General features: G+C 36.7%; 6 protein-coding genes and 1 pseudogene across 7 annotated transcripts; 5 read left to right on the top strand and 2 right to left on the bottom strand.

The window, feature by feature from the left end:
• Window positions 1-68,169: 68,169 nt before the first annotated feature.
• LOC148695173 (uncharacterized) lies at window positions 68,170-68,634 on the bottom strand. The gene has a single exon (XM_088698317.1). It carries the CDS (start codon window positions 68,632-68,634, stop codon window positions 68,170-68,172), a length of 465 nt encoding a protein of 154 aa, XP_088554443.1.
• Window positions 68,635-74,269: 5,635 nt separating this feature from the next.
• On the top strand, window positions 74,270-74,914 carry LOC148695172 (BURP domain protein RD22 pseudogene; annotated as a pseudogene).
• Window positions 74,915-91,322: 16,408 nt separating this feature from the next.
• Window positions 91,323-92,946, top strand: LOC148695171 (BURP domain-containing protein 3-like). Its single transcript, XM_088699186.1, has 3 exons — window positions 91,323-91,428; window positions 91,512-91,623; window positions 92,021-92,946. Exons 1-3 carry the CDS (start codon window positions 91,390-91,392, stop codon window positions 92,803-92,805), a joined length of 936 nt encoding a protein of 311 aa, XP_088555312.1. The 5' UTR covers window positions 91,323-91,389; the 3' UTR covers window positions 92,806-92,946.
• A 4,610-nt stretch (window positions 92,947-97,556) lies between these two features.
• On the top strand, window positions 97,557-100,832 carry LOC137717006 (BURP domain-containing protein 3-like). The gene is made up of 2 exons (XM_088698653.1): window positions 97,557-98,087; window positions 100,701-100,832. Exons 1-2 carry the CDS (start codon window positions 97,572-97,574, stop codon window positions 100,830-100,832), a joined length of 648 nt encoding a protein of 215 aa, XP_088554779.1. The 5' UTR covers window positions 97,557-97,571.
• LOC137718485 (MUS308 and mammalian DNA polymerase-like protein) lies at window positions 100,400-115,346 on the bottom strand. 2 transcript variants are annotated; one of them, XM_088698652.1, is made up of 29 exons: window positions 115,169-115,346; window positions 114,237-114,688; window positions 113,870-114,077; window positions 112,888-113,757; window positions 111,794-111,858; window positions 111,334-111,439; window positions 111,043-111,243; window positions 110,674-110,874; window positions 109,589-109,750; window positions 109,256-109,495; window positions 108,880-109,092; window positions 108,349-108,699; window positions 107,997-108,149; window positions 107,317-107,538; window positions 106,747-106,965; window positions 106,525-106,642; window positions 105,638-105,849; window positions 104,708-104,824; window positions 104,368-104,565; window positions 103,913-104,172; window positions 103,436-103,625; window positions 103,214-103,321; window positions 102,652-103,004; window positions 102,033-102,141; window positions 101,793-101,933; window positions 101,532-101,628; window positions 101,330-101,440; window positions 101,032-101,152; window positions 100,400-100,931 (listed from the first exon to the last, which is right to left on the bottom strand). In XM_088698652.1, exons 1-27 carry the CDS (start codon window positions 115,199-115,201, stop codon window positions 101,340-101,342), a joined length of 5,700 nt encoding a protein of 1,899 aa, XP_088554778.1. In that variant the 5' UTR covers window positions 115,202-115,346; the 3' UTR covers window positions 100,400-100,931; window positions 101,032-101,152; window positions 101,330-101,339. The 2 variants fall into 2 exon arrangements, with proteins under 2 accessions (XP_088554778.1, XP_068314148.2); XM_068458047.2 differs by having other exon boundaries at window positions 104,708-105,849.
• Window positions 115,347-125,228: 9,882 nt separating this feature from the next.
• On the top strand, window positions 125,229-136,548 carry LOC137716818 (protein ANTI-SILENCING 1). Its single transcript, XM_068456190.2, has 12 exons — window positions 125,229-125,526; window positions 126,144-126,530; window positions 127,790-127,958; window positions 128,060-129,144; window positions 133,264-133,290; window positions 134,001-134,093; window positions 134,294-134,372; window positions 134,538-134,628; window positions 135,039-135,144; window positions 135,395-135,511; window positions 135,646-135,745; window positions 136,207-136,548. The coding sequence occupies exons 2-11, from the start codon at window positions 126,186-126,188 to the stop codon at window positions 135,712-135,714; spliced, it is 2,181 nt and encodes a 726-aa protein (XP_068312291.2). The 5' UTR covers window positions 125,229-125,526; window positions 126,144-126,185; the 3' UTR covers window positions 135,715-135,745; window positions 136,207-136,548.
• A 215-nt stretch (window positions 136,549-136,763) lies between these two features.
• On the top strand, window positions 136,764-142,522 carry LOC137716864 (protein ALTERED PHOSPHATE STARVATION RESPONSE 1-like). The gene is made up of 4 exons (XM_068456226.2): window positions 136,764-140,040; window positions 140,565-140,734; window positions 140,934-141,157; window positions 141,515-142,522. Exons 1-4 carry the CDS (start codon window positions 139,068-139,070, stop codon window positions 142,290-142,292), a joined length of 2,145 nt encoding a protein of 714 aa, XP_068312327.2. The 5' UTR covers window positions 136,764-139,067; the 3' UTR covers window positions 142,293-142,522.
• Window positions 142,523-144,179: the final 1,657 nt, after the last annotated feature.

Genomic DNA, 144,179 nt, shown 5'->3' with positions numbered 1-144,179 from the left:
TTTAAAAAATAGAGGTGACTATTGGTCAAAGTACTTTAATCAAATTTAAAGAAGGCACAAATGTTTAATCTAAATGATATAGAAAGAGGGATTCTAATTTTCCGTATTTTAGATGCTGTGGTTGATTTGTGATCATGGAAATTTAAAGTAGATGTACTATGAACAAAAACATGTTTTTGAAAATTAATATTTTTTTGGGCTAAAGAAAAAAAATTATTTTTGAAATTTCTATTCTAGTGGATTTGAATTAAGGGAGTTAGATAAATGTTCTTTCATTTTAAAAGCACTCACATTAAATGTAAAAACCTCTGGTTACCAAGTTATAGGAGTTCAGCATCCAGCCTTAATATAATATATAGAGTTTATTACAAGTGCATGTGCACAAATATGAATTTTCAAGCCATAAATAAGAGCCCAAAAAATCAAACGTTATTAATCCAAAGTAATCAGAAAAATGCTAACATTAGAATACCTAGAGCAATTAAATGGTCAGAAATTAGTCTACCTTCAGGTTGTTCTTTAACCAACAAAAGTAAACTGGTAGATGTAAACTAGAAAATATACAACAATTCTTTGATGGCACGGTAAAAATCAACTTTAATCCTCCTAGAAGACTTAGTGTCCATCTCATGGAGAAATTTTTGTTATGACCGGAACATAGGTGGTACACCATATGTTTTTATGTAAGTGGTGAGAAATTGTATTTTTTAAGTTATTAACTTTAACACACATATCCTACTATTTATATAGTAACACGTCGTATACCATGTCACATTAAAAAATGAAACTAAGTCGATCAACTAGGCATGAAGAATTAGTTAAAAATTCTTTTTTAGAATCAACCTTCACTGACATTTTAGATTGTGATCATGAATTAGAAAATTATTTAATGAATATGAAACTTAAATCAGTAAAAAGAACTTCTCAAGTCGGTCAACCTTGTTATGCAGGCCAAAGTCAAACTAAACCAAGCCTTCTCAGGAAGAACCAACATCACCTATAGCAATTGATTTCGAATGAAATATAAACCCTCGGCTATTAGTTTTAAATAAACCATCTAAAAATAGATTGGAAAACCTTAAATGCTGACATAGAATAAGAAGAAAATATACCCTGAAGAGAATTATATAGGCAGAGTTACCCTCCAAAACTAAGATTAGATATTTTTAAAAGCTGGAAAAGCTTTGTGAAAAAACATAGGATAGATATATCCTTTTTTTATTTTATTGAAGAACATTATCAATCGGAGAAAAAATTTAAAGTCATCACGAAAGAAAATTGGATTAAACAAGACAAAAGACTAGTCTCAACCAGTCATTCCCCACTAGAAACTATCCTAGTAAATACTTCAAACACTCAAGGAGCGACTTCATACAACATCCCAAAAGACGAGGCTGGAGTCAAACGAGGCATAAAACAAAACAATTTTACTAACCAAAGTTTAAACTTTATAGGAAAACAGTTAGACAAAATTGAAAATAAAATAGATAAACTTCCAAAACAGGAATTAGCAGCTAGAGAAAAACCTTTAGTGGAATTTCCTGATGCTTTCTCTAGTAAAATTGTCCTAAAATTAAACTTCACTAGTGAAAAATTGATAAGAGGTTAAAAGAATTAAAAATAGAACAAAAAACTATTTCCGTAGTAAAACACCTCCAGTCTTACAAAAAATTAGTATTCAGACTAACACCTCCGGATAACCAATTTGAAGAAAAATTCCCAAACTTAATTTTTCGTATATGCGGATAAACTATGTATGGAACATAGATTGTTTATTTGAGCAAGAAATCTTAAACAAGTTACAACACATGTCTATGGTTGCAAGCTGTTATGTTATTAGCTATAACCTTAGCCAATCAGAGGTCGTTGACCTTTTGGCAACCAGATTCATAGGAATGTTACAGAAAAACACGTCACTGAACAGTCCAAATTAGCCATTAAACATGCAGTTCAATAGAATGAAGTTGGAACCCCTATTTTTGGTGAAAGAATTGGTATGGCAGTCCTGACTCAGTCAACACATTATTTTTGACAATAATAGAACATTTAATAGGAACACCAAGTAATGTAACCTCTATAATACACAATCAACTTAATAATTTAAGATTTCCTACCTTGAGTCATTTTAGATGGTATAAAGATACTTTTTTTTAGTACATCGATATTTTTACATTAAGGGGAGGGGGAGTTCGGCTAAGCCACATAATGGGCAGCCTAATTTGGTATCGATTTTGCCATGTACGAGATTCGAACCTAAGACCTCTCACTTCAAAGTGAAAAGGAATACCACCAGACTGTAGTACTAAGTGGCAGATGATACAAAGATATTTTTATGTCTAAAGTAATGCTTAGAGAAGATAGTAATCAACCATTTTGGAAAAAAAAAATTTATTAACGGATTACTAAATCTATTTGCATATAAAACCAAACAAGTATTAGTTAATGAAGATGGTATCATACCATACAATATTATGGAAATATAATTAATATTACCCAAAAAGAAGGACTAAAAATGTGTACTGACATAAAAATAACTAAACAAGTCAACAAGGATAAAAGAGTAGCTAAATATGAGTTAGGTACATTTTGTGAACAATATGGTCTAACCCCTGTTGCCCCTTCCAGTAAAAAGAAAAGAATAGAAAATTACCTGAGTACAAGTTACTATAGACACAACTTGAAAAATAAAAACAAGAATTTCGATACTAGTAAATTTTATGAAAATAGCAAACCTAGGAAAGACTGGTCCAAAATACTAGTTCTTAAAATCCATCCCAAAAATCACGGTAAAAATACATGTTACAAGTGTGGTAGATATTGTCATTATGCATACAAATGAAGAGTAAAAAAGACAACTAATTAGTTAAAAATATCTGAAAAAAAAAAGAAAATAGACATAATTAGAATTGTAAAATTAAAAGATACAGACCAAAATGAAGAAGAATAACATGACTTAGAATCCAACTCCCCTGAGTCAAATCCTTCACGCAACTATGACTCTCCAGACATAAATATAGAATCCAGAGATGGTTGTTGTAAAACATTTTCAGTTTTAAACAAACAGGAAGAACAAGAAAATTTGTTAATAAAATTAATTAGTAAAAATAATGATTCAGAATTATAATCTTAGTACTTGCAAAAATTAAAGAAATTAGTAAAATAAGGAGAAAGTAGTACTAGCCAGACACACAATCATCAAGGTAAAATCCGTCCCAGCACAATTTTAGAAAAATTTAGTAAAACATAAAAGGAAGTTACAATTAAGGATTTACCACACAAAGTAAACAAAATTAAGGAAGACATAAAAATCCTTAAGTCAGACAATCAACAGAATCAAACTCATCTCAGCTTAATTAAAACACAAAATCTTATTAAACAACAAATCGGTAAGAAACCTAATTCTGAAAATGAACCAGTAATTGCAGCCTCATCGATGAAGACTCAAGTAGGGAAAAAACCCTGAGTTTAATTAACAATATAAAAATAAAAAATGGTATTCAAAGGTAAAATTAGTAATAGAAGATTTTTAATTAGAAACCATTGCTCTAATAGATGCATGAGCAGATTTAAATTATATCAAGAAAGAATTATCCCAATAAAATACTTTCATAAATCAACTGAAGCCTTTAGCTCAGCTAATGGTTCGCCCTTGAAATTAAAATATGAAATACCTAGTGCCCACATCTGTCAAGAAAATCGCTGCTTTAAAACATCATTTGTCTTGATAAAAAATAAATCAGACCATATTATTCTTGGTCTTCCATCCCTAGCTTTGTCGTATCCTTTTACAGTACAGTATGATGTAACTTTTACTAATGTGAGTCAAATTTAAATTCTCATAAAAAAAAAAGAAAAAAGAAAAAAGAACTTATTAAAAAACATGGTGTCTAAAAAGCAATCAGCCTAATTAAAAGTAAAACACAACAAATTACTTATCTAAAAGAATAAATAAAGTACAAAAAATAGATGAACAGTAGGCCAGCTATGCTCTACAACATAAGATTAGTATTTTTCAGCAGAAACTTGTTGAATTGATATGCTATACATTCCTAATGCCTTTTGGAGCAGAAAACAACACCGAATCAAACTTCCTTACATCAAAGAATTTGATGAAAAGAAAATCCCCACCAAAGCTAGACCAATTCAGATGAGTCAAAAAGTTATGGAATTAAGTAAAAACAAGATTACAGATTTACTTAGCAAATGTATAATAAAAAAAGGGAAAACACCTCAATCATATCCCGCTTTCTATGTTCAGAAGAGTGCTAAATTAAAAAGAGGTGCCCCAAGATTGGTCATTTAATTACAATCCTCTAAATGAAGTTTTAGAGTGGATTAGATATCTTATCACCAACAAAAGAAATTTGATAAAAAGATTAAGTCAAGCAATAATTTTTTTCAAAATTCGTTATGAAGTCTGTTTTTGGCAAATATAGATACATGAGAATGGCATATACAAACCTACCTTTGTCACCTCTTTCAATTATTATGAGTGGAGTGTAACGTAATTCGGATTAAAAAATGCACCTAGTGAATTTCAGAACATCATGAATGAACTATTCAATTCTTAGTCATTTTTCTCTTATTTACGTAGATGATGTTCTCATTTACTCAAAGTCAATTGATGACCATTTGAAGCATTTAAGCATGTTTGTCAAAATAATTAGGTCAAATAGGTTAGTTGTTTCGACAACAAAAGTAAAACTGCTCCAAACTAAAGTTTGGTTGCTAGGATACAATATTTACTAGTCAACAATCCAACCCATAGATAGAGTTATCCAATTTTTAGACAAATTTCCCGATGAAATCACTGATAAAACCCAGCTTCAACGATTCTTAGAGTCATTAAATTATCTTGCACAGGTTCTTCCCGAATCTCAAAGAACTGATGTGGTAGAAACTAACACACAAATTAAACCCTATAAATTATGCAATCGTAGTACGAGTAAGTAGGGATCGTTTCTATTCTGGAGATTAGAAGGGATGCTAATCAACACAAATTAAACTTATAAAACTGAAAACTAAGTTAAACTAGCATTAAAACAATGACTGGGGGGATTTTGGACGAATTTAATTAAAACAAAAGTAAATGGCAGCAAGTAAATTAAGTTATGAATGAAATATGGATGAAAGTATAGCTAAATGATTCTTCTCCACACATGAAACACATGCATACAAATCGATTTCCAGTTATTCTTCCTATAAACCATGAATGACAATGCCCCAAATTAACCGTGAATAACACTAATTAACTCTCAGATTTTCCTAAGTTCATTGAATTGGACTCAGCAACGCAACCAAATTATTCTTCTCAAGTTCCCTAACTATGAAAAGCATGATAGAGATACATCTCAAAGATCATTAAGTTCTGTGAAAATCATAAGCATTGACAAAGCATTCGTAACTATGAAAAGCATGATACTCTTGCCAAGAATTTACTTAACTCAATCATGACTAGTAACTTTTACTACTTACAAATATAACTTACAAATATAAGTTCATAACGATTAGGTGGAATTCCTTTATATTCTAGCATCAAATCCCTGCATGCAAACTAAGTATGCATCCTTAATAAACATACAAGAATAAGTTCCCCATAAAGCAGATAAGTAAATCTCATTCATGTTTTATGAAACAATAACTAGATGTAATCAATTTATATAAAACATATGATCATGGCTTCGAATTCACCTCTAGTTAAAAAGAAACTTAGTTACACATGTTCATCATAATTGAAAAGCAATCTGAAATATGCATTGAAACTTAAAACAAAGATAGAAAGAACTTTGAAAATTCTAGCAACTTCAATGGATGAATGGTAGGGGTGGCACACCCAAAATCGTTGTAGGAATTTCATTTATATAGGGGGCTGAATCCAAGGAGGAAAAGGTTTTGGTATTTTGAATTATTTTAGGACTCTAAGAATCAGGTAGAAAGTGTTGGAATGTGATTAGGATTCTTGCAGCTGGAGATAAGATAAGATAAGATAAGATAAGATAATGTTCCTCTCCAACTAGGATTCCTCTTTCTTGTGTAATTCTTTGCCTTTCAAGCCTCAACTTTAATTTCTCCAGATTTTAGCATATGTCTAGCACCATTTAAACACCAAAAATGTCCCACCCATATGCTATCCACGCATGCTATCCAATCCAAGTCCAAAACTGCTCCAAATTACTCCGTTTGACTATTTATTGTTATCTTTACCAACTGGACCTATAATAATACGAAAATAACTTAAATTACTACAATAAAGTGAAATTAACTAAATAAATGTAAAGAAATAAAATAACAAAGTCGCATAAATATGCTCCCATGAAGAACAATGCAAGCCACTATTTGACAGGCTCAAAACTAATCCTTCGTCTTGGTCTACTGATCATACATCCATAGTCAAACAAATCAAATCTCATGTAAAGTCATTGCCCTATTTTAGTATTCCTACAATCAATTATTTCAAAATTGTTGAAACTAATGCTTTTGAACTCTATTATGAAGGTATTCTCAAACAAAGAAGTCATTCTAATTCTCCTGAACAAATTGTCGTTTCCATACAAGAGTTTGGAATCCGGCCCATAGAAATTATAGTACTATTAAATAAGAAATATTATTCATAATAATGTGTATATCAAAATTTCAAGATGATTTATTAAATAATTTCTATACTAAGAGCCAATTTTAAAAGTGCTAAGCATGTTTTACAAAAAGACATTCAAAACATTGCATCAAAACAAATTTTTGCAAGATGGCAAACCATACTAACCATTTTTTATTTTGAAATTGAGTATTTAAAAGGCAGTCAAAATTGCATCCCTAATTTTCTAACCAGAGAATTCTAACAAGGATGAGATGTTAGGAAAGAAACGTCATACTAATCAGTTAACTAGCAGACTTCCAGCCTCATTCGTAGTAGTAAAACAAGAGTCAACCCTCATTCCTTAAACATTTAGTAGTTCAGTCAACCGATTTAGTCCCCTGGGTTCTACTTTATAGAGTATTAAATCAAACTACCAGTTAGCCTTAGTAAGTGCGTATGATCCATTCCAACCACCAATCAGAAATTCATCCCAGCCTATAATAAATAATAGTAAAATCCTCTTACTTTCAAAATCACCAAGTAAAGACCTTTTCTGTATCTCGACAACACTTTGACACATCAAAACACCAGAAAAGTTAGCCAAAGTTTGATTTTCTCTGGGTTTCCTTTACTCTCCGGGAGATTCATTCAAACGCTCAAATTTACAAAAGCATCTTATTTAAAAAAGTCAATATTTATTTAACCAATTAGGAGTTCTACTGACCAAACCAAAATTCTTTACCATTCCATTCACATAAGAAAAGTCATCCCTGAGTCAGAATGGGGGTTTCCCATTTATTAATAAAAATCTCTCTGTTCATAACTACCAAATATTCAGTATAATTACTATGACTATATTGACGCATCAACTAACATTTTCCTCTATCAAACAGAGGATTTCAGTCATTCTTGGTTTACTAATTTTGTCAGTAAATTCAGGACAAACTTCCCAGCTTGTTTTCCAGGTCGTGGATGTCTCATGGGCCTATAATCGAAGTTATTCCAAAAACTCTCATGCAAAAAGTCAGGCATTTCCAGTCTCACTACAAGAAAGACACATACGGTGAAAGAGTCCTTATTCTTTTACACTTCATGGACAAATACAAGGTGCCATGAATCTTAAAGTGAAGATATGATGTCAATTATGAAGATGTTTTTAGAGTCATCCCAGTCAAGTGGTTGGACAAATTCAATCGGCAACGAATCATGGACTAGATCCTCAAAGAGTTCCCAATCGAGTAATCTTCGATTTCTCCAACACAGTCACTCTCATATATTTCCCTTTCCTCTTCCCTTTAAGAATGGTCAAAATCATCCTCCTCAAAAGGAAACAGTTGCAGAAGTTACGAATTTAGCTCAAGTAGCCTAATTAGATTCTAAAAATGAAGATGATTTTTCTTCAGAATCTTCAGATGCTTCCTCCTAGAAGCTGACCACTACAGTTAAAATCGAACAAGTAAAACAAAGGCAGAAGCTTAGATGGGTAGATTGTGAAGACACTCAAGACCCTTATGAATAAATTACCATAAATTAAAAATTAAATTTTGTCGACAATTATTCATCCAAGACATAAATTCAAATAGTAAACCAACAAGATACTATACATCCACGTCATACCAATAATTACTCCGTGTACAATATCAACAATCAAATATTAATCATTCGGACAACCCACTATTCATGCATGAACTAAAGTCCATCCATCCCATGCTCTCACAGTTGCTCTGTGCTTCTAATGTCAATTGTGCAATCATTCATGCTTTCTCTCCAATCTATAAAAGAAAGGCTCCGAAGCCTAAGTTAGTAAGTTAATTCAATTTTCATTTTCTCAATTTCAAAACTTCTCTGAGTTCTTCTTGTTCCTAGAGACAATTGCAAACAATTTTAATTTCTGCAATTCATTTAGAGAGATGCATGCGTGCATCAATTTCTCATTTTAGTAAACTATACCTTAGTCATTTGTAAGTTTTTTAAATTTACAAAGTAATTTCATAACTCTTTTTTAGTAATTCTTTTGCATCATTATTTTGAATTTATTATTTTATTATACAATGTATGGTCCAATAATCCAAAATAATCTTAAGCATTCCAGAAATGAAGTTTTTGTTTCTTACCTCATTCATAAAATAAACACAGATCCAAATTTCAATCCGATATCAGTCATCTAATCAAGTAAACTTCTAATCCCTTTGATGTGTGTGTGTGTGTATATATATATATAAACAAATTGGTAAAAATAAATCATCGTTGTGCTAAAAACCCGACATATATGTATACATGTGATAAAAATCATCCTTAACTGCACCATTATATTTGATGAACAAAATATCAGAAGAAATCATTGAGCCTAAAGGGCCAACACTGTCAACACAACATCAAATACTATATATGTGTTAGCTCCCCTACTATTTTCCTTATGTTCAACTCTATTGTTGTTTTGTGATTATTGTTATACTGATAAAATATTAAATAGTCCAATGCAAAACCCGAGGAAACCAATGATTTCAGTAAAATGCAACTACAAGATCCCAAAAATTGTAGCTAGCATCTGCAATCATACCTAATCATTGGAAAATATCAACAAAATTAAGAGCGTTGTGGAAACAAGAACCATACAATTATTAATGACCTGGACGTACGTACGAATTAGAGGGCCACCTCTGAAGACAATATATGTAGGTGGTTTTGATTCTTATATATGAACTTCTCATCAAAAGAAATCATATCGACAATCATTACGTGATACGAATTGGCTCAATGGAAGTAGAATATTAGCCCTCTAATCACCAGTGTGATCAATATCTGTCCCACTGATGTTTTTATAAAATGACGTGTTCAGTTGTTTTTAATTGGTCTCACACTTTTCCAAAATAATGCATTTTTAAGAATGAAAATTTTGTGACATATACTGTGTTATGAAAATATACGAGGTTCAAAAGTTTATCAAGTTAATTATAACCACATAAGGGGTTAATTTTTGACTTTATGCGTATGCGTTTTCAGACAATAATCATTATTCCAAAGATCATGGTGAAATATATATTAGCCTATGTTTTCATTAGGGTTTGGGAGTGTGGTAATTTAGGGTTCCTTAAAAGAAACATAAATCTTTCATATATATTTATTTTTATGTGTAACAACATTTTAATATGTTTGAGGAACCAAATTTATAATATGTAAAGGAATTTCTGCGACGCCACGTGATGGTGAATCTGTTTCATGTAAGTTGCTCTCAAGTTTATGAGCGGGAGAAAAGAGAGGAGATAGAAATTACATACATGTGGCATTTCTTAGTGTCCGTTGTCCTGTCAAGTGATGCATGGTCATTATACAAACATACATACATATATATACATATATATATATACATATACATACATACATACATACATACATACATACATATATATATATATATATATATATGCAAATATTGGGGCCGGCTAGGGCGGCTAAGCACATTTCTGAAGCACATTGCTTTCAAACAAGAGCACAGCAATAGGGAGAAATTTATCATGGATAAGGTGCTTGATTTTGATATTGGGTACGTAGGCACCTTGCTGTATATATGTCATTCATTTCTTCTCCTTCTTTTTGTTGGGTGAAATAGGATAAGGGTGCATTTGGCAAAGGGTGATATCATGGAACTGTGGGGACTAAAAATTGGTGCATGGCAAATCGCAAACATCTCCAATAGGAAAAATGGTGTTTTCTGTTTTGAAAATACGAAGGATGTTGGTTAATTACGTATGATAAGGATTATGATTACTTTCCTTTTTTAAATTAGGGTTCAAGCTTGCTTTCCTAATTAATTCTTCCAAAATACAGTCTTATAACTCGGTATGAAATAAATCTTAATAATATTTATTTATTTTTTTTTTGGTGATGTAGACAATCTTTAGCGTTTTTTCTCTGCTGTATACTCAAAGCTCTGCAATCAGTTTCTCTTCTTTCCATCATTTATTCAATATGCTAATAATACACCATACATTGAATCATCTAATTTACATGGAGCTATTTCAAGTAGTGATGAGGGAGAGAAACATTGAGTTAAAACATGAATGGTATCGTCTGGAATAAATTCAAAAAGTTCAAATTATAGCTTCCTCGGCCAAATTAATTTCATATTTACTTGATTAACTGTACGGTTGTATCGTATGCTTATACGCATACAATAATGCATATTTATGATCAGCTGGTTGCTTCATTTTCTAGAGTATGATTTGGCTTAATAATCAGGTCATGTTTATATGGCCGTCCCAATCCTGAAAGATGATTCTAAAATTTTCTAAGCCACTACTGTGTCTGGAAACCTAACAGTACGACAAATAAAATTTTAGTTTGAAAAATGCCTCATTATTTGATGAGGAGCAAGCAATCATGTGTGCTTAAGAGACTTGATGATATCGTGCGGGCTGCCTATAAATTTTTCCTAATCACACGGCCGGCATTAAAATATGGGTTGTGATTTTCACACACCCTTAACTACTTTTCCAACACCCTTTCCTATTTTTTAATACTTAATTGGTATCCTACTATTTAATTTTCCATATATACCCTTCCTACTTTTTTATAGTAATTAATGAAAGATTAAATAGGGAGGGGTATATATGGAAGATTAAATAGTAGGATACAAATTAAGTATTAAAAAATATGGAGAGGTGTGAGAAAAGTAGTTAAGGGTGTGTGAAAATCACAACCCTAAAATATTTACGTTTCTTAATATTCAATCTATGTACATCTTTTGTTTAAACAAAACCTAAATTCTAAGGGGAAGGAAAGCACTGCAAGAATTTTTTTCTCGGGAATGGCATCCATATTGTCATTCTTTCATTTAAAAAAAATAAATCTATGTGCGAAAAAATGATGTGGACAAAATGTTTGTGTTCAGTGAAAAACACGAATTTATACTTTGTAGTATAGTATTACTAAAATGATGTGGACAAAAAGTTTGTGTTCAGTGAAAAACACGAAGTTATACTTTGTAGTATAGTATTACTAAAGGCTCGTTTGATAATCATTTCAGAGTTTACACAAAATTGAAAACCAAAATAAAGCTATTTTGAAGACTCCAATTTTTAGTTCACTTGTCTTGTTTTTTTTAATTGAAAACAAAATTATTATAAAACGGCCCATAAATAATATCTGTACTATATCTTGCATGAGTATAAGTAATACCATGTGGGAACATTATAGTCACATCGAAAATTCTCAACATTTGAGCAGAACTCTCACCTTGTGTGTGTAGAGATACTATTATACCGCTAAAGTCAGTATCTCCATCTTAACATTCATATATACAAAGTAGCATGCAAAACCATCAAATTAACTTTTTCCCTTTTTAAAAGAATCAAATTAACCTTTTTCCGTTATCATGGCACTTAAACTACTCAAATCAAGTACGATATAGAAAATTAAAACTGGTTTTTTATTTTTTATTTTTTTTATTTTCAAAGAAGGAGAAATGCGAAGAACCTAGTTAAAAAGGCAGGCATGCAGAAAGCTAAGCCTATATGGAATTAATCTTTGCATGAACTAAATAACAATGTTATCACCAGCCGAAAGCACAAAGTAAACAGAATAGTGTGTTAAAAGTAAGTAATAACACATGAGGGTATAGGCTTACAGCCTTATTGGCCTATCTCCAATATAGATGGAAGAGGCCAAGAGGGGAGCTTAAACTTGACGTTGTTACTATATTTAGCATTTCTCAACAAAAAGTATTGGGAATGAGATTCAGATCAAAAAGTTGTTACTATATTTAGTAATATTCCATCTTCCTAACTGAAAATCGAATCTGACCTAGGTGCCTATGGCAATAAGAAAATCTAACCTTACCCTATAACTTGATTTGCCTCTATGAGCGAAAGAGAGAGTTTTGAATGGGACCCTTGAAAACGAATATGGAGGCCAGACTAACCAATAATTTGGGCTTGCTTTTGCATGCGGACTCTTTGAGACCAAGACCTGATAAATGTGAGTACATTAGGCAGATTAAATTTTTAGACCATACTTGCAAATTATATGATATGTTATCAATAAGAAATAAGCATATTAATTAATATTTAAGTATAAATTCAATCATCAACAACCACGTCATATAGTTTATAAAATATAATTTTAAATTGATGGGTTTCCTAGCATTACCTTTAAGTTAGAGAAATGCTAAGGAGACTTTCTCAAAAGTAGGACTTTCTATGGACTCTTCGTCACCTCATGTTTTTGGCACAATTCACATGACAATATTACAAAACATGCAAAAAAAAAAAAAAAAAAAAAGAGATGACAGAGAGTTTATAGAAAATCTCATTTTTAATAGAGTCTCCTTAGCATTTTTCTTAAGGTTAATATTTTGAATTTTTTATTTTAAAGAAAAAGTAAATGGCCTCGTATTATAAAATGCGGCTTGCAATAGGCAATCAACATGCATATACGAAGTTTTTGTTACCTCTTACCCGAAACCTAGAGATAAATCCTAAGTGCAGAACAGAAAATTTTAGGGGAATTATTATTGGCACTCCACAAATCTTATTTTGCACTCCCAAACTTTTTATAATTAGAAAGAAAAATAGACTTGTGAGGAGTATAGAATGAGATTTTTAGAGTGCTAATAACAGTTTTCAATTTTAAAATGCAAACCTAATTGTGTTTAGTTTGACACAATTACAGCAACATGCAGGTACGAGGTTAATTACTTAAGAGTTTATATTCTTCTCACCCGAAAACCCGAGTGCTAAACTCTAAGCGCATAGGGAAATAAGTAAGCATGCGAATCTAGAGATTAAATTTTGATGCCCTGAGCCAACTTTGAGTCACACATCTGCAATTGGTAATTCTTGATTGTCAAAATGAAGCTTTGTATAAGTCTTTAAAATACATCACTACTAAAAAAATCACTTTGTGCGATGAAATAAGATTTGTTGCGCAAAGTAAGATTTCGTCGCTTAAAACCTTGCGCGATGAAATTTTTGTCGTGCATGGTTCGTGAAGATAGGGTTTGCGTGACGAAAATTAATCTTCGTCGTGCAAAGTTTTTGTTTTTTTATTTAATTAAATTAATTTAATATTTTGCACGACGAAATATTTTGTGGCGCAAGATTTTGAGCTCGAAAGTTTTTGTTTTTATTTTTTTATTTAGTTAAATTGACATTTTGTTTTATTAGTTCTATTATTTAATTTAATTATAGTAATTGTTTGTGCAACGAAATATTTGGTAGCCCAAGATTTTTGAATGTTTTACTTTTTGAATTTAATTTATTTGTACTATTTTATTTTTTTTAATTACTTTAATTTAAATTGACATATTCAAAATAAAATTACATATAAAAAATAGTGATCAAATTATCCATAATATACATTATATTAAAAATGTACATATAAATTAACAAATTACAATAATAAAATCCTAATACAAGTCTATTGTGGTGGTGGTGGCGGGGGTTATGATCTGATAGCATCATAATCCTCAACTCCTCAACTTTCACCGTCAAAGTTCCAACGATTCCATATGAAAAAAGCAAACATGGTCAAATAACAAATAAAAAAAAAAATAAAGAACATAAAATAATACCAAAAAATGGGCATAATTAACCTCCCCTCAAATTGGCATAATTAACCACAAGTAACTAATTAACAAACTAACAAATCATTTAACCACCTAACAAACTTTCTAACAACTTAGGCTAATGTGGCATTGATTACCCAATACCAATAATCAATAGACATCTGTCTTCATACCCGACCCCAAACCCCACCCAAACCCAAAATTAACTCCAAAAACACATATTAATGAAAAATAAATTAAAATTTAGGGAGAAAGGAGAGAGTATACGAGAGAGAGAGAGAGAGAGAGAGAGAGAGAGAGAGAGAGAGAGAGAGAGAGAGAGAGAGAGAAGAGATTGAGTGTGAGAGGGTCGGATTTGGGGAGAGAGTAAGAGAGAAAAGGTAAGAGAACAAAAGAGAGACATTGAGAAAATTGTGGAGGAGTTATTTTGGTTTTAAAAACCGTATCACTTTGCGCGAGCAAAGTATTAAAAAAAAAAATTCCCACATCCCATTTTTGGAGCCCACCCAAATTTTTAGGGTTTTGCGCTATGATATTGGTGGGGCAAAGTTTTAAAAAATAAATTTTCAGCATCCCATTTTCAGCACCCGCCCAAATCTAACGATTTTGAGCAACGAAATATTGGTTTGTCGCGCAAAATTTATAGAAATAAATTTTATTAGACAATTTAAAATAAAAAAATTAAATAAACAAGGTTTATGTGACAAAATATTAGTATTCGTCGCACAAAGTTTTTAAAAATTAATAAAAAAAGAAAATAATTTTATTTTACAATTAAAAATATAAATAAAATAAATAGGGTTTAGGTGACAAAATGTTGATTCATCGCAAAGAAAATAATAAAAAATAAAGAAAATAATTTAGGGCAACAATATAAAATATAAAATAAAATAAAAATAAAATAAAGAGGATTTAGGTGACGAAATATTAATATTCATCGCACAAAGTTTTTAAAAAATAATAAAAACTATGAAAAAATTACAATTTAAAATATAAAATTAAATAAAAAAGAAAATAAATTGGGTTAGGCGACGAAATATTTGGATTTCGTCGCACAAAGTTTTTTAAAAAATAATTATTTATTTTTTTAAACATATTGCATGAAGTTTAAAATTTTGTCGCGCAAAGTGACTTTGCACGACGATGTGTGTTTCATCGCGCAAAATTTTGTTGCGCAAGGGATTTTTTTTACTAGTGCATGCTTGAACAAATCTACTCATTGTCAATTGATTTTAGGTCGTAACTCTAAGTTTAAATAATAACATAACAATATTATGGACTGATAAATAATCAAATGTATATGCCAAAGTATATATGCAAATTGGAATTATTTGCAAGTGTTGTGGCATGTTTAATCAAGTATTCTTTCACCTTTACTTATTCAATTACTTAATTAAATGCCCACTTTAGCTAAAAAAATAATTTCGTTTTATAGCTTTAAGAACATTGAAAGCTAATACATACCACTTATTGCACCAGGTGCAATACACACACATATAGTCACAAGCTTTTTGATGCATATCTTCATTGGTCATCATAAATTGCATATCTTTACACTTGTAGCCCACATGAAATCTAATAATGGATACACACCATAATGCTCTTTTTTTTTTTGGCTCTTAGAATCTTCATTCATCTCTATCATGTAATTGGATCTGCTCTTTGCAGTCGGTTCCAATTAACAAATCATTGCCACTTAAAATTTGCAATTTACCACTTCGACATTTTGTTGTCTATATTAGTCAATTCCACTACGAGTTGAGAGATATTTTCTTGCTTAAATGATGTTAAAAGAACTGGTAGGCCGGTCAAAGGGGGCGATTCCATCATATTTAAGCATAAATTAAGAAGTGACAATTAGGTTATTTTAGGTACAATCTTCATCTAAACATGAAAGGTTATCATTTAAACACAACAAATATTTTCACACTTTGGAAAGCACCTACACCCCTATGTGGTTCCACTTCCATTAATCTATCTTTGTTTATATTGCTAGACATTCTTCAACTTTTCCTAAATCGTGATACGTTTTGTATTAGTCAGCAACCAAATTCTAATAAAGGTATGATCCTGTAATATGTCGGTTAGAAATCTACCTACCATCATGCCGTTTCTTTTCCTATTTCGTTAACAACTTAATCACTCCATTTTACATGATGAAATTAATCCATATGTTAACCTTAGGTCCTTAACAAGAGAAAAATGTATAATCACAGTCCCACATATACACAGCTGGATGCATATGGGACGTGCGATGTATGTATGGTACATGATGATACTTCAAAATCTCAGGACTGCCAGCCCTAAGTCTCCAATTTGCTCCTTTCATTTCCTTTCTTTTTTGTCACTTCTTCTAAGTTTTTCTGATTTCATAAACAAATTGCAGTTCAAAATCCAAATTAGAAAAAGAAAAAAAAAATGAAAAGTGAATGTGTCGAAACTCAACTCCTCATGAATAAGCATGTGTGAAATATATAAAGAAAATTACAAAATTAGTATTTATTACATCCATAATACCCGCGTGCACAAAACAGTACTTAAACCCACTAAAAGTAATCTAATTATTGCTTGAGTTGACATAATCTTTTGTGGTTTCTTAATCATCCATATTTAATTAGCCCAAAGGCATTATGGGGACGATCCTATAACATTCTGATATTAGCAGTTTATTATTGTTAGTTGTACTATGGATAGATATGATATATATATATATATATATATATATATATATATATTTTTTTTTTTTTAAAAAGAAAAGAAAATTAGAATTAGATGCCTCATTTTAAACATTGTTAGATAAAGCATTCATTCCTTTTTAACTTTAGATTTAGGTGCTTTAATTTTGATTAAATCATCTATTCCATGCAAATTCCTGATTTAGATGCTTTTCAAATTAATTTCTACGCTAGAAATGCCTTCAATAATATCCAAATAGATAATAACCAAATTAATTGAGGATCGAGAGACTTAAATTATTAAGAATTTTCAATAGGATAATATACATAAATTGTTTCTAACTTGGTACAATCTTTACTACTGTAAGGTTAATATTCTTTCTCATTCTCTATTTTCTTCATTAGAATTCAACTATGATTCAGGTGAAATTAATGTACCATCTTTCTTAACAAAAACATTAAAATGTACCAACACAACTTATTTTAAAATTAAAACGTACCTATGCCGAATTGAAAGTCTTCATAGTATATTAAAATGTGCCATTACTAAATTAAAATGTAACCATGCTGAATTAAAATGCACCCATGTTAAATCGAAGTGCACCAATGGATTTTAGGTACGTTTATTTTAAATGTACATATATGTTTTAGTAACTTTCTATTTTATTGTTTGTATCTACATTTTATGTGTGTATTATGTATTTGCCAATTATTTAAATAAAGAACTTTTGCAAGTTGTCTTTTAGGTACGTTTTATGAGTCAAGATAAAACACCAGTGTTGCATGAGTATTGGAAGATTTTAGATTTTCAGAATTTTATGAACTAATGACAATTTTTAAAATTGTAACTGCACGAATAATGAAAAGAAAACGAGATAATTTGCAAAAAGGAAATACTATAAAATGAAAATATAATCCTCAAATTTATAGGAGAATTTTTAATAAAAAATTTAAAAGAAACAGATGTTTTGTCTAAGTAATTAAAAAATAAGGCATCTATATCAAAATGTTCATTTTTTAAAGCACTATGGATATATTTATAAAACCAATCTAATCATCATGAAATTAAGTGGGGACGTGGGGAAAGGAGGACTTAAAGTAACTCACTTTGGAAGTGCTTAAATTAATAAAATTTAAGCACTCAAATATGTATTTAGCATGTTAATGGTAAAGATAGTATAGGTATATAGTATGAATAACTGCACTGAAGTCTAGATCCATTTATTAAATTCCCCTCTAAGTTAAAGCACAATTAGGGAATGAAAATTTAGATTAATTAGACGCTCTGCGTAATTTAAAATTGAAGTTCGTTTTATCTTTTTTAACCTTTCTTTTCTTCGGCTTTCTGAAAGTGCCTGCATCAGAAAAGCAAAGTGAACAATTCATATTTGAGGCTTTGAGTAAGTTAACGGGCAGAAACACCATATAAATTAGTGAAGTATGTCTTGACGAATTAGAAGTGAAAAAGTGTTAAGTGGTATATGCAAACCCAGAAGACGACATTTTGATAGTGTAAATCCAGAAAGAAGTTAAACGTCTTCTTCTGCAGCACCAATTTAAATCCCTGCAGCTGGATGATCCATGTAAAACTTACACTGCAGTTTTTCTATTTATTTTCCATTAAAATGAACCTTAGCTCTTTTTGGATTTATTAACCTGGAACTCTTTGTTTGATTCATTAACCTGGAAAGTCAACATGTCCATGTCTATATTACCTAATAGGATCAGTTCTTAAAAAAGAAAAAATATTAATATTAAAGGGTGAGAGAGGGTTTGAAACTATTACCATAATTTAGTAGAGGAGAGATTAGAATCCAGGATGCATGGGTGGAAACCCAACACCCTATTCATTATGATATTGGATCACATGCATCTTATAATATCAATTCTATTTTGATACTGAAAACCTATTAGATTTAGATCTGTTTGGACATAATCAACCTTTTCAGCAAGTAGCTTCACAAATGGTCCTGTAATTGATATAATAACATTTAATTAGACTTTTGGGATTGAATTATGTGACACATCAACACTTAACAGAATTATTACGGAATGACTATATTGATTGGCGACATTCATTTTTAGGGACTCCATAGATCGATTTTCAATTTCAGAGATTATCTTGATAAGGTGAGTCAATTTCAAGACCATTTTAATAAAATCTCTTTATTTATTTATTTATTTTTTTGCTATAAATTAATTTCCTTTATTGTAATTTATCCTACAATTATTTAGTGTAATTTGGCTCCGTTGCTCATAAATTGGCACAATCTCTCTATTGTGTTCGACAAATAATAAGGTAATATACACTAGGTTCATCAAATTATAAGAAAAAGGATTCAAACTTGAGGGTAGAGAATGAAATAAATTATTCTAGCCAACTTACTGTTGAATCCCACATCGGTCATAACTCTAACTAATACTGAGGCTTTTTGTGGTAAAATTCTACACTCGTCAAACTATGCATGTGGTAATTAACAAGTTGGAGACAATATTAATGTTTTTGGAAGTGCGCATTTGGCCTGTCTCTCTAATAATTATGGTATCAGAACCAAGGAGTGGGCCCGTATTGCCACATGACGGATGGGTCCCCTTGTCCTCGTGAGATGATGGTGGGTCCCTTGGCACCACATATAAGGTGAGTCCGGTGGCTTCACATGGTTGCTTATGTGCGGATCTCCCAAGTATGACCTACTAATTGGGTCCCACGTGAGGGGGCGTGAATCCCATATCGGTCATAGAAAGAGAGGAATAATTATTTAAATATCTTAATCCCACTATAATTAATACTGAGACATTTTGTGGTAAAACCTCACATCCTGTCAAACTGTGTATGTGATAATTAACAAGTTGGAGACAATATTAGTATTTTAAAAATGGACCTTTGGCTTGTCTCTCGGATTATTCGACACTTACTAAACGTAAATATGCAGTATAAGCCTCATTTTATAAGTTTCATTCTTTCTCCCACTATGATTTATGTTTTTATAGTAATGCATGTGGTTGAATATCCATAACTTCCACAAAGTGGTGCAAATGTTTGTTTAATAACCTGCCACACAAAGCAGCAGTATGATTTGATCATGCTTTTGTCCATGTGGACTTTTGCCTCGATGGAAAGCAATGTGGCCTATACAAACAGAGCTGTGCTCTCATGCACATTAAAGGACCAAAAAAAAAATAGTTGAAATTTATCTCAATCGTTCATTCTTTTGTGACTAAAAAATGTGCAGGAGAGAATTTCTGCACACAATATGTATTCCACCTTGATAATTGCAAACTCCTAATTTTTTTTTAGAAAAATAAAAAAATTATTATTAAGGAGAAGGGTGAGAGGATTCGGAATTGTTACATTAATTTTGGGTAGGTAAAAATTTCAAACTAGAAATGCATGAGTAGAAACTCAACCGCCTATGTACTAAAAATATTGAATGAAGCTCCCAATTTAATAAGTTCAAATGAGAGCTTTTTAAACCCTTTTCAAACACAATAACACTTTATATTCCTTCAAATATCATTGTGCAACAAGCAATGTATCCATTTGATATCATTGTGCAACAAGCGATGTATCTATTTGATAGAGACCGATATTGATACGATAAGAATAATAAATACATGAATATATTCATATAAAAACACCAATCAGAGGAATCTCTTGAAGCTAGCGAGAGGCAACAATTCCACAAGTCATGGTTAATTATAGCCTTACAGGAGATTAATTCTTTATTAATTGTGAATATACTTCGTCCACTCCCTCCATGGAACAACTTTGTAGAAGAGACAGAATCTGCGTGTTTCATGCCTTCCACTCCCTTCAATAACCTTTAGCCTTTTACACTGCCCAAACCATACCTTTATGTTAATTAAACTCAAAGTTTTGATTAGACGGTTGTGGGGATGCAATTAACTTTAATTTCCTTTATTAAATAAAATTAGCTAGTATTCCACTAATTTCAAAATGCTTGTATATACCACTTCACTCATGAGGATGTGCGTGGAGATGATGTAATTTTAAAGGGGCATGCAACTATAGATTGGATTATAAAGATGCTTATGCCCTAGCTAGAAAACAGTTAGCTAGCTTAAAACTCTTGGATGATACTAAACCAATCATATAAGGTACATGAATGCTTTGCAGTAACCTTCCTAGAAAAAAAAACAGATATTATACAAGGAGAAGTGCAAAGGAGACTCTCAAAAGTGGGACTCTCCATGGACTCTTTGCTATCTCATATTTTTTTTTGCACAATGTTATATAATATTGGCATGAGAATTGACATTAAACTGTGAGATGGTAGAGATTCTATGAAGAATCCTACTTTGAGAGAGCCTACTTAGCATTTCTCTTATATAATTATAGGATTATGATCGGAGGACACACATTTTTTGACAGCCATTTTGTATGGCTCACTTCATCATTGTGTTTCAACGATTTGAACAATCCATCGTTTTAGGTTTTCTCTCAAATATCATCCAAATCCGAAATCACATAACCGTTGGATTAAATTTAGTGTTTTTTTGTAGAACATTATTCTTTTTTTATTTTTCACTATAAATAAATACCTTAATAGTTTTGAATTTGTCTAATTTTTTCAAAGATGATCTATAAATGATGAATTGAAATATAAATAGTTTAGATCTTAAAAACATTACAGAATAAGAATTACAGAAATGTATGGCAAAATGTGCTTCGTGACCCTAACCCTAAATTGTATAGTACTACTATTCTTTAAATGTTATTTTATTTTATTTTATTTTATTTTATTTTATTTTATTTTATTTTTGGTAAAAAGGTAAATATATTACCACAAGAAGCAAACAAACTTACAAACTATACAACGAAGGGTCCAAAGACAAAAGTACATAGACAAGCAAAATGGACCAGCCAAGCAAACCAAAGCAAAGCCCAACCAACAGTGTGGCCCCAAAACAAAAAAAACTAAAGAAAGCTGAGAATTTGGCAACATCCACTTCTGCAACAATATTTCATGATTCACTCAATTCCACACCTCCAACCTCACACCGACCATAGCATCCAAACCCAAGCACCATCTGGTACGCATCCTCAACTGAAGAATTCAAGCAACCAGAAGAAGAATTCTGGCTACCAGAAGCAAGAAGCCCATGAAAATTCATGAGCAACACTGTCAGCAAAGGCAGACATAGAGAAGGTGGTGGTGTTGGGAACACTCGAGCTTGTGCAAGCACCGAAGCTGTACACACTATCTTAGTTTAGCATGACTGCAGATTGGAGTATGGATAACAAGGAGGGATGCCAGTGGGATAAGAAGAAAAGGGCAAAATGAAATAGAGAGCATGGGAAAAATGCAACCGAAGGTAGAAAGATGAGACAACGAAAGGAAGGGAAGAACGGCTAACCAGCCCCATCCGAAGCTAGGGTTAGTGCCACCATATATGCACAAAATCGAAACCCTCACACAAACAATGAGAAAAACCCTCCATCAGAGAGAAAGGCTCTCACAAGCAATGGCGAAGCTATATAGGGGCGAGGGGGGCCGTCGCCCCTCCGCTCGCCGGAAAACAAGCCCAGGAACATCCCTTTGTTTCGGCCAGAAACTGGAAAGTATGGTGGTTTCTGACCTTTGCTGCTGTGCAGCACCCCCTGCGCGCAGAAGGGTTTGATTCATAAAAGAAAAAATATTTATTTAAGCAAAGCGACACCATTTTACTGCTTTATTAAAACAAAATAATAATAAAATATTGGAGGACACCCAACCCAACCTCTTTTACTGCAGCAGGGTTTGGTTTCTGGCCTTTGCTGCCGTGCAGCGTTCCCATTAGCCATTACCCCATTTTCCATCAGAGCCCCAAGCCACAGTAGTAGTCTGAACACCCAACCCAACCCAACCCAACTCGTTCCGTTGGCCTTTCCATTCCAACCGCCATACCAACTTCCATTTCAGTCGTCATCCAGCCGCCACGCCATCCTTCCCAATTTTAGGTAAATTTTTTATTTTTCAAATCCTAATTAACTATTTAATACAAATTTTTGTTTAATTAGTATTGAATTATAGGGTAATAAATTAATATGGTTATTGATTATTGATTGATTAATTGAATTATTGAATAAGTTATATTATTATTCATATTGATTAGTCAAATTGAATTTTTATTTATTAAATATTTGTAGTGATTATTGGTATTGATTTATTGAATTGTTGGTTTGATTAGTTGTTAGTCATATTAGTATGGTCTGAGAGTCAAAGAGTTTTTTTTCCACCATACTGTTACATAATAAAACGATACTACAAGAAAAAACAGTGCTAAATCCTTGCACGCTTTTGTTTGTTTTAATAAGTTATGGAAGACATTACTATATAAAAGTATTTGAATGTGCCATTTTTTTGAACTTGGACATTTTAAGTTCGCCCCTCCCCCTGAAATATTCCGACTTCGCCACTGCTCACAAGGAGGGAAAAATATCAAGTGCCACAGTAGCATGCACTACATGCATGTAGGCTCTTTTTCTCCATGCGATTACATCCCATCGGATGCATCACGGCTCCATATGTCAATAAAGCTAGAAATTCATATTGAGTAGTATAAGATATATATACACACACGCACACACGCGCACGCGTGTGCGCGCGCGCGCGCGCATACATATATATATATATAATCAAATGAAACAATCCTTGGCTTCGTAACTTTTATTGTTTTTCAATTTAAACCAAACCAATTGAGTTTTGAATAATATTGAGACTACACTGTGTCGGTTTCTAACAAAAACATATTAAAACAACACTAAGACGTAGAGGAAAGGTTATTGGCGGAGTCAAGTAATGCTCAATCAATCTATGCATAAATAAGCTTGTTGTGTGTATGGTAAGACAACACTAAGGCTAATGACTAAATAGGCCAATAAAATTATCTTAATAGGCAAAACCTGTCAACACTCTTCGTTAATAAAACGAAAGAGAAAAGGAAAAGAAAGCTTGCGAGGAATTGCCACCATTCTTTTAAAGTTTAAAACCCATCTCTATTGAGTTCAAACCAAATACAGTGCCACTAATGATCTAACCTCCCATTTTGGCACAATGTTCTTGTCATTTACTATTAAAAAAAAAAAAACAGAAAAGAGAAACGAAAATCAAGATCACCAAACCTTTATTAGTATTACTATAGCTAGGAGAATCACCTTTGTACAACAAATGACTTCTTTTCCATTTCTTAGTACAATAATTGCTTTCACATGCTCAAGCTGTCCACTTTGATTAGGATACAAATTGAAGATCATCACAATTATCTCCAAAACATTTCCTCAAGAGAACAATCCCTACAAATATATTGCTTTGACAAACATCAAAAACCCCACAAGGGAATTGACTAATTTCATGAGTCTTAACAAAATAGAAAAGTAGAAAACTAATTGTTGGGTGACTTTTAGGTTGAGGTGGACATGGGTTTTGCGAGTACTCTTTTGCTTCTCTGATTCATGTTTTCTTAACAAGTTTCATAATATCTTGACAGAATTAGCACGTCTTAGGAAATATCCCGGTTGGATCAATGACTCAAAGATAACATGATTAAGCAAATAATGGCTTGCTCAAGTAAGGCATGGTTTGGAAGCTAGAAGTTTATCAGTTTAGCATGAAAGAAAACTTTCCATGATTGCTTGTTGTTCTAAGTTGGGTAGTCTAGGTTTCTACAGTTCTAAGATGACTCATCTTGACCCAGAGAAATGAAGGAAGTTTAAGGAAAACACTAAGGTTGCATGAAGGTGACCCTCCCAAAGATTTAAGACCGTTTGCACTTAGAGAATGATTTCCCTTGCTTGGTGAAATACAACCTTGAATGCTTCTCTCCATCTCTCTAACATTCTATTTTGTTCTCTTTGTCCCCCCATCCCCTCTTTCAACTTTTGACCTCTTTTTTGTAGGTGAATGATTCATTTCCTAACTTCCTTCCCCTTTCTACTTGCATAGCTATGACTTTCCCTTTTGGTGTAAGACAAACGAGCTCCTTTGTGAAGACTGCATCGCTTGCCCTTTCCCGAGCGCTAATTTCCCATGTCAGCTTCCACTACTAAATTAAACACTTTGCGCGACGAGGGAGCCTTTGTCGTGAAAAAAGGCCTTGTGCGATGAAGAAGTACACATTCGTTGCGCATCTAAACAATTGTGCGACGCTTTACAACTTGTCGCTCGAAAGGTATACGGACAAAGGCTTTCGTCGTACGATATAAAAGGGTACAAGTGCTTTGTGACGAGAAATTTCTAGGGACGTCAACAATTTGTCTTGAAAAAATTTGCATGACGAAAAATGTAAGAGGCGCATAGTTTTGCGCGACAAAACATATAAAATGCGAGTGGTTTTGAGCGAGGATTAGTCGGCATCGTGCAAGTGTAATTTTTAATAAAAAATAATAAATAGAATAAAAGGACTATTATAAAATATAAAAAAAAAACTATTTCATACAAACGACAAAAAATAAAATTAATGAATAAAAAACAATGTATGTATAATATAAATAAAAATGTACGTACAAATACAAAGTTTTAAAAGAAAGCGGGAATAAGACTATTAAAAAAAACGGAATAATCTGTAGGCAAGTCGTTTGGAGGTGCTTGGTAATCTTGTTACTGGTAGGGGGTGGGGTTGGGGACAGGGTCGAAGGTCGACGGGCCTCATTGCTGTGTATGCTCGGGGTGGAGGGGTTTTGACGGTGGTGGTGCAGAAAGACAGGGGAAACGTATTCAGAAGGAATTGAGGGCTTGTACAAGTATTGACATTTGAGACATGTACGATGCCAGCTCATTCCTTAGGCCAGCGACTTCCTGCGTCAAAGCCGTAACCTCAACCTTCAATTGCAAGGATGAAGAGGCTCCACTTTCCCGCCGCCTGGCATTTCCCATCCCCTGACAATATGTCCTTGGCTTCCGATCGAAAGTCTAGTCTAACGTCTCTGTCAGGATGCGAAACCCCGCATCCTCAGGGAGATCCACAGACTCCATCAGCGTGTTCGGGGCTAGTTGGGAGGCAGACTTTTAAAGCACCGACTGGCCCTTCTCCACCATAGCCGCCTGTGAAAAAACAAAACATGGATTATTAATAGAAAACAATTTGAAATAACTAGTATAAATCTTTAATGCATAAGAAATTACTTACATGAAGGGATTGGGTCAACTCATCCCCAGGTTGAACATAAACATTAGCAAAGACGTCGATCTCTAGGAAATTTGAACCTTCCTGAAATAGAAAAAGATAAGGAAAATGTTAGTATGAAAAAAAAAAAAATTATTACCGACATTTTAAAATTGGAAATGAAAGCTGTAATATATACCTTCTGTCGCCCCTCCGTCATATATGAGAAATACCTCGAACCCAAATGGTGGACAAGAGTCTTCTTCTCCCGATTGTTCTTGTTCACCTTCGCCTTTGCCTTCTTCTGTTATACACAAAATAAACGTATTAGTTGTAATATTTAAAGAAAATAAAAAAAATCATAATAAACATTACTAAAAATTTTAAAAAGTAAAATGAAAGAAGTCCTAATTAAAAACACACCACATATCCCGGCTCCTGAAAATGACTTCAGAGCCAAACCTAACTGTCTTCTTGGTCCTCGAACTCCTTTGGGCAACCCTCCTCGACCTACGGATCATCAAACAGCTCGAAATACTGGTGCAGGTTACTCTTCCACTGCTTGTAGCATTCGGAGAAGAGCCGATTGAGGTATGCCAACATGTCATCATTGATGGCATCGAAATTGTAGTTTGTCTGCAATGTAACAAATATTACAAAAGTATTAGTAATAAAAGATAGTAATAAATATAAATATATAAATTTTTTATGAAAAGCATTAAAAAGGCGATGCTACTTATCGACAAATGATTGCGCACCGTGTTCTTCACCTCCTCCGGCATCGCCTTCCAAGACTTCCACCTCATAAGGCAAAAGTTTTGCACGATGTGCCCAATGTCATGGACCAATGCACTATGCTACTCCGCCGTTGGTGCTGCCCAATGTCGCTCATCGTATCCGATTGTGATACGACCATTGGTCACCTGAGTGACCTTCATCGTCTTCAATTGCTGACAAGGTCCCCGAGTGTTTTTCTTGGTTGCAAAGAAATGAAAAAAAAAAAAAAAGAAAAAACATTAACCCAAAACTAATAACAAATCCTACTAAAATTTCGGCATAATCTCCTTATAATTAAAACATTTCCCAAAACCCTGAAAATAACATAAACAATATACGTATCCAATACAATGATTTCAACAGTTTAATAATAGGTTTGGAACGATGACAACTTTTTAATCCTTAAATGACATAATTTAACAAATTGAACCTAAAATAACAAAACTTAGTAAACATGGGAATGAGGGAGTAAATTAGGATTCTATACCTAGCTGTGTACCCAAGACATCGGTTATGGATCCCGATGGCGACATCTGGTCCAGAGTGCGGGGGCGCCGATGAGCATGTCAGGTGCTAACAGATAGCAACACCGAAGAAGTCGATGATGTCGATGCTTATGGGACTGAAAAACCAACTGGGTTAACCGGATTCACCGGCATATGGTCCATCTCTGCCGAAGCAATGGCGGCAGTAGTAGGTGTAGTCATCAGAAGAGTTGTAGTCGTGAGACTAGGTGTATAAGTAATCGTCCTCCGAGTTCTAATGAGTTGTGGTATCTACAAAATTAGAAATAAATTTGTTTCGTACACAAAGATTTAACTTACTGTACACAGGCATACTAATTTCAACTTAAATTTAAAATGAAATTTAGAAACCCAAATTTAAAAACCCTAATTCTAAACCCAATTCAAGTTTGACAGAAACAAAACTTAAAACTCATCTATTATACACAAACTAATCAATGTTAGCTAGGAAATAGACCCAACAATTATAACTTATAAGAAGAAACTAGCATAAAGAAGTAGTTGGAGGCAAAATCATAACTCAACAGCTTGTCATGATGAGAGTGCAGTTTACTACTAATTTGAGTACTTGACACAATGCAATAAAAGAAGGGTTAATTAGATTAAAATTCAATTGAAATATATGGTCTATTGACGAGCTTATGTATGTACAAAAATTTGTTGGTGATTTGGAGTATAGTTATATAGAACTTTTTAATCGTTAGATTGGTTTTGGTGTTTTTAACAAAATATTTAACATTTAAAATGCATATATGCAGGTATCTATATTGATGGGACTCAATATTGGCAATTAAAATTTACCTGAGCGAGAACAAAACCAGGAGAATTTAGAAAACAGTACTAAAGTTTGCACCAGGAGAATCTAAAGTGATCGCTGCAGTGCATGCTCTTTCAGCCTTATTTTAATGCCCTTTCCCTTAAATCCTTGCTGGTTGATAATCCTAATTCTAAAACCTGAAGACTATTTATTGATTCCATCTGGCAGGTTAAGTTTCTAATCATTATTTAATTATATGTTTAGCACAGATTAGAGCTGGTCCCAGTTCTTGGTTAAAGATTGAATTTGTCCTCTCTATCTTATATTATCTCTATTATATTCGTTGATAGGAAATAATATTCATTAGATAAATTTTAACAGTATATTAAAGATGTTGACAAGTAAAAAATACTAAATGTAAAAGTAATAATCTCAAAAGTAAAACTTAAGGAGGAACAAAACCACATAAGTGTAAGTATTAGCTCATTTCACCAAATCCAAGCATAATCCTAAACCAAACTCATGCAACCCAAAATACTCGAAACCGTAAATTAGTGTAAAAAAATCCACAGATTGGTTCTTCCTTACTTGTTTCATCAATGTCTCCTCCTATACCAGTTCCAAATAACAATAATGTTTTGGTTCTTCTGATCAATCAAGTATTTCATCTAGTACTAAGTCATTCAATCAAGAGGGAAAAGAAACCCATACCGAGTTGATTTTTAAGTTGTGTAATTAGTGTTAACTAGTATAAGGCTACCAACCATTTCTTCTTACAAGTTCACTTGAATTGAAGAAGTAAACTCAGAACGTTCACTACAATTTCATACATCAAAATGCACATCCAAATGGGATAACAATCCGAATTCAAATTCCATCAGTCACAAACAAGGTGAATAATCACCAGTATTAATTATAACACAAATTATAATTGGTTTGTGCACTAATTTAATTAGTTTATCCGATACAATTTCCATTTAAGGTGAAGAAAAAAAAAATCATAATTCCACCCAAAAAACAAATTGCAACTGTTAAAACAAGAGGAACATTGCAAGATTTTTCAGCTCCTGCCAGTACACGTTTGAGCAGACTCCAAAGTACTAAAGGCATAAGGAACATTGCCTGTGTTGTTCAATCTAACCCCCAGTGCAGCACCCTAAATCTAACCCCCAATTTAAGAAAACCTAATCTAACCTCACTGCCCAAAATTGTTCCCCTAATTTAAGACCTAAATCTAACCCCAATTAAGAACCCTAAAAACTCTAATTTAAGAACCTAAATGTAACCCCCAATTTACGAACCCTAAATCTAACCCCACTACCCTAATTCTAACCCTCAATTTGGAAAAGATAAAAAAAAGATAAAAAAAACCCAAATTCTAACCCCTAGTCAATAAACATTTTGAAAGTAAAAACTGAAGAGGAAATTACCTCTTGGAGACGAAGACGCGACGGCCGGAGAGAGGGACGGAGAGACGAGGTGAGTGAAGGAGAGAGGAATAGAGATACAGAGGAAGGAGATAGAGGGTATCGCTCTGGGAAAAAAAAGAAGAAGAGGGAAGTGAGGGGGGGAATGAGACACACGGGGTTAAAAATATAGAATCTTGTGTGACGGAGGCTTTGTCGCGCAAGGTTAAAAAATCATCATGCAAGTTTTTTAAAATTTCCCCGAAAAAAGAACGCCTTAATTGAATTTTCAGACACTTGCACGACGAATACATAGTTTCCTCACGGAAAGGGTATTTGAACGATGACATATACGTATTCCTCGTGCAAGTGTCTGAAAATTCATGCTTCCCACGTAAAATTAAAACGCTTGCGCAACCAAAAATTGTTGTGCATCGCACAATTATGTTTTAAAATGGTTTTTTTCTAATTTTTTTTTAATTTTTAATTTTGATTACAATTTATTATAAAATACAAATAAAACAAATTTATTTACAAAGTAATTCACATATAAAATGGGAATCATTCATACCATTTTTTCTATCACTCTATTTAATGCATTAACCATTTCATGTGTTTTACAAAAAAAGTTACAAATAAATTGCATTAATCTTCATCCAAACTATAATAACTTTCATTTTCGTCACTATCATCATTTTCAGTGTCCCATTCCTCATCATCGATAGGTATGTCACCATTGTCGTTTTTGGGCACGGGACCATTGTATTGTGGAAGATTACCGAGGTCAATTATGATTGACTGAATCGGTATTTCGATTAAAGATACTCTTTTCATCAAAAATGGTTCTTGGATAAGATTAGTATCTCAGAGTGTTTCTGCATCATTTTCCATCGAAGATTCTAGACGTTGGTCAACAACATTTTTGATGTCGTCGTCAGTAGGGTCTTGTTCTGGTATAACATACACGTTCCTATGATCCATCTTCTGAACAACTTTCCAACCCCTCCCGGCTTTAGGGTCATCTACATACACAATTTGTTTTGCCATGTTTGCTAAGATGTAAGGGTCGTCATCGTACCAAGTTTTGGTAGTGTTCACTGATAGTAATCCATGATCTCTTTTCACACTTCCCTGCCTATTGGGGTTTGTATCAAACCATCAACACTTAAATAGGATCAATTGGCACCTGTCTTTGTAAAGCAATTACACGACACTTGTTAGTTTGCCATAAACTTGTGCGTCCAATTCATATGTGTAGAAGGTTTGGTCTTACTGACATTGGTCCTAAAAGGAGCAAAATCCAAATGGTTAAGTTGTTCCAAAATCTGATCATCGGACCATTCTCTGGGTCTAAGGCGATGTTCTTTCTCCTTGTCAAACTCTTTATCCTTCTCTCACCACTCGTGATCCCATGGCAATCATCTTCGATGACCAAGGTAACAAACTTTTCCGGCATGCCAACTAGATGTTACGTCTTTGTTGCATACAGGGCAAGCCATATAACCCCTAGTGCTCCACCCAAAAACCATTGCCTATGTGGGGAAATCATTCACAGTCCACATCATTGCTGCCCGCAAAGTGAACTTCTTGCCAATACACTTATCGTATATGCGCACACCGTGTATCCATAAATCCATTAGCTTATCCACCAATGACCATAAGTATACATCGATTGACCTACCAGGATCCTCAGTTATCAATAGAGTCATCATCATGTATTCTTTTTCATACATTTCCATGGAGGCAAATTATACAGAAATACGAAAATCGGCCAAGTATTATGGTGTTGGTTTAGAACCCCGAACAGATTGAATCTGTCAGTGGCAAGTCCCAATCTAACATTCCGAGGATTAACAGAAAATTCAAGGAATGATTGATCAAACTCTTTCCATCCCTCTCGATTTGCAGGATGCCTTAAGACATCGTCATGTACCCGCTTTTGCTTATGCCATCTCATGTCGATGGCAGTATGCGTTGACATATACAACCGCTGCAACCTAGGCTTTAAAGGCAAATAATGCATGACTTTTTGTGGGATCTTCGTCGATCTATTTCGAGATGTCATTTTGAACCTCGACTCATTGCATACATGGCATTTATCCAACGTTTCATTCTCCTTATAGAACAATACACAATTGTTTTTACAAGCATGAATTTTTTCATAACCTAATCCGGGACCATTCAACACCTTTTGAGCATTTCTATAGTTTTTAGGCAAACAATTGTCCTTTGGTAGCATTCTCTTGAAAACCCCCAAAAAATAATCAAAACACTAGTTCGACATACGATACTTTATTTTCCCGTGCATTAATTCCACTATAGCAGTGAGAACGAAAAATCCCTCACACCCTGGGTATAACTTTTGGTTGGTAATTTTTAATAATTTTTCATATTCTTCAAATTCTCCCCTATCCATTAGTGTAGGCACGTCATCTTCCATGACTTGTTCATTAGGATCCATATTAGGTTTAACATTGCCCACTGTTGTCACGTTTGAAGATAAAGCATTGTGTAATTGTTCCCCGTGATTGCTCCAAATATTATAGGTCTCTATCATTCCATTCCTTACTAAATGAAATTAAACATTATCAAAAGTTTTCCTTAACGTGTTGTTACACCTCTTACAAGGACATCAGGTTGTGTGTACGTGCAAAGTCAATAAAATCCTCGAATTCCTTTCAAGTATTCGTTGTCGCATCTATTTGGGTTATGCATCCACGTTTTGTCCATCATTCTTGCAACCACAATAATAGTACAACAATCACAAAAACTTCTACATGATCTTCTCAACTTATGCTTCTGATAAGGGCCCTATCCTATTCGGGAATGCAAAATTATGTCACGTAATTTACGGCTACTTCGGATTAGATTTTGACGTGAAGAAATTTCGGCAGCATCTATGTACAGTTCTTCAAGTGCATGACATAGATATGAAATACCTATGTGCCACCCGAAGAACATACAGAGATGACACTAAAATCCTCATAACCGAAACCTAATCCTGTAATCGTAAATTACGCAGCATAACTTTGCATTCGCAAACTATCTAAATAATGGGACAATTCAAGAATCAATTGGAATTTCAATTAACTCCGTACGTCACAATACATATTTGTATGTCACGTACAAAATTATACATATACAATTCAACATTATACATAATTATAACATAACAATTAATATAATTTAACAACTTTATATAAAAAAGTTTAACAACATAATTTCAATATACTCATATTTTTATAAAATAAAATGAAGAAAATACCTTCCAAATTGTTATCCACCAAGCACTAGTCACACACAATATCCCTATACACAACGAATTTTACGGTGTTAGTATGAATTAGCATTGATAATTTTAAACAAAAATAACAAAAACCCTTACCAAACACAACGAAATACCTCGATCAACCTAGAGATTTAGAGGGATGAAGTTTTAGAGGAAGAAATTGAGAGACAATAGGACTGATGGATCCCAATTTGAAGAAAAGCGAAGGGATAAATTGCAGGGGGAAAACTGCAGTTTTCTCCCTCTGCAACTAACGCCAGGTTATAAAGATCACTTTTGGAAGAACAACTTTGCGACGAACATAGAATTTGTCACGCAAGTTCCCTTAGCGTGACGAAAAGTTATGTTCGTCGCGCAAGTGTTTTTTTTTTTTTTTTTTCAAGATTCTCTTTTTTGTTTTCTTTATAATTTAATAATCTATTTGCACGATGAACATTGTATTTGTCATGCAAGTTGCATTATTCTTTTTTTTTTTTTCCGTTTTATTTCTTATGTAACTTTTTTTATCCAACTAAAATTACCAAATCAAATTATATATTACCAAAATATTTATTAAAACTAATTTATTAACTAAAATATATAGTGTCACTAATGTAAACTTTAACCCTTCCATGCATGCAACATAAATTTTAAAAATAAACTCCAACATAACATGCAAATAAATTTTCTCTCTTAAATAAAAAAAAAAATCAAATTAGGTTCACTCTTCCTTTGCATCATCAGCAGGGGCATCGACATCGGCATTGTCAACTTGTGCGTGCTCTGCAGACCGCTGTACATCGAAGTTCCACTCCCGGAACTTCTTCTTGAAAAGGTCGTCCACATACTTCCATTGCTTCTCATCGGTTTCATCGACATCCCAAACAACCTGTAATGGCAATAAAATTAAATTAAATATCGCAGAAATATTATTTTTATACAAAAACAATTACAAATTCTTTAATATAAACTTACCGATAACTGTTGCACCATAGAGTTCTTCATGTCCACAGGCACCATTTTCCAAGAGTTAGACTCGATAGAACACTTCTCCCGCACCAATCCCCCTGCACACAAATAAGTTCACCGTACGATTCAATCAAACTTTTGTCAGCAAACGAGGCAAACGCTTACGTTGGTACCTCTTCAATGTCACCACAGCTTTCTTCATTTTTTTTCCTACCACAAAAATTTAAACGTAATTGTAGACATCAAAATTTCGGTGAAATGAATGTTGACCAATAATTAAAATTTCAGCGCTCACGTGTCACATAAATTTTACATGTAGCGTGTGACTCAACGAAAAATCGAAATAAATTGGAAAAGTCATCAAATAGGACACGTGTCAATACCTGGCAGAAATGATTTATTTCATCTGATTATTTAAATCCAAAAATCAAGTTTTGGAATTCTATAAATAGGAAGCCAAGGCATTCATTTTGAAGCAAGAAAGAAAGAAGGGAATTTACATCACACCAAAACCTTGAAGCCTTGAAACTCTAAAGCTCTCAAGCAAATCCCGAAGGATCAAGAAAACACTCTTCGTTCTTCGTCAAATCCTCCTTCAAGGTCAAGCCCCAACGGCCCTTGAAGAACTTCCACCGACTCAAGATCAAGCCCCGACGGCCCCTTGAAGAAAGTATTCATCATCAGTTCGTCCTAAGATCAAGCCCCAACGGCCCTTCGGATCAACAATCTCAACAAACTCATACACCCATTCTTCAAGATCAAGCCCAACGCCCCTTGAAGATCCATTCATCAACTGTTCATCCTTAGATCAAGCGCCGACGGCCCTTTGGATCAACAGCTCATCCACAAACCTACACCCTACGAAGATAGAATCAGAGGATCAAATTACAAAGAGATTGTAACCCCAAAATCATTAATATAAAAAATATATTTTGTACACGTATTCTTGTTTCTTGTTTCAGGAATTTTTCGTGTTTACAAATTTGGCACGCCCGGTGGGATCTCTCTACCTCTCATCTCTATCCTCAAATCATCGAAAAACGCAAATGGCATCAAGAAAGGATCAAGTTGTTCCTGCAATCAAAGCAAAGAACAAGAACATCATCGCCGCAAGTGGTGATATTTCAGGCATCATAACCCGAAGTAAGGCAAGAGATCTTTTTGCCGCGGCTTCCTCCCCTGCATTAACTCTGTCAAATGAACAAGAGCACTTGAGGCACAAGCCTGTGATCACCCTAGCCTCGCTAAGGGCATCAAGGGGGGAAAGCCCGAGGAAATACTCAGAGTCCTTACTCTCCGACGCTGATTCAAGCGGCAGTACAACCATGCAAGTCATGACCACTGGAGCAACTTCAATCGAGGAATAGCTAGCTCAGATGAATGAAGCAATCGTAAAGCTCACACGGACTGTGGAAGAGAAGGACTTGCAGATTGCCGCACTTGTCAACCAACTAGATGCGCTGCCCGACGTGAAAGTCGACCTAAATGTTGGCCTATTAAAGAAAGAAGTCGACAAAGAAGAGGAGCCACCAGCGGAGAAAGTTGAAGAGAAGCCGAAGCTAGACCAAGCAACGGCATCCAAGTGATCTCTCTCTATCCAGCAGCTACAGGAGATGATCGCAAGCACTATCAAGACACAGTACGAAGGAAGCTCGCATGACTCCGTACTGTACTTAAAGCCTTACTCCAAGAAGATTGATGCTTTGAAGATGCCAAGGGGTTATCAGCCCCCAAAATTCATGCAGTTCGATGGAAAAGGCAACCCGAAGCAACATGTCGCCCATTTCATTGAAACTTGCAACAATGCTGGGACAGAGGGAGACTACCTCGTCAAACAGTTCGTGCGTTCGCTGAAAAGTAACGCTTTTGACTGGTACACTGACCTCGAACCTGAGTCTATCAACAGTTGGGACCAGCTAGAAAGGGAATTCCTCAACCGTTTCTACAGCACTCGTCGTACTGTAAGCATGCTAGAGCTGACCAGTACGAAACAGTGGAGAGATGAACCTGTCGTCGACTACATAAATAGATGGCGCTCCTTAAGTCTGGATTGCAAAGATCGGCTTTCTGAAACCTCTGCCATTGAGATGTGCGTTCAAGGCATGCACTGGGGGTTACATTACATCCTCCAAGGCATAAAACCAAGAACATTCGAAGAGCTAGCAACTCGTTCCCACGACATGGAGCTGAGTATCGCTAATCACGGGAAAAAGAGCCGATTACTAACTTCAATAAGGATAAAGTATTCGCCCCAAATGTAGACAAGACCGGGAAGAAGCCCGCTAAGAAAGCTTTCACCGTCAACACTACCCCCATCAAGACCTCCTCAGCGCCCATCAAGATCTCCTCCAAGAAGAAAGCGAAGGAGATAAAGACAAGTGAGCCTTCTCGCACTCAAGACAGATACAAGAGCACCTTGAGAGAGTTGGAACAGAAAACGTACCCTTTTCCTGACTCTGACATGGCTGCCATGCTAGATGACTTGCTGGAAAAAAAGGTGATTGAGCTACCCGAATGCAAGCGTCCTAAAGAAATGAATCGCACAAACGATCCTAGGTACTGCAAGTACCATCGTATTGTGAGCCATCCTGTTGGCAAGTGCTTCATTCTTAAAGAACTCATCATGAAGCTAGCACAACAAGGGCAAATTGAGCTCGACCTTGAGGACACGGCCGCAACGCATACCACTACGATTGCGTTTGGATCGTTTAATCCTGTGCCTCTCCAAACGACACCTGACCATTCCCGTGAATGCTCAAGTTGCACGGCACCTCCTACACAACCATCACTGGAGAGAAGCGACCAAGATGCACATGCTGATGATGAAGAAAGATGGATATTGGTAACCTACAAAAAGACAAGGAAACCAAGACCACGAGTCATACAGCCAAAGGTGGAACAAAGAAGAAATCACCACGGCCGCAACAATGCGAAGCCTAAAAGAAACATAAAGCATAATAAAACAACATATGCTAGGGAACCTATGAAGCAGGAGCCATGCATTCCCGTTTCCTTGCGTGAGTACTTCCCGAATGACTTTTTCCAACAGTGCACTACCGTGGCCTGTCACATGGTTGAAGTAGAAATAAAAGAGCCCTCAAAAGGCAAAGCTATCGCCACTGAGGTAGAAAAGACCCTTACACCTGGAGAAGGTTTGCCAACACACTTTAGCATCAAGGAAGCGCTACCATTGCCAAAAAAGATGCGAAGAGCACTAGCATCAGTCTTGGCAGGTCCCGACGACCACGAAGTGCAAGAAAGTAACGACGAAGGCTCGAAACTTCAGCCACATGAATGTGCCACATGTTGTGCCACCCATGACGTAATTAACTTCACTGACAAAGACCTACTGTTGGGATCAAAGCCTCACAACCGTCATCTCTTCGTCTCCGGGTACATAAGGGAATACAAAGTCAACCGCATGCTTGTGAATGGTGGGTCGGCCATAAACATCGTGCCAAAATCAACAATGACCATAATCGGCATCAAGGTGAATGAACTATCCCTGAGCCGTCTACTGATCCAGGGTTTTAACCAAGGAGGACAAAGGGCGATGGGCATGATCCGAGTAGAGATGACCATGGGTGAGCTCAAATCAAGCACGATAGTCCACGTGATTGATGCAAGAACTTCCTACAGCTTGCTCTTAGGAAGACCTTGGATCCACGCAAATGGGGTAGTGCCGTCCACCCTTCACCAATGCCTAAAGTTTTACCGAGAAGGAGTGAAGGTGATTCAAGGTGACACCAAGCCATTCACCGAAGCCGAATCACACTTTACAGATGCCAAGTTCTACATGAATGAAGAGACGGTACCCGAAGCCCTTCCGGAAGAGATCAAATCCACGGGCAGAGCAGCACCTAAAAAGCAGGAGTGGCAAGCCATGCCTAAAAAGCAAAAAGAGCAGGCCGTGCCATCTTCAAGCAAAGACGATGACGAGTTTGCTAAACCTGCAACAACCAAAGGGAGTAGGATGCCGTCAGAAGGACCGAACGCACCCATATTTCGATATATCCCTATGTCAAGAAGAAAGAATGGTCAATCTCCATTCGAAACTGGAACAAGAAAAGCCGACACACAGTGGCACGCGGATAATGTGAAGTTGCTCAAGACAAATGCAGTTTTGCCTTTGACACAGCTAGGGGGTGCTAAGGTCGCAAGACTACCACAAGGCTTCATAAAAGCTCTACCAAAGAAGGTGGAATCAAGCTTTCTTCCAACCAAGAGGACCGAGGAAGGTTTCGACCCTAACGCCTACAAACTCATGTCAAAGGCCGGGTACGACTTCGCTTCTTCTGCGGTGGCTGGAAAGAAGGTTTCAAACACTGTCAATGACGAAGAAGGTAACCTCACCAAAACTCAAAAGAAGTTGAAGGAGCATGGTTACGGAGTTGACAACAACAAAGCCGGACTTGGTTTCACACCAAATGCACCTGTGATGATTTCAAACAAAGCGAAAAACACTAGCACTCAATACGTCAGCATGAGCATTGAACAAGACCAAGAAGAGCCTAAACCCTCCCCTCGGACGTCGGTCTTCGATAGGATGAGCCATTCAAGCTCCAGAACTTCAGTGCTTAATCGCATTGGTGGTCAAGACCGAACCTCTGTCTTCAAGAGGCTTAACGCGCCGACATCCCAAAGCTCTGTTTTTGAAAGGTTGTTAAAGCTTAAGAAACAAAGCAACACAGTTATCTCTCCTCTGCGACGATCAGCTTCAGAAAGATTTGAAGGTAATGAGAAGCCTTTTGGAAAGAGGAAGACAACACCAAAGGAAGAAAAGCTCGATGGGTTAGGAGAAAAAGACGACGTTCGAAGCTTGATTCCTTCAAGGATGAAGCGCCAAGCAATCCTAGAGGTCGACACAAAAGGACCACTGAAGGTAAGGAGGCGCATCATCGTCCACACTGGCAAATCTTCATGCCAACAAACCCAAGAGAACGGCACTGAAGATGAAATCCCTAAGAAAGATGTCACTTCTGGCTCTTTCAACTCAAAGTCTTCACCTCGACTGTTGGGGGCATGCTCCAAGTCAAGTGAAATTGAAGGATGGACTCAGGTCACTCCGAAGAAACTGCACGAGAAACATATGTCTTCTCCACAAGTGCACCAATCAGAAAGGAGGGAAAGCAGCTTTCGCCAACCTCCAGAACAATGTGAAAGTGTTGGAGATAATGAAATTTCGACACAAAGATCGTCCATCCCCATCACAATGTGCGACCTCTTCCCAGAAGACTTCTTCAATTACTCGGTCAAGGCTCCTTCCTATGAAGATTGCGAGGAATGCCTCTCCCAGAACACCAGATAATCTTTATGCCGACAAGCTCGAGAAGACAGCATTGAAGAGGAGATCCAAGATGTTTTCCACATCACGGTTCAAGAAGGTAAAGAAGACGAAATCCCCGAGGAAGATGTCACTGCTGCACCACCACAGCTCGAAGATGGGGGGCAAGCCACGATCGATGATCTCAAGGAACTCAACTTAGGTACAAGCAAGGAACCAAAGCCTATCTTCGTAAGTGCATTATTAAGTACAGATGAGATAGAGGAGTATTATCAGCTGTTGTTAGAGTACCAAGACGTCTTTGCCTGGACCTACAAAGAAATGCCCGGCCTGGACCCTATCATCGCTGTTCATCATCTTGCGGTCAGGCCTGGAACACGACCGATAAAGCAAACTCAAAGACGCTATCGATTTGAGCTTATCCCACAAATCGAGGTCGAGATCGACAAGCTAATCGAAGCAGGCTTTATTCGAGAAGTGCAATACCCCAAGTGGATCTCCAACATCGTCATTGTCCTTAAGAAATCAGGACAAATACGTGTTTGCGTAGACTTCCGGGACCTCAACGATGCTTGCCCAAAGGATGACTTCCCCTTGCCAATCATTGAAATCATGGTGGATGCAACCACTGGCCATGAGGCATTATCATTCATAGATGGCTCTTCTGGGTACAATCAAATTCGCATGGCCCTCGAAGACGAGGAACTAACAACCTTTCGTACTCCAAAAGGTATCTACTGCTACAAGGTGATGCCCTTTGGTCTAAAGAACGCTGGAGCTACGTATCAACGCGCAATGCAGAAAATCTTCAATGACATGCTACACAAAAACGTAGAATGTTACGTAGATGATGTGGTGGTTAAGACGAAGAAAAGATCAGACCACTTGAAGGATCTGCGAATAGTGTTCGAAAGGCTGCGAAAATACAACCTCAAGATGAACCCGTTAAAGTGTGCGTTTGGCGTCACCTCTGGAAAATTCCTCGGCTTCATCGTCAAGCACCATGGTATTGAAGTAGACCAATCAAAGATCAAGGCCATTCAAAGCATGCCCGAGCCAAGAAACTTGCACGAGCTGAAAAGTTTACAAGGACGGCTAGCCTTCATCAGACGCTTCATCTCCAACCTCGCAGGGCGTTGTCAACCGTTTAGTCGCCTTATGAAGAAAGATGTTCCATTCTTATGGGACAAAGCATGCCATAATGCTTTTGAAAGCATAAAGAAATATTTGTCAAGTCCACCTGTCCTGGGGGCACCTGTGCCCGGGAAACCACTCATATTGTATATTGCTGCTCAGGAAAGTTCAATCGGAGCACTCTTGGCGCAAGAGAATGAATCCCAAAAAGAATGAGCACTTTACTACCTCAGTCGAACTCTCACCGGCACTGAGTTGAACTATTCCCCAATAGAAAAGATGTGCCTCGCTTTGGTGTTTGCCATTCAGAAACTCAGACATTACATGCATGCTTACACCATCCACTTGGTTGCTAAAGCCGACCGTGTCAAATACGTTATGACTAAGCCAGTCTTGACAGGGCGACTCGCTAAATGGGCTTTGCTTCTTAATCAATATGAGATTATCTACGTCCCAGCTAAAGCCGTCAAGGGACAAGCGCTAGCAGACTTCCTTGCCGATCATCCAATCCCGGCTGATTGAAAAATCTCAGACGACTTGCCTGACGAGGAGGTGTTCTACATCGACATCTTCCCGACATGGACGATGTTCTTCGACGGATCCGCACGAGCAGACGGAGCGGGGGCAGGAGTAGTATTCATGTCGCCACAAAGGCAAATACTACCTTACTTCTTCCAACTGAATGAGCTATGCTCCAACAATGTTGCTGAGTACCAAGCATTGATCATCGGGCTCCAAATGGCAATCAACATGGAAATCACAGCTCTTGAGGTATATGGTGATTCCAAGCTCATAATCAATCAACTCTTAACTGAATATGAGGTGAGGAAAGATGATCTCGTCCCATACTTCCGGCTGGCGACCCAACTGCTACAAAAGTTCGAAGCTGTGATGCTAGAACATGTGCCAAAAAAGGAAAATCAAATGGCAGACGCTCTCGCCAATCTAGCCTCGAGTATGACACTTGGAAAAGATGAAGTTGCAGACGTGCCAGTTTGCCAAAGATGGGTGATTCCGCTCGTTAATGAAATGTCACTAGATGATACAAATGTCATTTCAGTACTTCCAGTCGATGCTGAAGAGTGGAGACAGCCGCTGATCGACTACTTAGAGCACGGAAAGCTTCCAGATAATCTTAGACACCGTTCCGAAATACGTCGACGAGCACCTCGCTTCCTTTACTACAAAGGAACACTCTACCGACGCTCTTTTGAAGGAGTGCTCCTGAGATGCCTAGGTGAGGAAGAAGTTAATCAAGCCATGGAAGAAGCACATTCAGGTGTGTGTGGGGCACATCAATCTGGACCAAAGCTACATTTCCGGCTTAAAAGAATAGGTTACTACTGGCCGAGCATGGTGAAGGACTGCCTGGAACATGCCAAAAGGTGCCAAGCTTGCCAATTCCACGCCAACTTCATACATCAACCGCCTGAACCATTACACCCTACAGTTGCTTCATGGCTGTTCGACGCATGGGGATTGGACGTTGTAGGACCAATTACGCCAAAGTCATCTGCAGGGGAAGCTTACATCCTAGCTGCAACAGATTACTTCTCCAAGTGGGATGAAGCCATACCTTTAAGGGAAGTAAAAAAGGAAACTGTTGTTCGTTTCATCAAGGAGCATATCATCCACCGATATGGGGTGCCTCGCTACATTATCACTGACAACGGAAAGCAGTTCTCCAACCGACTCATGAACGAGCTTTGCGACAAATACAAGTTCAAGCAGCACAAGTCTTCCATGTATCATGCTCCGGCTAACGGCCTCGCGGAAGCATTCAACAAGACGCTGTGCAACCTCCTGAAAAAGGTAATCGGCCGAACAAAGAGAGACTGGCATGAAAGAATAAGTGAAGCACTTTGGGCATATAGGACTACACATAGGACTCCTACCCAAGCTACACCTTATTCTCTCGTATATGGCGTATAAGCTGTTCTACCGCTCGAAAGTCAAATTCCCTCACTAAGGATGGCTATACAAGAAGGCTTGACTGATGAAGAAAATGCAAAGTTGCACCTTCAGGAGTTGGAAGCGCTGGATGAGAGAAGGCTCGAAGCTCAACAACATTTGGAATGCTACCAAGCACGGTTATCCAAGGCATTCAACAAGAAAGTCCACCCAAGGTCTTTCCAAGCCGGAGATCTCGTGCTGGCATTGCGTAGGCCTATCATTACAACTCATAAGACAAAAAGCAAGTTCACATCAAAGTGGGATGGACCCTACGTAATACAAGAGATTTACACCAATGGCGCCTACTTAATCATGGCAGAAGACGGGTTGAAGATCGGCCTCATCAACGGCAGATTTTTGAAGCGCTACTACCCCTAAAGCAAACACACCACGCTCCTGGCCCGCAAGAGCATAAACTGTGTACGGCAAAATCATCACCAAAATCATCATCAAAACCATCACTCATTTGAACTACGTTATGACTTGATCCCTTCTTTGGAAGAGTACGTAGGCAACTTGAAACTTCAAAACTTCAAGTACAGTCACATCAAAATAAATTAATAAATGTTTCATTAAAGAAAGTCAATTTTATTACCAAAAAAAAAAAATATATATATATATATATACATATGTTACTATGTATTAGAAAAAATATATATATATTCTCTATCCAAAAAAAAAAAAAAAAAAAAAAATTATACATGTTAAGGTGGGTTTGCCTACACTTAAGACCCATGCCAACTCAAAGAAACAGAAGTTGAAGTCCACAAAAAGGAGCAGCCCAAATCCAAACCCAAACCTCTCATGATGGGCTGGATTGTCGAGCAAGAAGCCCAAAATGAGTACGCAGTTAGAAGCCGAGTACTCTCTCACTTCACCCTCTCTCTCTCCCTCTCCCTCTCACTCTTCCAATTTCTGTCTTTCCAATCCAACCAAAACAAACAGAAAAAAAATCCAAAACCCAACAACAAAACCACAGAGAGAACGAAGGAAGAAGGCGATGAGGATGAATTGGGTTTATTTTCCGAAACAAAAACAAAACCAGAATCCATCACTCCGCCATTAAAATTCCACCATGAAATTGCAAGCTCCTCCTCACCATCTCATTTTCTCCATTGTTCTCTCCCTCTCCCTCTCTCTCTCCCTCACTCCCCTCCACGCTCTTCAATTTCAAACGCCCACTGCAATTCACAGAAGAATTCTGCACTAGCCCCTGTTTCCAGACAGCTCCTCCCCTCCGCCGGACACTTCAAGCAACCAGCCATTTTTCCATTAATTGCCATCTGGGTCGACCCCAGATCAGACTCAACCTGCACCGCTGCCGTTGAACGCCACCACTGTGCAGAACCCACAAGCGCCGCAACCGACCAAGGGGACAAAGAAAGTCGCCATTGCTGCTTCGGTCGGAATTGTGACTCTCGGAATGCTCTCCGGACTCGCCTTCTTCCTTTACCGCCACCGAGTCAAACACCAGTCCGAGTCTCAGAAACTTGTCAATGGCGGAGGACCCGGTTCCCAGAGATTCGCCGACGACCCGAGAGTCCCACCCTCGAGCTTCCTCTACATTGGCACAATCGAACCCAGCCACTGGTGGCCGACGGCAGCGCCAAGTCGCACAAAATGGCGCAGGTTTTCAACCACGACGGTCTCGACAACCTCAAGCCCCCAATTGTGCTTCAAGAGTTTGTGAACCATGGCGGCGTCATCTTTAAAATGCAGTGGCAGGAGGGTTTCCGAGAAGCAGGGGAATCTGCGTGCTGCTCTGTAAAAAAAAAAAAAAAAAAAAAAAAAGGCCTTCTCTTCCATGGTGTTCATAATCCGAGAGCTCCATAGCTACACGTTGCAGATGAGAGAGATTCTCTTCTTCAAAGATTTGCAGGGGATTTTAAGCAGGGTGCAGAGGAGATGCAAGCTTCGTTCGTCTGGCTATTTCAACAGGTCTTCTCTCGGACTAAAGGCTCCGATTGTGAGAGCTGCAAAGGAAGCTGGGCGTGGCTTGGGAGTCCGAAAGATCACTCCTCCTTCGATCATCGACCTCCTCACGGCTGTGCTCCATCTTCAAACTCTCCGAACTCCGCTGCTTCAGCTCTCCAAACTCCATAGCCGCAGCAACATCATCCACTAACTACCTCAAGCTCCTCACTCCGGCCACCGTGGTCGAAATCGGCGAAGAACTTCAGTGACCGCTGTCAAATGACTAGCCGATCGTGAAGCTCGACGTTTTGCACTACTTCAAGCTCTGGCTGCTTCTGCACTTCCGCCATGGTCGCTACCTGTGAATGTGATTAACAAAACCAAAGTTTGTCAACTCACATCTGCTTGCCTATGCTGCTGCCTTTGAATGTGATTGACAAAATCAAAGTTTGTCAACTCACACCCAAAGACTTTCTCCGTCTCTTACCTCCTACTACTCCAAGCTCCTCTGCATTTCCTCCCTGCACCATGTGGGGAATATATATATATAAAAAAATTATTAAAAAAAAAAAGGACACGCCAGTCTGGAAAGAAGAAGAAATGGTGGAATTTTGGTGGATCAGCACCACCGAAAGCAAAGAAAAGAAAAAATAATAATAAAATAAAATAAAAGGGAATGATGATGGACGGCATCAAAAAAAAAAAAAAAAAAGAAAAAAAAGAAAAAAAAAACACATCTTGGTGATATATATGTTTTATCTGTATTTAGCACAATACACTGAATAAAATAAAGCATGTCCATTGATCTCCGAGAAATTACAAGTGCGTACAAAAAAAAAAAAGAAAAAAAAAAAGAAAGAAAGATGGAGCTTTCACAAAGGTTGTTCACGTGAAGCCCCCACTACTTGGCAAAACTCTCCGAGCGGGAGGCATCAGAGCGGGAGGCATCGAAGTGGGAGGCATTGAAGCGGGAGGCATCAGAGCGGGAGGCATCGAAGCGGGAGGCATCGAAGATAGATCATTCGAGGCCTCAATACTTGGTGGAACGCTGGATGACCCAGGAAAAAGGTGCCTCTGGAGATAAGCCGCAAGCCTTTGACGGTCACTTTGAATCCGACCTTCAGATTCTTGTAGCTCATCAAGCTTCCTCTTCATGCCCGTCGAATAGTTATTTGCAAGCACGTGCAAACTTCTATTCTCGTACTTAAGCTGTTTGATCTCTTGCTTGAGATTTTCCACCTCTGTCATCAACGATTCAACTTGACGGGAGCGAGCAAGTAGGCGTTGGCCCATGTTGGACACAGAGCCCGCACACTGAACGCTGAGAGCTAGGGACTCTTGAACGGCCAACTCATCGGACGGTCCTGAAAGCAGCCTACTATCTTTAGGAGTGAGGAGGTTCCTAGCTACTATTGTAGCTGTTGTTGCATCCGTCATCATGGAGTCTTCACCTGTAAGAGGACCATTAGAAGATAAGAAAGACGGGCACCATACCTTAGCCTGACGCGGCGTAACCGGATCACTGCTGAGACTCAAATCTAAGCAAATGTTCGATGGGTTAGCCATTTTCAAAGGTGGTAAAAGAGAATGATGGATGGAGTTAAATCTCAAAAGGCCGGAGACGATTTCCACAAATGGGCAATCTTCAAAGTGTGCATGTTGGAGGTGATCGATACCTCTATTAAAAGGAAAGGCGACACGACCACCAATTCAAAAAGCCGGATTTTCCTGCGTAAAGTTCGGCGACGCTTTCTCTGCTTTTCAGAAAACGCGTGCAACTTTGTCAAAAGATCTCTGACAAAGCCGCATCCGCACTACTACTTGCCATTCAGAAATCAAAGAGGCGTTTGTTCAGAAATCGAAGAGGCGCTTGCTCAAAAATCGAAGAGTCATCACTCTTTTTCAAAAAACCTGATTTGCTGGATCAAAACTTTTGTTGACAATGGTAAAGGAGCAGTACCACCACTTGCTATTGGGAAATCCCTATATATGTCGACGTTCATCTTTTATGGCAAGGCAGACCTGCAAAAAATGCCCAATATATGTGCTGATTCATTCGCTGCTTCTTCGAAAGCAAAGGTATCTCATATCATGCTTTTTCCCTGTCTTTTCCTTTGTCCTTGTTATTACTCGCATAACAAAGGGAAAGAGAGCAATCAGCCGGCACTTGGAGTCAGTCTTCCGATCTGGAACCGACTACCTGGAACCTTTGCCTGGTTGCTTACCTAGCGTTGCTCTCGAGTAGTCATCTTCAACGGTTGATACACTTCCAGAGAAGGGACCACATCTGCTTGGAGAACAGCTAAGACGAGTGACAATGAAACATCAATCTTGTGGATCGTCAGCAAACGCAACAACTGCATATGCTGAGTCATCCTCTAACCCTCTTCAAATATGAATTGGAAAGATTGAACAAAGAAACAGATCATCACCTCCACCTCGTGCTTGCCTGCCATGTATCTGAATCCTGAAACCGCTCATGGTCCTATTTTCACTCAAGATCAAGCCTCAATGGCCCTTGAAGAAATCACAAGTCCGATTCAAAATCAAGTGTTCACCACCCTTGAATTAAGTTTAACTCCAGATAAAAGAAGTTAAGTTAAGACCTTCGGGGAAGACCAAAAGAACCCTCCAGCCCAGTTCAAGATTAAGCCTGTGGAAAATCAACGATTGGAGGAAACCAGAAAATCTTCCAGTCGAACTCAAGATCAAGCCTCGATGGCCCTTGAAGAAATTTCCAGCCCAATTCAAGATCAAGCCTCGACGGCCCTTGGGTTGACATCTACATTAAGGGACTTCAAAACGCATCTTCTACACGTGACAAGCACATGTCTACGACGCGCCTTGAAGTGGGGGCATTTGTAGACATCAAAATTTCGGTGAAATGAATGTTGACCAATAATTAAAATTTCAACGCTCACGTGTCACATAAATTTTACATGTAGCGTGTGACTCAACGAAAAATCGAAATAAATTGGAAAAGTCATCAAATAAGACACGTGTCAATACCTGGCAGAAATGATTTATTTCATCTGATTATTTAAATCCAAAAATCAAGTTTTGGAATTCTATAAATAGGAAGCCAAGGCATTCATTTTGAAGCAAGAAAGAAAGAAGGGAATTTACATCACACCAAAACCTTGAAGCCTTGAAACTCTAAAGCTCTCAAGCAAATCCCGAAGGATCAAGAAAACACTCTTCGTTCTTCGTCAAATCCTCCTTCAAGGTCAAGCCCCAACGGCCCTTGAAGAACTTCCACCGACTCAAGATCAAGCCCCGACGGCCCCTTGAAGAAAGTATTCATCATCAGTTCGTCCTAAGATCAAGCCCCAACGGCCCTTTGGATCAACAATCTCAACAAACTCATACACCCATTCTTCAAGATCAAGCCCAACGCCCCTTGAAGATCCATTCATCAACTGTTCATCCTTAGATCAAGCGCCGACGGCCCTTTGGATCAACAACTCATCCACAAACTTACACCCTACGAAGATAGAATCAGAGGATCAAATTACAAAGAGATTGTAACCCCAAAATCATTAATATAAAAAATATATTCTGTACACGTATTCTTGTTTCTTGTTTCAGGAATTTTTCGTGTTTACAGTAATATAGCCTATTAAAACAATAATTTCAACCATATCAAATGTAAAACAATTAACTCAACAATAATTTTTTTTTACCTTTCCCTTCATGAGAGCCTTCTCTATCCCAACCTTTTGTTGATTCTGAAACCAAATTGGCCATCATTTGATATAAAACCTTTGCAAAATAGGGTTCTGAAACTGTGTTTATATACAGCTCCACACACTTTGCGCGACAAACCCTTGGTCGTGCAAGGTTGTCATAAATGCCAGCTATAAATGGGAGCATTTAATACATGACAGACCAATTTGACTGTGTTCAGAACCATTTACACGACAAACAATAGTAGTCGTCGCGCAAAGTGGTCTTGAGTAACGACCGATTTTTAGTCACGCAAAGACGTTTTGTGCGACAATTACTACTATTTGTTGCACAAACATCAGAAGACAAAAAAAAAAAAAAAAAAAAAAAAAAAAAAAAAAAAAACCTTTCCGCAAAATAATTAAAACCTTAAATAATTACAAACAAATATTCAGTTATAATATTTATTCTACAAATAATTAAAACCTTAAATAAATTTGTTTAATCCATTCAATTATTTAAAAACCCAAACAAGAATTAAAACCTAATTAAGTCCAAATACATAACTTATAAAAAAAATAAAAAAATAAAAAAATAAAAAAAAAAACCTTAAATTTAAATATTGTCCTCAAAAACTTAAATTTAAAACTACTATTTCGATGGTACTCCATTCTGTTCGACATCATAACGCCACCAATTGTAACATCCCTCTAACACATCCTCCATCAACTTCATCAACTGTTCGTTCGTTTCATCATCAAGAGTATACTTCCACTGTTACACATATATGCAAATAATTAATTCCAACATATAACAAAAATTTTCACAAAATTACTTATTGATTCATCAACAATATACTTACTAATAATTCATCCATCACCGCCTTCTTCGCATCTTCGGGCACAAATTTCTTAGAATGCCATTCAGTAGTAGGACAATTATTCCGCATGGCTACAACAATCGCATGCATGAACACAAAATGTTGCCTCAAATCATATGGATTGGCGGCGGGCACGCTCTGATCCTTGTTTTTATCCTCCATCTTAGCACGAACAAAATTGTGATGAATAAGGAGAATAAAATTGTGAAGAATAAGGACAGCAAAAGCACATATTTATAGGAAGGTTAGGGCCTTTGCGCGACGAAGGCTTCGTCGTGCAAACATCTATATTAAATGCAGTATTGATTCCTCTGATTCACTTGCAGTGAATGGTTTGAGTGAAAAGTGACAGCAACTTGCACGATGAACCCTTTGTCGCGCAAAGGTCCAGTTTTCGTCTCACAAGGTGTTTGCGCCAAAAAAAATTACCATGCGTTTTCCTTGTTGACTTTGCGCGATGACAATGCTTATTCTTCGCGCAATTTTTTTTTTCTTTCCTATCTTTTTTGCACGATGACACTTTTTTTGTTGCGCAAGGACCTCTTGTGTGATGAAATTTGCTTCGTCACACAAGCTATTTTTTCTACTAGTGTTCCACAAACGTTAATTCTAGTAACAAGTCTCTTGGCTTTCGTTCATTGTTCTTTTGGTAAGCTAGTTGTTGGCTATCCCACATCGGTGAGGGAAAGAATAAAGAAAGAGTTTAAATATGTTTACCCCACTCTAACTAATACAGGGAATGGTGATGTTGCCCATTTTTCAGTATTAGTGTCTGCTTATTTCTTCATTAAGTGCAGGCTCTGTTAGGCTCTCACTTGAACTTGAAACCTTGAGTCTGATTCTTTTCTAACTAGCTTAGTTGGCTTGCTGGGAAAAGGAAAAACTAGGTTTGTTCTCTCTCAAACTAACCTAGGTGGACTTCAAAGACTGTGAGCTTGGATCTTGAGGCTCCCAAGCAACCCAAAGTCTTCCATAATTTTGACTCCGCATAAACCCGATAAACTTCTGTAAACACTCACACCACAATTCACTTGGCAAGTCTTGGCATGTGACTTGGGCTTATTTTAGCATGAATAGTAGTCAGCTTGATAGAGCTTGGCGTGACGAATATGCATGGAATAGCATGGGCATGGTGTGATTTACACTAACATCCAACTTATTTATCATAGCGTGGCATGGTTATAAAAAATTTCCTATCTCTATTCTGCACCTTTGCATGTATTGGTCTTAACTCGGGGTTTGTATGATAGTTGGACCTTGACTTGATTGGGCTTGCATGTGATATTTTTAGGCCTAAACAACCTTCTAATTACTGGCTGACACACCCCACCAAAATTTTACTTGCTAATTATTCAACAAGAAGGCTTTAATATTGCTTGTTTGCCTACATGTGAGAAAGTGAAAAGAAGAATTAGTGCACCATATAGGCTGTAGGACTTGAACTTTGGTTATTCAAATTAAAAAAGGAAGGCAACATAAGTTTTACAAAAACTAAACCATGCCTTCTAATTACATCCCATATTTCATGTTTGATTCATCTAGGAACATCATTCTGGTCAAATTGTTATATTGTTAGGGTAGTGCTAGCTATACATTTATTTTTACTTCTTACAAATTATCACAATTTTCAATTGTCAGGTCCAAAAACTTAACAAAGGTGTGTAGGAAATAAAAATGAGTGTGTAAATACTACTATCCTATTTATATTTTGCGAATGATTATATCAGATGTTTTGGTTTTTGGGATTAACGTTTTGTGAAGTGTAAAGCAAATATTTCGGTTTCATTACCCATAAAGCCAACAAACCCATAAATTTAGGATGGTGCTATCCAAACTCCTAATTTTTGATCGTTTGATCAAATGAATTGAAGAAGATCAATGAACAAAATTTAACAAGATTGTGTAGAGGTAAAAACGGAATTTGTGAATAGCACTATCCTAAATTCAATAATTGCCAATTCCAGGGTAAATTTCTTTATTGGGCCAATATATAAAGTTCCTGCATTATGCTTAAGGCTCAAACCATGAATCTTTGGCAAAAATTGAGGTAGGGAATCACGTATGTTTATATTCATCCAATGCCCATATTGAGAGAATTAGTTTGTTCATATTGGAAAATATTAGAAACCCAACAATTTTCATTCGACAACCAACTATCCTTGACTACGCCGATCCTTTCTCACCTAATAATTAATAATTTAATCCACTAATGCTACTGTTTGTAAAAAAAAAAAAAAAAAAAAAACCAATGTTGCTTGGGAAATTTGAAAATTTTATTTTTTAGGGTATCAAAAACACTTTTGTCCTCCATTTCAATTTTTTTTTAGAATTGTCATTTTTTTAGTGTGTAAAAACTTAACCGACCTTATAGTTTTGATTGGATTCAAAAATGACAATTCTAAAAAAAAAAATGAAGAAGATATTAAATAATATGATACCATGCATATATAACACTTGAGAGAGTCTTCAATTTTTTTTTTTCCTTAATTTAGCCCGGCGTGAGGCGAGTTAAATAGCTAGGTTCGTTACCTTGGAGTAAAGGGACATAAAATGTAGTACTTTTACCAATTGGTTTGGTAATTCAAAATACAATTTTTGAAGTTGTGGGAGGAGCAAGCTCTTGGAGTCACCTTAAGCAGTGAGAGAGAGAGTGAGGTAATTCAAAATACAATTCTTGTACACTGTTTAAACAGAAATCTTGTATAATATTTGGGTGAGCAGTTGTTTTTGTTGAAGAAAAGTAACGGACGAGAAAAGAAAAAAGAGAATTTTTTTTGAAATGTCATATGAATTCATACTTATTTTTTAATTTGTCATATGAATTTTCTGAAATCATTAATTTGTCATTTTGCCTTAATTTCATTAAGTGTTACATTCAAAAAATGGTTATCTCGGAATTTTGACCTCATTTTTCTACTTGAAATTATCATTTTCTAGATGAATGTTTACTGACGAACTAATTTTCATCATGCAAAGTAACTTTACCCGACATAATAAAACATTTGGTCGGGCAAAAGTAGTCAACGTTTTGGTTTATTTCAGAACTTGGGCCCGACGAAAGACATTCGACAGACAAACTATCGGGCAAAATTTTTTATTGTTGAACCAATTTTCATCAGGTAAAGTAACTTTACCTGACAGAATAAAAACAGAATAAAACTTTTGGTCGGGCAAAAGTAGTCAATATTTTGGTTTATTTCAGAGACGTGCTCGATGAAAGATGTTCGACATACTATGCATTGTCGCGCAAAATTTTGGCGCCAAGGAAAACAATGGCATGGATATGCCACATTTTGCCCAATAAGTTCGTTGGTGCAGGTAAGTACGCTCACCGAAATATTTTTCTGGCTAAGTATATGAATCATAGGGCAACGATCCACAACGACTTGTCACAAACCATACTAACAAATTTTAGCTCAACAACATTAGTGGCTTTGCCTATGAAGTATTCCGTCGGGCAAACTCTAGTTCATTAAAATAGGTTGTGCGACCTTCCTTTTCCTTCTCCTTCTCTTTTCTTCATTCTTTCCCAGCTCTTTGTGCTTTATACTCTCTCTCACTCACACCCATCTCATGCCAATATCTCACTCTCCCACTCCCAGCTAATTTAAGGTTTTTTTTTATTTGTTTTTTTTTTATTTTGTTTAATTGTGTAATTAATTTAGCTTGTTGTAGGTTTGTGATTTGTGGGACCATAATTTTCCAAGGCTAAAGTATGACGGATCAAAATGCGAATACCTTAAAAGTCTAGTCATAGACTCAACAACTCTTATTAGACTAAGCTGCACAAATAGACTAGTGATGCCACCATTATCTTATGTTCTGGAAGGGTAGGCAAAGTCTGCCGACTTCACTAAGATTGATCATTCTTGTTCCGCAAGATAAAGAACCAGATCCGATTGGGACCAAATAAGTTTCCTATATTCGTCAGGCAAAAGTTTTAGCTTAAAAACCTTATTTGGCTCTACCAATATTTTCATTTCCAAGTGTTGAGAAAGTCAAGGATGATCATCAAGATACTTGCCAATATTATTAATATATTGTAATTGATTACATTCCTATCTTGTATTATAAGCTGTCAATTAGTAGCTAGTTAGTAGGAATTGATTGTAAACATATGGCTACATATAGTAGTATTGTATAGAGAATTAATTCAATGAGTATCGGTGAATTACCACTTTCTAAAATTTACATGGTATCAGAGCCCCTCCTAGATTCTTAGTTCTTTTTGTTTTTTCTTGGGTTATGGTGGAGGATTCAACATCTGGCATTGAAACAAAATCAGCAATGGCCAAACTTGAACCCTCTAGTGATCCTGCTAGTCCTTTCTACGTTCACTCAGTGTGAAGAACAAATTAGGGTTTGTTGATGGAAGTGTTGAACAACCATCTGTGAAGACAAAGCCCACAGAATCTGCTCTTTGGCAACGGTGCAACGACATGATCCTTATATGGATTCTCAATACACTTTCCGGCGACCTGGCCACCAGTGTGGTGTACATAACGACAACCAAAGATGTTTGGGATGATATTCGAGAACGTTTTTCTCAACAAAACGTGTCTCGTCTCTTTGAAATCCAACGTGACCTTGCACGTCTTACGCAAAGTCAACAACCTATCAATGTGTATTTCACCAAGCTTAAAGGTTTATGGGATAAGATGGATTCCTACCAAACTTTAAAGCCGTGTTCTTGCGGGGTTGTTCAATCCAACAATGAACAGGTGGAGAGAACCAAGGTTTTGCAGATTTTAATGAGGCTAGAAGACTCATATTCTGCGATTCGTGGGAAGATTTTGCTTATTCAACCATTGTCTTCGATTCGATCCGTCTATTCCATGTTGACATAAAAAGAGAAGCAGAGAGGCATGGCTGTTCGGCCTAGCCTCGTTGAACCTGCAGCCATGGCGGCTCAAACAACTCGTGGAAACAGTAGCAACAATGGAAAAGGAAAATTATTTAAGAGGAAGCTGTTACATTGCTCGTATTGCGATAAGGATCATCACGTTATTGAAACGTGTTGGAAGCTCCACGGATACCCACCGGGACACCGTCTTCATGGTAAGTTCAGTGGTTCGAGTAATTATGGTGGGCACGACAACAAGCCGAGCGGCAAACCTGTTGTTAACAATGTGGCATCCACCGTTGCACCGTCCATGCCCAATCTCACCACTGAACAATTTCAGCAACTTTTGTCCATGATGAGTCAAAAGATGGGCCTTGATTCCAAGGCAAATATAGCAGGTGGGCCTCATTCTTTCCAATGGGTTATAGACAGTGGTGCCACTGACCACATATCTAGTCTCCCTTTGACTAATGCAACCTCAAATCCACCTCTACCACCCATGGCATTACCTAATGGGACTCGGGTTCCTATAAACTCTGTTGGCACCTACAGTTTTGGTTCCAAAATATCTCTTTATAATGTGCTTGGCATAGCTTCATTTTTTATCAACTTAATTTCCGTTAGTCGGATAACTCGATCATTGGGATGCTCAGTAATCTTTTATCCTGATTTTTGTATTTTACAGGACCTGGAGACGAGGACAATGATTGGTTGGGGGCGACAACGTAATGGCCTTTATTATTTGGTGGACTCCAAAGGGCGGACATCACCAACAACTACCTCATCTCCCAAGGTTTTTTCCATCACGTGGCACCGACGACTTGGTCATCCATCACCCTTGAGACTCCAACTGTTAGCTAAACATTTTCCTGAAATTTCCCATTCTAACAATAAACCTTGTGACATTTGCCCTTTGGCAAAACAAACTCAATTGTCTTTCGGATTAAGTCATATTAATACTAAGCATACTTTTGAACTTATACATTGTGATATTTGGGGCCCCTATAGAGTAGCATCTCGTTCGGGTGCTCGTTATTTCCTTACTATTGTTGATGATTTTACTCGTTGCACTTGGGTTTATCTCATGCGTCATAAATCAGATACTCAATCTTTGTTTAAATCTTTCATTGCCTATGCTGAAACACAATTTCACCACAAAATTAAAACCATTAGAACTGACAATGGTGGCGAATTTGTTTCTATGCATACTTTCTTTAATGATCATGGCATAATTTTTCAACGCTCTTGTGTTTCCACCCCTCAACCAAATGGGGTTGTGGAGTGAAAGCATAGACATATTCTTCAAACTGCACGGGCTTTGCATTTTCAGTCACATATTCCCTTGAACTTTAGGATGAATGCATTCTCACATCCATTTACCTAATTAACCGCATTCCTACCCCCTCTTATCGGGCCTTACACCTTATGAGAAATTATTTGGTCACCCTCCTTCATATACCCATTTATACACTTTTGGGTGTTTAGGATATGCCACTAATCTTCACCCACAACATAAGTTTGATGCTCGGGCTAAAAAATGTGTTTTCATCGGGTATCATTTCGGCCAAAAAGCTTACAAATTATATGATCTTAATTCCAAACAAATTTTTACAAGTCGAGATGTCACATTTCATGAGACCATTTTCCCATTCCACAAAAATCCTCAATCCCAAATAGTTACCTCGGACCCAAATATTGGCTTTCCACCAGGCCCAATCTCCTCTCCACATGCTACAGTCCAACTCTCTTCCCAATTAAACCACCAAATTGCCGACCCGGGCCTTTCTCCTGGCCCAGCACCAATCCCTCATATACCCATCTCTGCCACTGACTGGCTTGACCAAGTCCCAGCCTTTCTTGATGGACCTGCTATCTTTCTAGACCCGTGTCCAACATTTGCCCAGCCTGCCGCTGCTGTATCTCTAGACCCGTGTCCAACATGTGCTGCTGATGTCTTTTTGTGATATTCTAGTCGCATCCGAGTTCCGCCAACCAAGCTCCATGATTATGTTTGCCCGATTATTACGTTGCCCCCCGCCAATTCCTCGTTTTCCGGTCCTAGTACAAGGTATCCTCTTTCTAATTACTTGTCTTATCAAGAGCTGTCTCCCAAGTATCAATCCTTCATTGCAATTATCTACTATTTTGGAGCTGAACAGTTATACAGAAGCTGCTAAACATCCCCAGTGGCGTAAGGCCATGGATAAGGAACTCCAGGCGCTTCAGGCTAATGACACTTGGACACTTTCTCCTCTCCCTTCCAGGAAAGTACCAATTGGATGTTGATGGGTTTATAAGATCAAAAGAAAATCCGATGGGAATATTGAGCGTTACAAAGCTCGCTTGGTTGCTAAAGGATACACCCAATTAGAAGGTATTGACTATCACGATACTTTTTCCCCCACAGCCAAACTTGTCACTTTCCGCTGCTTACTTGCTCTTGCTGCTACTCATTCATGGTCACTTCATCAACTTGATGTCCATAATGCCTTCCTTCATGGCGATCTCATGGAGGAAATCTACATGCTTCCACCACCCAGTCTTCGGCGACAGGGGGAGAATTTGGTGTGTTGCCTTAATAAGTCGCTTTATGGGTTGAAGCAAGCTTCTCGGCAATGGTTTTTCAAGTTCTCACAAGCTATTCAATCAACTGGTTATGTTTAATCCAAAGCAGACTACTCACTTTTCACTAAGAGAAGAGGAAAGTCATTTACTGTGCTTCTCATCTATGTGGATGACATACTGATAATGGGGAATGACTTGAAAGCAATTGATGATCTCAAATCTTTTTTGAATACCAAGTTCCGTATCAAAGATCTTGGTAATTTGAAATATTTTTTGGGGATTAAGATGGCATGATCGAAATAAGGTATTTTCATTTCACAAAGAAAGTATTTGTTGGATATCCTAAATGATGTTGGTTTTCTAGGATCACGGCCTGCAAGTTTTCCTATGGAACAAAATCTAAAATTACTCCCTGATAATAGGAATGCATTAGATGATCCAGCCAAGTACAGAAGATTGGTTGGTCCGTTGATATATCTCACTATAACCCGACTGGATATTACATATTCAGTTCATTTATTGAGTAGATTCATGCAATCACCTCAAAAGTCTCATTATGAAGTTGCCATACGCATCTTAAAGTATTTGAAAGGCACACCAGGGCAAGGCATGATGTTTCCCTCTCAAAATTCATTGAAGTTAAAGGCATATTGTGATTCCGATTGGGCAGGATGTCCTACCACTCGACGTTCAACTACTGGTTATTGCGTTTTCCTTGGAAATAGTCTTATTTCATGAAAAAGCAAACGACAAAAAACTGTATCCTTATCTTCTGCTGAAGCCGAATATAGATCCATGGCAGCAGCATGTTGTGAGCTGGCATGTCTCCAAAGCCTTTTTCGAGATCTTCAAATTCAACACCAAGGGCCAGCTACCTTGTTATGCGACAATCAAGCCGCTCTTCATATTGCGGCAAATCCGGTGTTTCACGAGCGAACAAGGCACATTGAGATTGATTGTCACTTTGTTCGAGATAAGATTATGGAAGGAAAAATTGTGACGGGATTTGTTCTTTCCATATCACAACTTGCTGATTTGTTCACTAAAGCTCTTGGAAAGGAAAGATTTCATTCTTTGCTAGGCAAGTTGGGAGTTCGAAACATTCACTCACCAACTTGAGGGGGAGTGTTGAGAAAGTCAAGGATGATCATCAAGATACTTGCCAATATTATTAATATATTGTAATTGATTACATTCATATCTTGTATTATAAGCTGTCAATTAGTAGCTAGTTAGTAGGAATTAATTGTAAACATATGGCTACATATAGTAGTATTGTACAGAGAATTAATTCAATGAGTATCGATGAATTACCACTTTCTAAAATTTACACCAAGGATGTTTTTTTGTAGTATCACAAGTTATTCAATTATTTATTTATTATTTTTATACAAAGATATATGTATATTAGGGTTGGGCGATAAATTGGTTTTCAACTTTTGAATTCCTTTTTATAAGTTCTTTACTTGTCTTTTGGTACGACAAAAAAACATGTCATGTTGGTTTCATAAACTTATGGTGAACTACTAAAAAAGTACATTAGGCTCACTAACCTGAAGTCTTATAAGCTTTGAGAATTCGACTTGGTCAATCATGTTCACTAAAAAAAGGGAGTTGAAATGTTGGAAATAAATCATGAAAATAAAATGGAGTTCACATGACATTTCAAAAAAAAAAAAAAAATCCCAAAAAATAACCAAATTGCAAACTCATAATCATGTTCTAAGAAGATTATAAAATTGTCAAGATGACTACAAAATCTGAAAATAGTACAACGCCAAACTTATTTCTTACTAAATTACGAGATTTGTATTTATAAAGACCTCATCCAAATACAAACAGAAAAACAATCTTAAATCTTAGCAACCAATAGGAAAGCAATCGTAATTTTATTAATACTAGAAAACCCTAACACAGAGAACACCAAATGCCCTAGTGCATCGGTTAATATATCAAAATGCTATTTAGCTATTTAAGTTTTCGTAAGTTATCAAAGCAATATCAAAATCAGTCAAAATCAGTCAATGAATTAAGATAAAAAAAATAAAAAAAAATTAGTGCCGTTTTTAAACCTAAAGGAAAACTAATGAAAATGGCTTGAAAACTTTAAGTTTTAACGATAAGGACAAAATAAAGGGTAAAGTGAATAGTACTAGGATTGACTTTTTAGTGTAAAAATGTGGTTTTTCGTTAAAATAAACAATATCGAGAGCATTTCACTAAAGTTCCCTATATTAAAAGTGGTGTTATTCACACATCTTTTTTTACCTTTCACATACCTTTTTTAATTTCTCGCTTTTGGATCAAATGAACTAAATAGTAAAGAAAGTTAAGGTTCCACCATAAATCAATTGGCTATATGGGGAGTAGTCCAACCTCTTATAAGCCCTTGCAAGATTTCTCATTTTACCAATGTGAGAATCTTTTACCTTCACATTCTCACGCATCTCCTCACGTGTGATGAATTTCAAGCTAAACACGTGGACAACACAAATTTGGTGACGTGAAACATGTGTGGCCGTTGGGCTTTCACACGTGGGTCATTATGATACCATGAAGAAGTTGGAGTTCCACTATAAAACCAATTGTCTATATGGGGAGTAGCCCAACCTCTTATAAGCCTTTGCAAGGTATCTCCTTTCACTAATATGAGACTCTTTTACCTTCGCATTCTCACAACTATGATCAAATAACATAATAATTAACAAGATGTGTGTGGAAGATAAAAAAAGAAATAGCTCCACTCTACATTAATTGAGTAAATGCAAAACACTAAGAATAGAAAACAGTGGTTATAAATTATAATAAGTCAAGAACTGGTTGACTTTTTATCTCTACGTTGTCCTAACAGAATTAATACACCACGTGTTATTCTATAAGTGGAGAAAATTTCTATTTTTTATGTTATTGATTTTTTAGCACAAGAATCTCTTCACTTGTATAGAAACATGTGATGTATCACCCCAAATTTCCGGCACAGAAGAATCACTCGTAACATGCATCCTTATAAAAGTCATGCCATTCCAATAGTAAATAATCAAATAAAAGTCATGTCATTTATTATTTTTTGCAATAGCCTTGTAACATAATTTTGATACTACTTCGCTTTCTGGAACTCCAATTTCGCCACCTTACACTTTAAAATTCAATATCCAACTCATTTATCATTTTTAGTCAACTCTGTTAAAATTTATGTTTAAGTACATAATGTAGCATGAGTAGTTCCCACTTACTTGCTGGCATGTTTGCCACGTTAGCTTAAAAAATGTATCAATATTTTAAAAAGAGTAATGCAAGGAAGACCATTTATTCGAATTATATTTTGTAAACCATATGACATGATTGTAGATGATTTGATTATTATTTAAATGTTGATTAACGTGCTCATTTTTTACTGATGACATATCACATGATTTACAAATATGATTTAAAAAATGGGTCTATCTAGCATTATTTTTTAAAAAATGTTAAAAATAAAATAAAATAAAATTCAACTGAGAAAATAAAAAAGGTAGTGGCATGTAGGGGCGGTTTTGGTTTGGAAATCGAACCGAAGTGGGCAGTTCGAAAACCGACCCATTTGGAAGGGGCAAGAAAAAAAACCAAAACCAAACTGATTATTTTGGTTTACCGAATTTGAATCGATTTTTTGGGTCGGTATCAACACATCAACCAAATTTTGTTGGGCTTCTGATTTTAAGTTGCGTTTCAACCCAATTGCGAAAGCTCGACCAAATTATTATTATTTTTCTCCTAACTCCAGAAACGCTTCACCTGTCCAAATAATTAGACTTTAGAATCCAAGCGATTGATTAGAGGGGCTTTTAGATCTAGGTCCAAAAACATAAATGTTTTTTTTTTTGAAGAACACATAAATGATTTTTAGGAGTGAGTCTAATTATCTAATTACATGTTTTTATTTCTTTTATACTCAGTTTATATTTTTTAAAAATATTAAAAATCAATTAAAAATCTTCTAATATTATGCATTTTTCAACTCCAAAAAATCTAATTAATATCTTACAACAACAAAAATTAATATACTAACATAAATTATCTACAAAACATTCTACCTTAACTCAAGTAACAAATATATGAATATATATTATACATGTAAGCGAGATATGAAACCTAACTAAAAGGTAGGAAAAAACATAATATACCTACAAGCAAGACACATTAATTTGTGACACGTTGATTATAAAAAAGAATTTGTCATATAGATACATAAAAATAATTAATCTGTGATATAGGTTGATTATAAAAATTTAAAATAAAATCTATAAATGGGGTTTAAAATAGGAGGAAGAACAAGAAATAATAAAAAAATAAAAATAAAAAGAAATAATCAAAGAGATAATTAGGAAGAAATTTGATTTTTATAATAAATCTTATCATTGAACAGATAATTATTGATAATAAAATAATTTAATTTAAGGAATTGGACTTATTTTAATAAATTGGACTATTCCTACTATTGACTAAAAAAATTGAACTTATATCATGTTTTCCCTTGATTAAAATCCTAATTAGTAATAGTATGTTCATACCTTAATTCAATTTCACATCAAACCTATAGCGAAAACCCTAAGAGAAGACAGAATATGGTGAGCGTTGATACGATTCAAATCGAAACCTTAATTTTGATTCAAAATTCCCAAATCAAACCCCTAATTACAATTTCAAATCCCCAAATTGAAACCCTAATTCTATTTCAGAATCCCCAAATCGAAACCCAATTCAAATTCACAAGGGCTTATTATATTAACGCCCCACAAATTGTTTAATAAACCTCATATACTTAATACATCCAACATTTATTTTTTCAATTAAAAATTATCTTAATACACCCCACGTTACTTTCCCATAATACCCTCACACCCCCACATTCTTAATATACACCTTACATTTTCTACATGCACCCCATATTTTTTATACACCTCATATTTCTCAAATCTTATAAAGCTTTTAATTTGGACAAAAAATGCCAACTAGAATTTTGACAAAAGATTCCGTTTGGGATTTAAAGTATATGTGGGTTGTTTTCAATTCCACCATTAAAACCCATGTAGTCTGGTTTTAATATTTGGTGGTTATTTTAGTGTTTAATAATCCATGTGATCCCTAAAAGATGAATACGAACATAGAAGCTTGAAAAACTCATCAAAAGCAAGATTAAATAATTATCAATGTCGTCAAAATCACTAAAACAATAAAAAAATATATGAAGTCTTACCTCATGTGAAGCTTCTGAAACATCGATTTCGTGTTTCATTTATCAAAAATAATTTTTCTCAATCAACATGTTTGTAGTTTCATTGGTTAGAGTTTTGTTCAATAATGGAGGGTCTGAAGGGTTTTGATAGTTGAAGAAAATAAATAATACGTTAAAAGTGATTTGGGGTGTATATAGAATTTTTAATTTTTTTTTAACCTAATAAGGTCAAAATTGCCATTACATAGTAGGGTAAATAAGTCATTCAATATTAACTTTTAATGTGGGGTGCATTCAACATTTTGTGGGGTGTTACCCCAATTTTTGAAACTTCGAAACCCTAATCCCAATTTCAGAATCACAAATCAAAAGTATAATTAAATTTGACTATTTAGGGTAAAATTTCTTACCTTCAGCATTGTTAGGGGGTGGGCATAAAAACTGCCAAACCGCAAAACCGCATCGAACCGTATGAAAAAAAAAAAAACAGAAAAGAACCGTGTTGACTAGAAAAGTCAACTTTGAGTCAAAAACCGAACCGTTCAAATCGGTTTCGGTTTTGAATGAACAAGAACTGGCCGGAACCGAACCGAACCGTTTTATTAATAATAAATAAATAAATTATATATATACACACACATGTCATGGTATAATAAGTTGAAAAATTAGTTTCACCAAGTTGCAAAGCAGTGGATCCCATCCCATTTAGGGCTCACTCACCTCACCCTCACCGCACTCACGAGAGCTCATTTGCCCATTTCACACAGTCGACCCCTCTTCCTTGTCGACGCTCTCCGTTGATTTCTTCGTTAATAGAGAAACATCCTCACCTTAGAGATGGTTTTTGCGCCAAAATAATTTCCTTGATGAAAATGTATTTTATAGAACATGCCATTGTTCCATAAGCATGATTACTCTGATCAAGTCTAACTATTAGTTAGACATTGTACATCGTGCTTAGGACTTCTTGCAATACTAACATGTTCCACTCACGGAGCAGAAAAGAAGCCTACTATTTAATTTCTATTCCTTTTATACTTGAGATTTTTTACATATTTTGGTTTTGCTGCTTATCTGTTCCCACTTAATTAGTTTTACAGTTATATTTGTTCTTTGGTATCTGTCTTCCAACTCAATTTCAATAATTGAGTAAGGGCCAAGTCTACTATCAAATGTTATATTGTCTCCATTTACTTTTAGTATTCGGAACCGTAAACCGACAAGAACCGAATCGAAACCGGGGTAGACCTAATTGTACTGTTCTAGTAATAAATTTAAACGAAACCGCACCGAATTGAACCGTTGATATTTTCCGGTTCTGGTTCCAATTTAGGGGTGAAACCACACCGTGCCCACCCCTAAGCATTGTAGCTAGTCGTCGAAAGAGATAGTGAAAGAAGGTGTCAAAAGAGAGAGAGATGAGTTTAATTGAATAGTGGATATTAAATCTCAACCAATCCTATGGCTATAACATTTATAATCTTAAATATTTTATATCTTAATTAAAATTATTATACATATGATATATTATTTAATTCGGTTTTGGTCTGGTATTACTGAACTAACTTATGTGTGATACCGATACTCATACCAAATTTAGTTTTGGTTACCAAAGTTTTCGGTATTATCGGTTCAGTAATTTTTTTTTTGTTCTGTTTCAATATGGATCAATCGGTTTTATATTTTTTTGGATTTTTTTAGCCCTAGTGCAGTGGTTTTGGTGGTTCGATGGTTGCGGCGTTGGAGAGAGAGAGAGAAGGGAAGAAGATGAGATAAAGTTATCTTTTTTCCTTTTATTCTTTTATTCTTTTATTGTTGTAGGGATTCTCTCACAAAACTCTCAAATGTCTTTTCCATTTTCTGGCGAGATCTTATCAGGATTCCTGAGTGATGTTGGCTTCACACTTGGTGGACTAGGCGTCAATATCCTTGAGCTGGTAGGAGGCCGAGTCGATCACCCGCCTTGGTCCAAATATTAAGGAGAGTGGTCGATAGGCCCAACACCTCATGCTTGCGGCCGTCGAAGGGAGATGGCGAAGAGATTAACGATTCGATTAGACTTTGGCGGAGTGGGTGCGTGAGATTGTGGAGGCTTTTAAATTCTCAAATATTAAATGCATTAACATTGTGGCAATGTTGTGAGGATAGGAAGCTGATGTGGCAAACATGTTAGCAAGGAAGTCAGCTTCACTCATGTCACATTTGTTATAAATAGGTAAATGTTAGAGAGATAACCTTTACTAGTAACAGGAGCGAAGCAGGTGTAAAATATCATACTATAATTGTAACACAAGGGAATGACTAATAAAAGTGAGAGGAATAGATACTGATGTTATTTATCTTTCCTTTCTTTCTCTTCTCTATATATGTTGATAGCAGTCGGAGTGCTCTATTTATAGATCAACTCCGTATTATTACATGTTGAAAATTTACAACACACATTTTGACAAATGATCTCCTTCATTTCCAAGTCCACATATCAACATTGCCAATGTTTTCATTCATCTGCCAAGGTTTTCAATATTACTGTGGGCATTCATTAACCCACTAGCATTTTCAACACTCCCCCTTGGATGCCCACATATCAACATCAGTTGCCTCATTAAAACCTTGCTTGGAAAAACCCAGTGGGAAAAAACCATAGCAAAGGAAAAAAAGTACAACTTTACTTGGATTGTTATGCTTATGTTGCCTCGTTAAAACCTTGATAGGAAAAACCCAGTGGGAAAAATCCTAATCGAAGGAAAAAGAGTACAACATGCATGTATAATGGATGCTCCCCCTGATATATATCTCACCCTGATTCCGCATTCTCCAAATTTAGTTGTTTGGTAAGTCAACGTAATCCGATACTTTGCACTATCTTCTAAAATGTGCACTTTGGTAGAGATTTGGTAAATAAATCTGCCAGATTTTCATTGGAACAGATTTGTCTGACTTCAATAACTTTAGCCTTCTGAAGCTCATGTGCACTAAAAAACTTGGGAGATATGTGTTTAGTCTTATCACCCTTGATGAATCCTTCCTTCATTTGGGCAACACAAGCTGCATTATCTTCATAAATGACAGTTGAAGTGTCTGTCTTTGAAGGTAGACCACATGAATTCCGATATGATGGATCATTGATCTTAACCAAGAACATTCACAACTTGCTTCATGTAAAACAAGTATTTCTGAATGATTTGAAGATGTAGCAACTAATGTTTACTTTGTTGAGCGCCATGAGATTGTTGTATCTCCATTCTTGAATATATATCCAGTTTATGAGCAGGCTTTATGCGGATCAGAGAGAAAACCAGCATTTGCATATCCAACAAGGATCTCGTCATTTGTGGATTTCTTTGAGTAGAAGAGACCTATGTCTGTTGTCCCGCGAAGGTATCGCAATACATCTTTGACTCCCTTCCAATGACAAATTCTTGGAGCAGAGTTATACCTTGCTAACAAGTTTACTGAAAAAGCTATATCTGGTCTAGTACATTGTACTAAATACAATAAAGCATCTATTGCACTCAAATATGGTACTTCTAGACCAAGAACCAGTTCATCATCTTCTTTTGGACGGAATGGATCTTTCTTAATGTCCAAAGAACGAACGACCATTGGCATGCTGAGTGGATAAGCCTTGTCCATGCCAAATCACTTCAGGATTTTTTCAATGTAAGCTGATTAGTGGACCAAAATTCCACTAGAATAATGCTCAATCTGCAGGCTGAGACAAAATTTTATTTTTCCAAGGTCTTTCATTTCAAATTCGCTTTTAAGATATTCAACAGTTTTATTGAGCTCTTCAGGCATTCCAACTAAGTTTATATCATCGACATACACTGCCACTATAGCACATCCAAAGTTGGATTTCTTAATGAACAAACAAGGGCAAATGACATGGTTGATATATCCTTTTTTAATCAAATACTCACTGAGACGATTATACCACATTCGTCCAGATTGTTTCAACCCATACAATGATCGCCTTAATTTGATTGAGAGCATACCTCATGGTTTGTTAGTTGTTTCAGGCAACTTAAATCCTTTTGGGACTTGCATATATATGTCAGCATCTAATTCTCCATTTAGATACACAGTGATGACATCCATAAGTCGCATGTCAAGTTTTTCTGAAACCACTAAACTTATTAAGTAACGGAACGTAATTGCGTCCATTACAGGGGAGTATGTCTCCTCATAATCAATTCCAGGTCTTTAAAGAAAATCTTGTGCAACAAGTCGTTCTTTATATCATGCAATCTCATTTTTCTCATTGCGTTTCTTTGTGAATACCCATTTGTAACCCATAGGGTTTACACCAAGCAGGGTTTGGACTACTGGTCCAAAAACATTTCGCCTTTCTAAGGAATTTAATTCTGCCTGGATTGCATCTTTCCACTTAGACCAATCTTGTCTCTGTTTGCATTCATCAACAGAATGGGGCTCAAGATCATCACTTAATTTGATTTCAGTGGCCACCGCGAATTTGAACATGTCGTCGATGATTATTTCATTCCTATCCCACAATTCATTAGTACAAATATAATTTATGGAGATTTCTTTGCTTGCATGTACCTCTATTTCTTCAGGTACATGTGTCTCATCAAGGACATTTTCTTTTTCTGAAAGTACAGAATCATGAATTATGGATGTGTCATTCATTTTTTCTTCTTGAATGATTTCATTTGGATTTAGTTGTGTCCCCGACTTTCTCTTTCGAGGGGCTGAATCTTTTGAACCTGGAGGTCTACCATGCTTCAGGCGTGCACCAGATGAATCATTCGCTGCCACTTTATTTTGTCCAATAGAGACATCAATTCTTGCAGGTGCATTTGCAGCTGGTATATGTGATTTTGTCACTTTCATAGCATCATTAAATGCATCTAGCATTTGATTGGCAATACTTTGAAGATGAACGATCATTTTCACTTCATTTTCACATTGAGTGTTACGTGGATCAAAATGAGATAAGGTGGGAACAACCCATGTCAACTCTTTCCGTTCTTCTGGAACGGTCTTTTCTCCCCCAAACGATGGGAAGACTGTCTCATCAAAATGACAATCAGCAAAATAAGCTGTAAATATATCACATGTCAAGGGTTCCAAATATCTAATGATAGATGGTGAATCAAAACCCACGTAAATTACCAGTTTACACTGGGTCCCATTTTAGTGCGTTGTGGTGGTGCAATAGGTATATAAACAGCATAACCAAAAACTCGTAAATGTGAAATGCTTGGTTGATGCCCAAACAGGAGTTGTATTGATGAGTATTGGTAGTTGGCTATAGGTCTCAATCGAACCAATGATGCAGCATGTAAGATGGCATGTCCCCATGCAAAAACTGGTAATTTTGTTTTCATAAGCAGAGTGCGGGCTATTAAATGAAGCCGCTTGATCAATGCTTCTGCTAAACCATTTTGAGTATGGACATGAGGAACATGGTGTTCAACATCGATGCCCAATGTCATGCAGTAATCATCAAAAGTTTGAGACGTAAATTCACCAGCGTTATCAAGTCGGATTGACTTAATGGGGTAATCTGGTAACTGTGCTCGCAACTTAATTATCTGAGCAAAAAGTCTCACAAAAGCTATATTTTGAGTAGATAGGAGACAAACATGTGACTATCGGGAAGATGCATTAACCAAAACCATAAAATATCGAAATGGTCCACAAGATGGTTGAATAGGCCCATAAATATCCCCTTGAATTCTTTACAGAAATGATGGGGATTCAGCATCAACCTTTAATTGTGATGGTCTAATTACCAACTTCCCTTGAGAACAAGCCTTGCAAGGGTTATCATTTGAGATAGCAATGTGTTTACTCAATAATGGATGTCTATTAGAGTTGGTAATGATTCTACACATCATGGTAGATCCTGGGTGACCCAGACGGTCATGTCAAAGCATGTAAACTTTTGAATAAATGAAATTCTGGTTCATGACAGTATATGATTCAACTATCTTTATGTATGTATAATACAATCCACTCGTCAAACCATGCAACGTCTCTAATATACATTTCTGGGTATCATTAGAGGTAATGCATAGATACTCCACATTTTCTGCACCTTTTGTTTCAATGTGGTATCCATTTAAACGTATGTCTTTAAACTCAACAAATTTTGAGTAAATCGAGTAGTGTACAACGCATTCTGTATAGACAATATTGTTCCATTTGGTAACATAATCTAAGCTTTCGCTGAGCTTTCAATCACATCTGATTGCCCTAATATTGTTGTTACCCTTACTTTTGTAAGCATCAATCTTGAGAAATACTTTCGATCTCGAAGTATTGTATGCATGGTTGTGCTGTCTGCAAGACAAATATCTCCGCTATTTCTCATGTTTTGAGAATGACTATAGTTTTTATCCATGCTCTTTGAGTAAAGGAATCATAGTTAAAAACAAGTTATAACAGGAAATTTAAATGCCACTTTTATTGAATCTGAAATGCTAGTTTTTAAACTACAAGTTCACTATAATAAAAGTACATCAAACATCAATGATTCAATCGGACCGGTATACTTCATTTCCCCTTTCCACCATGAAGTCCGAGACCTCTAGGTGGGTTGTGTTCAACTGTCTTGATAAGTCACACATGGATGAGATATATCTATTAGTTTAGCAGGGTCGAGAAAATTAGTCTCGACACCCTTCTCTTTGAGGGAGGCTTCATACAGATCCACCAGATGTTTTGGGGTACATCAAGTACGCACCCAGTGCATATTGCCACCACACCTATGGCAGACTCCATTAGAGTTTCTAAGAGCATTGTTCATACGAGCTTTGCCTTTGTGGCAATTTCCATTTTTAAAGTTTGAGCCTGAATTATGTCTTGAAACCTAGTTGTGAAACTAAACACCATGATTCTTGCCTTTCCCGTTCCACCGTCCTCGCCTATGGCCACGTCCTCGTTTATGATTATTACCACTAGAGGATGAGGCGTTCACTTCGAGGGAAGCATCATTCACTTCTGGGAATGGTGCAAATCCAGTAGGTCGGGAATGATGATTTTTCAACATGAACTCATTGTTTTGTTCAGCAACCAGAAACACATAGATCAGCTAGTTGTATTCAGTGAAGCATCGCGCTCTATACTGCTACTGGAGGAGCACGTTAAAGGCATGAAATGTGCTGAAAGTCTTTTCCAGCATATCTTCCTCAATAATGGTATCCCCACAGAGCTTCATCTGAGAGGTAATTTTGAACAACGCAGAATTGTACTCAGCCACTGACTTGAAATCCTGGATCCTTAGGTGAGTCCATTCATAGTGAGCCCTTGGAAGAATCACCGTTGTCTGGTGATTGTATCTGTTTCTCAATGTCTTCCAGAAAGCTAACGGATCTTTAACCATTAAGTATTTGTTCTTTAGTCCCTCATCAAGATGGTGACGAAAAAATATCATGGCCTTCGCTCGATCGTAAGAGGATGAGCTGTTTTCTTCCCTAATGGTATCTCCAAAATTCCCAGCTTCCAGATGGATCTTGGTATCCAGTACCCAGGTAAGGTAATTATTCCCAGTAATGTCCAGGGCAGCATAATCAAGCTTTGCCAAGTTCGCCATTTTTTTTTTCTAAAAGAAAATTCAGATGTGTAAGAACTTGCAATAATATGTAATATGGGGGATGTAGTGTTAGAACTTCTGGTTCTTACAAGTTCTTCATTTTGATCTTCATGCCAAAATGATAAGCACTCGAAACTTCTGGCTCGAGATTTACATGATGAATGAGGAGGGTGATTGTACCACACCATTCTCATAGGATGGGCGATTATTCCGCACCACTCAAGTGGCAAGAAAATTTAAATATGCAAAGTAGGGTGGGCGATTATATCGCACCACCTAAAATTGCAATGAAATTAAACAGCAAGCAAATTTAAATATACAAGGTATGATGGGCGATAATATCGCTCCACCTAAAATTTGCAGTAAAATTAGATCTGCAGTCCAAGATAGGCGATGATACCGCACCATCATAGATTGCAGTAAGATTAAATTTGTAGTTCAAGATGGGCGATTGTACCGCACCATCTTGGATTGCAGTAAAATTAACATAAATAAACACTGGGTTAGTAATCAAGATCCACACCAAACAAGAAATCAAAGATATATGTAACTGTTAGGTTGACAACTAAAAGCAGGCATGGTGCAAACAGTTATTCGCGAGGGTATATCCAGTAGTTGAGGTAGAGGAAGAAGATGAACAGTAAAATCCTTAGAGGAATTTTTTTTTTTTTCTTTCGGCAAAGAGAAATGAGGAGTAGTTATATTTAGAGAGTCGTGCTGATAACGTGTTATAAATAGGTAAAAGTTAGAGAGATAACCTTTACTAGTGACATGAGCTAAGCAGGTATAAAATATCACACTATAATTGTAACACAAGGGAATGACTAATAAAAGTGAGAGGAATAGATACTGATGTTATTTATCTTTCCTTTATTTCTCTTCTCTATATATATTGATAGAAGTCAGAGTGCTCTATTTATAGAGCAACTCTGTATTATTACATGTTGAAAATTTACAACACACCTTTTGACAAATGATCTCCTTCATTTCCAAGTCCACATATCAACATTGCCAATGTTTTCATTCATCTGCCAAGGTTTTCAATATTACTGTGGGCATTCATTAACCCACTAGCATTTTCAACAACATTAGATATTTAATAGGATTTTTAACAGACTTGACAGAATATGGCAAAAAGAGTTGAATATTGAATTTTAGAGTGCAGAGTGACAAAATTTGAGTTTTAGAAGATAAAGTGAGATCAAAGTTGAGTTACATGGGATATTACAAAAATTAAACCTTTGTGTCTAATGATCCCATATTTTCATTTGGGGTGTGAGTATATATCCAAAGTAATTAACTCTATTCGAATACAAAAGGAAATTTACACGGGTTTTCTGAAGTAATAATGTATTTTGTAACAAGTAGAGATTAGCGCCAAACATTGGAGAGAAATGCTAAGCGGACTTTCTCCAAAGTGGGAATCTCCATGGACACTATGTCACCTTATGTTTTTGGCACAATATTTTATAATGTTTGCACATAATTAATGTTAAATTGTGAGGTAATAGAGAGTTCATAAAGATTCTCCCTTTTGAGAAAGTAGCACTCAAACACATAGAAATTCAAATTCCTTGATATTATAAAAGTTTTCATCTTTCTTTGTGTTTGTCCCACAATTAATAGGGGCAGTTGGTGGGATTTGGCCCAAAAGAAAATCTTCGTAAACTTTTGCAAAACCAAAGATATTACGCACATAAATAACATATTTTCTCGAACCATCACAATTAACTTCTCGACTTGGTAAATGAAATTAAGGCCAAATAATTTCTTCCCAAAACTAACGTGTGCATCAAATTCACATTACTTATTTTGAAAAAAAAAAAAAAAGAAAAAAAAAAGAGAAATAGACAAAGATGACCCATTTTGTTAATTTTGTGACAGAAATAGGACAAATCAGCCATGCAAAAGTCATGCACATCATACACAAAATTGAAATGACTAAAATAACCACGTATAAATACTAAAAACTCTTAGCTCATTGCATCACTTTACATCAATTTTTTTTTTTTTTTGGAATTGAGGATGTCGAGAGATAGTGTGAGCTATGAGTTTCTAGGTTGAGCTCAGATATGTAAGCATATCATATGCATGTTGTGTACATACAATAAGTGAACTTAATACGAAGAAAGCGAACAAGTTCACGAAACAATTTCGTCCATATCCTTCTCTTTCTTCTTTCCACTCTGGTTTCTCTCTTTTCCCTCAAATTTCTTCCTTCTCTCTTCTTCTTTCCACTCGACATGAACATAAACTGGAGGAGGTGTGCGGGGGCAGGGGTGCCTCTACCTGATAGGATCATTTGAATAAATTGGACAAATTGGTTGGTGGAGTGAAGTGAGTCGGTGAGAATTTGAAATCTGAAATATCCACTTGTTCAGAAAGGAGAGAGAGGGAGGTGGGGCTGAAAATATATCCAGCATGAAAATAAAATACTTCAAAAAAAAAAAAAAAAAAAAAAAAAACATCAACCTTTGGTGAGATTATTGCCTGCTTGTTATTGGGTCTTTAGATTTTGGCTCCGAGGAGATAATAGATCGAGAGAGAGAATGAACGGAGAGAGACGAGAGAGAGTAGAGAGAGAAATCAGAAAATGGGAGGAACTAATACATTTATATACGAGGGCAATTAGGTTATTTTAAGGTATAGGAAATTTTTTTTTTCTGTTCTATTATTGTACATGCTGTGTGCATTTTGTATGCATATTCAAAAAATCCTACTTCTGTCATTTTTATCTATTTCCAAAAAAAAAATCACATTATTTTCAACTAACGTGGACACTAAATCCAAATTACTTTTCCGAATATGGAAAGGGACATGAAAACATACAGAAAGAGAAAAAATTGGTGGAACCGTGGAAGCCACCAAAAAATTATGAGAAGAAGATGACATGCAACTCCTACCAAACCCTAATAAATGGGACAGTTAGTCGTTTAGTTTGATACGAGGAAGAGATTGCCCCCATTCCTCTAAGAAAAGATATATTTTTTTGTGTGCGATGGTAAGCAATATATACAACATATTTTCTAATATTAGTTGATAAATTTACATTAATTTTAAGGCAAGTATTAACAACTAAAACGTAATACAATATAAGTAGATTAGAACTGTTTGAAAGTGTTTTTAAAACAATTTAGAGCGCTTAATTTCAGTTCATAAAAAACACTTCTAATTGATAGAAAAGGTGAAAAATATTTTTGAGTTCAAAAAAGTACACAAAATGCTTTTTCAAAAAAAAAAAAAAAAACTTAAATTCTATTAAAATTCTTAATGTGCTACTAATTGGAAAGCTTAGTGCTTATACGTAAATGTATATTTTAAAGAAGTATTTTCAAATTGACCATATAGTACCATGTAGTAGAGTTACGACCACCTTAAAATTTTATTAATTGCCGCTCATTGAATTTTATTTTTATTTTTCATCAAATGATAGATTTGTTAAATTAATTAGATGTTATATTAAAGAACAGACAGAGTTCGAACTTATGTTGTGATACAAGGACAACACTTACTGAATTAAATACAAACCCATCACCAGTCTATACACCTCTTTGTTTTCAGATTTTGCACTCACTCACAGTCACAGTCACATATCCCACCGATCTTATAATACCAAACTCATATTGTTTCTTGTTCACTCGCATGCACTTGCATTGTCTTGAGCCCCTGCATGGCCTACACGTGTCCCAATCGACATCAACGATATAAACTGAGCGAGCCTAGGGCAGTTGAAGCAAAATAAGGTAGTCGACGAGACTGGTGGAGTGTGAGTGTTACTTATGGACCCATCAACTTTCAGTAAATGGTACATTTTCCTCTATAAATGTTAAATCTAAAGGCTCTCATTACAACATTCGCTAGCTCTTAGCTTCTTTCTTCTTCATCCATTAGCTTTCTGTTCCAATATTTCAGTCACAATGGGGTTTTCTCTCCCTCACATCCTTGCTTTTCTCACAGTAAGTTTCTAATATCGATATATTATGCAATAATGCTATTCTTACCATATTTTTGTATCACAATTGTATACCACCTTAAGTGACATCTGATATGGATAACCACATCAATAATTAATAAAAAGATTGTTAATTAAATGATGATTGTGGTATACGAGGAGTCTTCTTCTGCCACCTAAGATTATTTAAGTGTTTTAATTAATAAAAAGATTGAGATTAAATGATGTTGCTTATCCAACTCATCTGCCACCTAAGATGGTAAAGAAATGTGGTATAAAATTGCGGTAAGAATAGCATTACTATATTATGTGTTTTCTTAATTATGCATCCATGTTAATTTGATGTTTTAGTTAAATAATGTTTGCTAATTCATTGTCTGATTTAATACTGATGAGAGTTCAAATGCCGTTTGCAGCTCACACTGGTGGCAAGCCATGCTGCTTTACCACATCAACTTTACTGGAACTCTGTCTTGCCAAACTCAAAAATGCCAAGAGCTATCAGAACTTCTCCAGCCTACAGGTTAGTATTTAAAGTCTCAAAGAAGCTCAAATATTATGTATTCCTAAACAATAATTCTATTTAGACATACAAACTAATAATATTACCGAAACACTTTCTAATACAAGTGAGCCTAACCATCGTGTGTGTGTGTGTGTGTGTGTGTGTGTGTGTGTGTGTGTGTAAGATCTACATGCATGTATTAGATATTATATATATGTCAACAAATGTGTCTATACCTTATAAAAGTGATATATTAATCCACTGAAAAAGCAATAATTTTGTATTATAAAAGATGAAGGGATGGAATACCTTAAATGTTATCATTGCTCAAATTTGGATTGTATGTATGTACTTATTTTCTTACATACATGTCAATAAAAGCCACAATAAGAACAGTCAATCTCAAAACAACCAGTCTGCTTTTTAGAAACTTTTATATAGCGTGGGTAACTGAAATATTTAAAATGGAGGATATGTAGTTGATGTTGATACCATCAATGATTTGACTTTACAATTGAATGTGTTGATATAAGTTTGACTACATTTTTAGGTATTCTTATGTTGTTGATAGAGAAAATTGTTTGACTTTACAAAATGGCTGTGTGTCGATACACTTGACTACACTTTAGAGATACAATTTTAACGGTGAATTTTGGTATTTCCTATGTATGATCTGAAAATTTTCCCAAATTTTAGCATAATAATCTAACTCTTCTCAGTTGTTCACCATTTATGTTGCTAAAATTTGCAGATTTCACAGAAGGTAAGAGCACCTCTGTTGTAGTAGGAAAGGGTGGTGTCAATGTTGATGTAGGCAAAGGAAAGCCCGGAGGCACCCATGTCGATGTTGGGAAGGGTACTGGAGTGCATGTGGACGCTGGAAAGGGAAAGCCTGGAGGCACCAATGTAAACGTCGGGAAGGGCGGTGTGCACGTGGAAGCTGGAAAAGGAAAGCCAGGCGCGGGCACTAACGTAAACACGTAGGAGGCAAAGGCGGTGTTGGGTTGAACGCCGGCAAGCCCGGTAAGAGAACCAATGTTGGTGCTGGCAAAGGAGGAGTGTCAGGTCACAAGGGCAAGCTCGTGTATGTTGGAGTAAAACCAGGACCAAACCCTTTTGACTACAGGTATGCAGCCACCGAAACCCAACTCCATCAGGACCCAAACGCCGCTATTTTTTTCTTGGAAAAAGATATGCAACCTGGAACTACAATGAACTTGCACTTCACTACAAATTCAAACACAGCAACTTTCGTGTCACGCAAAACCACCGAATCCATCCCATTTTCGTCCAACAAGCCGCCAGAAATCTTCAACCAATTTTCAGTGAAACCGGGGTCCGTGGAAGCGGATATAATCAAGGGAACAATTCAAGAATGTGAAAATCCAGGCATTAGAGAGGATAAATATTGTCCTACCTCTTTAGAGTCCATGATTGACTTCAGCACTTCCAAGCTTGGAGGAGGAAATATTCGAGCAATTTCGACAGAAGCCGGAAAAGGAGCTACATTACAGAAGTACACAATAGCTTCTGGAGTGAAGAAGTTGGTGGCGGATAAATCCGTCGTATGTCACAAGCAGAACTATGCCTACGCTGTTTTTTACTGCCATGCAACAAAAACAACAACAGCATATGTGGTGCCCCTGAAAGGTGCCGATGGGGTGAATGTTAAAGCAGTAGTAGTCTGCCATACAGACACATCAGAGTGGAACCCTAAGCATTTGGCCTTCCAAGTCCTCAAAGTTAAGCCAGGAACGGTTCCGGTCTGCCATTTCCTTCCCAGTGATCATGTTGTCTGGGTTCCCAACCAGAAATCTACATGATTTGATTGATCAACCCATCAGTTCTACATATGATGATATCATCAGCTGAATTAGCATAGTTTGAATGGCAACAGTTTGAAATTAAATGGACAGTCGATTACTTCTTATTGTCACTATGTATTTCAGCCTATATATACTCATAAATGAAAGCATGCTATCTTGTGGGCTAGACTTGGCAATTTTTCACACTACATGTTAACCCCACTCGAAACAATACGAAAATAACGGTTTCAGATCAGCACATTAACTAATCAGGTCGTTATCGGGTCACACGTTAAAAACCGTTAATAATGGGTCATGACCAAGTTTACATGCAGATGATTTTGACCCATTAAGAAAAAAGTTACTTTGATAATTTTAAACGACTAAAAAAACTTACTACAAACTACAATACCATAGTATTTATATAGTATATTAAATATGTATTACTGTATTATTATTCTTTAATAAGTTAAAAAAATTAAAGTTAAAATTTCATTTATTTGTTTTTATTATAAGAGTTTCTTACTACCATTAGTGCTATAACTCTGTTGTGACTCCAAATCAACTAGTAAGTGTAGTATACAGGTTAATAGGCAGAGTTGCGAGTGTTAGAGTTCCTCTAAAAAAGTTTTTTACTCTCTCTCATACTCATAAATGTTTTATCCTCTTAATTTTTTTTTTTTTTTTGACAAACGATATTATATAAACTAAGGAGGAGGAGTGGGTTTAGCCTCACAACGAGCTAGCAATAATGTGGTTCAAATTTGCCTTTGCCGAGAATTAAACCTAAGTCTTCTCACTTACAAGTAAAGAGGAATACCACTAGACCGTAGTACTAAGTGACTTATCCTCTTAATCTTAAGTGAGAGTAAAACATTCTAAAGCACATTAAAAACACCAAAACACATTATAATTATATAATAATTAATTTACTAGTTTGAAAAATATAAAAAAAATACACAAATGCTCATGATCATCATCTACGCTTTAATTATAAGTACATTGTCGTTTGAATTTTTAAAACCCTCGTGAATAGTGTGTTTATAGGAGTTCAAAATAAACAAAAATTCATAGTAATAATGTAAAAAATGTAAAAAATGTGAAAGAATATACAATCACTCGTAATGATAAACTTTACAACTTTCATAAAAGGGTTTACTCTGAAATTTGACACCATAATCCGTAAACCTTAGATTTATATTTAACCATCAATTGTCGTTTACGCTTTATTCTTCTCACCGGATTTCCTTTTTTAGATTTTCTTTTTTGAAAACATAATCTTTTTAAGGGATGCAGGAAAATGAACGGTTCAAATCATTGACATCATGTTCCAATGTTTAAGGTTAACTAAAATATGAGTTGAAGTTGTATAGTTTCTATAGACTTTATAAACTTTGAGCAATATTTTCACTGACGGTAAGAATATGAACATTGTGGAGCCAAAAATGATCAAGAAAATTATGGAGGTGGCACGTGGACTTTTGGGTAAAAGGGACAAAATTACTCTTGATGCACACTGGGATTCCCACCCGCATGCAACGGACAATTACGGCTTAATCAAGGAAGAGTCAAAGGTGTTCAAAATGGTATTTATTCAAATCTCTCTTATCACTCCTCATCAAATCCTTATTCAAAAGGTAATTCCCAATTTTCCTATTTAATTTAGGATTAATTGCCATGTTAATTGCAAGATATTATTTACATAATATCTTGCAATTATTCTCCAATTACACCATATATAGCCGGCCACTATTCTCTAAATAGGGTCGGCCACTACCCTATAAATAGTCATATTCTCCCACTAAAAAGCTAAGTCATTTGCTACCCATAAACTCCACAACACATTCTTTTTAGAATTCTAACTTTGGCATCGGATATTCTTTGGCCAAAACCCCCCCATTCATCGTGGGTGCGTGAGGCTTTTGACCTTAATCTTAGGTGTTATTATTTTGTAGGCATTTTCGTCAAAGGAGAAGACGGCGGAAATTTGCATCCACAAATTGGTGTTTTCATTGAGAGGTTGATTCACACGCTCGAAAAAGACTCTCACATTCAAAGTTTCTCATTTCTCATTCATATGTAAACTTTTCTTACGTCCTTATTCCTAGAATTTTTTAATTCTTTGAATAGGCGTAGGAGAAAAATACAATGGTGGGAAATTCAAAAACCACAACAAACGGAACTTTCTACATTCAAAGATCCAAATCAAATGATGGAGGACGAGATATATCCTAACTTAAGTCTTGCACCCGAAGTCCATTACACTTCCACTACTCAAGGAGACACATATCGTCCAAGCTCTTCCTACCCAAATAGCGAACAACACTTGTCTCGACAAGTCATAAAGTTGACAAGTGCCCTCGCGCAATAGACAACCTTGGTGAATCAGCTTTTGCAGTTTACCGAGATGCAGCGTGCTCAGAGGAGATGTCCTGAAGTAAGAATATAGCAGACGACAAACCTCTCTAGCAGCGTCCTGGCAAGCAGCCGCTCAATCAATCACGAACCAACCATTATGGCAATGTACATTCCCGACTGGGCCCCTAAGACAGCGTATACTCTCAGCTGCATGCTTACAACAACTGATCACTTAAGAAGATCACGTCTTTCTTAGGGACTTATCGCAGGAATTGCACCCTTCTGGGGACCAACCATGTTTTCCATTATGAGAGGGTAAACCAATTCCCTGACACCCGCATGGGTTTACTCTCTAATGCAAGAAGATAAACTATACACTCCGTATCAAGACGTGGATGAGTCGGGCTGCCCTAGTGTAACTGGGTGCACAATGGCTTATGTCAGTATTTCTAGAAGTAGCCATTATAGTCTTTTTCAAGGCTTAGCTAACTGAAGGATTTTTTATCTCTTGGCCTAATCCATGGGGAACCGGGCCTCAGAGACGGAGGAGGCACATTATGTAGTACGTCCTATGAATGGCTGCCCTGGAACCTTGAAGCTGCTATCGAGTGCACTAAGGTAGCCTATGGTTTCCAGAAGATTGCCTACAGCTTGCCCTTCGAGCAGCAAGATGCGCTAAACTTATACAACCGCATATTTTTGTGAAAGGCTAAACAAGATAACGTGCATATACAAAGCTCTATCCACTGTCGACATGCTACAAAGTCGATAAGCTTCACATCTGCCAAGCACATAATGATCATTTAGATCTACACTAATTTCAAATATGTTGTGATACTTGTTACGCAACCCACAGAATTGGGTACATAAGAGGCAAGTAGTTCTCTCGGACATTTTCTTACAAAATTCCATACAACCGCATACTTTTGATACAAAAGGTTAGCAAATTTCATGACCCAAAATCTTTAGTATGTTGTGTGCATGCTTGTGATATTTATTTTGCCAATGTGAATTATGGCTTGAGGTGATATTTATTTTGCCAATGTGTATGGCTAGAATTTTCGATATTTATTCTACCAATGTGCGTGGTAGGAAACCTGAGTATGAATGATTACTTCATGGAAGTATTTATTTCTGGGACTTGAATAAAATCTTAGATTGAGGTTATGATTTTATTCCCTATAAATGGAATGTTGGAATTAGCGTTAATCCCTTTTCGTTATTCGATGGTTGAAATCTCGAGGACGAGATTTATTATATTGGGGGTTGAATGTAACACCCTGAATATTTTTAAAATGATGTGGATATTCATTTTATTGTTTATGTGAAAAAAAAAAAAAGATCGATTTATGGTTATGAAATTCAAATGGGGAAAAATGTAAAATCCTGCTTTCGGATTAAGAATTAATTATGTCGTATAATTTTTCATTAGGTGGGGAAGGACGAAAATGCCCTATTTGGTTAGCATAATTATACGAGGACGTATTTTATGCTCATATATTTTATCATAATTCTTGAAATATTGGAATAGAGGGCGACCCTACAAGCGCGTAGGTTCAAACGGATCTTAATTCCAAGTTAGAACGGAGAAGTTACGAGCCTCGGAAGTGGTGAGAACTTTAGACACGTGGACTTACTATTAGTAGTAAGTCTCTAAATTTGTTCAGAAAATTAGGAAGCTTCCAGGGGAGGAAACTGACCCAAAAAGGCCCAGAAACTCCAACCCAGTTCGTGACCCAATTGACCCTCGCAACATCCCATTTTTAGACGTCGATTCCGGCCAACTTCGATGGAGTTTTTCGACTCCACCACCACTATCTTGAAGCTCTCACTCCTCTCTACAAAATCCAACCAAGAACCACCTTGATTAACCACCGTATGTGGCAGTGTGAAGCCATAAAGACCGATGAAAACCAATGGTGCTTCGGTCGCCCTTTTCATTTTTCCAGTGAATCGGCGAAGCGATGGCCGATGCCACCACTTGGGTTTTGTAGCCCATCATCCCAAGAGTAAATCTCGACCAGCTTTGATCTCGTTGTACCACTATGGGCGACGAATCGACACGGGAAAGCTTTAGGCACCCGCCAGCTTTATCAGCGGAATTGACCCTCTTTCGTCCACTTTTGGACTTCGTGGCAGGTATAAAACGTGTTCCTCTTGTTGAGCTCTATCTCCTGTAAATTTTGGTAGAATTTGGAGTTAGACAAAAAAGTGGGTTTCAGGTCGCCGGAAACCACCACACGCAGCGACACGTGTGGCGGCGCGTGGGGGAGAATCTGTTTCCATGGATTTTGGACAATAGGAAATCCTTCATGTCCTGAGCCCATATCCAAAGTCCGTTCGTTGAAATTTGATACGATGATTTGAATATTCAAATTTTTTCGGATAATTGTACCGTCGTACGATTTTTCATAACTGATGACCATTCAACCGTTGGATTGTCACCAAACTTTGAGATATTATAGTAAATAATATTTGAGGACCTTAAGAACTTATGGATCGGGAATCTGACATACAAATCTTCCCAAATTGGATTTGCAAGTTAGTGAATTAAAACGTCGACTGCCACTTAAATGTTGTGATTGGCGGAGATCCAACCATTGGATCGAAATGAAATTTTAGTATGTTGTTCTAGAAGCATAATGTGAACTATGAATGGCTTGATCCCTTAGTAGGGTACATAGGCAGTCTAATGAGAAAGTTAGATGTAGTCATAATAAAATTACTGAAATTAATCTTTTAGTGAAATTTGCTAAGAAAATGAATTCGGGCCTATCTCAGTTATTAGCTTCTGAAGTAGAAATTTTGAGTCGTTACACCCTGGCCCATTCCAGCTGAATCCAAGCTGAGCCCCAGCTCGTCTCCATGGCCCACGCTGCTGAACCCAGACCTTGGTTCACACCAAGTCACCACCACACCAAGCCAACAACAGCCACCCACGGCAGCAGCCATGCCGTGGCTTCTCCAGCCATATTTTCACACATCCTTGACCCTTGTCAAGCCAAATTTCAAGCCCCAATGCTCCCAAAAATTAAGAAGGCAAGGAAAATTTCTTTTTTCCTTACCTTGGTGCGATGTGAAAACGAAGAAATGAACGAAAGACAGTCCTTTGCACAGGCAAGTGTAGAAGATTACTAGGGGAGTGGGAACAAATATCCTCTAGCTTTCTCTCTCTTATAGGGTAGAATAAATTTCTCTGAAGTTGATTAATCATCTACTTAAGGTAGACTTAAATAGACTTTGGAAGTGATTTATTTCCCTTTCCTAGAAAGATCTAATTTCCAACTAATGAGGGAAACTATATCAAAATAGGAAACAATCTTATGTTTCCTAAAGCAAAGGAAGATCTCTATACCTGTTGTCCTTTCCTGCGAGCAACCCAACAGGTATGGGGGCATTTGTGGAGCCAAAAATAATCAAGAAAATTATGGAAGTGACACGTGGACTTTTGGGTTAAAAGAACAAAATTACCCTCGATGCACACCGGGATTCCCATGCGCATTCAACGGACAATAACGTCTCAATCAAAGAAGAGTCAAAGGTGATCAAAATGGAATTTATTCAAATCCCTCTCATCACTCCTCATCAAATCCTTATTCAAAAGGTAACTCCCAATTTTCCAATTTAATTTAGGATTAATTGCCATGTTACTTGCAAGATATTATTTCACATAATCTTGCAATTATTCTCCAATTGCACCATATATGGCCGGTCACTATTCTCCAAATAAGGTCAGCCACTCCCCTATAAATAGTCATATTCTCCCACTAAATAGTTAAGCCATTTGCTACCCACAAACTCTAAAACACATTCTTTCATAATTCTAACTTTGGCATCGAAGATTCTTCATCCAAAGCCCCCCCCCCCCCCAATTCATCATGGGCGCATAAGGATTTTGGCCTTAATCTTAGGTATTATTATTTTGCATTTTCGTCAAATGAGAAGACGATAGAAATTTGCATCCACAAACATGATATCAACAATCTAAATTGTTCATCTTTTTGTATCTGCTAAAAGATCATGTTTTCAAACAAGAAAATCTAAAAAACGAAATTCGGTGAGAAGAGATGGAGCTTAAATGTAAAAGGTAATCAATGGTTAAATTTAAATTTATGGTTTATAGGATTATAGTGGAGAATATCGGAGTTGATCTTGACAAAAGTTGTCGAATTTGTCATTACGAGTGTTTGTATATTCTACCTTACTTTTATGCATATAATTTATATCTTATATCCCGCTCTCTTATGTTTTGAAGTAATATTTATGTGTCAATGTGATATGTAGATACTAATTTAGTAGTTTTTTATTTGATTATTTATTGATTTAAAATATATTTTCTTAATGAGTAACGGGTCGGGTCATACTACCCATAAATATTAACAGAACAAATTCAGGTCAAGTCATGTTACATGTTCATTTTAACGAGTGTTACACAACATGACTTGTTAAGAATCGGGTATGTTACGAAAACTACACGAATGCTAGGTCTATTGTGGACTTTTTCAAAAAAACATGCTATAGTAAACTTGCTCTACTACATTCAGTAATAGATAATAATACATAGGCTTTAACTCTGGTGCTATCTGTCCATTGGTTGAGTATTTAATTGTGGCGCTACTATATGCATGATACACGTGTTAGGTAATTAAGAGACTTTGTATGTGCTTATAAAGAAGTGAAACCTCAACTTCTTTCATGATATCATCAAAGTAGGTTAACTTAGACGCTCATGTGTGTGGCAATTTACTTTTCACATCTTATTCTTTTTTCTTTATTTGTATTTTTTAGGGTAAATTACATTTTACCCCCTCAAGTTTAAGGCTAATTGCAATCTCATACAACATCTTTAAAACATTTCAATCTCAGATATTTACTTATATTTCATTTCAATTTCATAAATTTGTTAAAAAATTTGTTAAATTAATCATCAAGTGATAATGAATTCCACATTATGATGACATGGCTATCAAACTTGTACCACATGGCCAAATAATTAATAAAAAATACTTAATTATTAAAGATGATTTCAATTCATTTAATTGAAAAATTATAAAAATTATAAAAAAATAAAAATAAAAAAAAAAAACCCACATCTTTCCCACCCTAGGGTAGCCAGATGCAACCACCCCCTTCTCTATCATAATTGCACCTCTCTCTCATTTAGGTAGACAAACTCATTCAAATCTCTACAATTTCTCAAAAATTAAATAGTTCAACTTCAATCCGCATTTGTTCGTGAAAATCCCAGAGAAAATATTCAAGAGATTGGCCCAAATTTTAGAAAGTTGAAAACATTTAAGAATCTGAAGAGAAAATTAGATGTAACGTGTGCAATTCGCCGCCTGGTCATATTTAGAAGTTGCGACAATCGAGTTCTTGCACTAATAATTTCATCGAACTATGGCAATATGCAATCAAGAACAGCAAACGACGAGTTTCTGCAATCTGATGCATAAGGAATTGCAGCAGGTAGGTATTGGAGTAGGTTGGTGCATAAGAAATTGCAGGAGGCAATTCTGATTTCAGGCAGCAACGATAGGCAGGATGCGGCTTGGTGGCACAGATCCAGCTCGGCTTGGTGTAGATGCTGGAAGTCCCAATTTGACGAGGCTCGATCTCATTCGAATCAACGACGTCAGCGAAACGTAGAACTCAAGTCGCTGAAAGACGCCGTTGTAGGAAGTTAAGACGTTGTTAGTTTTGTTGAGGGCGTTAGGGTTAGGTGGAACATGAGCTTGGTGGGCTGATAAGGGTGGTCGAATGAAAGGGTCAGATGGTTGGAAAACCATACAGCAGCAGAGGGTAGCGAGAGATCGTGTTTTGACGGGGAAGATGGGTTTTTGGGGTTTTTACTAGGTTTTTGTTTTTATTTAATTTCATTTTAGGATTATTAAATAATTAGTTTTTTTTTATAATTAATTGTTTTTAAAGATATGGCATAATTCAACGCACGTCATTAAAAATATAGAACCAGTTGTAAACCTAATTTACTGGATAATATAAAGGACAAAGAGAGGGTGCGTCAATAGTAGAGAGAAAGAGAGATATGTGTAATTGTGAGGTGTGTTTTATTTCATCCCATTGTGCCTTTATTTATAATAGTAAGGAAGGTTAATTCCTTACCTTAATAAGATTACAACTCTAATAGAATATTAACTACTAAAGGGAATATTCAAAGATATCCCTAGATATACTAGGATTTACACAATCATATTCCTAATCTAATAGGACTGCAACACTCTCTTTTGAGTGTGTAAATACTCAAGTAAATGGCGCATCAGGTCTTCAGTGATGAAGCAAATACAATTGGTTAAGTCGTCGGCACAATGAGCGAATGCAAATCTCAGATCAACAGAAGAATGCATAAGAGGTAAAACTCACAAAACCTCGCTACGGTAAAACCCAAGATGGGAGAAAAACCGATAGACTAAGGAGAAAAGTGAGAAGTTGTAAGTAGAAGAGCTCACAAGGGTATGACCAGCCCAGGATGGGTGCCTCATTAAAACCTACTTAGGTAGCAATAACCCAATAGGAAAAATGCTCCTAATCGTAGGGAAAAATAGTACATTAAGATCAAGTGAGTATACTTTTAGATACTCCTCCTGAGTTTGACAGAACTTCCAAATGAGAACTACAAGCAATGCACAAGAATAGTTAGGCATACCAATTCCTCGGACAAGTTTCTGGAAGGTTGACTTCGGCAGTGATGTCGTGTAGAGGTCAGCAAGGTTGTCTGGTATCGACTGGCATAACTTCAATCTCCTGATGTTTTGCTGATGTAGATGTAAACACAATATGTCTTGGTGTTGACTTCGTTGATGTATCATGTCTTAGTCAGGTTGATACATGCAGCATAGTATTCATGGATCGTCATCAAGACTCAACGATGGATGAAAACAACAAGTACTTCGAATATACTCAACAAGATATCTCAACCATGTCTTATGTGGGGCTTAGTGAAGTAAGGTGAGTCTTGAAACGATTTGAAGGTTTCGCAACTAAGGTCATATCGTGGACCTCCAAGATATTGCGATATCCCCTAAAGGTAGAGACATAACCATTTAAGGTTATTCCCTGTGTAGGTTTGATAAGTAACATGTGTCAGCATAACAAACAAGGCAAGCATCATTCCAAGGATCAGGGGGGTTGGATCCGCTCGGGATGCGTTAGGATTAGCCCAAATTCGTAGTACCTTTCAGGGTAGCGAAAAAACGTCTTTAATACCAATTCAGTGGTTGCATGTAGGCGCAGTGCTATATCTTTAACAATAGATCAACAGCGAATGAGATGTCATATATATCGCAATGAGCTAAGTATAACGAAGCACAATGTTAAAATTAGATATGGAATTTTCGGATTCCATAACCTCTTCAAGGGTCTCATTTGCATATAGCATATGGAATATCATAGGTATACTCAAAGGTAACACCTTCAGGGTGTAATTCGAGTAGTAAACCAAGTAGCGTCAAAACAATGCTTCAACTTTAGGTCAAGACATGAACGAGTTTTCCCAAGATTCTTCATCTCAAATTTCATCTTCAAATGCGAGATAGTTTTCTCAAGCTCTTCCAAAGTCTTAGTGAGATTCATGTCAACGACATAAACTATAACTCTAGCAATTCGAAATAAGACTTCACAGTTTAACACGCAAAGACATAATTCATATCCTTAATTGATCAAATAATCACTTGAACGAGTATACCACATCCGCTGGATTGCTTCAATCCATAAATGAACGCCTCAAACAAGTTGAGAGGGTGTTCCATGGTTTGGAACTATTTGAACCAGTCCATGTACTTTCTTCGAGGACCTCACATATAAATCTCTGTATATATATCCCCATGAAGAAAACACTAACCACATTTCATAATGATGCAATCAATCACAGGGCGTTTGAGAGAAACCTTACGTTGTAAGGCATGCATCACTATTTCATTCATCTCATTACACTTCATTTCCCACTTGTAACACAACAGGGTTACCTTGGGCAGTGTGGGACGATAGATCCAAAACATACTTTGGTAAAGAATTTAACCTGGATTGTAATTTCGGTTGTCCAATCAGTTCTACGTTGTCACTAATTAACGAAACACGGTTCAATATCGTCGCTTCATTTAAGTCGGTAGCTACCATATAAGTTAAAACATCATCGATGATAATCTCATTTCAATTCCACCATTAACTCATCCAAACTAGTATACTGGACCAAGAACTTCAAGTTTCTGGAGTAATTCGGATTAATCTCATGAGATGGAAATGATTTGAGACAGCGATCGAGTATGGAATCATTTTGTGCCGTGACCTTCCTCTTCAGGGATGTTCACTCGACGTCTGTTAAGTACGTCTATCCTTACAGGCATGTTTGCAACTGATATATGATCTCGTCACTTTAGCTAGATCAGAGGAATATGTCTAAAACAACATTATGAAAGCTAGAATTCATTGCACTTGCTTATCACACTTGTGCGGTACGGGGATCGAGATGAGACATGCAACATCCACGCAAATTCGCACCGTTCTACAGGAACGTTGACGTTATTATCTCCTTCTAACGGTGGGAAGACTGTCTCATTGAAGTGACAATCTGTAAATGAGCGGTAATGAGATCGCATGCAAGAGGCTCTAAAAGAGCTAGTGTGAAGGAGAATCATAGTCGACAAAGATTCACATCTTTCTTTAAGGACCCATATTGGTACGTTGCTGCATCACAACTTGGCACATGGAATACACACCCAAAACACGTAAATACGAAGTGTCAAGTTCGTACCCAGTAACCAACTGTAACATCGAATAAGTTGGGTGGCAATGGGCCTCAAGGCAGACCAACATAGTTGTGTACAAGATTGCATAGTCTTAGGCAGAAACCAAAAACTTGGTATGTTTACCAAGGTCCGGGTGATCATTTAAATTGCTCTTTATGATCACTACGCGAGGCTATTTGGGGTGAACATGGGAATTCGATCCAAAAGGCATGCAATACTTTATCGAAAATCATCGATATAAACGTTCCGGCATTATCCAGTCTTCCAAACTTTATGGGATAAGTAGGGTGGTGAACCTTTAAAATCATCCAAAAGGTTTAGCAGCAATGTATGTAGACGAACATGTGAACAGTTTGTCAATTCATTAACCAAAACCATAACTATTTATATGGTCTGCATTTTGGTTGGATTAGTCCACATATATTCCCTTGAATCCACTGTGAAAAAAGTCATTTCATATCTTTGCGAGAAATGATTTAGAATATCAATTTCCCCCCAATAAGCAGGTTTGGCAAAGTATGCTTGTAGGCACAAGGTCCTTACTTCGGGTAAGGAGATACGTCGTGGCATCATTGTTCGAACTGAGTGTCCCAAATGGTCATGCCAATGTAAGCAAACTGCTCAATCACTAGGCTTTAGGCCGGCCACATGTGGTGTGTTCCCAGTTAGGAGGCAGCATTGGCCCCAAAGCAAAGCTTCAGGCTCATTTTTGGAGGTGGTGCAAAGATATTCCACTCTATTTTCTTCAGTGGTTTCATTCATGATCATTGTTCTCTCAAATATCCTTAAGACTCAACAACGTTCTTCCGAACAGGGAGAATATAAAGTCTCTTAAAAGGTAAGTTAGTACCATTCATACAACGAGAAGCGTGTCAATGCTCTTAATCAGGTTGGATAGACTTGAAGTCGTTGTTAGAGATGTGCTTTAGGTATAAAGTCAGTGTGCCTAGTATCACATTTATCCAGACAACTAACTTTCCCACATTCGTACCTAATCACATGTTTAATTGCATTTGGTCATATGTTTTAAGAAACATGATTCAATTAACTCATCTTCAAGGACAATATCAATAAGATTATCCATAAATAAAATAAACACCAAATGTGAATCCAAGAACATAAAGAAATGTTCGCAAAGTAAATGGTTTACTAAGGGGATTCAGCCAACAAAGCCATCCATGTCAAAACTCTACTCTTCCAACGATGTTTGGTGGAGCAAAATTAGTCTCACATATTGACTACGAGAATGGTACTCCTCAACAACATTGGTAGGGGCACGAACAGATGCATAACCAATGATCTATTTCATCAAGACGGAAGTAGATTATGCAGGGTTAAGGTTTGGAAATATTATCCCTAATTCTTGAAGGTTTAGGTTTTAGGTGCCAAGGATCACGCTTCAGGCACGATGCCACATCTTGGCAAGCCTTGATTCTACCATATGTTGTAAAAACAAACTTGAAATTGGATTGTGAGAAAGACAAACCCAAAATTGGATTCGGTAGGCTCCAACCAAAGCTAGAAGGGTTTGTTCGGTAGGCCTATGCCGAAACAAAGCAATACCGTTTGGTGCATCTCTAGCAGAGCATGCCCTTTGGTGCATCCCTGCTGAAGCAAGGCACCACCATTTGGTAAGCTTTGACTGAACTAGGTTGAGTCATTCGGTAGACTCCAATCAAATTAGGTTTATACCGTTCAGTAGACTTCAGTGGAAGCTAGGTCTATACCTTTTTCTCATGTTTATGGTAGTAATCAGATTCGAGAATTTGGTAAACTTCCGCTTTCTATGCTGCTGTTTCAGGAGTGAGTTAGAAACTTGGAAGGACGAGAAAAGTATTCTCCAGTCAAAATTTGATCGAATTTATAAACTTTAGAATCGTACTCATTCATAGACATAATCATGGTGTGCTTCAGGCAAAATCGTTCATGATTAGACGGTTCGTATGAGCGAGTCAAAGAGCCATGGAATCCTCATTCGGGAGGTACTTCTGTATGTAATGCTTCCGGCATAAGTCTTCAAATGAAGATCATAGAGGAGGCTTATTCAACTCTTCCATGCCATTGTTTTCTTCAATGGTTTCTCAGCTTCCTGATAGTCAAGTGCAAATTCACGTCTTGTACCCACATAAAGTGGTTTCAGTCAAGAAACATCCAAACCAGTGAAATTGAACTTGTTACGGTTCAACAATCCATTAAATGAAGGGAATAAGATTGTGATTGCTCTTATGGAAATAAGATATCCATAAGCATCAAAGTTAGAACATTTGGGATCTAAGACATGGTTTGCATGAAAAACATCGAGTTTTCATGGGTGTATTATTTTATGAAAGCTTCAAGTTTCAAAGGCACTAAATTCAAAACTACATGTTCGATTTTAGTTATGAACTTCCGGTTCATAAAAATAGGTACCTGTAAGAACACATAATGCAATATACAACTAAGTGTAGTGGATTTGGGTTGCTTCAGGAACTCAAGTGTGAGTGCTTCAGGACTATGAAAGGGAGTCAACGGTTCAAAGAAAATAAATAAAATATTGAATCGTTAATGTACAAAAGTGGGCTTTAGGCCAGTAATTTTGGATGTCTTGTCAGATTAATAGACTGCTGATCACTTTAATTAATTCAATAGATCGAGACCATTTGGGGTCGATCGTAAAAGCAAAAATAATACAAAATTTCAGGTCATGTGGGCTAGATGGCTGCAGGCCGTACAAAAGAAAAGCCTAAAAAATTTGTTAAGGTCGTGAAATTGGGCACCAAAAATATGGGTGCTGGCTGAAAAAAAAAAGAGCCGAAAATGGCTTTAGGCCGAGAAACAAAGGCAACCCAGCACTGAAATTTCTGGCTGCTGCTTTAGGCAGGTTGCAAAGAGCAGCCCAATAGGGCATGCAAGCTGCAGGCTTGCAGCAAAGATGGGCCGAGAGGCAACAGGCCCAAAACAACTGAAGCCCAAGTTGGCTAGGCTTGGACAAAGCCCAAAAAAAAAAGGTCTGGGTTTGCTTCGGGCACCCCAGCTTCGCTGGGCGCATGCAATCGCCGGAAAAACTGAATGACGCCGCCACAATTGGTGGTGTTCTCAGACGAGGACGACTTGAGGTTCAACGAGGACCCTTAAATTCACAACGGAGACTAGCTCAACGTCGGAATCGAAGAAGATGGCGTCGGTTGTCCAAATCCCAATAAGATTCACTCTGGAATCTCAGTCAAATTGATCGTCGAGGACGAAAAGCTGTGAAACTAGATGACTGCGAGTCGTCGATTTTCACCAAAATTGGTGGAAGGGGGTCGGAGAGGCTCGGCTTCAGGTGAGCGCAGGTCCAACGAGGGAGACAACGTGCAAAATGGTGGCGTTTTTGCAATTCTAGATTTTTCTGGGCAACAGCTCAAACAGCGCTGTTTGGCTTGAGCTTGGCGTGAGCGCGTGGCTCCAACACAACTCCATGACCGGCGCCGCTGCAAGCCGCGGCTCAGCCGAGTTTTCCCTTCTTCTTTTTTTTTTTTTTTTTTTTTTTCTTCTTTTCAGATTTTTAGTATTTAGGTTTTTAGAACCCAAAAATAAATAATAAAAAATCATGCTTCTATTTTATTTACATTCTTTGACTCACAAAGTTCACGTAGCATTATTGCGTATTGCATGAACAAATATATATATTGACAAAATATAAGAACACATATGCAATATATATAATTGAAAGGAAAATATAAATATAGGAGGTTCATGCATCATGAGGAATATTTTTATGCTTCACGGTCATTTCAATATCTTAATTTATTTTAAAGGAATCTGATTGGAAAAAAAAACAACTGAGCCTTTGAATTTGTAGAAGATCATTTTCGGAAAGCCGGAATTGAATCTCCTATGCGTTGTATCACATTCAACAAAGAAAAAAATTAAATTGAATCAATAGCATGTAAATCAATTCAATAAAATAATAAATTAATCATAAAGAGAATAATTAAAACATAATACTCTCCTGATTGAAGAATAAACTCACTTTAGCGCAGCTTCAAGAGCGTGCTAATAACGTGTTGTAGGCCTAATTTACTGTATCATATAAAGGACAGGGAGAGAGGGGGTGTGGCAATAGTAGAGAGAAAGAGAGAGATGTGTAATTGTGAGGTGTGTTCTATTCCATCCTATTGTACCTTTATTTATGATATTATGGAAGGTTAATTCCTTACCCTAATAGAATTACAACTTTAATAGGATATTAACTACTAAAGGAAATATTCAAAGATATCCCTAGATACATTAGAATTTACACAATCATATTTCTAATTTAATAGGACTGCAACATAACCCATAATTACCACATCATTACTTAATAGTCAAACTAACGGATATATGAAATTGAAATAAAATTTTAATTGAATTGTTTTCTTTTAGAATTCTAATTGGGGAGAGATATTTTGGGAATATTGAGAGCTTCACCATTTTGGTATGATCTCTTTATCTAGACTACCTATTAATAAAACTTACTTTGTCAACAAAAAACTAATGAAATTACAATATAACCTTTAATATATAACTGAAAAAATAAGGGCATTAAGGTAATTTTGAACAAACAACTTTTTGCTTTTTTTATTCTAAATCTCATAGCCATGTTACCATATCGCTATTCTCTAAACTCTCTCTCTCTCTTTCTCTTTCTCTCTCCATAACTGACAACACTTTTTTTTCTTATGACACCTGCATAAAATTATATTTCTCACACATGAAGTGTGTGACCTTTGCTAGTATATACTAGCCCATGCCCACACACTTTGAACAATTTTTTTTTTGTTTTTAAAATGGAAGGAGAGGAAAAGAGAGAGAATGTGGGAATAGACAGAGAGGAGAAAGGTTTGGTTTTTAATATTAAAGACGTCAAAGTTACTTGTGGGTGATGTTTTAATAAAAAACAACAAAATTTGTGTTTTTGTAATTACTAAATTATCCATAATTTTTATTTTTATTCAGTTGCAATTAGAGGGTAGAATAATAATTTCATAATGTTTTGTTTGACAATCAGAGTTATATTAATATGTAGTTTACATAGACAGAAAAAATTCATTTGTGCAAATAAAATCCACAAAAAAATCTTACCACAAAAATACAAATTAAAAAAAAAAATTCAGGCCACTGCATGCTCTTGCTTTCCGGGTTTCCTTCACAAAGTTTTCTGTTGGCAGGTATGCCGAGTAAAAAATGGGGAGCTTCACACCTAGCAATGGAAGGGGCTGCATGTTTTACACCTAATCCCAACAAATTTGTAGTTTACCTTCTTACTTCCCTATAAAGAATGAACCCATCTGCTCCTGTTTACCACAGCTTTCTGAGTTTTCTTGTTTCATCCAGTAAAATTTTCGTTTGTGTTGCAGAAGTTGAGTCTTAATGGCGTTCATTCTCTCCCGAATCTTTGCTTTTTTTACTGTAAGCGCTGTAATTTGATCTTATGTTTTTACTAATTTCATTTTCTATCTATCTTACTAAATCCGTGATTTCAAATTTTGCAGCTCACACTCGTGGGAGTCCATGCTGCTTTACCTTTACCACCTGAGCTTTACTGGAACTCCGTCCTACCAAACACACCAATGCCGAAAACTCTCAGTGAACTAATCCAGCCTGGTTAGTAAATACGGAAAATATGAGTACATCCCTTGGAATTCAATTTTCTTTAACTAAAACTCATCATGGTAAATTTCTCTAATAAAAACCCAATGACTCCAACTAAACAATATCCATAATTAAGTTTGACTGGCAAAATTTGTATTTTTAGATGTCTAAGAGCTCGTTTGGATGTGCTTTTAAAATAACTGAAAGTGATTTTGATGAAAATATTTTTAGAACCAATCCTTAGTAAAAATACAAGTAAATTCTAGAAAATCACTTAAAGTGCTTCCTGAAAGAAGCACATAACTGGTGCATAAACTTGGAGCATTTAAATTCTAGAAAAACACTTGAAGTGCTTCCTGAAATAAGTGTTGCATGAACTTATATCTAATTTATGTTGGTAAATCTGCAGAATCGGGCGGAACAGCCACAAACTTTGCTGGTTACAACCCACAATCTTTTATGGCTGCGCGTCTTCTATTTTTCCTTTACAACAGGAGCGCTTCCCGTGACGATATAAACCGCCTAAAAGATCCAACGCAAGTAGTTTTCTTCTTGGAGGAGGCCGTGCGTCCTGGAATAACAATGAAATATAGCTTCTCAAGAAATACAAGTACTCCAGCAATGTTCTTACCCCGCGAAATTGCAGAATCAGTCCCCTTCTCATCTAGCAAACTGCCAGAAATTCTCAACCGATTTTCACTGAAGCCTGGGTCAGTGCAGGCTGATATAATGAAGCAGACCCTTCAGACATGTGAAAGTACAGCTATTCCAGGAGAACAAAGATATTGCGCCACCTCCTTGGAGTCATTGGTTGATTACGCTACTGCCAAGCTCGGAAGAAATATTCAACCAATCTCCACAGAGTTGGAAGCAGGAGCTGCCATCCAGAATTACACAATAACCCCTGGAGTGAAGCTGATCACTTCAGCAGACAAGGACAGACTCATTGTCTGTCATAAGATGGACAACGGCTACGCCGTCTTCTACTGCCATGGGTTTAAAAGAACTAGGGCTTATTCCGTGCCTCTGCAAGGATCTGACGGGACGAAAGTAAAAGCAGTAGCAATCTGCCATCTCGATACGTCTGCCTGGAACCCGAAGACTTATGCCTTGCTAGAGGTCAAAGTTGCACCCGGAACTGATTCCGTCTGCCATTTTCTTCCCGAGGGCCATATTGCATGGGTTCCTAAATAGAAACCATGTAAATTGACCTCATCACCTGGAAAATTGCTTCTTTCCAGTGTACCAGTTTGAAATTAGAATCCTTTGTGGTTCTATACTTAGTTCACTGTAAAAGATCTACTTAATAATAAAGTTTGAGAAGCCTTGCCTTCATTATAACGTCCGAGAAGACCTACCATTTATTAGAATATGTATGGCCATCTATGGCTCTAGAAAAAGAGGGTCAACAAGATTGAATTTTGAGTTTTATTTGAATGTTTAAAGATATATGAGTTTGGAAAAATTAGCATCCGGTCCGTAGTTACTAATGTTCATTAATTGAAATCTTATTAGTTTTCAGATTTTGATCCAAGTTCCTAACATTAATGTAATAATGAATTTATATGTCAGTTACATAATTTTTAAAATAAAATTAATAGTTGATTTAGGATTTTAATACTCACACCTTTATTAAACTCCTAACTAATTTTCAATTCAAAACATTTCTAAAATAAATAAAAAATTAGAATAAGTTTGTAACCATTAGCTTTTTATAAAATGTTCCTCAATTTTTTAATCTTATATGCACTTCAAATTTTTAATCTTAAAATGTACCCATTCTTAAATATACCAATTTGTTATATGTAAAATGTACCATTTTTTTTTATATAAAATCTATTCAATTTTTCTCTACTCCATTTTTAAACTTATATGGGGACATTCTTTTCTTTAGATTCGAGAATATATCTATGTCAAGTTTAATTGAAGAAATTTACTAATGTTATTAAGCCTAATATTTTTTTTTTTTTGTGTGTGGTTTTGAAGAATGTATCCATTTTTTTGTACAATAACTTTTTTGTTAATTTTGATGAATGTACCCATGTTTATACACACACACACAATATTATAATTTATATTTTAATATTTTTAAGCCCACAAAGTATGAGTTTTTATTTAAAATATCATTAATATAAACAACTATAAATTTCAATTTTTAATTTAAAAGATATAGTAACATACATAAAAATAAATTATTACATTAATTTCAAGGACTTGGATCAAAAATTGAAAACCAACAAGGCTTCAGTAAAAAAATATTGATAGTTAGGGACCGCATCCAAAGTCTCCCTATGAGTTTAAGTTTAGGAAACAAGAGTGACAATGACCTATCTCTAAAGAAACCAAAAAAAAAAAAAAAACAACATTGGAGCCGATCCGTTTGAGCAGAGTTCCATGATCTTAATCAAAGTTTGAACATGAATCCAAGCCTGATCGCCTGGGTACTCTGCTCGGTTTATTGATTCATCTACACACTAATCAAAATGTGGCAAAGTTTAAGTAAAAATGTGATCAAGACGTATAAAAAGTTGAGGATTATTTCTTGAAATGTGAGGTGTTAATGGCTTCATATGTGGCAATGGAAGGGGTTGGCTACCTAGGCATGACAATTAATGTAGTAAATTGAGTACTTCTCCATGTGTCCCACATAGGTTGAAGCCACGACAACTCTTGTTTACCATATAAGCTAGCTAGCTCTGAGTTTCTTCCTCGCTTCATCAAGTAAATTTCTGTTGCGAAAAAGTCAAGCCTTAATGGTTTTTCATCCATTAAATTTTTGTTTAGGACGACATGCATAATGCATCCTAGCATAACATTGAAATTATGCTAAACTCACTGCATCCAGCAAATCTAATCAAACGAATTGATATTTGTAACCCAAACCCTAAACTTTTTTTTTTTTTTTTTTTTGACGAAACCTGTTTTATTTTTATCGATTAAGATAAAGAAAATGCCTCTTTCTTATTCGCCTGAATTATGATCATTCTTTCTATAGTTTAGATTAGATTAAAGTTGAATATCACTAGTGCCGAAAAAAAGGTTGAATTAATTTCTCCATTTTACCCTCACAAAGGAACAAAGAAGAAGAAAATAAGACGAACGTCCTTAGGCCACTGCATGCTGTGCGTTTTCTGGTTTATATTTCTATGAAACATACGCTTGCATACTCTGCATTTTCAGTTTCGTCAGTAGCTTTCTACTGACACATAAACTTAACACGAGGCAATGGAAGGGGCTGGAGGATTTACACCTAATCCTTACAAACTTGAAAGTTCAGATTCGTTACGGGCACTTCCCCTATAAAAGTTGAACCAACCTAATATATTGTTTACCATCGGAGCAGGCTCTGAGTTATCTTGTTTCCTGATCTAGTATATAGCAGTAGTTTTCCATTTCATAAGTTAAGGAGTCTTAATCTTAATGGGGTTCCTAAATATATAGAAGCTATGTAACCTGACCTCATCATTTGGAAAAGTGCTCCATTCCAATGTAGCAGTTTGAAATTCGGACCCTTTGTGGTTCTATACTTCATTGTAAAGGAATACCAATAATACAGTTTGAGAAGCCTTGTCTTAATTATAAAGTCTGATAAGCCCTATCATTTATTAGAATATTTAATATTAAGTGTATTGGAATTCCTTTCCTAGATTTTATGTATTGATTGTAATTTAGGGTTGGATACCAGTATATATATTTCATCACTGTGAGAAGAATAAGTTAACGACGCATTTCACGAATTCTAACTTGGTATCAATGTATTGTTCTGAGGTATATCAAGATTAAACCTTCGGTTCATACTCCGTCGACCAACCCTTCCTAATTCACATCTTTGTTGAAAGAATTTCTTTTGTAATTCCTTACATAAGGATTCAGAAACTACCAGATCTTACTGAGTTGAGAACCCTAGATCAATATTTGAAAAATTGTTAAGTCGCTGCTCAACCCCCAACAGAATCCTGGCTCTTGATGCGTCGCGGCCGCCCTCGTCATCGTATCCGTGCACTAGTGGATCTCCTTCGCTGTAGAAAAAGGTATGTAGGCTAAAAAATATATTTGTTATTGATACGTGAATGTGGAAAAATGGAAGAGAATGCAAATGGAAGAGAATGCTTATGGAAGAGAATGCAAATGGAAGAGAATGCTTAATTTTTTCATTATATTTCTCTACAAGATTACAAGGATATATATACATGATACAAATGTGTAGGTAGGACAAGGTAGCCGTCCTAGTGTGTAGGTAGGACAAGGTAGGACGGCTGTAGGACGGCTTGACGGCTGTAGGACGGCTTATTCTTCCAATAATAATATTATATACAATTACACAAGGACTCCAACCATATTCCTTATTTGTCTAACATTCGCCACTGTTTAACCATGGGCGAACATGTGGTCCCAGATGATGGAGATTCACATCTCCGAATGTGAGAAAATTCAGTACATCCGTGGCAAAAGTCATCCTCCCTTTAAACAAGATGCTACCTATGAGAAGTGGTATGCAAAATACAAAAAAAATGCAGGATGAATATTTTGAAGCAGGGGTTCTCGCGCGCAAAATACGTAGAGGTATATAAATGGCATAAACAAAATATAGAATGATTCATCATCACTCAATAGAAAAGTTGCTTCATTAGTTCAAAAGTTAATGGAGCTCAATTGATAGGCAAAATATTAAGCACTAAACTTAATAATTATGTGCAAGATGACTTTTTAAAGTACATAGGATGACTTGTTTAGAGTGAAAATAAGAAGCTCAATGTATCGGGAGGCTCCTTCTCTCACTAGTCACTACATTAATATTGAATTAAATTCTCCAATTTCTTTTCTACACAAATAAAATAAGTAAGAAAAAATTTAGGCCGGTACATGTTCTGCATTTTCGGTTTCATCCGGTACGTTTTTTTTTACTACAAATGCATGCTCTGCAATTGGTTCAAAGCTGGATTAAATGGGGAACATCACACTAGACAATGGAAGGGATTCCTTTATAAAAATTGAACCAATTTGCTATTGTTTACCATACGGGCCTGAGTTTTCTTGTTTCTTCCTTTTCAATGGGGTTCCTTCCTTTCAGAATCTTTGCATTTTTCACTGTGAGTAAACCGTGTAAAATTTGAATTTTCGCAATGATTTTTACGAATCTTATAGCTATACATATCTGATTTTCTTTATCTCGTACTAATGAGAATTTTAACTATTTTGCGGCTCACACTGATGGCAATGGCAAGCTATGCGACTACTTTACTGCCACCTCAACTTCACTACTGGAACTCCATCCTGCCAGACACAACAATGCCAAAGGCTCTCAGCCAACTTGTCCAACCTGGTTTGTATTGACAATCTCTGACTCAAAAGCTTTTCTCAACACTCTACTGATACGATATGTGGTTAAGAAAACCAAAGAATATACAGAATGGAGCGATTTCATTCTTTGCGAATGGGATTGGGATTGCATGAAATTGGGATTGTCTCCATGAACATAGAACGGTTATTTTGTATTGGAATAAAGAGTTACTATTGGCACTCCAAATAATTAACCTGTTGGGCAGATTACATTTTTGTACCACATTAATGTATCATTTGATGTGTCATGTGATATGTGTATGTCACGTTAATTAACGAATTTATTTCATGGATGTTGGTTGTATACATCACTTATTTGCCACATGATATGATACACTAATGTGATATAAATATGTAATCTCCTTAATATTACTCATAGAAAAAGGGTGAGAATGGAATTATGACTGTTTGGAGTCCTTATTACAATTCCCTTGTGACAATCACACTAGTGTTGCTAATTCTCTATTTATGTTGCTAATTCTACATATCACACTAGAGTTGGCAAAGGAAACTTGTCTTTTTTCAGTCAAGATGCTGCCCGAAACTGCTGGTGTGTTTTTGTGAATTACAAAGGTAAAAGTGGAGGCCCGAGTCAAGTATTTTTCTTCCTGGAGAAGGACATGCATCCTGGAAATGGAAAGAAATATCGCTTAGCTAAAAATTCGACTAGAGCAACTTTCCTATCCCGAAAAACTGCAGAGTCCATCCCCTTCTCATCTAGCAAAATGCCACAAATTCTCCACCAATATTCATTGAAACCAGGGTCTGTGGAAGCGATTAGAATTAATGAAACCATTCAGGAGTGCGAAGGTCAGGGCATTAAAGGAGAAAAAAAACAATGTGCCACATCTTTGGAGTCGATGATTGACTATGCCGCCTTCAAGCTCGGAAGAAATATTGAAGCAGTCTCCACGGAGGTGGAAAAAGCAGCTGCCGATGTGCAAAATTTTACAATATCCCCAGGAATGAAGAACCTTTCTGCAGCCTACAAGAACAAAGTCATTGTGTGTCACAAGTTAAACTACCCGTATGCTGTCTTCTACTGCCATGCATTTCAAAGTATTAGGGCTTATATGGTGCCTCTACGAGGATCAGACGGGATCACCGTGAAAGCAGTAGCTATCTGCCATACAGACATCTGAATGGAACCCAAAGATCTTTCAAGATTTGAAAGTTAAACCAGGAACCATTCCCGTTTGCCATTTTCTTCCGGATGGCGATATTGCCTGGGTTTTAAAACAGAAACATTAGCTACCTAGCATGATTACTTGCCAGAGAGCTTTCCCTGTAAGAAGAATTGAATAAGAGCATTCTAGTTGATTCCCGCTATTTATGAAAAAAATATCCCATAGTTAATATTGGGATGTTATCTTCATTAAAACAACTAGCATTTTGACTATTAACTTCAGTAACCAAGTTCTCATTAGCAGGAAATTAAGAAGAAACAATAGAGTAAAAAACAAATAAAATGATCTCTATTACGTTCTTCAAAAAAAAAAAAAAAAAAAAAAAAGATCTCTATGACAACTGCAAAATTCTTGCATATAGTTGAGTCCATATTCCATACTGGCCTTCAACTAGGACTTAAGGGAGGAAATTGGAGTTAGTATATAGGGCCAAAATAAGTTAAAAGAATAGCCTACTTTGATACTGTAATTAATTTGTTCGGTCCAACATGACTCATATCACTAATATTATACTCAATTAAACCTTAAGTATGGGTTTTCATCACGAAAGACCAAAAAATCAGTGACTATTAGTGAACATCCCACATGTATAAATTATTTACTGCTTTGTTTTATACACCTCTAATGTAGAACTCCTGTATCTAACATAAGGTGTTAATTGAAATATCACTGAACACTAAACACTCTATTTTAAATATAGTTTAGATTTCACTAATTAGTTATTTTTTTTCATGAGAGACTTTGAATACGGTCTCTATTTATTAATGTTCTTTGACTGAAACCTTGTTGATTTTCAATTTTTAATTAAAATCTCTGAAATTAATATAATAATTTATTTCTACGTAAGTTATTATAATTTTTAAATTAAAATTGTTAGCTATATATATATAAAAGCATGGGTACATTCATCAAATAAATCAAAAAAATTATTGTACCGGTACATTCTTCAAAACCAAAATAATTGACACGGGGCTCTAGGCTTGTAAGAAACTCACATCATATGTTTTAGATTTATGATAGATCATTTCCATTTACCACGACGCTTTGTTAGGGAAAAGGATCTCGCGCGGATCCTTTTCCTATGATCATAGGGATTCTGCAATCGTGTTCATTCATCATACATCGTACGGTCAGAAATCATTTAAAATTTTAAATTTTAAATTCAAATTAAATAGTACTTAACGAAAAATGATCGTACGATGTACGATAAACAGACACGATTGCAGAATCCCTAAAATCCTTAAGAAAAGGATCGATTGCACGTGCAATTATAGTTGCTACATTGTTGCTATTGTTACATAGGCACATTGGTGCCCTTTGACCTTAATAGGGCACAAATATCTTATTGTGCACAGTGGCCATATATTTTGTAGCGTATTGATAAACAAGAGTTGGCAGTCGCTGTTTTCTTGATTGCATGACAATAAAGACTGCATACGCATGGGTCAGTTTGTGATAGACAATCATTTTGTTAGCTGCAAAGCTTCTTCACAACATTTCAAAAAATATGACCACTGCGCATAATAAGTTATTTGTGCCCTATGAGGCCGAAGGGTACCAACATATGTGCCTATTTAACAATAGCAACAATTGAGCTATTTGATCCCGGCTTAGCTTGTATACGAAAAATTGAGGAGTGTATAGCTGCTCAATCTTAGAACACTTTGGTGATGAGGCTAGCTACATGCCTGTTCAAGTGAGAATTAATCGATTTATATATGGCATCGAAAACGCAACAACGGTTTGAAACAAAACTGAAGTTAAAAAGAATACATAAACTACACAGATCAGTCGATATGCTGACTTCACTCAGAGTGTATTGGTGTGTAAGTTGAGAATGCAAACCGTACGTGCTATAACTAAGACAACTAAAAATCGAATGAAGCAAAAGTGACTTGCATGTCAAGAAATACTTAAGCAGTGTCGACAGAGGTGGAAAAAGGAGTGTGGAGTGAAGATGAGCATCATTTCCTGTCATCTTTGAGAAATACTGAGGTGGGCAGGGGAGAGATTCGTCAACACAAGCCAACAAACTGCGGCTCTTCAAAACTGGAACGATCTGAGAAGCCGTAGGTTGTAGTTGTAGGTCAAGATTTGAAAGTTATGGCTTCAGACAGAAGGGAAGAAAGTCAGCAGCAGGAGGATTGGTAGAAATGGTTGACTTGGTGAGAGGCAAGCCTACGAGGGTAGAAGCAAGATCGGGAAAGAAAAAACAAAAAAAGACGGTGTGAAAGAGGCGGAGCCAGAGAAGAAGACTGAAGTGAATGGCCTCGATAACTCATCAGAGGCATAAGGTGTGTATTATATAATCATGCTGTACAATGAATACATTTTGAGTTAATGAGATACATCTGTACAATTGAAGACTAAAAACATCTGAATGAATGATGATTCTATCGTTTATCAGCTGGCAGGCGACGAACTCGTTGCGTGTCATAAGCTCGATTACAAGTACGCTGTTTTATCCAGTCATGCACCAGAAAAAATAAGTGCTTATATGGTGTCTTTGTAAAGTGATGACAACATGAACGATAAGGCAGTAGCAGTCTGCCATGTGCAGACACATCGAAATGGAACCCAAAGCACCTTGCCTTCCAATTTCTCAAATTTCCGCCACGAACCCTTGCCATCTGCCATTTTCTTTTCGAGGACACTATTGTCTGGTTTAAGAAATCAGGAGCTTACGATCCTTGAACCCGTCAGTTCTACATGGTCAGTTAGTATTGTGTTTCTATTCCAGGTGGTTCTTCTGTGATCTCCAACAGTTGCATCCGCTCCCGTAAAAAGAATTCCCTGAGAATGCATACTAATGTCTGAGAAGTCCTAATTGAAAAATAGAGAGTAAATAAAAAGAAAACTAACAATTAGAATAGTGACAGAAAGAGGATCTCACAAGTTCATGAACCCCAACGACAGCTCTGCAAATTTTCCTCAAGAATTTTGAATGACATGCAGTCCAGTCCAGCATCTTTCCAAGGAAAGCATTGCTTAGCCAGAATATATAGTGAATTTCCCTGTGTATTATGTATATCATCGGAACATATTTAAAAAAAGCCGCAACAGGATTAGAAAACATGCTGTATAACATTTCTTTTGACAACAAGAAGTACATAGATTCGTTGTAAAGCCATCACTCACCACCATCCAATGCAAGAATGTTCTACTTTTTCAGATCAACAGCAAGAACATACCTTGGTCAATCTATTGTGCAGGCACAACAGCTTTATCTTTATATTGGTCGGCCTGAAAAGGTTGCAAGGAACCCCACGATCTTCCGACTTTCACTTTGACATGCAATGGAACTGGACAACAAATAACTAAATTAGGTACAGCAAACAAATGTCCTCAAATTATCAACTATTGAGCAATGTTCCAGAAACTTTAGAAATATACCACGAAGCGAAACAGCATTTTCCATGCTCGTCTGTAGCAGCAAAGCAGCTTCCTTTATCACAACAGGATCAACTTCCAGTACTAATTCATCATGTACCTGGTTAGAAACCACCAACAAGCATTGTTACATGAGTAATGAAGCAAAATTATATTTAAATAAAAAAGCTAACAAGATGCTAAATATCTTAGCTTATTAATATCTTCCTCTACACTTCAAATTGACCAAAGAACGTTAACACAAACAGAATTTCCAAAACCGACCTGTAATAAAATTCTGCAGCGGCCCTTCAGTATGTGTAACTTTGTTGCAGGATGAGAAGAAGAATCAGGCCTTTCAACACCCTCAACTATCACAGAATATATATTTATCATTGCAATCTTAATTATGTCAGCAGCAGATCCCTGTAGAAGGAGGACATCAGAGAAAAATACTACAATTTAGTGATTAACGTTAAACCCCCACACTCCTTGTCCCCACAGAAGGGAGGGAAAAAGTCGTACCTGACATATAGAATTCACAGCTTGTCTCTGAGCCTTTGACTTTTCTCCACTGTTTCCTAGTTTTATTTTTGACAAAAAGCGCTTTCTTCCCTTAAGGGTTTCGATGTATCTGGGCACAATAATGCAGATAATCAACAGTTGGATATCTTCAAAATTTATGTATACAGGAGTGTATTACATTTTCTTTTTCTGGGAAAGAAAAAGAAGACGAAAAGAATGCTAAACTTATATCAACATTGACCCCTATTTTTTACGAAGAGATGCTTCTTCCAAAAACTTTATAACCAGCACTAGGAGAAGAACCAGTGAATTTTGAAAACAAGTCAAAACACAAGGAAAAAAAAAGCATAAACCTTCCCTCTCAGGCCAAGAAAAAATAAATAAAAATAGACTTAATAAATAAGAAACCTCTGATCATATGATAACACAACTATTTAGAAGGAAAAGGCAATGTGATGAAAGAGTTGAGTAATCGGAGGAAGAAAAAAACAGAAAAAAGCCTATTCAATTGTAAGAAATATTAACCAAAATACCACATGGTTTTCAGATATTATAGCAACCTATTCCCAAGAGAGTTCAACGACTTCTAGCAACCAGGAAAATAGTAAGATGTCCTCACCCTTTCGTGCGGCAATATGCAACTGCTTCATTGAGCCAAGAAGCAACTCCAGGAAAAGAACTTTTAAAGTTCTTTATTTTTTCGGAAGCTTCTTCTTGACTGCAGTCCAGTTGTTCTGCAAGGCTATTAGCACCCATTCCATAAAGAATGCCATACACCAACCTTTTAGTCTGATCTCGTACATGGGAACTAACAGACTCTTCTGAAATACCAGTCCATCTAGCTGCTATCATGGTGAAGACATCACCATGGGGATTACTAAGGAGTTCAATGAGTGCAGAGTCTTTAGAGAAATGTGCCATCAGACGCAATTCGATCTGAGAATAATCTGCAGTTAACAGTAACCAGTTGTCCTGCAAAAGAATAGCAACAATAAATCAACTAATGTAAACCATGAAATCATAAATCCCATCCCCTTCTCCTGTCATCTATCTGAATATATGACATTACTGTTTCAACCCTCCCCCACATCCTCATTTACTCAAGAATTTTGACTTTTATGGTATAAATATAACAATAACACACAAACGGCCTTCAAGGAAATGAAAAAGTTGATCATTACCTGAGTAGGAATGAAGTATTCACGAGCATTGATGTTGAATTGATCAACATCAGTTTTGTTTCCATTTCCATCCTTATTCATTTTAAAGTCAACCATATGTTCAACACACTGCATAAATAAAATAAAAAAAGAAGAAAATGTGATATTAAAATCACGATTAAACCTTGTTAACAACTGAAGCAGAGGGAGGAGAGAATAAATCAACTCATGGGAAACCCAAACCTGGAGATTTGGTTCCTCCATTGAAAGCCGACCAGTTGCTGTTGATGTTTGAAGCCAATGACCATGTAATGTGTACTTCTGTGTCCTCATGGATAGCCTACCCAGTGAACAAATTGATCCCAATGTACAGTTTAAGAGTTTTGCCAACGTACGATGCTCTTTAATGACAGGAATTATAGGATGCTCATCCCTGAAATGAAATCGATTATAGGATGCTCATCCATTAAAACAATGAGAGGCTGATGCCACAAATGACAAAACGAAAAGATTCAAGTGTGCATGCAAGAATACCCAAAAACCATCTCCAAGTGTTCACTATTCAAACAAAACAATCTAAACAGGATGGAAACCTCTATGGAATAAAATAGTTAAATAGTAATCCTATTCCCTTGAGTATTAATATTTCAACAGCTAATTCACACATCAGATGGGTGAGGTTACGAAGTACGATAGAAGAAAATAAGTCTCACTTAATACCTTAATAAATCCAAGCAATGCTTGTCCGTACTTGGATGTTGCTTCCCCTTATTGCGCCCCTCTGGTATGGGCAACTTTAAGTGTCCATATAATACGTTAGCAATTTCTGCTGCCGTAGATAATGAAAATTTCATGCCAGCTAGCTTGTAAGCTTCCTTCTCAAGCTGTCCTAACTTTTTTCCTAACACCTTGCGTGCTTGTAAGCATCCCTCCATGTCAAGACCCACTCCCCATAGCTCCATGTCAGCAAGAATATTAACCTAGCATACAAATAAGCAATAAGCTAGTGTCAAAAGTAATAGGGTTGGGTACTGGTTCTCAAGCACCTAACTAAACAGTGGTGATGCATTTATACGTGCATTTAAATCCAAAACAAACCATAGCAATAATGTAAACCTCAAATAAAATGAAGTTCCCTCAGAAAAATTAAGTCAGATGCTATGAAAGTAACTTACCAAAGGGATTTCAATATTTAGGAGGGCTTCAGTAAGGCCTTCAGCAACAAGTAACTTCCAAAGAACAGAACATAAGGCCCGTATTTGTGCAGCCCGACGGCAGCAACCGTTGTGTGCAGCTCTTCGCATTTGATTCTTCCACCTTCCATTCCGATTAGCAGCTGCCGCAGCTTCACTGGATAACCTTTTCTTAACTTCCTATAAATCATTCTAAAATCTTCAATGCAAATTCAATAACGATGAACATGTAAACACTAAACAGTGAATGAAACAATTATAGTCAAATACTTTTTCTTTTAACAAATGCTTTGATTGAAATGATATTCTTTTTTTACTTTACCTTTTCCAGGTTAGGATTAGAGCTTCTCTCCTCATCAGGCCAAAGAACCCAGGCCACGATGCACATGTCAATTCCATCTTTTATATGAACTGGAGGCAACAATAAAAACGAGCTGTCTATGATTTCAAAACAAGCACTTTTCCCTCCAAGATTCTGACAACCAAATCTCTGAGTATGAACTGCAGGACTTTTAAGTGCCTGAATCTGAACTTTCAACTTCCAAGTAATTTTTCTAACACCTCTTTTCCCCATTATTTTACCAATCCTGTTCCATCTACATTCAGCCATCTCCAACAAATCATCAAGAGGTAAGCCATTACTTCCATTGCCGGATCCATTCAAATTCAAGCATTCATTTTTACCGCTGTCTGAGCACAGTAGATCCCTAGGAATATTGACATAGTACACAGGAGAGTTTTCCCAACATATGGCTATGCCATGTATTTCAAAAGGCGCAACAGAATTGAATTCCGATCTTTTGTTGTAGTGAATATCAAAATAGAACTCTGAGGTGGATTCCCAGAGATCCAAGAAGGAATCAAAACCACCAAGAGTATTAACTGCGTGAATTGGGCCTTTCTCACAAGCATTGCCATTATAGCCAGAGGACAAATTATCCCTTCTGCAGCGGTCCTGTTTTTCAAGATCAAGAGACTCATCAGATGCCCTGGTTCTGTCAGCTAAGCTTTGTAACTGAACCAGGTCGGTCAAATCAGCATTTTTGTTTTGATCAACCACAACAGTAAGCTCCTCTACGGGGGTAGCAGACCCTCGAATATGTACTTTAGAATTTTCAGGACCAGACTTAATTTGCATGATACCAGTTGAATTTACTTCTGCAACCTTTTCAGAATGGATACCTTCCAAAGATGGCTTAGCACCATACTCTGCGCTGCGCTCTACATTAGGAAAGCTATTAGTGGAGTTATCACCAGAGGAATTTCCTGCTCCTTGCATACTGGGACTTCCACCGCCAGTTGAAAATACCGGTCGAGAAAATTGTGGGACATCCAATCCAAGAGCTTTGAAAGCTGAGAAGGCAGCAACTCTTGCCTCTTCAGCTTTTTCAAGAACTATTTTGTGTGCACCATTCTTGATCTTCCTTGCTACACCTACTTGGATGCGCCTTTGAGCTGAACCTTCTGCAGTCATATTATCAACTTACCAATATTAGGAAAGAATGCAGAAAAAATACACATTAAAATAAAACAAAACTTTAAGAAATATTAAAATAAGTTAGAAAAGAAAAGGGGACGAAAACTCTATCTTCATAAAATAAAGTACATAAACAATAGAGGTAGAACCATTTACATGAACAAATATTATCACAACCCCGCTGGCACACAAGCACATGAAACAAATGCATCTGAGCAAACTTACACGCCTGTAGAAAACTAATTGTTGTACAATACTTGACTGGAAAGAGTACCATTGTGCAGTTCATTGAAAGACCAGAAAGAGTGTCACATTCAGAAAAGGTCTTGACATGAGTTATCACAAAGTAAAATTGCCTTCTAAGAAATTAGTCTTTTCTGTAGTTACTGATTCGTAATATTACTCAAACTCAATTCCTTTTTTAAAGGTCAACGAGAATGCATTCACCTGATAAATGAATGTCTCCAAAGCAAAGAAATGCTAAGAACTAAGCTAAGATCAATTATTTCTTAATAGTCCTGGTAACCATCACAAATCAAACATAGTTTAGAAGAATGTGATCTTATCAGCACATTTAGTTGATATTAAGAAATCCTTTACAAGAAACTTATCATAGGAATCCGAGAAGCCATGTACTAAAATTAAAATCTTATATGCATCACCTTGCTCATTCCATGATGAAGATTCAAAAAGAGCTTTGACAATTTCAGGGATGGACGCTTCAGCAATTGCTAAAGAAGTACGCAAGCCAGCTTTATAGAGTGCCCTTGCTCGAGAACCCTACAGATCAACATATACCATTTACATATAATTATATAAAAACCACTGTTAAACATATTTAAGGTATGAAAAGGAGATTACAAATGTAATTGTAGTTCACATACCTTGACATATGGAATTGTAGTAAGCTCTACAATCTCTGCTCTCACTCCAAATGAAACACGATTTTGGAACTTGCAAACCAAGCCCTCGAAATCATGCCATCCAAGCCTCTCACAAAACATGGTTACCATAGATGCAAACCTTCCAGCATTCTCTTGTAAGGCCTGCACCATACCCCTGGCCACTTTGAAAGCTTCACAAACCTCAGTGATAGCAGCTTCCTTCACCACAGATAGAAGAGTACACATTTAGCAAGACAGAAGTCAACAAATCTCACCAATTATATACAAGCAATTGCAATTCATATCCCAAAAATAAATAAATTTTAACTGATACATGCTCGAAAAAGAAAAGGAACAAAATTTTGAATGACAAGACTAAAGGAACAAAATGCATGTCACCTCCCATGTTCGTGTGTAAAACCAGAGCAAAAGGAAGCCCATTTAAATAAACGTGAATGCATGCCAGAAACTCAGACAATGCCTCTGAGTATGTGTGCCTATCAAGCAATAAATGAGAATGACATGAAGGAAATCCTCAATCGTCAGGCTGAGAAAGAAGAAAGACGATACCTGAACTAGTCTTGACAGGATGAGAGCAACATAGAACCGTTTACACACTCGAAGTATTTGATCATCCTGAAGTACAGTATTGTTGTTCATTCCAGGTCCACTTTCATATTTTCCATGCAGCGGTTTCAGATTTTCTCTGAACCTGTTTGATGAACGCACAGGTGCACCGTGTGCCATGCGCATCAAAAATGGTTCTGTCACTCCAACACGATTGCCAACAGACTGCATTCCATGAAAAGAGAATGAAAAAGAAAAATATAAGAACCATAAATTTTGAAATCCATGAAATCAGTTGGCATGGAGTCATAAAGTCATACAATTTTGACGTAATACTCACTGCTCAATTCACAGGCAAATATCAATTATTGAAAATATTTCAGTTTCATGTTTGAACATGGATGATGGACTGATATAGATAGGTTTGAAATAGAACAGGAGTTCAAACCACTCAAAGTGTTTATAAATCCAATCAGAGTGTTGACCTCTCAGCAGATGGGGTCAGCTCTAGATAATCCCATAAACTGCTAGCATAAGACAAATTCATACTTTAAACATGAGGTTTTCCATAATGTCTCCTATGAACTTATTTGTTCTCCAATAACATATAAAAAAATATATATTACATGCACAGGCACAAAATCATTAGCAATTAATTGCTTATTTGCTAAGAGGCAAATTACCTGGTCAAGAGCCGACAATTCCATGAACCGTTCATAATACAGTTCCCAATCAGGCTCAACGTCAACATTTATTGGTGTTACTAGGTAAACTAAATGCAAATCAGATGCAAGCACAAACCCTTCTCTTGCTCTTGAAAGATCATCCAGCACAATCTAGAACATCAATAGAGAAAGCATGATCAATGTCAAATGCATTACCTAAATTCAAATAGTAGGGGTCAGCTAACAGAAAAATATAACCCATCGCAAAAGTGAGTTATTGTACTGACGAGTTTAGGCTCAATGATGTACAGATAACAAAGATATTTGGGCAATTAATTGGACAATAACAAGAATAAGTTAGAATCTTTACAAGTGATTCTTCAGGGCAGAGAGAACTGCCAAATGCTGCACGTCCAAGAGGTGTGATACTGTATAACTTAGTATCCTCATTCCATTCTAGAAATTTCCTATGGCACAACCACCGCAAAGATTCCTGTGCTGATTTCACCACATGTTGAAATGGTTTAGTGGAGTTTAGAAGTGTGCACCTAACATATCGATGAATGTCATTAGCAGTTTGAACCATTCCCCCAGCTACAACTTCTAAGATAGCATGGGTCATTCCATTCATATCTTCAGATAGACAAGAACGCAATGGCAGACAGCTTTCAGTAAGAACTCCCATAATTCTTTTGATCTCTTCTGGCTTGCAAATAAGTACCTGGTCAAGAAAAAAATATACATATTAAAATAAATGAAATGGTTATACCAACTGAAAAAGCAAAATAAAAGAATGAACTAAAACTAAAAAGCAAATTACACAAAGATCACGGCATACACATATAACAAACTGATTATTTAAGAGAATCCTTGAAGAAGAAGAATACACACTAAAACGTACACTTTCTCCTTTTGTATCTATTCCAGTTCGACCAGCCCGACCAGCCATCTGTCTGTACCTTGTCCCATCAATAAAATCACGACCAATCTTGGGCTGACGAAAAATGACCCGCCTAGCTGGTAGATTAACCCCAGCTGCTAAGGTAGATGTAGCAGTTAAGACACGTACCAGGCCTCTACGGTAGCAATTTTCGACAATCTCTCTCTCCTCAACCTAAGAATAAACAAAAGCAGACAGATTCATTCAGGAGAAAAGCTCATCTACTATCTATTTGTGGAAACTAACCATCAAAATAAATAACAAATGGAAAACAGAAAAAATTATAGGGAAAGAATAGTAAAAACTTAGAGGAAGGCAACCCAAAGCAACAGAATACCGTGAGGCCAGCATGGTGATAGGCAACACCAGCAGGAAGAGTTTCTTCTAATACTGGATCCAAGCCAGCAGGGCACCTTCGTAAGGCATCAATAACCAAAGCAACATCGTGAAATTCACTGTCATCACTGCGAATGTTAGGTGAAAATTTCTTGAGGAATCTTGAAACATGCCTTGCTGTTGATTCACATCCCTTTCGACTAGAGCAAAATATTAGCACGGAGAGACCCTCTTGAACAACCTGAGATACATTCCCTCAATTCATCATTGATCAACCTTCAAATTAGTGCCTCAAAACAACTTCAGTAAAAGATGGGATGTAAAAAGTCCCCACCTCATTGCACAGCTCCACAACATGATCTGGATCTTTACCACCAAGGTCAGCCGCTTTAGGAAATGTTCTAACAATATCCATTTTCTTGTTATAAAGGGTGTTACCAACTTTAATATATTCTTCTAATGGTACTGGTCGAAATTCTGTCTGGTATAGTGCAGCCTGCATGTATATTTGTCGAAAGTTAGGTATAGAATATGGCCAGCCACACCATGAAGCTGAAAAATTATGGAAAGATGTGTGCACTAGCTAGTAGGGTACTTTGTACTCCCTCAACATAATATGTGAACAAATTCAAAATAAATTAGTAAAATTTTCAACAGAAAATACTCTTATTCAACTCATATAATATCAAAGGCACCCTTTAAGCAATATTAATCATAGATCAACAAATTAAATTAGGATGGTAACTACATGCAACTCACTTCCAACCAATCCACTCTCAACTCACATACCCCACTTCCTGTTGTAACATCCATCATACATCTTGTGTGTGTGATGCGGTTAGTTCGTAATTTGGGGTAACATAACCAGAAATTCTAATAAAAGAAAACATGAAAGACATGAATAATGAAATGCTTTCTAAAAAGCCAACATTTAACCTGTCAACTGTATAATGCTTCAGGAATAAACAGTTCGTCCAATATCAAGTTGGCCCATAAGAATCTAAAATACAAAATTTTAAAAACATGGTAGTTCTCTTCAGTCACTGAAAAAGTTAAAATTTGTAATCAAGCTAGTTGATTGTCTAATTGGGTGATTGGTCAAAAAAAAACATTCCGCCGGAAGATTCAGAACAAGACTAAACTATTTGATTTTCTTTCCCTCAGAAGACAGAGCTTATGAGAAGGTTTACTTATCATATATAGCAAAGTACTTCAAGAGTGGAATTCAATCCCTCTTCGATAAAAACCCTTTAATCCAAGTCAAGATTATTTATATCTATAATCTTAAATCAATGTTGAAAGACCCACAGCTACGCTTATTATGAGACCTGCAGGTGTTAATGACAACTGCCTACAATGAAACATTTGTTCAAAAAGGATATAGTGGAGGATAATAGTTTGTTTTATAGTTCCACTTACCTGAAGCCAATCAGCAACGGCTGCCACATTTGGCATAGTTGCACTCATCCCAACAATTTGCAGACCATGAGCAGTGTCAGCCTTACCACTACTCATACCTGAACTTTCTCCACTACTTGATCCAGAATTGCCTTCACCAGCTGCATAACGAAGTTTGGTCAACAGAAGTTCCAGAAGATAACCCCTACTTGGATCTCCAACCTGTTAATGATTTATAAGCACGAGAGGCATTTAAATAAGTCCACCCAATAGGCATACACCAAAAGAAGATAACCAAACAGAGAAACGAAGGAAGAATAAATATGCATAGAAGTGACAACAGGATGTTGATACATAAGTTAATAACCAAAAAAATATGGCTTAAAGTACCATGTGCAGTTCATCAATCACAATAATCCCAATTTCTGAAAGACGGCCCTCTTCCAGCAGCCTGTTTATCAAAAAGTTTGCCTTTTCTATTGTGCAGACAGCTACAGAAGTATCTTTGGGAAGTGTTCCACCACCTTGGTTTCCGTAATAACTACGAACACGCTTACCAAGTGGTTCAAGAAGTACATCCAAATGTTCTGCCTGCACCAGATAGGAATTTGTAATTGATATTACATTTCAAAAGAAACAATAACCCAAACTTCCAAATCTTGAGGGAAACAACAATATCACCTTTTCTGCACAAATTGATACATAGGGCAGTACAAGTAAAGCCATTGCTCCAGTTGATAAGACCCGCCGCAACATTAGAATTTCTGCAACAAAACTTTTGCCGGCACTGTGGCAGAGGAAGCAAGACTAAGAAACATATAGATGCCTTCCAGTGAAAGGTAAAAAAACAGCATAAACATTTTTCTATAAAACAACGACTCCATCTTTTCAATGTGATAAGAACATAAAAGTTAAATGAGTGAAAATAATAAAATCTTCTGATACATAAACTGGAAGGACAAATAGAATGATAAAGTAGAGAATTAATAAATGAAAAAAACAACAGTGGCTTAAAACTCCGAAATGTCAAAGGGTTACTAGATGTTACATACACTGTACAACCCTATCAAATCACTAAGGAAGACTCAAAAGCACAAAACATGACAGAAAAAACTAAGATAAAAATAAGTGGCATAAATACCTTGTCGATGCGCAATATACGAGATTCCTTCTCTGCAATACACCATCCACCTGAAGGCAGTCAACCTGAAAGATGGAGAATGCACATACATTATGCTTGGTAACTAGTTTTAATACAGATTCACAACAACCCAAGGTCCCAAACATAAATACGTTGAAAGGTACTTATATCTAAAGCCCTTAAGACAATGAAATCCTAGTCTAACAGTAAAGAGAAGTATATTGTTGGTTCAAGGCCAAACCACAACACTGGATCATTTGTTATAATGAATATATATAATTTCAAAATAATAATAGACAAAAGCTCAACCTGATAAAAAGTAATAAAGAGAAAGTGGAAGAACAGGGCGAGTGGTTCGTGCATATACATAAAAAAATAAAACTTCAGACACCATAATAAAGTCCTTTCTTAAACAAATTGAAAACCGTAATAAAGATTAGAGATTGGGAAATCACAATTTTAACCATTTACTTGTGGCAACACCATCAACCATGAGCACCATTTTTCTTGTTGTCCTTTCGTAGGAAGATTATGGGTTTGTGATTGACAATGCTTCCTCAAGGCAAACCTATCCCAACTCTATTTCCAAGTTTTCATCCCCAAATCACACAACAAACCTAACTGCATAGACAGTAGTTCATTTTAAGTGCAATGTAGATTATCATCATCTCTGAAAAAGTATCCTAAATGGAAAATGCTTAAGAACTGAACATCTCCCAACCTTTTTCCCAACTTGTGTGGCACATGATATGAGCACTACATCATTGCATTCAAGAACACAGCCACATTGTGTAACTCAATGTGATGATGTCATGTAGGTCGGATAAAAATTTGGAAGAAAGTTCAGGTGGTAGCACTGTCCATCATAGTTAAACCAAATAGAAGCATCAAACCCCAACCCAGTCCTAGTTCCATTTGACAAACAAGAAAAACCAAAAAACACAAGAACCTAATCACGTGTCAAAACAAACTAAGTAGATGGAAGATCCACCCAAATATCAAGTGAGCAAACCACCCAATTAAACTGCCCTCCATCTGTTATCCTCCACAACTAATGAATTGAGCACTGGCTTAACTCAGAATTTGAAAGATACCTGCCAAGGATAAAGTTTTGAAATTCCTTTCTTTCTGTATATGCTGCATATTTCTGGTGGAAGCCAACTGTTCAGATTGAGGCGATCTTTGAGAGGCATAGAGCTTGAAGGAGTACTTGCTTCACTAGATTCATGGTTACCATTCAACTTCACGACCTCATCAACTGGTGAATAAGATGTCATGCTATCATTATCTTTGCCTGTCAAATCCACTTTCATGTTGGTCACTGCATTAACAGTATCTGGTTCTGGTTCTTGAAATATGACTTGATTTTCCTGAGATTTGGTGCAACGGGTCATGATAGTATTTCTCAGACCTCTATGGTCTGTAAGGCTTGATTCAGATTGCTCACCACCTATAAGAGCTGCGCTTTTTAAATTGTATGCATCACAATGATGTGGTAATGGTACAACTTCACCCAAATTTTTGTCTTCGCAAGAAAAATCTAAATGTTTAACCAGCAATGGGGACACTTCTTTATCTAAATCCTTTCTATACTTCCCCTTTGGCCCTGAATTAGCACCGTTATCCATGCGCTCACCTTCATTCAGCATTTCCTTTGACTTGCTGTCACAGGGTGCATTTCTCAAATTGCACGAACTTTTACTATGATATTGGATGTCTGCAGCACTAATTACTTCTGCTGCTTGTGCACACAGACCATCGGCAAGTTGAATTGCATAATTCCAAAAAGCTTCTCCAGGTGAAAATGATGAGCTTCCACGTGACTTGGGGGTTTCACGAACAATAGATTTTCTAGTCAACGAGCTTGGTGTATAGCATTTAAACATGTCTACAAATTGTTTTGGTGTATTACTGCATGTTTTCAAGGTTGACTGGAGCTCAAGCAGTTCATTAACGATGGTAACCTGGCCATAACATTAAAACAATATCATATCAAGTGTGATCATAATATAAGAAAATTTCTGGGTATAAATTTAACCAAGGTAACACATTTTCAGAAGTCTTGAAATCATATACCCTATTTTCATCAGGACGACCAGACAGCATGGCTTCAGAACTCTTCTCACTGCAGCAACTTGATTCATGTTCCATGTGTGACTGATTGGTAATGAGATGCCTCTTTTTATATATCGTGTCCTCCCAGTCAAGCTGAGATGGGCTAGCTTGTCTCTTATGGTCATTTACTTTCATCTCTGGCAGAGTACTTTCATTTGGTCGAACATCACTAACACAAAACAAAATGGATTTTGGAAGAAAAGAAAAGAATGTAGAATGTAGAATGCAGAATTTGAAATATGAGAGGTTAGGGAAAACAACAGGAGCAAGCTTAGAAATAAAAAAGTATATCTCAGGGTGCCCAAATGTTTACAGTCGAGTACAATACCTGCAATACAAAGACAAAAAGTCTGCTGCAAACTCTTTAAGTTCTGCACTTTCCCCACCTTCTGTGAGAACTAAGTAATCCTTCACCGTATCTCCAACTGCACCATCACCCACCTTGGTTAATCCCTTGGATGTTTCCTTCTGATTTTCTTTGGAGGCATTATTAGCTCGAGAGTGCGGTTGAGAAGACAAAGGGAGCTGTTTAAATTCATCTTTCAAGGAATTATCCATCATTGATGTCAAATTCCTTCGAACTTGATCTTGCTGGGCTAATGAATCACAAACTCTGAGCGACGGCTTTGGGGAGATACTATTGTCCTGTGAACCCAACAAATAATTGTCCAAAGTGCCTTTGGCACCGGGCGAACCCTCTACCATAGTTTTTACATCTTTTTCATTTGTCCCAGACTTCGATGAGGGTGATGAAGGCTTCCTTTTCTTTGAAGAAAAATACTGTACATCCACACAAATGAAAAGCTGAGTTATGTAGAACTGTTTATACAAATTACTTCATTTTCATGATTAAAGATTTATAGATTCAACTGCGGTTTTTCGGAGAAACCCAGTAAAAGCCAACACTTTCACAAAGAATCACACCTGATTTCTAGTTCAGTTACTGTAAGAATGTAATACAACTGAATCTGTCCCTGAACCCCACAAAGAATACACCCTTCGTGAACAATTGGCAACAATAACAAAAACAATGTGTTTCTAAATCCATCAATTTCTACCCAATTATACTCCAATAACACAACCCGAAGAAAAAAAAATGAAATAACAAAACAAAATGTGCATCACTGCAAAATTCAAACAAACTAATCACCAATTCTTCAAATAAACGTGTCAATATTCAGAAAGATCTCAAATTTGAATGTGAAATGGCTCCTATGAGTCCCTAGGGTTTTATTATAAGAATTTAATTGGAAACCAAACCTGATTGACGCGCGACCGAGGAGGTGACGCCATGGCTGAAAGCGGAGAGTTCCACTGCAATCAGAGAAACCCTAGAAACCTGTGGCTTTGGGCTCTGATCGAAATCTTAATTCCGACGCCGGAAAACGGCCGTTTAGCTCTCAGGTGGGTGACAAGTAGACATGGTTCAAACTTCCAAATCCGCAGGAATACTACAGTGGTGCTCTTTTAAACCAAGCGGCCTCACCCCGGGAATTGAAAATATTGGCTCTTTTTGCAGTTGTGCCCCTTTATTTTGTTCTATTTTTATAAATGCCACCTAACTATTCGAAAATACAATCGCTCAAGAGAAAAAACAATATATGTAAAAGGATAAGTCAGTAAATTTATACGATTATGCCGTATTTTTTTTAATACAATTCCTCATTTCAGTAAAATTGGAATTTTTTGGAAGCTAATGAACAGATTCTAGAAGAAGGAATAAAAAATTTATTACTTTACCCATTATACCTTCATATAATTTCTAAAATTTCAAAACAATAGCAAGTGATCATCTACTATAGTGGTGGAGACGAGTGTTGCTCTTGTACCACAATGTGGATTCGAACTCTGTCTACTTCCTATTCTAAACCCTAAACCCTATTCTAAAATCTAATTTAACAAACTTATTTTTTGACAAAAAAAATATATATATATTCAAAACTATCATTAAAGGAATTTATCAAAAATAAATATATGGTAATAAATAAAATTTATTGGGTTTTTTTCTTAATGAAATAAAATTATAAAATAAAAAGAACCGAAAATTTTAAAAAAATTATTTTTGTTGTAGGCCTATTTGATTGAACGATCTAGGGTTTAAAAAGAGAGGAGCCGGCAATATTGAGGGAGAAGATAGAGTGATTTAATTGTGTGATGTGTTTGATTCACCTCCATTGTGCCTTTATTTATAGTAATAGGATAGATAAAAACATTTCCCTTTAGGATTACAACATTGAATAGATAATCTACTCCTAATAGAAATGTAAGATACATTCTCATATCCTCTAGGATTTACACAATCACATTTTTGTTCTCAATATGACTGCAACACTCCCCCTTGAATGTGTAAATACTCAACAAATCATCGCATCAGATCTTCAACAGATAAGGTAGAATAGTTGATGAAGTCATCGGCACAACGGGTAATCGCAAGTCTCAAATTTATTTGAAGAATGCATTTGTAGTAAAACTCATAAAACCTCGTTATGGTAAAACCCAAGGCATAGGGAAAACCCATAGACTAAGTGAGAAGTATGCATAATGTCTTAAAACAAACGTCAAATAGAATGAAAGTAATGAACTCAATGGAGTATGATCATCCCAAGATGGGTGCCTCATTAAAACCTCATTAGGTGACAAAAACCCAGCGGGAAAAATGCTCCTAATCGTAGGAAAAAGAGTATATTAAGATCATATGAGTATGCTTCTAGATACTCCCCCTAAGTTAGACATAACTTCTAAATAAGATAACTACAAGCAATTCAACTCAGATAATTTACGCATACCGATTCCTTAGACGAGCTTCTGAAATGTAGACTTGGGCAATGACTTGGTGAAGAGATCGGCCAAGTTATCCTGGGAATGGATTTGCTTGACTTCAATGTTCTGATACTATTGTTGCTGGTGTGAGTAAAAGAACTTCAGCGCTATGTGCTTGGTGTTGTCTCTCTTCATGCATCCCTTCTTCAACTGCTCGATACATGCTGCATTGTCTTCAAAGATTGTCATAGGATGGTCAACAATTGATGTAAAACCACTAGTGCTTCGAATATGTTCCATAACTTCTCTCAGCCAAAAGCACTCACGCAATGCTTCATGCAGGGCGAGAATCTCAGCATGGTTCGACGAAGTCACAACTAGCGTTTGCTTGGTAGACCTCCAAGATATAGCGATGTTTCCAACGGTAAAGACATAGCCCGTTTGAGAACGCACCTTATGTGGGTCAAACAGATATCCAACATCTGCGTAACCAACAAGGCGAGAATCAATCTGAGAACCATAGGGGTGGCAACACTCGAAGATTCATGGGTATAGAATAAGCCCAAATCCTTCGTACCATTGAGGTAAAGGAAAATGTCTTTAACATCATTCCAATGTCTGTGTGTGGGCGCATTGCTATATCTTGCCAAAAGATTCACAGCGAATGAGATGTCAGATCTAGTGCACTGAGCCAAGTACAATAAAGCCCCCAATTGCACTTATGTAAGGAACTTTGGGTTCCAAAATCTCTTCTTCGTCCTCCTTTGGATGGAAGGGATCTCGTTTAGCATCTAAAGTTCGAACGACCATGGGTGTACTCGAAGGCTTCGCTTTATCCTCATTAAAACGATGTAACACCTTTTGGGTGTAGTTTGATTGATATACTAAGATTCCATCCAAACAATGCTCGATCTCTAGGCCGAGATAGTATCGATTTTTCCTAAGATCTTTCATCTTAAATTCCGATTTCAAGTGTGCATCAATTTCCTCAAGCTTTACGGGAGTCCCAATGAGGTTCATGTCATCGACATAAACTATAACGATTGCAAATCCAGAATGTGACTTCTTTATGAACACGCATGAGCATAATTCGTTGTCCACATAACCCTGACTTGTCAAATATTCACTCAGATGATTATACCACATCCGCCCGGATTGTTTCAATTTGTAGAGTGACCTCTTTAACCTAATTGAGAGAGTGTTTCATGGTCTAGAAATATTTGAACTAGTCAATGGTAGTCCTTATGGAACTTTCATGTAAATTTCTATATCTAGATCCTCATAGTGATACGTGGTTACCACGTCCATAAGTTGCATATTTAGTTTTTCGGAAACTACCAAACTGATTAGGTAGTGGAACGTTATAACGTCCATTACGGGGGAATACGTCTCCTCGTAATCAATCTCAATGCACCGAGAGAAGCCTTGCATTACGAGGCGTGCTTTATATTGCACTATTTCATTCTTCTCATTACTTTTCCTCACGAAAACCCACTTGTAGCCAACAGGCTTCACGCGTGGTGGTGTGAGAACAATAGGTCCAAACACTTCACGTTTCGTGAGCGAATCAAGTTCGACCTAGATTGCTTATTTCTAGTTTGACCAATCAGTTATACGTCAGCATTCATCAACAGAACGTGGTTCAATGTCATCATTAAGCATGATGTCAGTAGCTACTGAGTACGTGAATGCATCGTCGACGATCATCTCATTCCTATTTCTAACCTCATCCAATCATAATGGACTGAAATCTCGCGATTTTTAGGAGGCCGGCATGTTTCATATGAAAGATCACCGTAATCTAGAATAACCTCATGCGTTGAAAAAGGATGAGTGAGCGATGGTCGAATTCAAACTGGGGTCACTAGTTGGTGCCATTTTCCTCTTCCGGGGTTGTGAATCCTTTGAACCAAGGGGTCTTGCATAGTTCAGGATAAGGTTCTAAAAAACGTTAGGCGCTAGACGCTAGTACCGTGGCAGGCTGGCGCCTATCGCCTAGGCGGCCTGGGCGGATTTAGGTAAATTTCTTGTATATCTTGTAAATAAGTGCATATTGACACTTACAAAAAAAATTATACTTATATGAAATCCATGGATAAGATAATAAAAGAATGATAAAATGCAAAAAGAGTATCTAACAAGTCCAAAATTTAAAAATACATTGAGCATATATGCCATATAACTATAGTGAGAAGTATTGTAAGATGATACATATACAATAAGTTCATAAGTTAAATACACATAAAATACAAAATAATAGAAAAATAAGGAAATATAATAATTAAATTTATCATAACAAAACCTAATAATACTAGTGGGTTGTTATTATTAACCACAATTTAAAAGTTAATAAGATTGTAACCATATAAAATGGCCCAGCCTAGCCTACCCACTCCACCCTTGCTTTCTTTTCACTCTTATCTTCTTTGTTCTGTCGCATCACCTTTTTTTATTTTATTATAAACGCCTCGTTTCTATAAACTAATTAAATGAATCAAATTGTATACCTCTCTCTCTCTCCATCTTTTTGGTAAACACCCCCTTGTCTATAAACTAATTAAAGGAACCAAATTGTGTGTATATATATATATATATATATATATATATATATATATCTCTCTCTCTCCCCATTTTATTATAACCAGCCTTCCATTTCCTCTTCCAACACCTCGTTTCCATCGTCACCTCTCTGTCTTTAAGAAAGAGGTGTTGCGTCTTTTACTCTCTCTCTCAGAATTAGGCCCCTTTCTAGAGCTCTCATCGTCAGAGCTCTCATCGATGTTTGTGAAGAAATCCGAGCTGGGTTCTTTCAACTATCAAGAAGGTTTGTATGTATCACCAAGATTTCTACTGCGCTCTCTCTTTTTTGACAGATTGTAGCGAAATGGATAACCACCAAGGCTCTAACGAGCCCGCCTAGACTACCGCCTACCACCACCTAGGTAGCACCTAGGCGGCCGACTAACTTCTACCTGATTTTATAAACGTTTTGGCATAAATCCCGGTGGTACACCACCGCTTAGGCCAATTTTTAGAACATTGCTTCAGGGTCGAAGCAAATGATTGGCTAGCCGCCAATGTACCTTGTCGCATGGAAGGTGCGGCCTCCCCATATTCAGGGACGGTTCAGCCTTCCCAAGCAGGTTGTGGACGTACATGGGGTACATTTATCCTTACAGGTGCGTTTGCAGTGGGTATATGTGATCTTGTCACCTTTACTAAATCATTAAAAGCATCCGGCATGCTCTAAGCAATGCTTTGAAGATCTATATTTCGTCGTAGCTTAGTTTCAGACTGGGTAGTGCGGGGATTTAAATGAGACATAGTATAAGCATACCACGATAATTCGCAGCGTTCTACGGAAACGTTAGCATGCTTATCTCCCTTTAAAGACGGGAAGACTGTCTCATCAAAGTGACAATCTACAAAACGTGTGGCAAAAAGATCTCATGTCAAGGGTTATAAGTAACGAACAATTGATGGTGAATCATAATTGACATAGATTTCCACTTTTCTTTGAGACCCATTTTGGTTCATAACGGCGGCGATATTGACACATAAATGGCGCACCCAAACACCCGTAAATGCAAGACGTCAGGCTCGTATCCAGTGACTAACTGTAACAGTGAATGTGGTTAAGTAGCGATGGGCCTCAGGTGGACCAACATAGCTGTGTGCAATATTGCATAGCCCCAGGCAAATACCGGTAGTTTAGTTCGCATAACCAAAGTCCGAGCGATCAATTGAAATCACTTTATGAAAGCTTCTGCTAGGTCGTTTTGGGTGTGAATATGGGGTACAAGATGTTCCACATCAATCCCTATTAACATGCAATAATCGTTAAAAGTCTGTAACGTAAACTCTCCAGTGTTATCCAGTCGAATCGACTTAATCGGATAATCAGGGTGGTGAGCCCTTAGCTTAATGATTTGAGCTAGGGGTTTAGCAAACGCAGTGTTGCATGTGGACAATAGGCAAACATATGACCATCATGTCGATGCATCAACCAACACCATAAAGTATTTAAATGGTCCGTAAGTTGGTTGGATAGGCCCACAAATGTCCCCTTGAAGCCTCTAAAGAAATTTAGGGAGGGCGTGAATAATCTTTGTATATGAGGGTTGAGTATTCAACTTCCCTAAAGAACATGCTTTGCATGGCAGAAGTCCAACATAGGGATATAACTTATGCTCGTGCGAAGATTTGAGAATACGACACATCATTTCACGTCCATGATGTCCTAAACGGTTATGCCAAAGCAACAAAGTGTACTGGAACTCAGGCATAGGGCTGGCCACACTGTGGGCTTCTATGCCGCGAATGGTTGTGATGTACAACCTACTCGATAGACGTTCCAACTTCTCGTGAATACGCTTCTGGGCATATTCGTATGAAATGATACAAAGAAATTCGATACCATTATCTTCAGTGGTTTCAATGTGATATTGATTATCTTGAATATCTCTAAAACTCAGCAACATTCTTCAAGAACGTGGAGAATAAAGTGCCTCCTTGATAGTCAAGATAGTACCATTGGACAACATGATATGTGTCTTTCTGTATCCTTCAATCAGGTTGGATGAGCCTGAGAGAGTTACCGAATGAGCTTTCTTGGGTATTAAGTTAGTAAAATAATGTTGTTCATGCAAGATGGTGTGCGTGGTTGCACCATCTGCCAAACAACTAACTTCCCCACTAGACATACCTAGAAATAAATTGATTGAATTGGTCACATGTATAAATATAATTCCATTCATTCAATTAAGCAATTTGAGAAAATAATATCCATTCAAGTAACAATCCATAATTCAAAACAAACCAAAACCAAAAAAATTATTCCAAATACTTAGAAAAATTGTTCAAAATTAAATCATAAACCTAGAAAAATAGGGGGGTAGGGCCGGCCACTCCTAGTGGGCTCGGCCACTAGGGGTAAACACCCTAAAAACATGACTAATTTATTCATCCATAGGCACTGACGCCTCCTGAAAATCCGATATCTCCATTGATGTAGTTACATCTTTCGGATGATCCATATGTGCAAAGTTAGACTCACGACGAGAATGATACTTAACAATAGTCTCAGGGGAAGCTCGGCATATACGTGACCAATGATCCCTTGATCCATAACGATAACACATGTCTAGTTCAGTAGAAATGGGCTGAACGGGAGCTTTGCCGTTGTTCTTGAAGTTTGGGGCCTTAGGGGCGAGTGGTGGACGCTGCTGGGTCACATTTCCTCCTTTATGTGTGGCACTTTGTTGACCTTGGGCCCATGGTGGGGCTTGCCACCCATTGCTACAGCGACGATGATTTTTTCGTCGTTTATGGCTACTAAAATGTGTCGCTTGCGCTTCAGGCTCGGCATTCGAGCAATCGATCAAGCTTGATGATTCTTCATCAAAAGCTAGTTTTGCTTTTCAGCGAGAAGTAAATAGAGATCAAATCCGAATACGTGGTGAATTTCTATGCCCTATATTGTTGTTGTAGGACAATATTAGTGGCATGAAAGGTCAAATAAGTCTTCTCCAGGAGATCTGATTCGGTTAGTTCCACTTTGTAGAATTTCAACAGTGAACAGATTTTACAAACTTCAGAGTTGTATTCATTCACGGACTTAAAGTCCTGGAAGTAAAGATGCTGCCAGTCGTGTCTTACTTCAGGCAAGTATATGTATTTCTGGTGATCGAAACAGTCGGCCAGAGCAAGCCAGAGGGTACGTGGATCATCCTCAATGAGATAATCAGTTTGCAGTGCATCATGGATGTGTCTTCAAATGAAGATCATTGCAGTAGCCTTCTGAGCTTCGTCAACAAGTTTGTTGGTGATAAGTGTCTCGATAGTGGCTCTAATACCCTTTGCAATCAGATGAAGCTTCACATCTTGAACCCACTTCAGATAGTTTCTTCTAGAGACTTCTAGAGCAGAGAAATTGAGCTTGTTCAAGTTCAACATGTCCCTAAAACAGAGGGAAAAATGTGATTAGTCATATGGTAAGCCATAAACATATATCGTATAACATGTAGGATCTATAGACATGTATTGGTTTAATTTATGCATGAAAACTACAGGTTTCATGTGGTATGTTTTGAATGAAAACTTCAGGTTTCAAAGGCACTAAATTTGAAACTATAAGTTCAATTTAATTTTATGAACAATTAGTTCATAATGAGAGGTTCCTGCAAGAAACACAGAATGCAATATATTAATTTGAATATAGTGAATTTGAGGTTCTTTGGGAACTTAAGTATGAGAGTTTCGTTACTACGAAAGTATGTCACGGTTTAAAGTATAAAAATAAATTATTAAATCGTTAATGTCCAAAAGTGATATTTAGGTTAATAATTTTGGATTCATTATTAGATTAATGGACTGCTGGTCGCTTTTAATTAATTCAATAAATTGGGCCATACATGTTCGATTGTAGAAGCTAAATAATATTAGAATAATATTATTGAATAAAAAATATAGCCCCAAATATAATTAGGCACAGGTTGGGTGCCTTGAGTAAAAGGCAAGGCCCAAAAGTCCTCGGGAGTAGGTTGCAGGCCATGAAGGTGAAGGAGAAACCCCAACCGCAGCTGGGTTTCAAGGTTAGGCTGAGGGGAGGGCATGAGGCAAGGCCTAGTAGGAGCTAGTCTTGGGTCGCATAGGGAGCCTAGCCGCATGGGCTGTCTGCATGTGATGTGGGAAGTAGGCCGCAATGACCAAGCCTAGCCTTGTGGGTTGGCGTGGAAGACACGGGCCAAGGTGCAGGCTGCAGGCCTGGGCAACGATTGGGCTCAAGGCTTCAGGCCTTGCCCGAGGTTAATTCCAGGCTGAGGCTTGGTTGTTGATTCCACAATGATGGTGTGGTGGTGTGCTAGACCATGTCCAATTCCCTTTTTTTTTTTCAAAATCCCTTAGGGTTTGGGAAACCCTAAATATGCTTGTAATTTAATTTTATACGTTGACTCACATATTCCACATAACAATTTAATTGTGCAATGCATGAAACAAATATATATATTGACAAAAATATAAACATATACAATATATATCTAAAGGAAAATATAAATATAGAGGGGTTCATGCATCATGGGTAATGTTTTCATGCTTCGTGGACGTTTCAAATATCTTCTTTTATTTTAAGCGTACCTGATTAGCAGAAAACGAATAAGCCTTTGAATTTGGTGGAAGATAGCCTCCTCCTACGATGCGTCAATTCCTCAGCTTTTGGTAAGAGCATGCTGATAACATGTTATAAGCCTATTTGATTGAACGATTAAGGTGTGTTTGATTCACCCCATTGTGCCTTTATTTATAGTAGTAGGATAGGTAAAAACCTTTTCCTTTAGGATTACAACATTGAATAAGTAATCTACTCCTAATAGGAATATAAGATACACTCTCATATCCTCTAGGATTTACACAATCACATTCCTATTCTCAATATGACTGCAACAATTTTTTCTATTTTTTTTAGTAAAGTGATAGCATTATTGGGTTAGGGGAAGAAAATTGGTGGAGAATTTTTAGTCAAAAAATACCAAAATTTTTCTAAAAAAATTATTTTTTCTATTTTTTCAGTAGAATGATAGTGTGAGCATGAGAAAAAAAAATCCTAAAGAAAGGTTCCTCCCTAGAAACCTCTGTCAGTAAGAAAAACAAAACAGAGCTTCATTTTCGATTCAAGGAATATCTGGAGGAGAACCCCTGGGATTGTTTCTTTTCTTCTTCTTTTTTTCACCTCGGAAATAAGGAGTTTATCTCCTAGATGTCTCTCTCCCCGTTTCATTATAAAAAAGTTTTATTTGCCCCAATATTGTGGCTAGGGCTTTTGTTGATCCCTTGTTTATGGGATTCATACTGGCCTTTTTGGGTCGAATCTTGCTTTTAATTCTCTGTCTTTTGTCATGTCTGATGTGATCTGCTATTATGTATTGATGATGTCGTCAGACCAAGTTCATTGAGGAGGAAAGTTGACCAGATGGATTTGTTTTGATTTGGTACTTTCAGGAGTAAGTACTACACTGCGATGTGCATGTTTTACTATAATTACATTGGTTTTCACCAATTTAGGTGAATTAGTAAATAGTTTATATGAAATCATTACTACTTACTTTAATTCCATAAAAATTTAGTAAACAGTTCAAACATGATTTTGATTATGACTTTTGCCCATTTCTTCCTCTTGTTTTACTTACGGATTAGTAAACAAACTATTATAACATGTTTACGTACTATGAGTAACATAAATATGGAATGGGAAAATGCAATGTGTGATTATGATTCTCATTCACGATATATGAATTGTGCAGTTACTAACACACAATTATGAACAAATATGTGAACATCATGTTAAAATGGAGCTTGCTTTATATGCTCGTTTAGATGTATTTTTAAAATTCCTAAAAATACGTTTAGAAATTTTTTTTTTATTCCAAAAATACTTTTAGAATTTACTTCTAATTTTATTAAAGATTAATTTTAAAAATATTTTCATAAAAAACATTTTCAATAATTTTAAAAGTAATTCCAAACGAGTTAATAGATACTCCAAATCTTGGATTTAGCATACGCAAAGAATCAAAATAAAATAATAAAAGGATTTAGATCCACGAGACAAGTACGGTCCAGAGAGTTTAGTGAAAAAACAAGTACGGTCGAAGAACTGTCTAAATTGGAGGGAGGAGAGAAGAGGAAGAGTCCCCGGACAGCGGCATATCACCGCGCCATCGCGTTTGGGGTTTTTCATCACAAACGGGAACAAGATTTACAACCAAAGAGAAACGACTTAGGGTTTCGCACTCTTCCAGTTCCGCGGTACCAGCATTGCCTCGGTTACTATCTTCGGCTCTGTAGAGAGCCGCTGTAAGGTTCGATTTTGCCTCTAAATTTTTGTTATTTCGTTATTTTTCCACTCGCGAATTGTTTCTATGTTTGGTGATTGTATATGGCTTTCATTTATTCGATTTAATTGTCAGTTTTTCCGGACCGGTTTAAAAGTTTTTGGATTTCATGCATTTGAGGATTGTTCTATGTTGTTTCTGTTTTTTTTTTTTTTTTTTTTTTCATCCAATTGGTTTTTTTCTAATTTTTTCGTTTTGGAGGTCTTCAGGGATGTAATTGGCATAGTTTACAGTTTTGAGTGCTTAAATCATAGATACAAGAAAGTGCAGTTAGTTTCTCAGGAAAGTAGGACTCTGGGATTCTAGGGTTTTTTTTTGTATCAATTGAAAGCTAATGCTTTTATTTAATTTCTGGAGAGAAAATCTCGTACTGTCCCTAATCGGTTTCACTTTGGCAGTATTCCTCTTTATTGCTTTGAACTGAGGTAGTGTTTTATGCTTACGGTAAACCAGGATTGGTAATCGTAGTGGGAAAAAAAGATTTCTTGGGTGGAAGTTGTTCTCGAGAATCATTATTTTCTTACATTATTGACTGGAAATTGTTCTATTGAAATATTGATAATAGGTTTTCCCTACTTTTTCAGGTTAACTGTGAGTCTGCTTGTGAAGAGGCCTGGTGGGGGAATATGGAAGAAGATACACCGACTGAAGAGCTTGAATTTACGTGGGGAAAGAAGAAAGGAAAGGGAGGGAAAAATAAGGACGTTCTGTTTTATGAATCTTTCACTTTTGATGGTGAAGAGTATACCCTGTATGATTGTGTATATCTTTACAAGAAAGATGAACCTGAGCCTGAGATTGGAAAGCTAATAAAAATATGGGAAACTGGTGAGAAGGCAAAGAAAGTTAAAGTTTTATGGTTTTTTCGTCCTTGTGAGATTTCAAATTTTCTTGGAGGTGAAGAGATACTTGAGAATGAGTTGTTTTTGGCATCCGGTGAAGGTGTAGGCCTTGCGAATCTTAATCCATTGGTAATTAAATTTTGATTTATGCTTTTCACTAGTTTATTACTTGTATTGTTAGAAATGTAATTATTGCTTGATCAGGTAAAGGTATGGTATATAGTTCGCCAGGTTAAATGAAAATAAAGTCTTTCTGATTTTTGATTAATACTGATGCAGGAACTTTCTGTGCTGTATATCTTTGCAATGTTGTTATTTCTTTTTCTTCGTTCTGCTGCCAAGTTTGTCTGCAAACTTTTACATATTTTTTTTCACCAGGGGTTGACTAAACCATGCACTTGTATTTTATAGATTGGTTGAAAGTGTTTGAATATAATTTACAACAGATTCTACGTCTCTGGTACAGTAGGACCGTAAAATATTGTTAAGCTTCTTAGTGTTTTATTTTTTATATTTCTTAGAAGACTCTAATTGGCAATCCTTACAACTTTGATTTCCAGCAATACCATAAGATATGCATTCCCCTTGTGATGGCAGTTAAATTGTGTCAGATTACATGTTCTCTCTCTCTCTCTCTCTCTCTCTCTCTCTCTCTCTCTCTCTCTCTCACACACACACACACACACACACACACACACACACACAATTACAAATACATGCTAAGGTGAACTTGGGTTTTGAACTTTTGGTAGTATTTGATGGATGTTATCATTGTTCTAAAAATCCCCTCCTAGGCCCACCTAGGCACTAGGGGGCTGGCCACTGCCCCGATTGGTTCCTAGGGTTTGAAAATTAGAAAAGTGTGCTTAGACCTACTTAGGTGTCTGCCTAGCCTGTCTAGGTGCTAGGCCCTAGCTCGTCGCCAAACCTAGCGCCAGCGTCTTTTAGAACATGGGATGTTATATCTCTAATAAACATGGTAGTATGACAAGTGAGAAATTGTTTTAGTTGGTAACTAACTGTAAATATTTGTGCATTAAATGAAACTAAGAACTTAGAAAAATAGATTATGTACATGTATTGGTAACTAGGAATTGAGTTTATACTTTATACTATGATAACATTGTAGCATAATCTTAACAAGTTGTGGAGCAACAGTTATGTTATGTTCTAAGACTGCCACCAATCTTGGGACTCTCTTTATCACAAGATATCATTTGTGATTTTTGAAGCACTGTTGGAAGGTTCAATTGCAGGGGCTTCAACAATGGATCTCATGCTTTTATACCATAATAAAGTTTATGTTGTTAGGATATAAATCAACAATTATTTCATATTCTACTATTATACATCAATGGTCTTGTTGCTGAATTGTATAATCAAATCAGGAATCTATTGCTGGAAAATGCAATGTTCTTTGCATTTCAAAGCACAAGGAAAATCCTCAACCATCAGACGAAGAGCTTCAAATGGCCGAATTTGTGTTTCATCGAACCTTTGATGTTGGGCTGCAAAAAATTGCCGATAAGATGGAAGGAATAATTGCTGGGATTGATGGTATGTATATCTGTCAACTTGGAGTCTTGTAGTTTGACATATAGTTACATGTTTGTTTCCGCATTTCAAGTCTTATATCTTTGTTTATGTAATTGTTGCAGTTAAATTCATGTTTAACAAAAAGGAAATTCAGAAGCCTGGTGGCGTTCTGAAAGTTGATTTAGGAAAAAATGAAGTTTGTGGGAATGTCATAGCAAGTAATGAAACAATGGTTCTATCAAAGAAAAACTCATTTAAAGAAAATATCACTTTAGAGACAAATGAAAATTGTGTTGATTCTTCAACTCAAGAAAATGGTGATTTGGTTAAGCATAAACCATCACTTGTAGAAAAGCCTGCTTCTGGTGTAGGTTTAAATTCAAGTGACACGAATAAAATGAATGAAAAACTGGAACATGTGTCAAATCCCATGGCCTTGTTGAGGTTTGAAGTTAAAAGTGATGAAGGTGAGGTTAAGCATGGTAAAGTTCATGCACGACAAGTTGAAGAGGAAGAAAAAGTGAAGTTCACTAAGGATAACATTGATTCGGATAATAGGCCAACCAAGAAGGCGAAGCTTGATACGGGAAAAATTAGAGAGCGAATACATGTGGAGGTGGAAAGAAAGAAAAAATTTACCAGTGTTTGTGACCCAAAGGTGAAGAATGACGCTTCAATTGAAGTGGGCAACGATAAAAACAAAAGTAGTGACTTGAAGCATAGGAGTGATACAAAGGTTTTATACCCAAAGGTTTCTGATGAAGTGGACCATGGACAATCAAAAAAGCCGAAGCTTGACACTTCAATTGAAGTGCCCAATGACAAAAGCAAAAGTAGTGACCCAAAGTGTGTGAATGCTACAAAGGTTTTATCACCGACTATGTCTGCTCTTGATGATATATCCAAACTTAAGTCTGCAAAGGATTCTCTTGGAACAAACAATTCCCCTCTCAAGAAGATGAAGCCTGATGATAAGGCAACGACCATTTCCAATGGCAACGATGGCAACTTGCCTAAAGCATCTCAACGTAAAGTCAAACATGATTGTCGTGGAACAGACAAAGAGTCTTGCAAGAAGATAAATCTCAATGAGAAGGCCATGGCGCTTTCTGATGGCAAGTTGCCTAAAGTGCCTCCTACACAGTCTCAAAGTATGGCTGATAAAGTTGATGGCCTTGTAGTGGAAGTTACTCGACATCCCAATGGTGTAAGTAATGCCTCTCTTTCCTCATTTCATTCTTGTCCAATGATCACCTTATTGATAGTGTGATTTGTTGTTATTCCCCACATGAAGTCGAATGTTGGTGTCATTTCTAGCATGTTTTTTCTTTGGGTCTTACAAATGCCATGCTTTGTTTTATATGGTGGAGTGTCCATATATTCTCTCTCTCTCTCTCTCATGATTGAGGGTTTCCCCAATGTGAAAGTTTGGCGAAGCCCTTGGTTTGACATAATTGGAACTACTTTTAGCGTTGATTTTGGAACATTAAATAGTTTAGAGAAGGTTGGTAGTTATATTTTGTTGATAGTTATGTTTAACCTGTTACCGAAAAAAAGAAGAAGATATGTTTAACCAATGGCACACCCTTGGAGATGCTCTAATTATGGAGAGGCACGATGTTGGGGTTAGGGCTTTTTTTTGTTTTTGTAGTTAAGGCACAAATTGGCACTCAATTGTAGCATTCGATAACAATTGAGGTCTACTCAAAAGAGTTGGTACTCATTCATTGTACACATGGCGAGTTGACTCTCGTTAGTACTTTGTGGTCGAGTTGACATCACGTGCCATGTGTGCTACACAAGAGTGCTTCATGCCTTGCCTACATTAGTTACTTTTCTAAATGAATAATGCCAAGGCTATCACGAACTACCAACGTTTCTAGGAAATATTCAAATCATCAACCAAACTTCAAATTTTAATGCTTCTTTTATGGTCGTGGTCATCGTGGCCTCAGTCAATGATTACGCCATTGTATAGTGTAACAATGTATGAGAAAATCGTGCTTTGAGACACAACCATTTTGGTATAAGAGTCTTATATATGAAGTACTAAGACCCTTTTTACCTTTTATGACTTAACAATAGTTCTTCACTAAACCATTCATTCGTGTCGATTTTTTGTGTTATTTCCATGTGGAATTATGCTTAAATTTCTAACTTGTTGTGTTCAAATATATCAAGTTGAACCATTCACAAAGTTTTCATTCGAGTTCAGGTCATGAATGATTTCGCCAATGGTCATAGTAATGGAAACAATGTTCTACAATCTTATTTTTAGTTGAGGTAACTCCCTTCTTGTAATCCTTGCTAAGTTTGATTAGTGTCCTCGTGGTGTAATCCTTACTGGGTTGAAAATAGTTTTTACTTGTTTCTTTCTTCATCTTGGTTCTTTCAATTAGAACACTAAGGGCTAATTTGGCACTTCTTTTGGAATGGATAAAAGCGTTTTTGGATGACCAAGGGCTCTTTCTTTTTAGGAAGCACGTTTACTCACAAGTCCTTTTATACTCATTAATTTCTTGTTACATTAAAGGGTTTCAGACTATGGACCTAGCCTACTTGTACTCATCGCCCTACGCCCACCCTCATCACTAAGCTCACAAGTGCTTTTATAAGCCACAAGCATTTTTACGTTTTCATGTCAATCGTTGAAGAAGTTTTTTGGTTATCCGCAAGTGCTTTTAAAGCTCGCTTGGAACTACTTGTTTAGAAAACGCTTACGCTTATAAGCGCTTTTGGTACAAGTGATTTTTGAAAACCCGTTGAAGTTTTTATTAAAACTCAAGTGCTTCCGATAAAAACAGTTGGATGTGCTTTTTGAAGAAGCGCTTGAAGAGTGCTTTTCCATAAAGTTCTCATATGACATACTAGATGAAGCCCACATTGTCTGTAAATATAAAAATTTCAAGAAGTAAAAAAAATATAAGGAAAAGAGAGAAGTTGGAGAGAAAGGTGAGAGAGAATGTGACTATTTTTTTAGGGAAGTATTATTAGCACTCCAAAAATCTCTTCCTACACTCCTCACAAGTGTATTTTTCTTTCCAAATATAGAAAGTTAGGAGTGTAGAATGAGAATTTTGGAGTGCTAATAACAATTCCCTTTTTTTTATTTTATGTTTTTTTAATTAGAGATGCTATGATTACATGTGAGTGAGGTTTGAAATAAAAAAAAAGCAAAATTTGGTTTGTGCGAAATTACATTACTGCCCATGATTTTATTTTTGTGATATAAGATCAATTTGTCTCGTTACCTTCTTTTGGTTGATAAGGAGGGTTTTGGTAATAGGTTGTTTAGATAATAAGTGTTTTTTGTTAAACATAATCATAAGTGCTTTTGGTTGTCAAAAATCACTTTACTACTTGACGAGGCTTTTAGCACTTTGAATGAGTCCTAATTAAGTGTTTCTTTGTTATAACAACACATTAGTGTCTCTGAAGTACTTGGTTGGAAGAACTTCAAAGTGTTTTTCCATAAAGCACTTGGCTTTTATAGAGTATTTGTTGTGATTCTAACAAAAAGCCTTCTCAAGGGATGTCATGATTTTCTTGTGGGCTCAACTTAAACCATTGGGCTTGCGTGTCTGAGTTTTGGTGCATGCCAAGTTGCAATACGTACACCAACACTGGTTTAGTGGTCCTAGCTTTAGGAGTACCAATGACCATCCCTAAAGTGCTTATGAGTGTTTCTTTTAAAGCATTTCAAGTGGGCTCTAATTTAGTGTACTCCTTCAAATTATTCGTTATCCTTTATTTCTTGAGATTTGATTTAATACATTCACCTCTTGATCTCCCCATTCCTTGTCCTCCATCTACCATCAAGTTTTCACCTTGTGCATCGCCAGAGGCGGATCCATTCATGGACCCAGGTGGTCCCGCGACCCTCTGAAGTCTGTAGAAGCTCCTGTAAGGACCTCCAAGTATCACCCAATGATTTGGGCAAGTGGTGGAGGAGAGAAGACCACCATTGCTATGTTGCTGCTGTGTAATAGAAGCTTTGAACAAAGAAGAGAGGTCTAATTTCAGATGAAGAGGAACACAGAGCTCTTTGCTGTTCTTGGGCCTTGGTTCCAATGAAGAAAGAGAAAATGACTCTCTCTCCATTTCCACATGACCAACTCCCCTTTTTTCTTTTTCTTTTTGTTTTTAATTGTTGTACAATCAGATTATGCCATCTAGGATTTTTGTTAATACCTTATACATGTTTGGCACTGTTATTTCTTTTAAAATTCAATGTAAATTCATACAACCTTTGAAATATTTCGTAAAGTACTACGGACTTTTAATCACTTGAACTTTCATCTCATACTATCAAATTTACTAGAATACTAAAGCGAAAATTATGATATTCTCAATACAAGTGTAGTTTTTTTTTTTTTTTTAAAGTGTAAATAGGCACTTATTTATATTATATATAATAAAGTTACTTAAATCCGCCTAGTTTGGCCATCTAGGCACTAGGCTCCAGCCCGCCGCTCAACTAGCGCCTATTGTGTTTTAGAACCTTGATTAGGATCACCCGATGTTAGAATCCTGGATCCATCGCTGCTGCACAAATAGAGTTCCCTTCTTTCTAGGATAGTGTTCAAGTGAAGCCTCAGTTACTTCATAGTGCTCAATGATTTCCTTTTCGTACTGTAGAGTACAACCAATTAATTATATTTATAGGGATGTGATACCAAAATGCAAAGGCAGTGCCTTCAACACTGAAGGTCTGCTTCTTATTTGGTATTCAATTACTAATAGGTTCTGTTAATTAAGATTATCATTAACTGATGCAACTGCCACCATGAGAAATATATGTAGTTGCATCTGTGGTATGTCTGACTATGTCTAGATAGTGATTTTCTAGCACTCTAATTTCCCGTAAATGCTTATTGCTGACTTTTCTCATACAACATGAGAGAGGATCTGTTTTGTTATATTACAACCAAGTTGTGCTCAACCTAGTTTAACTGGATGATGACTGGAGTTTTACACAAAGAGATACAACAGCTTGTTTCAAGTTTGCAAGACTACACACCATTCTCACACAAATAGATATGCATTAGCACACCATCAGTTAATTAATCAATCCCCAATACAACTGTAGAGGGCATTGTATTCTCTTTTTCCTCAAATGAACAGGTTTAGATTATAACACATCATCTCAATAGAAGTTGGTTTTACCTAACATTTATTGTGTTTTGGGTGAGGGGTTTGATAGTCAGGTTTACTGTTAGTTCTTTTGTGTTATTAATGCCTAGTTCTTCCAAAATGATAACATAAAGATCCCAAAAAGGTTAACCTTGGATTTAGTTCTTACAGTTTCTCATCTTCATTTTTGCAGGATAGAAGAACATGGTTCAAGGGATTTGTGAGTTGTTCATTTTCACTTCTATTCTTGGGTTCAATTGTTAAATTTGCTTGTGAATCTCAAATTTTTGTTTACTGTTGAATTTGATTCTAGTGCCTTGCACCTGTAAGGCCTCAAAACTGTCTTCCACTCTTTTGTCGAGGGGCAAGTAAACATAATGGGGTGTTGTCAATTTGAACCTCAACTAGTAATTACTTTCACCAAAAAAGTTCAAAGAAAAGTTCTTTTAAATTGGCGTTTAATGGATGTTTTAAAGTGGACAGTAGTGAGGGCCATGTTGGTGAAGAAAGTTGGGGTTCCACCATAAAACCAATTGGCAATATGGGGAGTAGCCCCATAAAACCATAAAACCAATTGGCAATATGGGGTTCCACCATAAAACCAATTGGCAATATGGGGAGTAGCCCAATCTCTTATAAGCCCATGCAAGGTCCCTCCTCCCATCAACGTGGGACTCATTCTCAACACGCCCCCTCATGTGTGGCGAATTTTCGAGCCTAACACGTGGACAACACAACGGGATGATGTGGAGCACATGTGTCCCAACGTGGCTCCGATACCATGAAGAAAGTTGGGGTTCCACCATAAAACCAATTGGCAATATGGGGAGTAGCCCAACCTGTTATAAGCCCATGCAAGGTCTCTCATCCCACCAATGTGGGACTCATTCTCAACAATTGGACTGATAAATTGTCTTTTATCAATGTCAGCCTTGGGAAGATAGAATTCAGAATGCACATGAGCAAGGCACTCTTGTTCTGCTCCAAAATTTGGATCCAGCATACACTTCAGCGCAAGTGGAGGTAATAATCGCATTGGAGGTTTAGATGCATATGCTGCTGTTACTTGGAGTACAGATTTTGAACTAAATGTACTAATGTAGTGTACTATTGTGTTTGTACTTGTCCAATTTTTCATCATTGTCAACTCCAGGCTGCCATTTATATGTTGGGTTCTCTACGTTACAGCAACATCTAATTTGATCTTATGCATTTCATTTCAGGACATAGTATGGCATGGTATTAAGGAAAGCTGCACGGCTAAGATGATTCAGCGGACTGCAAATTCTAGTCCTCACTATGGTACAGATAATGTATTTGAATGACTTATTTTATTCTCTTATCTATTTTCTTGGAAAATTTGACTCAATCTTGCTTTCAGATGATAACATGTATTTGTAAACACAACATGGATGAAATTACGCATATGGTCTAATTGTAATTTTTTTTTGTTTGTTCATATTGTAGGACAAGCTCTTGTGATTCTCAAAACTAGGGAAGCAGCACAAAAGGTTGTTAGAGAATTGGATGAGGGCTGCCTATTAATGTCAAATGGAAGGTTTGTAGTTGGATGATATTCTAGCACAGGCTCTGCAGCGTACATCATTTTGCTATTTATTCTCATATATCTTGTTTTATTTCTCCTTATCTGTTCCACTCCCCATTAAATAACTTAGAATCCTCTGCATACCAAGATTTCTTTTTCAAGTTCTTTCTTATGACTTACTGATGACCTTTTCTGTTGTGTCCATTTTTTCTGTTTTATCAAATCAAAGCAGTTAGCATCTAAGATTTTTTCACGGGGCGGTGTATTTGTTTATAGTTCCTGTTATTCTAACTGCTCTCGATTGATGAAGGAGACAGGCATCTGTCAATCTCAGTGTGATTATCAGCTTTTACTTTATCTAATGCTAATTTTTGCAAATTGGGTGTCTCGCATGATTATACATAGTTTTATGTGATTTGTAGGCCTCTGGTTGGCAGCATTGGAACTCCTTGTTCCTCAGAAAGGAAGCCACCTTTTTTTGGTCATTTAACTATCGAGAAACTTTGGCACCAAAATGCACGAGAAATGGTACAGTTGCATCTCTCTCTCTCTCTCTCTCTCTCACACACACACACACACACACACACACACTCTCTCTCTCTCTCTCTCTCTCTCCCTCCCTCCCTCCCTTACATGCACGTGAGCGCACACGCTCCAACAAGGCTCCTTACAAGCATCGTCACATATAAGAGATATACAGGCACATAAAGTTGTTATTATTTGTTTCTGTTTAAATTTTCTTCTCATCTACATATTTATATTTTAATTTCACATCCAGAAAGAAGCCATATCAACTTCACATTGTTCCCAGCCCAACACTATTGAATACAATATGGCCATGGAGTGGTGTTTACAACAAGAAGGATCAGATCTTTTTTGGAAGAACTTGTATAAGGTCTTTGAAATATTCCATCTCATCTTCAATTTATTGTATTGTGATGGAATAATGCTATTAATGTTTCTTCATTTTATTTCCTTTGCCAAGTTATCTTAAATGATATTGTTTTTGCTTCCCAAATTTGTTTTTAGCAACAAGGAAAGGAGTTGAGACAACTCAAAGCTAAACTTAAACTCAAAGATGCACTTAAGGCGAAGTAAGCAGTGTGGCTGGGTAAACTTGCTTCCATTGGTAAGTTTTGCAACAAAGAAAGATCTCTACTTCCAACATTGAGTTACTTAATTCCATTGCTCCTTGAATTTTTTCACCCATCAATTATCTTTACATCAGCTCTATTCGCTGTGATTCAAATGAATATTTTCTCCTCTTTTGGGGCTTTGTGAAATTGTCAAGAATGATCTAATTTCATATTTTTTTATACTTGTGTGGAAGTGATTCATGAAAGTTCAATGCAAAGGTTTTAAAGGCTCTGGGCCAGCAAATGATGTGTATCTGTTCCCCTGTACAGTGTATTGTAAAATGTGTGCGATCTAACACATTTAAGTTTCAGTTAAATACTTGCATCGTTCGTAGTCCTTTCCTTGAGTAGGAGAAACTCAAATCATATATTTGCATATTCTATTTAGTCTATACTCTCTCTCTCTCTTTATCTGAGTTTAGTCTATTGACACAATCCTTTTTTCTTCCCCTAGTTTTATCATGGAAGAACTTATATGGCTGGGCCGTAATTCAGGGATCGGGCAATTTCATGGTTGCACAGGTACAAATATTTTGTTCAGGACTGGTTTCCAGGTGTTGTGAATCTCACCCGTAGTCTTTGCCCGTAGGAAATAACCGGACGGTATGCTTACATATGAGCTCCATCACCGAATAAAAATGTAAATTCCTTGGTATCATTTTCAGATAGGTGAATGGCCGTTTGTACAGTTATGATTTAGGTTAAACAAGTGTTTTTTCATCTCAGTTGAAACTAACAGACCGTGGTCGTTGTTTGTACAGTTATGATTTAGGTTAAACAAGATTTTTTCGTCTCAGTTGAAGTTAACAGGCCAAAATTCTTGTAGGCTCTTTCTAGTCCACTATTTACCTTTGAAAAGTTTTTCTTGGTGGGGTGACTGGTCAAATTCACTCTTTGTATGGGAGAAGGAACTTACATTTAAGGGGATGACAATTATCTGTTCTAAATTAATCACGTTGCATCATATGAGAAAGTTAAAAGACATGGTCACGAGATAGGTTTATGCATTGCCATTTTGCCATGGGGTTTTGTTGTTGATTTTGGTATTTATAAAAATTAAAGTAACTAGGGGATTAGAACGAAGGAATAAAAATTAAGGGAGTTTTAACGAAAAGTTTACGGTACTGTTCCTTTTAACGAAAAATCATATTTTTACATTAAAAAGTCAATTCTGGTACTATTTATTTTACTTTTTATTTTGTCCTTATCATTAAAACTTAAAGTTTTCAAATCATTTTTATTAGTTTAATTAAAAATTAAAGGGAATAAATCAAGCCTTGCCCTTTGATTTAATTTATGATACTTTTCTATTGGATTTGACATTCCTCCCAGCCAAGCAACAAAGCGTTGAACAGTTGAAGCACCAAAAAAGTTGGTCTACTTTCGCTGTTCCGTAGCGAAAATATATTTAAAATTTTAGATTAATAACACCTGATTTTTTTCTACTTTTGTGCAAATCAAAATTTACGGTTTTACAATTTAGCACTCTCGTTAGGGCTCGTCCGATAAACGTATATTCTTTATACAAGCAATAGTGGAAGGGAGAAATCAACTTTGGATAATGAGTGCAAGATGGCATGTTCTTGTTGGCCATTGTGTTGCAAAAGACTTGCAACCAGTGGCGAAGCCACATTAGGACAAGGAGGTGTGGTTGCTATCGTTGTTGGAAACCCTATGAAGAGCGAGGAATCCCGCTCCTTTGGACTTGCACGTTCGGTGAAATGCTTAAATGAACGAAGACGGCAAATTTGACAGCAGGGAGCTTGGGAAAGTCGAGCTTCTCCCGGCCTTGAACGGTGGTCAAACGGGGCAAGGATTGGGTGGTTCTTGTTCAGGAGACTAAGATGAGTTGAATGGGGGTGGTGGCTGAGATAGTATTTGCCGGAAAATTCACCTAAAAAATTTGCAGAAAACTAGGTCGGTACTCAGGTAACCAGGTCGTCGGGTTGGTCTTTCCAAAAATGGTAAGTCTGCTCCAGGTTTATTGGAGCTCCTATATACTGAACGTCCAATTTGTCCCTGTCTTTGCTCACTTATTTCACATTTGTTACAACTCTATTTCGCGAACCGTTTTCACCTACACATGTGGAGTCGAGCTCTATTCGAAAATATTAAGAGTAACCTAGAAAGGTCTACAAATTTTTAATGATTAATTACAAAAGAAAATGAACTTTGTAACTTGCCAACTAAAATTCTAAAATTAACGTTAATAATAGTAATTTCCTGAAAATACAAATTTTAATAGTGAAATCTAGGGATGGAATTTTACATTTAGCCTTTTAAGTTTTGCCCCTTCCTCTGACAATTCCTGGTTTCGCCACTACTTGTAGCACACACGTGTTCATGAGGCTCTTTTCTCTTAAAAAGCTTAGACATTTCTTCCGTTTGCTTTCAAACTCGTACGAGTGTGTACCATTTTCGTTAAAGAAATGACGAGGATTCCCTTTAAAGGAGACTTGTGCATTAAGTGGATAGAGTTGCCGAATTGCAAAACTGTGAAAAACTGAAAACATTTGAACATAAAGTACGCAAATTTCTTCAAGAACAATATTGACATTTTATTTTAAGTAACTTATTCGGCACATGATATGAGTACAAAATCAATAAGTTTTGTTGGAGGAGGCCACAGTAATATCACCTTTTACCTCACCGGTCAACGTTTATTCCATTCACACCAAGTAATTTTTACTTTATTTTTTACATGAAGTAAGTCATTAGGTAGGTAATCATCTGTTTACCACTTAACGCACTTATCAACAAGTACGACGTCGTATCAACTGCCTCAAAATATGTGACCGTTAATATTTAAAATCATAACTAGGGACACCTCGAGTAGACGTTAATTCCTCCGTTCCGTGCGAGTACACAAAAATTCTCTCCCTCTCTCACTTCTTCTCTCTCTCCCTCCTCTCCCCCCTCCCTCCCTCTCTCTCTCTCTCTCTCTCTCTCTCTCTCTCTCTCTCTCTCTGCTCACTCTGTAGTCTGTACCAGTTTTGGCAGCACTCACACTCTTTTCATTTCACTTCGTTGCCCTCCTCCTCCATTGAAACACTCTTTCCTCTCTCAAAAGTGAAAACCCGAAAAAGCCCGTCTTCGCCTCAAATATCTCTGACCTACCAGAGCTCCCAAAACCCAGCTCCAACAAGCTTCACTCTGCGGTGGAAGTGGCGCCGTCTTAGCCGCACCCAGAAGCTCCAAACGCAAAGCCCACATGTTGTTTCTCGTATTTTTTCCAACCTTTTGCTCTTAAATGTCAAAAAGTCCAAAACTTTGAGGATTTTTTAGTCGTATTTTTCTGAAGACACCCACAAAAGAATGGGTTGCGCCCAATCGAGAATCGACAACGAGGAATCTGTGTCGCGATGTAAGGAGCGGAGAAACCTGATGAAAGAGGCGGTGGTGGCCCGGAACGCCTTCGCTTCCGGTCATTCCGGCTACGCCGTGTCCTTGAAGAACGCCGGCGCTGCGTTGAGTGATTATGGCCATGGAGAAACCCAAGTGACCCAAGAGATGGAAATTCTTCACAGCCAACACCGGCCGATGGACCCTGCATCTGAGCCGCCGCCTCCGCCGCCACCCCATTTGGAGAATTTGAACCTTCCGCCGCCTCCGCCTCCTTTGCCCACTTTTACTCCGAGTCCGATCAAGCGGGCCATCAGCATGCCGGCGACGAGTGCTGAGGCTCGAAAAATGGGGGGGCGGAGAGTTGGGCTGGCCATTGCCGAGGAGGATGAGGAAGAAGAAGGAGACCATGAACATGGTGAGGATGAGAGCCATAAAGGATTTCAGAGGAGATCGAGAAATGGAGCTTCGGAGAAGACGTCGTCGCCGCCGAGGACGCCGGAGATGAAGGCGGTGCCTCCAATGCCGGAGTCGAAAGGCATGGCTTGGGACTATTTCTTTATGGTGGATAACATGCCGGGACCTTGTTTGAGTGAGAATGAAGAAGCTGAGGAATTTGGTGAAGATGAGAATATGGGGATTGGTGGCGGCGGCGGCGGCGGTGATGTGGATGATGGGGTTGAACCTAAGACTCCGGAAAAAGTGGAGGAGATTGATGAGAAGCCGGAGGAGGAGACTCCGGTGAAGGTGGCAATTGAGCATTCGAAGACTGCACCACCGGAGTTCAGTAGGAGAGTAGCTAATGTGATTCCTGGTGTGACTTTGATGGACATATTGAATAAGATTGATGATCATTTCTTGAAGGCCTCCGAGAGTGCTCAGGAGGTTTCCAAGATGCTCGAGGCCACTCGGTTGCATTATCACTCGAATTTCGCAGATAATCGAGGTATACGAGTCTTCGTATTTGCTTTAAGATCAAGTTCTTTTATATGATATGCTTGTCTTGTTCTGCTTCTTAGGTGTAATGCAATGGTTATGTTGCTCTTAAAAGTTTGAAAGAGACCTTTTTTTTTGGCTCAAAAGCTTGGGCTTTAGCCTTTAAATATCAAAATAATAAATCTTTGGTATTCAAACTACCTTTTGGTAATCTAATGTCAACCAAAGATGTTTACACTTTCTGAAAATTGAGAAAAAGCACTTTGTATAAGAACTTTGCCAACATGTTGCCTCTAGTGACATCTGAAACTAATTCCTCTTTAGTTGTCGGCATTTACCCTTTTTTGTTTAAAGTTTGATGCTTTGAATCATCCTGTTCCAGTACTTGAAAAGTGTTGAACTAGCTTATGAGGCCGGAATTTGAATGGCTGTTGTGCCGAGAACATCTTTTGGTTTTTCTTGAAATTCTATTTGTGAGAGAGATCTGCTGAATCATTTGTTGGATGTGGTGCTGATTCTCGTGATGTTATGCAGGACACATTGATCACTCTGCAAGGGTTATGCGTGTTATTACATGGAATAGGTCGTTCAGAGGCATACCAAATGGTGACGGGAAGGATGAAAACTCAGAAGATTATGAAACTCATGCCACTGTTTTGGATAAGATGTTGGCATGGGAAAAGAAACTTTATGATGAAGTGAAGGTATATTGGATTAGTTTGTTTCATTTTAATTTTTTGCTGCTTTTCATCTTGATTCACTAGTGCCATCCCGCATCATGAACACTGTTAGTTGTGGCGGTCCTCTTTCTAATTGGACAATTGATAACAGAAAAATGTACGGCTTCCTATATGTTTATTCTCTTACACTGAAACGTTTTTTTATCTTACTTTATGTTGATAGCAAGGGGAGCTTATGAAGGTTGAGTATCAGAGAAAGGTTGCACTGCTGAATAAGCAGAAGAAACGCAGCACTAGTGTTGAAACCTTGGAAAAAACAAAAGCAGCTGTAAGTCATTTGCATACAAGATACATTGTTGACATGCAGTCCATGGATTCTACAGTTTCGGAAGTAAATCAATTACGGGATGAGCAGCTGTACCCTAAGCTTGTTTCTCTAGCTGATGGGTAAGCTTGTGCATTGAGATATCTCATTGCTTATTTACTTCGTTCTTGTTCCCCTTTTGTGTCTTCTTGATTGATCAGATTATCGTTTCTGTCTTAAAATCATTTGATTATGCATCAAGAGCGTTTCATCATAAAAAGACCAGCAACATTTAATGTTCCACAAAAGTACCATCTCTATTGCGGAAAATTGAACTGATGGATGATTTCTGTTTCTGTAATGTTATGTGCTCGCACACAATTATTGTACGTGATTTTTCATCTAAGTTATTTGCTTCCACCTTAATTGATGTGGCCATTTGCTTGTATTACTGAGAAAAGGTTTCCACTGGAAATATATTAATCACATATGCAACTCAGGATGGCAAAAATGTGGGAGAACATGTGCACAGATCACGACAACCAGTTGAAGATTGTTACAGACCTAAAGTCCCTCGACATTGCCCTAACTCCAATGGAAACAACCAAGCACCACCATGCCCGCACTGTCCAACTTTGGAACGTTCTCCAAGAATGGCATTCTCACTTCGTAAATCTCGTGACTCATCAAAAACAATACATCCAAGCTCTTAATAGCTGGTTGAAGCTTAATCTCATTCCCATTGAAAGCAGCTTAAAAGAGAAAATCTCATCCCCGCCAAGAGTTCAGCATCCGCCAATCCAAGCTCTCCTCCATTCATGGCACGATTTTCTTGAAAAGCTTCCTGATGAACTTGCAAAATCTGCAATATCGTCCTTTTCGGCTGTGATAAAGACCATCATACTTCATCAGGAGGAGGAGATGAAGCTAAAGGAGAAGTTTGAGGAAACAAGGAAGGAGTATCTGCGTAAAAATCAGGCATTCGAGGACTGGTATCAAAAGTACTTGCAGAGACATGCGCAAATGGATGAGGAGAGAGGTGAAGATGCAGTTCCCAAGGATACCGTCTCAGAGAAGAAATTTATTGTTGATAGCTTGAAGAAGAGACTGGAAGAGGAATGTGAAGCTCACCAGAGACACTGTATACAGGTGAGGGAGAAGTCACTCGGGAGTCTCAAAACTCGCCTGCCTGAGATCTTCCGTGCCATGACAGACTACGCTCGTGCATGTTCCGAGGCTTATGGAAAACTGAGGTCCATCAGAGAGGCACAAGTATGAAGATGGTGATGTCCTAATGTGTATGATCTGTTTTGCTAGGAAGTAGGATTGTGCACGTTTTTGTATGTGGAAAAATTGTTTCAGTTGGTTGGTTATCTTTATTCCTCTGAAAAAATTGCTGAAACATGCAATCATGCATAGGAGACAACGAAGTTGTGATTCTAAGGGAAATTTCATTTAACTTGTACATTTTTTTTGCTTGTGGAATTGGTATTAGCAGTTCAAAATAATCAAATTGCTCTCTAGCCCTTTTTTTTAATTAAAAAAAATGTGTTGATATTTTTAGAATGTCGATAACAGTTTCATATTTTTGATCACGTCTTTTTTTCAAATGGTTTTCACATGCAGTTGAAATTCTCCTGTGCCACCATGGCACGATGATTATTGGACGGTAACACTATTTACATGAGAGAATCCTCCACATGCTGGGGTTCACTATTAGTGAGGATTGGTTGTATTGTATAGACAACAGTCTATATACCAGATCTTTTCGTCCTATGAACGAAACTCTCTCACAAAGGAGGGACTTTTTTATGAGAAAAAATTCTTCTATGCAATTAAGTTTTAATCCTACCAACGTCATCATCATTCAATTAATATTTATCATGCGTTTCAAAAATACATTATAATTCAACTGAATGATCATCACATAATATCGGTGACACGAGAAAATCTCGCTTTTGTAAGAGATGGCGCACTAGGGCAGCCCCGCGCACTAGTTGCTTGGTAAAACATAGAATCTATCAAAAACAATGTTAGTGGATGACTGACTGACATTGTCAGGTCAGTAACGTGCGTGGCACAATAGAGAGAGAAAGGTTATGAGAATATATGACAAAACAATCAAACATGCCAAATTCTCTGACTGCCTGAGGATCTGAGGTGCATTGGTGTAATTAAATTAATGCGAGAAGTCATGTGACATTTTCGAATGAGGATTTCAAAGAATCTTTAATCGCGTATATTTATTATGGATCGTATGATTAGAAATTATTTTAAATTATTTTATTTAAAATTGAACACAAATCGTACTTGATGAAAATTGACTGCACGATATACGATAAATGAATACGATTAAAAGACCCCTTAGATCCTCGCAAAGATGAGAAAACGAAGAAAACATATTATTCTTTGTCCGTGATTAGTTTAATCTCAACCTACGATATTCTTGTATTTATGTTTTTGTTTTGTTACACTGCCTTTTAAGCAAATGCATATTTGGTAGTCCCATTCGATTACGAACTAAGAACATTGTTTTTAACACGGGTGATGCCAGAAGAGATTACATCTAATTAAATTATTCTTTTAATAAAAAATACAAATAGGTCTCACCTTTATTACAAAAATAATTTATATCTGATTTACAAAATGTGATTACCCTAACATTTCCTTTCTAACCGTACAGTTGCCATTGCAATTCAACTCTTTCTTGGAGCTTCATGGAGAGCAGAGTTGTTTGTAATTAGGTAAGACTTTCCTTTTCCAACAATTTGGAGTCCGTTTCGACCATATTATATTGACCTCGAAATCACAAGCACTTGTCAACTAGGAAGCTTAAGTAACCTTTCGAAGAGTTTCTGTTGATGCATCTATGCCGAAGCACACGAACCAACCACAAACAAATGAGTTTTTCATTTCTCCACCACCTTTTGCGTTGACTCAATGTCCACCCGAATTTGTACCTCAACAAATACAATAAATTTTAGAAAAGTACCAAGTGCTTCTTCAAGAAGTATTTGAAAAGCAATAAAATGCGCTTTAAGAATCCAGAAAATTGTTGATAAAAAAAAAAAAAAAAAAAAAAGCGAGAAGCATTTTTAGTTATTTATGCAATGCTGTCATAAGAATTTTTAATTTAGGGTAAATCTCAGTTTACTACTCCAAGTT

This window comes from Pyrus communis, chromosome 8, assembly GCF_041283825.1.
Source record: "Pyrus communis isolate YQ-2024b chromosome 8, ASM4128382v1, whole genome shotgun sequence".
Classification (NCBI taxonomy): Eukaryota; Viridiplantae; Streptophyta; class Magnoliopsida; order Rosales; family Rosaceae; genus Pyrus; species Pyrus communis.
Note: the sequence above shows the minus strand (reverse complement) of the source record. Positions and strands in the feature narration are given on the sequence as shown.

Excerpts from the sequence above, each read along its gene's own strand:
- LOC148695173 (XM_088698317.1), bottom strand. The coding sequence starts at position 68,634 with ATGGCGAACTTGGCAAAGCTTGATTATGCTGCCCTGGACATTACTGGG.
- LOC148695171 (XM_088699186.1), top strand. The coding sequence starts at position 91,390 with ATGGCGTTCATTCTCTCCCGAATCTTTGCTTTTTTTACT. Across the intron at positions 91,429-91,511 it reads GAATCTTTGCTTTTTTTACT|CTCACACTCGTGGGAGTCCA; the intron begins GTAAGCGCTGTA and ends CAAATTTTGCAG. Across the intron at positions 91,624-92,020 it reads CAGTGAACTAATCCAGCCTG|AATCGGGCGGAACAGCCACA; the intron begins GTTAGTAAATAC and ends GTAAATCTGCAG.
- LOC137717006 (XM_088698653.1), top strand. The coding sequence starts at position 97,572 with ATGCATCCTGGAAATGGAAAGAAATATCGCTTAGCTAAAAATTCGACT. Across the intron at positions 98,088-100,700 it reads TAGCTATCTGCCATACAGAC|ACATCGAAATGGAACCCAAA; the intron begins ATCTGAATGGAA and ends CCATGTGCAGAC.
- LOC137718485 (XM_068458047.2), bottom strand. The coding sequence starts at position 115,201 with ATGGCGTCACCTCCTCGGTCGCGCGTCAATCAG. Across the intron at positions 109,496-109,588 it reads TTGTGGAGCTGTGCAATGAG|GTTGTTCAAGAGGGTCTCTC; the intron begins GTGGGGACTTTT and ends AATGTATCTCAG. Across the intron at positions 108,700-108,879 it reads TAGATACAAAAGGAGAAAGT|GTACTTATTTGCAAGCCAGA; the intron begins GTACGTTTTAGT and ends TTTCTTGACCAG.
- LOC137716818 (XM_068456190.2), top strand. The coding sequence starts at position 126,186 with ATGGAAGAAGATACACCGACTGAAGAGCTTGAATTTACGTGGGGAAAG. Across the intron at positions 133,291-134,000 it reads GAACATGGTTCAAGGGATTT|CCTTGGGAAGATAGAATTCA; the intron begins GTGAGTTGTTCA and ends TATCAATGTCAG. Across the intron at positions 134,629-135,038 it reads CTATTAATGTCAAATGGAAG|GCCTCTGGTTGGCAGCATTG; the intron begins GTTTGTAGTTGG and ends TGTGATTTGTAG.
- LOC137716864 (XM_068456226.2), top strand. The coding sequence starts at position 139,068 with ATGGGTTGCGCCCAATCGAGAATCGACAACGAGGAATCTGTGTCGCGA. Across the intron at positions 140,041-140,564 it reads GAATTTCGCAGATAATCGAG|GACACATTGATCACTCTGCA; the intron begins GTATACGAGTCT and ends GATGTTATGCAG. Across the intron at positions 140,735-140,933 it reads AACTTTATGATGAAGTGAAG|CAAGGGGAGCTTATGAAGGT; the intron begins GTATATTGGATT and ends TTATGTTGATAG.